Source organism: Lucilia sericata, unplaced genomic scaffold, assembly GCF_015586225.1.
Source record: "Lucilia sericata isolate MDLA Ls3-8-SP2 unplaced genomic scaffold, ASM1558622v1 Contig000113F_arrow, whole genome shotgun sequence".
In the NCBI taxonomy this organism is placed as follows: Eukaryota; Metazoa; Arthropoda; class Insecta; order Diptera; family Calliphoridae; genus Lucilia; species Lucilia sericata.
In genome coordinates this window covers 70,547-214,725 of record NW_023994145.1, presented here as the reverse complement: position 1 = coordinate 214,725, position 144,179 = coordinate 70,547, and the positions used below count along the sequence as shown (strand labels likewise).

Sequence of the window (144,179 nt, the reverse complement as noted above, 5' to 3'; positions counted from 1 at the left end):
TATGTATGTTTATTGTAAGCATATTAAAGTGTTTATGCTTGAAAAGTTAGTAGTTAGCAATGATTGCAAAGTATTATTGGTGAAGGGTAAGAGACATTTCGGTATTTTAAAAACAGTAATCATTTTATAGTTTTAAACTACATTTAACATAAAGATCTTATTTTCCAAACCAATTGTTTTAGTCATGTTTACATTTATTTATTTTTTTTTTTTTTCAATTTCTTACGTTTAATGTCACAGCAATTGCTTTTCACTTGCTTACTTAACCATCACTAACTATGGACATCACCAACGTCGTCTATCTCTACTTCTTGTTCATGGTTATATATGTTTGTTCTACGACATGCTCTACCATATTAAGTTCTATTACTACTAGTTACATCAACTTTTTCCACTGGTTTGTTTCTACTACTTCCATTACCCCATACACCAGATACTTCTGCTACACACAAACAAGTGTTATTTATGGTTATAATTATTACAACAAAAAACTATAATAAAACGACAACAACCACTAGAGTTTAAATACATAAATGTCCTCATTCAGCCGTTACAATAATGTTCATTTAATGAAAAAGTTAAATATTGCAAATGAGTTAAAAAAACATTGTGCAACATATCTCAATGCTAAATGTAGGGCTTCCGAACAGGGCCAAATAAGTCTCTGGAAATAAAGTTTAAAAAATTCCGTGAAATATTCAATAATTTTTTTAGACTATATTGTGGAGTATAGAATAGACTGTAGTCGGGACTATATCATAGCCTATAGTCTGGCATATAGGATAGACTTTAGTCAGGACTATATAATAGTCTATAGTCTTATAGGATAGACTATAGTCTAATCTAGTCTATAGATTAGCCTGGACTATAGAAAATAATAGTTTGGACTATATATATATAAAATACACTACAGTCTGGTCTTTAGAATAGACTAAAGCCTGGACTATAGAATAAACTATAGTTTGGACTATAGAATAGACTATAGTCTGGGCTATAGAATAGACTAATGTCAGGACTTTAGAATAGACTATTGTCTGGACTATAGAATAGACTAAAGTCAGGACTTTCGAATAGACCATTGTCTGGACTATAGAATACACTATATTCTTTACTATAGTCTGGAATACATAATAGACTATAGTCTGGACTATAGAAAATACTATTATCTAGACTAAAGAAATGACTTTAGTCCGGACTATATTGTAGACTATATTCTGGACTAAAGAATAGGCTTTAATCTGGACTATAGAAAATATTATAGTCTGGACTATATTATAGACTGTATTCTGGACTAAAGAATATACTTTAATCTGGACTATAGAATAGATTATAGTCTGGACAATAGAATAGACTATAGAATATACTATAGAATAGACTGTAGCATAGACTATAGAATAGACTATAGCATAGACTATAAAATAGACTATAGTCTGGACTATAGAATAGACTATAGTCTAGACTATAGAATAGACTATAGTCTGGACTATAGAATTGACTATAGTCTGGACTATAGAATTGACTATAGTCTGGACTATAGAATAGACTATAGTCTAGACTATAGAATAGACTATAGTCTGGACTATATAATAGACTATAGTCTGGACTATAGAATAGACAGACTATAGTCTGGACTATAGAATAGACTATAGTCTGGACTATAGAATAGACTATAGTCTGGACTATAGAATAGACCTTCAACTGGACTATAGAATAGCCTATAGTCTGGTCTATAGAATAGCCTATATTCTGGACGATAGAATAGAATATAGTCTGGACTATATAATAGACTATAGTCTGGACTAAAGAATAGACTATAGTCTGGACTATAGAATAGACATTCATCTGGACTATAGAATAGCCTATAGTCTGGTCTATAGAATAGCCTATATTCTGGACTATAGAATAGAATATAGTCTGGACTATAGAATAGAATATAGTCTGGATTATAGAATAGACTATAAAATAGACTATAGTCTGGACTATATAATAGACTATAGTCTGGACTAAAGAATATACTATAGTCTGGACTAAAGAATAGACTTTAGTCTGGACTATAGAATAGACTTTCATCTGGACTATAGAATAGCCTATATTCTGTACTATGTAATAGCCTATGATCTATAGAATATACTATAGTCTGGACTATATAATAGCCTATAGTCTGGACTATAGAATAGAATATAGTCTGGACTATAGAAGAGACTATAGTTTGGACTATAGAATAGACTATAGTTTGGACTATAGAATAGACTATAGTTTGGACTATAGAATAGACTATAGTTTGGACTATAGAATAGTCTATAGTCTGGACTATAGAATAGACTACAATCTAGACTATAGAAAAAACTTTGGTCTGGACTATAGAATAGACTATAGTCTGGACTATAGTGTAGGCTATAGTCTGGAGTCCAGGACTTGACTATAGGCTGGACTATATAATATACTATAGAATAGACTTTAAACTGGACTAGAGAAGAGACTACAGTCTGGACTATAGAATAGTTTACAGTCTGGACTAAAGAATAGACTACAGTCTGAACTATAGAATAGACTATAGTCTGGACTATATTGTAGTCAACAGTCTGGACTATGGAATATACTATAATCTGGACCATAGTTTAGACTATAGTCTGGACTGTAGAATATAACCTAGTATGGACTACAAAATAGTCTAGTCTGGACAGTTGAATAGAGTATGGTCTAGATTATAGAATAGAATATATTCTGGGCTAAAGATTACACTATAGTCTGGACTATAGAATAGAGCATAAATTGGGAACTCTTTACAAATCGTGGTCATTAATAACAACTTTGTAAATTGTAAATAAATTTTATTTTAAAAGTTTAAACTATTTGGTAAATTATACAGAATTCTACATTTTTGAGAAGTTAAAACCCATTAAGAGAGTTACACTCTGAATAAGAATTTCATAAAAAACAATTTTCAATTCCTTCATCCCATAACTTCCTACATTTCGTTAACACTTCCATTAAGTTTTAAAAATATTTGACAGTTTCGACAGCTCAACATAAACACACTTCAATTCAAACTGACAGTTATTTAAAACTTAAGCATAATTTACAAAATGAATGTCACAATCATTGAAAAATACTTAACATTTTTTAACTTTAAGTTGAAAAACAAATTATGCTAAAACTTGTTTAAATAAATGTCAAACTTAAAAATATTTTATAAATAAAATATCGGGGATTTAGTTTTTAAATATTTTTCAACTGCTTAGTTTTAATCATCAGGAAAATGTTTAAAAATATCATGTTTAACTTAAAACAAACACTTTTTTAAAGTTGATGTTATGGCCCCTGATTTAAGTCTCAAATTAACTTTTCTTTACATTTTATTAATATTTTATTTAAATTTGTTATTTTTGGCATAATAATTATGTTATTTTTATGTATTTTTTATTTATTGCTTTGTTGCGGTAAATTAGTTTTTTTTTTAATTTTTATTTGTTTTATTTTTATTTTGTGTCATTTGAACTTTAATATCAATTAAGTTTAAATGTGGCTTTATAAAACCAGTTTTGAAATTTAGCAGCAAAAAAACATTAAAATTTTTGTTTTCAGTTGTAAAATAAATTTTTATCTTATTTTCTTCATTATTTTGTTTTGTGGCTTAAAAATCGTATATCCAGCATTATTTTTTATTAGCAAAACTATATATATATATTTTTTTGACAAACAACCTACACTTGTTTGCGTTGGTTTAAATATTTCTATGCTTTTTTCCTTGTATTTTAAGAAAAAATGTTGTATTTTCGTTTTAAATTATTTTCAGCACTTGCAATTTTTTGTATAAAATTTACTTTATGTTTTCTTTGGTTAAACTATATTACTTTATTTGTTGTTTTAAATTTTTTTATTTAATCAGCTAAATTTTAACAAACGAATCGTATTTCACTTTTTTTTTGTAATTTTATTCCCGCTTTTTAACAGTTTTTTTTTTTTTTTTAATTTTAAACCGTTTTAACGACCATTTATTTGTAAGCCAAAGAGAAGACTGAATATTTGTTCCATAAATTCAAGTTTAAACATAAACAACCTAGAAAATGTTGCTGTTTGAAGTTGCAAGTTGTAAGTCAAACAAGTTGTAGTTGCGAGAAAACTTGAATTGTAAAATGAAATTAAATAATGTATGATGAGTTTATCAAATAAGCTTTTTATAAATCTGGCTAAAGTCTGGACTATAGACTATAGAGTAGACTATAGTCTGGAGTATAGAATAGACTATATTCTAGACTATAGAATAGACTATAGTCTGGACTATAGAATAGACTATAGTCTGGACTATAGAATAGACTATAGTCTGGACTATAGAATAGACTATAGTCCGGATTATAGAGTGGACTATAAAATTGTCTATAGTCCAGACAATAGAAAAGGATATAGTCTAGAGTCTAGACTATCTAATAGGCTATAGTCTGGACTATAGAATAGACTATAGTCTGGACTATAGAATAGACTACAGTCTGGACACTAAAATATGCTACAGTCTGGACTACAGAATATACTATAGTCTAGACTATTGAATAGACTATAGTCTGGACAACAGAATAGACTATAGTCTTTACAATAGAATAGACTATAGTCTAGACAATAGAATATACTATAGTCTGGACAATCAAATATACAATAGTCTGGACTATAGAATATACTACAGTCTGGACTATAGAATATACTATAGTCTAGACTATTGAATAGACTATAGTCTGGACAATAGAATAGACTATAGTCTGGATTAAGCAATAGACAATAGTCTGGACTATAGAATAGACTATAGTCTGGAGTATAGAATAGTCTATAGGCTATAGTCTAGAGTTTAGACTATGTTGTTGTTTGAAGTTGCAAGTTGTAAGTCAAACAAGTTGTAGTTGCGTGAAAACTCGAATTGTAAAATAAAACTAAAATTAAATAATTTATGATGAGTTTATCAAATAAGCATTTTACAAATCTGGCTATAGTCTGGACTATAGACTATAGAATAGACTATAGTCTGGACTATAGAATAGACTATATTCTGGACTATAGAATAGACTATAGTCTGGACTATAGAATAGACTATAGTCTGGACTATAGAATAGACTATAGTCCGGATTATAGAGTGGACTATAAAATTGTCTATAGTCCAGACAATAGAAAAGGATATAGTCTAGAGTCTAGACTATCTAATAGGCTATAGTCTGGACTATAGAATAGACTATAGTCTGGACTATAGAATAGACTATAGTCTGGACTATAGAATGGACTATAGTGTGGACTATATAATAGTCTATAGGCTAGAGTCTAGACTATCTAAGACGCTAGTCTGGACTATATAATAGACTTTAGACTGGACAATAGAATATACTATAGACAATAGAATATACAATAGTCTGGACTATAGAATAGACTATAGTCTGGACTATATAATAGACTATAGACTGGACTATAGAATGTACTACAGTCTGGACTATAGAATATACTATAGTCTAGACTTTTGAATAGAATATAGTCTGGACAATAGAATAGACTATAGAATAGACTATAGTCTGGACAATAGAATAGACTATAGAATAGACTATAGTCTGGACAATAGAATAGACTATATAATAGACTATAGTCTGGACTATAGAATAGACTATAGTCTGGACTATAGAATGGACTATAGTGTGGACTATATAATAGTCTATAGGCTAGAGTCTAGACTATCTAAGACGCTATAGTCTGGTTTATAGAATATGCTATAGTCTGGACTATAGAATAGAATCTAGTCTGGACTATATAATAGACTATAGACTGGACAATAGAATAGACTATAGACAATAGAATATACAATAGTCTGGACTATAGAATAGACTACAGTCTGGACTATAGAATGTACTACAGTCTGGACTATAGAATATACTACAGCCTAGACTATTGAACAGACTGTAGTCTGGACACTAGAATACACTACAGTCTAGACTATAGAATACACTACAGTCTAGACTATAGAATAGACTATAGTCTGGACTATAGAATAGACTATAGTCTGGACTATAGAATAGACTATAGTCTGGATTAAGCAATAGACAATAGTCTGGACTATAGAATAGACTATAGTCTGGAGTATAGAATAGTCTATAGGCTATAGTCTAGAGTTTAGACTATGTAAGAGGCTATAGTCTGGACTATAAAATAGGCTATAGTCTGGAATATAGAATAGGCTATAGTCTGGACTATAGAATAGACTATAGTGTGTACTATAGTCTATTCTATAGTCTGAACTATAGAATATACTGCAGTCTGGACTATAGAATATACTATAGTCTTGACTATTGAACAGACTATAGTCTGGACACTAGAATACACTACAGTATAGACTATAGTCTGGACTATAGAACAGACTATAGTCTGGACTATAGAACAGACTATAGTCTGGACTATAGAACAGACTATAGTCTGGACTATAGAACAGACTATAGAACAGACTATAGTCTGGACTATAGAACAGACTATAGTCTGGACTATAGAACAGACTATAGTCTGGACTATAGAATATACTATAGTCTGCACTATAGAATATTCTATTGTCTGGACTATAGAATATGCTATAGTCAGGTCTATAGAATATACTATAGTCTGGACTATAGAATAGATTTTAGTCTGGACTATAGAATAGACTATTATCTGGACTATAGAATAGGATATTGTCTGAACTATAGACTAGACTATAGTCTAGTCTGTAGACTAAACAATAGGCTGGACTATAACTATCTCTCTCGGAAGTCAAAATCCTCCGTGTAACATTGTTTCAAAAACAATTTATCCTCAACAAGTGGCAAAAACAAATATTACTTAAATGAAAATAAGGAAAACAGCATAACTTAAATAACGTTATCAAGTTGTCTTAGTACCAGGGTTAATGTTTTTTAAACAAAATATCAGAGATGGAAATTTAAGCTTTAACTTTCTTTTGAATTCACTCTAATTATAACCATTACTTTAACAATAAAGTACATTTTCATAAACACAACTTTCCAATCCTGTTGCACAATTTCTTTACAAAAAAAAGTCATTATCAACTGTGAGCTTACGTTTCTTACATGCTTACGTTTTGAGTCCTTTTATAGATTGAAAAATAAATAAATATTTTTCTTCTCCAGTTATAAATAAAAAATCAGTTCAGTTTTATGCCAAAGAAAAATCACAAGACCAGTTTATTATTTTGTGTAGGAAATGCATTAAAATGTTACAAAAAAGAAGTATTTTGAAAAGTACATGATGGAATGAATGTAATCGTTAGTTAGCGCATGTGCAACATTGTTACATTTCACTGACTTGTTTGTTGTTGTTGATGTACCCTTTTTCGTTCAACATTGTTTATTGTTGTTATTGTTTGACAACAATACTACATAGAGTGTAAGAATGTAACATAAAGAAGTAAAAGTTTTGTTTTGTTGCATTGTTCTTTATAGTAAAATGTCATGTAATAGGATGTCAAGTAAGTAGTTGATGTAAATTTTAATAACTTTATTTATAGAACTATTTTTAATTAAACAAAAAATAAATGTATGTTATTTATAACTAATTCATTTATGTGTTTTTTTATTTTTTTCAGATTTTTTAACATTTTTCCTAGGAGAGAGTATCGTGGGTAAGTCAAAAATAAAATTTCATCAGTCTCCTTTATATAGTCTCTAGATTTATTACAGTCTGAAGTATAGACTGGTTATAGTGTTGACTTTAGTCTTGTCTAGGGACTGAATATAATCATATATATAGAATTACATTTGTCTTGACACTAGCATCTCAATAGTTTTATCTAAAGACTAAATATTGTCTCAACTTAAGACTGTATATATTCTCGATAATGTCGTCTATAGCTTCACTATAGTTTGGACCATATCTGAACTAAAATCTAGACAAAAAAGTGACTATAGCTTCCACCATATTCTGACTGTAATATCGACTATAGACTTATTTGACTAACTCCCAAATATAAACTGATTATATACTTTAATCTCGACTGACTATAGTATATAATATCGACCATATACCGAATACAAAATCAACTATAGACTGACTATATATAACCTGGACTATTGAATATAGGATATGTATGTTAAAACAGCACTACATCCAGAATTTTAGTCTCGACTAAAGACTAAACTATAGTCTCTGCTAAATATAATCTGGACTATATCCTGACTTCAGACTCGACTATATACTAACTATAGTCTCAAATACATATATATACTGACTTTTGCCATTACTATAGCCCCTATTATAAACACTCTCTAGTCTCGAATATAGACAGACTATTTAGACTAGATTATAAATTTAATAAATACTCGACTATAGACTGACTATAGTCTTGTCTTTAGGCCGACTATTGTCTTGTCTATAGACTGACTATAGTCTCTACTATACATTAACTATAGTTCTGACTATAGACGCTCTATGATCACGATTATATAGGAACTATAAATCAAGTTTATGACTATAGTTTTGATTACCAATTGGATGTAGTCTTGACTATAATCTTAACGATTGAATGACAATAGTCTTGATGGACTTAAACTATTGACTGACTATAGTCTTGATTACAGATTGACTCTAGACTTGACAATAGAATGACAATAGTCTTGACTATATAATGACAATAATCTCGAATAAAGTCTTGTCTAAAGTCTTGACAATAGTCTTGATGGACTATAGATTACGGGCTGACTTTAGTTTCGAATATAGATTGACTCTAGACTTGACTATAAGATGACAATAGTCTTGACTATAGAATGACAAAAATCTTGACTATATTCTTGACTATAGAATGATAAAAGTCTTGACTTTAGTCTTGGCTATAAAATGACAATCGTCTTGACTATAAACTGGATATAAACTTGATTATAGATAGATTAAGACTTACTCTGGACTTGATTATAGAATGACAATAGTCTTGACTATAGAATGACAAAAATCTTGACTATATTCTTGACTATAGAATGACAAAAGTCTTGACTATAAAATGACAAATATCGATTACAGACTGACTGTAGCATGGACAATATGCTGACTATAAACTGCACAAAAGCTCGAATAAAGAATGATTGTAGCCTCGACAAATTACTAACTATGTATATTGTATTGACTATAGACTGAATAGAATACCGAATATGTATTATCTATTGTCCAGACTACAGTCAGCATTGACAAAAGACTGACTGTAGTTTCGAATCTGTATTCGACTCGACTAAAGAAGGACTATAGACTTGACCTAATCACGACTATAAGTTGGCTATTGGCCCGACTATTGATAGGCTATAGACTCGATTGTAAAGTGTCTAATATAAAACTACATTTATAGCTTTAGGGTCTTATTCATAAACTTTTATCAAAGATTTATAAATAAAATTTTCATACAAAATTTATGCTATAAACCTTTGATAAAAGTTTATGAATAAGACCCTTAAACTCTAGTGTAAACGGGGTGCATAAATCCAAATCTCCAGCCCAGCCCAAAAAAATTTTTAAATTATTTCAACATTGTGCTTTTAATTATTCAATATAAATTCAAAAAATTAAATCTACATAATTTTGATGGGAATTTAAAAAAAAAGTTTCATATCACACTTAATATTAATAGAGTGAAAAACAAGAAATTCCCTTCTATGATTAAATGAAAAATAAGTCAGGGAAAACATACACAAAAAACACTTGTTCTTCTTCCTCTTCTGCTACTAATAACTTCCAAACCCAAAAAAGAAAAAAGAAAACTAAAATCTCATCTTTCATTCATATTTGGAGCTGGTTGGTTGCAGTGTTGACCCAAAAAACAAACAAAAGCAAAAATACTTAAAACAAGAAAGAAAATGTTTTGTTTGCGTAGAAATTTTTTTTTACAAGATTTTACAAGACACGCAAGTAAGTCAAACACAAAAGTAACCAACAGTCAAATAAACCAAACAACCAGTCATTTGACTGCAAACACCCAGCCAACCATTCAACCAGTTAACAAGCGGCAACAGAAGCAGCAGCAAACAAACAACAAGAGCCACTACTACGATCAGTTCAAAACACAATAAAATCAAGTTTCTTTACTTTATCACATTAATTTAGTTTCTAGTAAATTTATATGTAAATTAATTAAAGTTTCTTTGATTTACCTCTTTTAACACTCCTCCCCGGCTCTTACTACAGCACACTTGGAAAGGCCTTTAGGCGTAGTTTCTAATTTAAGAATTAATTTTTATTAAACAAACACAACAAATACTTTAAAGAACCGCTTTATTTTGAAGAATTTTGATTCTTTTCGTAGGTTGAGGGTATTAAGTAGTTTGAGTTTTTTCGTTTGTAACAAAACAAGTTGAGTTACATTATTACAAAAGTGACAAAGTTTTGTAGTATTAGGAAGGGCTTATAAGAAATTCTTTAAACTAATTTTAAAATTTAAATATTTTGTAATATTAGTAATTTGAAAAAGGCTCCAACAAAATAAGATTGATATTGATAGTAACTGATCTTCAAATGAGAGTGTATTTTATAATTTGATTAATACTGGGTGGTCCATCTAGTCTTTAATAAATTGATCAATTAATTCCTTTTTTCCTCAATATATGAATAGATATCGTGTATTGTGTAAATTTAATAGTTTGAGTGGGAGCATAAGGTGTTTAAATTAAGTGTTGGTTACACCTTTTTTTTAAACAATTTTATGTATTTAACTAAAACAATTTAAGAAAAATTAGAATTTATACCCACTTTCTATAATTATAGTGAAATTTACAAGTGAATGAGATCGAAACTATAGTAATAGTCATAGATAATCGTATATAGTCATATGGAATTGCTATATTCTTATAAATAAACAGACTATAGTTTTAAGACAAGGAATATTCGTGAATATATATCATATTTTACAACCGACTATGGTCAGTTCTTAATCGATATTTTAGTCAGACTGCAAACAAGACTATAATCTGTCTATAGCAGAAAATATTGTCTTTCTATGGTCTAAACTATATTCAGCTTATAGTCTAGACTATAGGCCGTCTATAGTCTATACTATAGTTAGTCAATAGTCTATACTATAGTTAGTCAATAGTCCAGACTATCGTCAGTCTATAAGCCAGACTATAATCAGTCTATAGACCAGACTATAGGCAGTATATAGTCCAGACTATAGTAAGTCTTTAGTCCAGAATAATGTTAGTCTATAGTCCAGACTATTGTCAGTCATTAGTCCAGAATAATGTTAGTCAGTCTATAGTCAGTCTATACTCCAGACTATAGTCAGTCTACGGTCCAGACTGTAGTCACTCAATAGTCCAGACTAGGTCTAGATCCAGAAAGTAGTCAGTCTATAGTCCAGACTATAGTCAGTCTATAGTCCAGACTAGGTCTAGATCCAGAAAGTAGTCAGTCTATAGTCCAGACTATAGTCAGTCTATAGTCCAGACTATAGTTAGTCTATAGTCAGTGTATAGTCCAGACTATAGTTAGTCTATAGTCAGTGTATAGTCCAGACTATAGTCAGTGTATAGTCCAGACTATAGTCAGTGTATAGTCATTCTATAGTCCAGACTATAGTCAGTCTTTTGTCCAGAATAATGTTAGTCTATAGTCCAGACTATAGTCGGTCTTTAGTCCAGAAAAATTTTAGTATATAGTCCAGAAAGTAGTCAGTCTATATTCCAAGCTATTATCAGTCTATACTCCAGAATGTAATCCGTCTATAGTCCAGGCTATAGTCAGTCTATAGTCCAAACTATAGTCAGTCTATAGTTCAGACTGTAGTCAGTCTATAGTCCAGACTATAGTCAGTCTATAGTCCAAACTATAGTCAGTCTATAGTTCAGACTGTAGTCAGTCTATAGTCCAGACTATAGTCAGTCTATAGTCCAGACTATAGTCAGTCTATAGTCCAGACTATAGTCAGTCTATAGTCCAGACTATAGTCAGTCTATAGTCCAGACTATAGTCAGTCTATAGTCCAGACTATAGTCAGTCTATAGTCCAGACTATAGTCAGTCTATAGTCCAGACTATAGTCAGTCCATAGTACAGACTATAGTCAGTCTATAGTCAGTCTATAGTCCAGACCTTAGTCCATACTATAGTCCAGACTATAGTCAGTCTATAGTCCAGACTGTAGTCAATCTATAGTCCAGACTTTAGTCAGTTTATAGTCCAGACTATAGTCAGTCTAGAGTCCAGAATAATGTTAGTCTACAGTCCAGAAAGAAGTCAGTCTATATTACAGGCTATTGGCAGTCTATAATCGAGACTATAGACAGTCTATAGTCCATGCTATTGTCAGTCTATACTCCAGAATGTATTCCGTCTATAGTACAGACTATAGTCAGTCTATACTTCAGACTATAGTCAGTGTATAGTCATTCTATAGTCCAGACTATGGTCAGTCTATAGTCCAGACTATAGTCCAGACTGTAGTCAGTCTTTAGTCCATAATAATGTTAGTCTATACTCTGCAAAGTAGTCAGTCTATATTCCAGGCTATTGTCAGTCTATAGTCGATACTATAGTCAGTCTATAGTCCACGCTATTGTCAGTCTATACTCCACAATAGAATCCGTCTATAGTCCAGACTATAGTTTGTCTATAGTCAGTCTACAGTATAGACTAAAGTCAGTCTACTGTCCAGACTATATATAGGACTGTAGAACTAAACAACCTCAGTACCTGATCAAATGACGAAATCACTTCATTTCATTAACTAAGAATAAATCAAATTCTTCAATCAACAGTTCATTACAATTTTGAAAATATGCTCAAAAAACTCTCAAACTAAATACATAACCACATACTTTCCTAGGCAATCCTTCCCCAAATATATATTTGTATATACCTCATTAATCTTTTCGAAAAATAAAAAAGAAAACGAACGAGCAAATTTCAAATACTTTTCCGTATGTTTTGAACGCATTTTTATTCATCTATTCAATTTTCACGATCTATTTTATGATTTTCGTAAATGTGCTCAATTTTATGTCTTACTCTCGGTCCAAAACATTAGAATTTTCTCTTTTTTTCATGCAATTTTCTTTTCTAACTCTCGCATCACTAAAGAAAAACTGCCCAGACAGTCTCGACTCGAGAGATGAAGGAGAAATCGAAAAGATTTTAAATTATTTTGAAAAGTGTGTTGCGTTGCTTGGTGTTTGCTGTACGGGATTATTTAACGCTGTGGCCGTAAAAAAAAATTCAAATATATTTCTAAAAAAAAAAAAGAAAAAATAATAAATTCAAAGTGGAATTTTACTAAAAATCTTAGAAGAAAAAAAATTTGTGTAACAAAAATGAGGGGTTCTGGCCAGGAACCCTTTACGAAGTTCTAAGAAAAGTTTGAAAAAAAAATAAAAGTGCATTTCCATTTATAAATAAAATAAGTTAAAATTAAATTTCTTTTATATATATAAAATTTAAAAATTTGAAAAAAATTAAGTGAATATATAGAATTTTTTATGGGCAATCAACAGGGAAAATTACAACACAATCAAAGTGGCCGACCTAAGAAAAATGTCCATTGGAAATCAGCAGGTGAAAAAAAAAATGGGAAATCAAATACAATTTTATTTTAATCCGTTTCGTTACAAGAATTTACTGTGAAATTATTCCGCAATTTATGTGTGAAAAAAAATTTAAAGAAAATTTCATTCATTTTAATATATTCGATATAAAAAGCTAAAAATGTTAGTGGGAGCGCTAGAATTGTGGTTATTTTTAGACACATTTTCATACTCAAGTGGTTGACTTTGCGTTTTATTTTTTTATTTTTTTTTTTTATTTAAATTTAATTTTTTGTACAATTTGGTGTGTGTATACGTTTCGAATAAAAATTTATTTGTACAAAATATGTCGGACGTATTTATGTATAATTTTTTCTTGTTTTTGTTGAACATTTTCATTTGACAGCTAAAAAATAAAAAGAAATTTTGAAAAAACAAGGAAATGCTAAAAGAGTAAAAAGTGTTTGATCTAAACTCTTTAAATTTTTCCTTAAAAGAGCAAAGAAATATTTTCTCAACTGAGAACTTTGCTTAGTTTTGAAATCTTTTCGCAATTGTCCGATTTTTCTTAATTTGTTTTTATTTTGATTTTCTAATATCATCTGCCAAAAAAAATTGCATTTGTTTACGATTGTCTTTGCTTATTGTCACTTAGTACTTAATAAATATTGAAAAATATGTATTTGGTTTAAAGTTAATGTTTTTCTAAGGATGATTCATTATGAACTAAACAATTTTTAAATTTTGAAATATTCGAACATAATTTCTCACAACACTAAAAATTTTTGAAAATTTTAAATTATACTAAAATATTTACTTTTACTTGTTTCAATTTCAAATAAACTTAATCAAATGTTTGTAATAATAAATAAACATTTTATAGTTAAAAATACAGTCCGTCTACATTCATTTCTATTTCAGTTCAGTTCTAGTTCAGTTCTAGTTCAGTTCTAGTTCAGTTCTAGTTCAGTTCTAGTTCAGTTCTAGTTCAGTTCTAGTTCAGTTCTAGTTCAGTTCTAGTTCAGTTTCGTTCAGTTCTAGTTCAGTTCTAGTTCAGTTCTAGTTCAGTTCTAGTTCAGTTCTAGTTCAGTTCTAGTTCAGTTCTAGTTCAGTTCTAGTTCTGTTCTAGTTCTGTTCTCGTTCAGTTCTAGTTCAGTTCTAGTTCAGTTCTAGTTCAGTTCTAGTTCAGTTCTAGTTCAGTTCTAGTTCAGTTCTAGTTCAGTTCTAGTTCAGTTCTAGTTCAGTTCTAGTTCAGTTCTAGTTCAGTTCTAGTTCAGTTCTAGTTCAGTTCTAGTTCAGTTCTAGTTCAGTTCTAGTTCAGTTCTAGTTCAGTTCTAGTTCAGTTCTAGTTCAGTTCTAGTTCTAGTTCAGTTCTAGTTCAGTTCTAGTTCAGTTCTAGTTCAGTTCTAGTTCAGTTCTAGTTCAGTTCTAGTTCAGTTCTAGTTCTGTTCTGTTCAGTTCTAGTTCAGTTCTAGTTCAGTTCTAGTTCAGTTCTAGTTCAGTTCTAGTTCAGTTCTAGTTCAGTTCTAGTTCAGTTCTAGTTCAGTTCTAGTTCAGTTCTAGTTCAGTTCTAGTTCAGTTCTAGTTCAGTTCTAGTTCAGTTCTAGTTCAGTTCTAGTTCAGTTCTAGTTCAGTTCTTCTAGTTCAGTTCTAGTTCAATTCTAGTTCAGTTCTAGTCCAGTTCTAGTTCAGTTCTAGTTCAGTTCTAGTTCAGTTCTAGTTCAGTTCTAGTTCAGTTCTAGTTCAGTTCTAGTTCAGTTCTAGTTCAGTTCTAGTTCAGTTCTAGTTCAGTTCTAGTTCAGTTCTAGTTCAGTTCTAGTTCAGTTCTAGTTCAGTTCTAGTTCAGTTCTAGTTCAGTTCTAGTTCAGTTCTAGTTCAGTTCTAGTTCAGTTCTAGTTCAGTTCTAGTTCAGTTCTAGTCAGTCTAGTTCAGTTCTAGTTCAGTTCTAGTTCAGTTCTAGTTCAGTTCTAGTTCAGTTCTAGTTCAGTTCTAGTTCATGTTCTAGTTCAGTTCTAGTTCCTGTTCTAGTTCAGTTCTAGTTCAGTCTAGTTCAGTTCTAGTTCGTTCTTGTTCAGTTCTAGTTCATTTCTAGTTCAGTTTTCATGTTAGTTCAGTTTCTAGTTCAGTTCTAGTTTCAAGTTCTAGTTTCAGTTCTAGTTCCAGTTCTAGTTCAGTTCTAGTTCAGTTCTAGTTCAGTTCTAGTTCAGTTCTAGTTCAGTTCTAGTTCAGTTCTAGTTCAGTTCTAGTTCAGTTCTAGTTCAGTTCTAGTTCAGTTCTAGTTCAAGTTCTAGAGTTCAGTTCTAGTCAGTTCTAGTTCAGTTCTAGTTCAGTTCTAGTTCAGTTCTAGTTCAGTTCTAGTTCAGTTCAGTTAGTTCAGTTCTAGTTCATTCAGTCTAGTTCATTCTAGTTCAGTTCTAGTTCAGTTCTAGTTCAGTTCTAGTTCAGTTCTAGTTCAGTTCTAGTTCAGTTCTAGTTCAGTTCTAGTTCAGTTCTAGTTCAGTTCTAGTTCAGTTCTAGTTCAGTTCTAGTTCAGTTCTAGTTCAGTTCTAGTTCAGTTCTAGTTCAGTTCTAGTTCAGTTCTAGTTCAGTTCTAGTTCAGTTCTAGTTCAGTTCTAGTTCAGTCTAGTCAGTTCTAGTTCAGTTTCTAGTTCAGTTCTAGTTCAGTTCTAGTTCAGTTCTAGTTCAGTTCTAGTTCAGTTCTAGTTCAGTTCTAGTTCAGTTCTAGTTCAGTTCTAGTTCAGTTCTAGTTCAGTTCTAGTTCAGTTCTAGTTCAGTTAGTTCAGTTCTAGTTCAGTTCTAGTTCAGTTCTAGTTCAGTTCTAGTTCAGTTCTAGTTCAGTTCTAGTTCAGTTCTAGTTCAGTTCTAGTTCAGTTCTAGTTCAGTTCTAGTTCAGTTCTAGTTCAGTTCTAGTTCAGTTCTAGTTCAGTTCTAGTTCAGTTCTAGTTCAGTTCTAGTTCAGTTCAGTTCTAGTTCAGTTCTAGTTCAGTTCTAGTTCAGTTCTAGTTCAGTTCTAGTCAGTTCTAGTTCAGTTCTAGTTCAGTTCTAGTTCAGTTCTAGTTCAGTTCTAGTTCAGTTCTAGTTCAGTTCTAGTTCAGTTCTAGTTCAGTTCTAGTTCAGTTCTAGTTCAGTTCTAGTTCAGTTCTAGTTCAGTTCTAGTTCAGTTCTAGTTCAGTTCTAGTTCAGTTCTAGTTCAGTTCTAGTTCAGTTCTAGTCAGTTCTAGTTCAGTTCTAGTTCAGTTCTAGTTCAGTTCTAGTTCAGTTCTAGTTCAGTTCTAGTTCAGTTCTAGTTCAGTTCTAGTTCAGTTCTAGTTCAGTTCTAGTTCAGTTCTAGTTCAGTTCTAGTTCAGTTCTAGTTCAGTTCTAGTTCAGTTCTAGTTCAGTTCTAGTCAGTTCTAGTCAGTTCTAGTTCAGTTCTAGTTCAGTTCTAGTTCAGTTCTAGTTCAGTTCTAGTTCAGTTCTAGTTCAGTTCTAGTTCAGTTCTAGTTCAGTTCTAGTTCAGTTCTAGTTCAGTTCTAGTTCAGTTCTAGTTCAGTTCTAGTTCAGTTCTAGTTCAGTTCTAGTTCAGTTCTCGTTCAGTTCTAGTTCAGTTCTAGTTCAGTTCTAGTTCAGTTCTAGTTCAGTTCTAGTTTCAGTTCTAGTTCAGTTCTAGTTCAGTTCTAGTTCAGTTCTAGTTCAGTTCTAGTTCAGTTCTAGTTCAGTTCTAGTTCAGTTCTAGTTCAGTTCTAGTTCAGTTCTAGTTCAGTTCTAGTTCAGTTCTAGTTCAGTTCCAGTTCAGTTCTAGTTCAGTTCTAGTTCCAGTTCTAGTTCAGTTCTAGTTCAGTTCTAGTTCAGTTCTAGTTCAGTTCTAGTTCAGTTCTAGTTCAGTTCTAGTTCAGTTCTAGTTCAGTTCTAGTTTCAGTTCTAGTTCAGTTCTAGTTCAGTTCTAGTTCAGTTTCTAGTTCAGTTCTAGTTCAGTTCTAGTTCAGTTCTAGTTCAGTTCTAGTTCAGTTCTAGTTCAGTTCTAGTTCAGTTCTAGTTCAGTTTCTAGTTCAGTTCTAGTTCAGTTCTAGTTCAGTTCTAGTTCAGTTCTAGTTCAGTTCTAATTCAGTTCTAGTTCAGTTCTAGTTTAGTTCTAGTTCAGTTCTAGTTCAGTTCTAGTTCAGTTCTAGTTTAGTTCTAGTTCAGTTCTAGTTCAGTTCTAGTTCAGTTCTAGTTCAGTTCTAGTTCAGTTCTAGTTCAGTTTTAGTTCAGTTCAAGTTCAGTTCAAGTTCAGTTCAAGTTCAGTTCTAGTTCAGTTCTAGTTCAGTTCTAGTTCAATTCTAGTTCAGTTCTAGTTCAGTTCTATTTCAGTTCTAGTTCAGTTCTATTTCAGTTCTAGTTCAGTTCTAGTTCAGTTCTAGTTCAGTTCTAGTTCAGTTCTAGTTCAGTTCTAATTCAGTTCTAGTTCAGTTCTAGTTCAGTTCTAGTTCAGTTCTAGTTCAGTTCTAGTTCAGTTCCAGTTCAGTTCTAGTTCAGTTCTAGTTCAGTTCTAGTTCAGTTCTAGTTCAGTTCTAGTTCAGTTCTAGTTCAGTTCTAGTTCAGTTCTAGTTCAGTTCTAGTTCAGTTCTAGTTCAGTTCTAGTTCAGTTCTAGTTCAGTTCTAGTTCAGTTCTAGTTCAGTTCTAGTTCAGTTCTAGTTCAGTTCAGTTCTAGTTCAGTTCTAGTTCAGTTCTAGTTCAGTTCTAGTTCAGTTCTAGTTCAGTTCTAGTTCAGTTCTAGTTCAATTCTATTTCAGTTCTAGTTCAGTTCTAGTTCAGTTCTAGTTCAGTTCTAGTTCAGTTCTAGTTCAGTTCTAGTTCAGTTCTAGTTCAGTTCTAGTTCAGTTCTAGTTCAGTTCTAGTTCAGTTCTAGTTCAGTTCTAGTTCAGTTCTAGTTCAGTTCTAGTTCAGTTCTAGTTCAGTTCTAGTTCAGTTCTAGTTCAGTTCTAGTTCAGTTCTAGTTCAGTTCTAGTTCAGTTCTAGTTCAGTTTTAGCTCAGTTCTATTTCAGTTCCAGTTTCGTAAAATTTTCACACTCAAAATTTCACAGTAATTCATAAACGAACAGGAGCACAAAATCTCTATTTACTAATTTCCATTTAACCAACACTTTACAGAACGTCCATCGCCACCCGGACGTCCACTATTAATTCCACTTTCCGATCTGCAACCGGATGTCGTTAACCTACGATGGGAACGTCCAAGACTTGATGGAGGTTCTCCCATCACCGGCTATGTGGTCGAACATCGACGCATGGGTTCACCGCATTGGGTGAAAGCCACACCAATACCCGTAACGCGTTGTGATGTCTCGATAAGCGGTTTAGAGCCCGGTTGGCGTTATCAATTCCGTGTTTTTGCTGAAAATATTGTGGGTCGTTCGGAACCGAGTGAATTGTCCGATATACTCACGGTCACGCTACAACGCAACGCCATAAGTGTACCACGCTTTTTAGACGAACTACAAGATTTACATGCCGTCGAAGATGAACGCATAGAGTTTCGGGTGAAATTCATGGGTCAACCACCGCCCGAAATTAATTGGTTCAAGGATGGCTACGAAATATTCAGTAGTAGACGAACGAAAATTGTAAACGATACCGACGTTAGTGTCTTGATTATACATCAGGTGGCTTTGACCGATGAGGGCGAAATCAAGTGCACGGCGACAAATCGAGCCGGTCATGTGGTAACCAAGTCCAGGCTGTTTGTACAGGCACCACCCAAGATTAGGCTACCGCGGACCTATGAAGATGGTCTTATAGTAGAAGCCGAGGAAGCTTTACGCCTTAAGGTGGGCTTAGCCGGCCAACCACCACCTCAGGTAACCTGGCTACATGAGGGCGAAGCCATTCAAAACAGTGGACGTTTTGAAATTATCAATTCTGAGAAGAATTCAATGTTGAAAATTGATAATGTTCAAAGAGATGATAGAGGAGAGTATAGCATTAAGGCGACCAATAAATTGGGCGAAGATATCACCTCATTTCTGGTTACAGTAACAGCACGCCCAAATCCTCCCGGCAAGGTGAGACTTAATATGTCTTTTGGCAAATCGGCCACCCTGTCTTGGACTGCTCCCATAGATGATGGCGGTTGTAAGATCGGAAACTATATAGTGGAATATTTTCGCATCGGCTGGAATGTTTGGCTCAAGGCCGCTACAACACGTTCTCTCAGCACTACATTGCATGATCTTATAGAAGGTTCTGAGTATAAATTTCGCGTCAAGGCTGAAAATCCTTACGGTGTAAGTGAACCCAGTGAGGAATCGGATGTTCTCTTTATACCCGATCCTAAAAGAGGTATAACCAAACCTAAGTCAGAAAACCAAATAGACGAAGAGAAAAACAAGCCAGTACCACCACGTAGAAAGACATTGTCCCCGCCCAGAGCTATGGCGGATGCAGCTACTGAAACTTTGCTTAAATTCTCACCAAAAATGGAGCGTAAAATACGACCCCAGGTATTGGATACGGAAGATTTACTGCAGGAAATGTCCTATGGTACTCCCGACGCAATGCTGAAATTGGATGTGCGTAAAAGTCCTTCACCTTATAATAGGGAAGACAAACCGACAGGCAGTCCCAATAAACTGAAAGTACATGTCAATAAGGCGCCGGAGCCTGAAAGGAAATCTCCTCAACGCTCTCCCAATGCAGAATCAGCCAAGAAATCCCCATTAATGCAAAGCATTTTAAAGACGAAAGATAAGTCACCATCGCCCTCACCTCTTAAGCAAGCAACACCACCTGTAGGCGAGAATTCCACCATTTTTGATTTTATGAGCCCACGTAAACGTAGTCTGAGTTCAGAATTTGAAGAACCCCAGCAGCAGCGTAAGAACTCTTTGCCCTCTACACCCGAGGCAATACGAGGCACAGCGGCCTTGCAGCGCAGTACCGAACCAGTGGAATTGGGCGTTAACCAACAAGTCAGACGCTTTTCGAATCATGCTCTAAGTCCAGCACGTAATGTACCCGCCCTAACGGTGGCCATAGCGACCAGTTCTTTGGGCATGGCGGTGGAAACGAATAAAAATCACAATGGTAATAATAATCTTACCGCTAATGGTAATGGTAGACATAACAGCACTCCTACCATTGAAATTAGTGCACCGCCAAATACCACTAATCCTCTGACACCAGAATCACCACTGCCTTCAGCAGCTTCACCTTTAAGTTCCCCAATGATGGCATCGAAGAATTCAGCAAATAAAATGTCCCATACCGACAGACATGATGATGTTCACACCAGCAACGAATTCATGCTGGTGGTATTCGACAAGAATAGCAAAGTTAAGGATAAAGACAGTAAGTTCCAATCAAAATCGAAAGCTTTCACGCTATACCCTTGGGAAATTTTAGTTTAACAGTCCTCACACACTTTAAACTCATTACTACCCTTTCAGAAAATCCCTTTGTTGGGAGAGTAGCGATTGCTCTCCTTTACAAAAACCCACTAAATTCTTTTCAATTCTAAACTTTTTGTTTCAGAGCAAGATTCCTTCGAATTGGATCTAGAGGATGCCATACAACCTCCCCCTATCTCCATTTCGGCTCCTGATTTAGCTTTATTGGAATACTCCACCCTGCATACCTTCCCTATGAGACGCTCCGTTAGCTCAACGGAACTACTGTATGAAAGAGCCATGGCTCGCTTTTATGAAGCCGTAGAATTGGAGGAAGCAGAAAAAGCTCGCAAATTGAAAATATCACAAGATAAAATAGCTACACCTAGTAATGTAGCGCCAATACGTAAACGTTTGGGTTCTATGACCGAGGCGGAACGTTTGTCCTTTGAAAGACGCAGTGAATTAAGAAGACAATCAGCCGATATAGCTCAAGACTTAAAGACCATACACAAATGGAGTTCCAAAGAGAATATAGCGGGGCTAAAACCTCTGTCTCGTACTGCTCCTATGCTGTCACGCAAACGCCAAGAGAGTCAGGAGAGTGAAGATTTTAGCGATGATTTCCACACCAAAAGTGCACCCTATAGAGAGGAGAGTTTTGAATTGGGTTCCGACTATACAGAAAGTACTGCTTCCTCGGACAATGATTCGATTGAAAAGTTCAAAATGGAATTAATGGCCAGAACACGTTCACCAAGTCCGCGCGAATTGGAAACCTATCATCCACGCAACATGTCCGCTGGGGTGTTCACTCCCTATCGTGCTCCCACCCCAGATGAAGCAGCATTGGTGCTAACACGACCAGTACCTTTGCCAAGTCCGGACTTTGTGCCCAAGCCAATACTCAAAAGACCCTCTAAGGAAAATGTTTTGCAAACTGACAGCAGCAATGGAAATAGTCCAGCTATTAAGCAGGATAATAATCCCCTTAGTGAAAAACTGGATATAGCTAAAGGTATTAAGTCATTCTTTAAACGGGATAAACGTTCCACCACCGAAAAGAATACCGAAGAAAATGAACTAATATCGAATCCACAAGAAAAATCCAATGCTGCTCTACTGGCGGCAGAGGCTTTGGCCAAGCGCAAAGCTAAAGAGGAAGAGGAGGAAAGAAAGCGCAAAGAGGCCGAACGTTTGATGATGGAAGAAGCTCATGCTGCAGTGGATCACTATAGTGAATTGGTGCAACAAGTTAGCACAACACGTAAATATCACACACCCATTTATATGGATCAAGAAGAACTCAAGAAAATAACAGCTAAAGTTGGCAATGATGAGGAGGATGAAAATGGTGATAATGTAGCTTCTAGACGCTCACATAGTCCCGATATGGGTCTAATACCGCCCATGAGTAATAAACCCAGACTTTCGATATCCGAAAGAGGACAACTTATGCATGTAAGAGAAACAGCAAGTGATTTAGCGGTTAAAGTACAGAAACCTAGCAAAGAATCCGAATCGGAAGAACAGGAACCTGAAACACCCATAAAAACAGAACCACAGCAACAGCACAATTTTACAGCAGCCAATGATGCTAAAATGGAAGCTACAGCTATAGAACAACCTTTACAGCTAGATGAACCAACAACAAGCTATGCAGAAGATGAGATCATCACTACCACTACAGTGTTAAGTGAGACGGTGGAAGAAAGACCCGATTCCCGAGGACGTCCACGTTTAGTCAAAGTTAAACGTATCATTAAGAGAAGAGTTCCCTCAAGTACGCGCTCCCGAGACACTTCCCTAAGTCGACCACCCTCAAGTATAGGTTCTGCGCCTGAAACTCCAATGCCTAGAGCTCTTTCTCGCACACGTCGTAACCTAGAATCCAAGTCTCCTGGGCCCCTGGGAAGAAAACATTTACAGCAAAGCAATAACAACTCTTTAGCTAATGTAGAAACCGCCTTAGTGCCCTCATCTCAGGAATTAGTAGAGTCCCGCAGTCCCAGCCCCATCTCTGATGAAGAAGCCCATGAAAAAGTACGCTCTGCCATATCCTACTCAACCGATATGGTGCTTTTCGTTGTGGCCTGTTATGTGTATCTCTTCAAAGATGCACGCCTTGTATTGCCCATATTGGCTCTAATGATTTATCGCCAGTTGGGAGAAGCTATCGACAGTTGTATACCCAGTTGGATGAAACGTAAAAAACAATAGTTGTTCGTAAACGTACTTTTTATACTTCGTACATAAATAAAATACGTTTAAAGGTTAAATTCCTTTGAATACAAAACATTTTCAATTTAAGTTTAAGTTTATTTTTAATGCTGATGTTTTTAAAATTATTGGGTTTTAATTTAAAATTATATATTGTTCAGTTAAAAATTGATATTGATATACGATAATAATTGTATTTCCCTGACCTTTATTTCAGTTGTTCTTACCTAGTTCTATAAGTATTTGTTTGTGCATGTCTTTGGAAATCGGAAGATAGAAAAGTCTTCTCCAGTACTTAATTTATATTTTATGATTATGATCCTTATACTATTTAAAAAGTAAAATTAAAAATCATGTCGTATACGTTTAAACGTAATATTTTTTAAAATAAATACATATTAATTTACAAAATTTTAAAGAAGTTTTCTTTTTTTAAACAAGTTTTAAAAGTTAGTATTTAATACAAAAAAAAATGTCCCAAATATCTTATTTTATAGAAAACTTTCGATATCTTCTCTTCTAATCAAGTAGAATTTCATCAAAATGTTCTTCGTCTTGTTTTTTAGAAAATTTTCAAAATATATTTCGAAATTTTATAAAAAGTGAAGAATTTTTCTCTCCTTTTGTACAAATATTCGATTTATTTTCATTTATATAGAATACTAGCTTTACCCAGTGTGCTTTGCTACCCTAAAAGCAGTATAAATAAAAAACCCACTTAACGATTTTGAAGATTCTAACTGCAATAGTTCTCTAGATTTACAATATATTACATATTAGAGATGCCAAGCAAATTACTGAAAGTTCGCCAATTTCTATCTATCTATGAAAAATTTGAATAATATAATAGTTTCCAAGATATACGAAATTTTGTATTTAATTCATTTATGTAGTGCCAAGCCCCCAATTGAAAGCTCGCCCGTTATTCTCTATATGTTCACATGAATGTCAGAGTTTTTTATGTAAAATTTTAAGATTCTAGCTCTAGTAGTTTCCAGATATACAATTATTCTATTTCATTCATGTGGGGGCTTCAAGCTCCCCAGATGAAAGTCCGATCTTTTTCCTCCAAAATATTCAGATAATTATTGAAGTAATTTCTGCAAAATTTGAAGAATCTAGTTCTATTAGTTTCCCAGATAAACGAAATTTTATATTTAAGTCATATGGGAGTTGTCAAGTTCCCCATTGAAAGTCCGCCCGTTATACTCTAATTGTTCAGATGAATGTCAAAGTTTTTTAAGTAAAATTTGAACATTCTAGCTCTAATAGTTTCTAAGATATACGATTTTTTCTAATTAATTCATATGGGAGGTCCACGCCCCCTCTATGAAAGTCCGGTCGTTTTCCCCCAAAATGTTCAGTTAAATATTAAAGTAATTTATGCAAAATTTGAACAATATAGTTCTATTAGTTTCCCAGATAAATGAATTTTTGTATTTAATTAATATGGGAAGTGCCAAGTCCCCTATTTAAAGTCCGCCAATTATTCCCTAAATGTTCACATTAATGTCAAAGTACTTCATGTAATATTTAAAGATTCTACATCTAATAGTTTCTCAGATATAAGAATTTTTCTATTAAATTCATGTGGGTGTTTCAAGCCCCCAAGATAAAAGCCCGCCCTTTTTTCCAAAATGTTTAGATGAATATTAAAGTAATTTGTGCAAAATTTAAAGAATCTAGTTCTATTAGTTTCCCAGATAAACGAAATTTTGTATTTAATTAATATGGGAGGTACCAAGTCCGCCATTGAAAGTCCGCCCGTTATACTCTAATTGTTCAGATGAATGTCAAAGTTCTTCAAGTAAAATTTGAAGATTCTAGCTCTAATAGTTTCTCAGATATAAGAATTTTTCTATTTAATTCATATGGGGGCTCCAAGCCCCCCATATGAAAGTCCGGTCGTTTTCCCCCAAAATGTTCAGTTGAATATTAAAGTAATTTATGCAAAATTTGAAGAATCTAGTTCTATTAGTTTCCCAGATAAATTAATTTTTGTATTTAATTAATATGGGAAGTGTCAAGTCCCCTATTTAAAGTCCGCCAATTATTCCCTAAATGTTCACATTAATGTCAAAGTACTTCGTGTAATATTTAAAGATTCTACATCTAATAGTTTCTCAGATATAAGAATTTTTCTATTAAATTAATGTGGGTGTTTCAAGCCCCCAAGATAAAAGTCCGCCCTTTTTTCTCCAAAATGTTTAGATGAATATTAAAGTAATTTGTGCAAAATTTGAAGAATCTAGTTCTATTAGTTTCCCAGATAAACGAAATGTTGTATTTAATTAATATGGGAGCTACCAAGTCCCCCATTGAAAGTCCGCCCGTTATACTCTAATTGTTCAGATGAATGTCAAAGTTCTTCAAGTAAAATTTGAAGATTCTAGCTCTAATAGTTTCTCAGATATAAGAATTTTTCTATTTAATTCATATGGGGGCTCCAAGCCGCCCCCCCAGATGGAAGTCCGATCTTTTTCATCCAAAATGTTCAGACGAATATTTAAGTTCTTAGTGCAAAAGTTGAAGAATTTAGTTCCATTAGTTTCCCAGATAAACGAATTTTTGCATTTAATTAATATGGGAGTTGCCGCTCCCCTCATGGGTAGTCCGCCAATTTATTTCCCAAAATGTTAACATGGATGTTAAAGTTATTTGTGCAAAATTTTAAGATTCTAACTGTAATTGTTTCTAAGATAAACGAATTTTTGTTTTTTATTTATATGGGAGGTGCCACGCCCCCTAATGCTAGTCCGCCTACTTTTTGTCCTAAATAATCATATTGACACTAAGGTGGCTCCGACAAAATTTGAGGACTCTAACTGTTATATTATCTCAAATATACGGATTTAATATTTTCTAATATGGGCGTGGCACCACTCGCCCACTTGAAATTTCAAAATAAAAAATAGCCTATTACCTATTCCAGACATACGGGAATACGCTGTGAAAATTTCAAGAAAATCGGTTCAGCAGTTTTGTAGTCTATAACGTTCAAACATACAAACAAACACACATTCATTTTTATATATATAGATAGATATAGATTCGTATTTGTTTCCCCTTAATATTTAAAAAAAAAAACTAAGAAATTCAATTCAAAATTTTCAATTATATTTTTAAATAAAGTGTTTTTTTCACATTGACAATTACATCAATAAATTTTTAAAACACATTCCATTCACAACTTAAGCTACTGGAATAGCTTCCGAGGTTACGGATGGCACGACAGTAGTCGATGACACTTCAACAGCTGATGTTGATGAACTACTAGCTACTGGAGCAGCTGTGGTACTGGGAGGAGCAACAGTTGGAGGATGTTGCCAACCAAATTGATTACGAATAAAAGTATCCAAGGCAGTGGTATCAATGCCATTAGCCTGCAGAGCAGCAATAACACGTTGAGCTTCCGGCAAGGCAGTAACACGATCATAAACAGATTTCAAGCTCTTCAAACGTTGGACAAACTGAGCGAGTATGCCATTTTGAGCCACCTTCATTTGAACATGAGTACGAATCATATCCTCGGGGTAGTAAAGAAGGAATTCATTAACAAATCCTTGCCAACCGAACACGGTATTAGACCAGAAGGGAGTGCGATTGATGATGCTTAAAAATTCTTCGGATTCTTCCAATTGTATCTCACCTCCAGACAACATAATTTGATTACGCACCCAGGTGATAAAACGCATTACCTCAGGTTGGGCACGGAAACGCATTTGTGTAATGAAGGCATCATTAGAGTTGATAATGCGTACAAAAGCCTGGAATTGTTCATCATTGAGAAGATAGCGAGTAGCCAAACGTCTTATGGGCACCAAAGGTATCATGCGCGCAATTTCATCTAAATCCTGAGCCAAAGTCGGAAGTGGTGGTGGTGTGGGTACAACAACAGCTCCATTATGTGGAGGCACCATGGCCATACTACCGCCCAAGGCACAAATGCCTATCAATCCCAAAATAGTGATGAATTTCATTATGCTGACTCCGTAACTTAAGTGAGTTCAAATCGTTCGTTTTAATTTCGTTATAAAGAATGTTTATACTTCTTCAAGATTTCTACAGTTTTATATAGTTTTTGCAAGATCTTATCTAAAAAAAGTAGATTTATTATCTAGTTATCAATTAAATGCAGAACTGTTATTTATCATAATTTATTGTACCTTTCCCCTCTACTATAACCTTCAAGAATCTGTTTTGTCTTTTTATTTGCAAAATATTTTACTTTAAATCCTAAAATTACTCGAGTTACGCGATTGTAAATAACATTATTTACGAGTGTTTATTTCAAATATTTTATTTGAATATGATTCATCAACAGATCAGTTTATCTTGGATTGTGAGATTTAATTTTGCAAAATTTGTCGCAGTCTAGCATATTTACGATAGTGTCAACTTCTGAACAAAATCTGACGAGATAAAAAGAATATCAACACGGTTAGCGAAAAGACAATTAACAATGAATTTGTTTTTATATTTATTCACACATTGATATTGAGAATTTATAACTCTGTACGTTAGAACTGTTAAAATAAAATAAATTTAATAGAAATTATATAAAACGAATTTAATACACCCTACTCTAGACTAGATTAATTATAATTTTATATTTAAAATTTTTTTTTAATATTTATCTTTTTCAAGATTTTTGTTTAAATTTCTTCTTTTAAAGAATACTTTAGAAAAATGTTCCTTTTATAGAGACTTTTCGACATTTTTTTTTTTCTTTTAAAGAAAATTTTCAAGAAATTTTCTCTTTTATAGAAAAATTTTATAAATTTTCTCTTTTATAGACAAATTTTATAAATATTCTCTTTTAAAAAAAATTTTAACATACATTTTCTTTTATATGAGATTTTTAATAATTTTATTTCTTTCTATAGAAAATTTTACAAAATTTATTTTTTTTATAAAACTTTTCTCTTTTATAGAAAAATTTCTCTTTTTATTACAGAAACGTTTCAAAAGATTTCTCTTTTTTAAAGAAAATTTTACAAAATTTCTCTTTTTTATAGAAAATTTTACAAAATTCTCTTTTTTAAAGAAAATTTTACAAAATTTCTCTTTTTTTATAAAAAAAACTCTTCATTCTTTCATAGAGAATTTATATTTTTTAAAGAAAAGTTTCACAAAAATTATCTTTTTTATAGAAAATTTTCAAAAAAAACTTTTTTTTAGAGAAAATGTTAAAAAATTTCTCTTTTTTATATAGAAAATTTTACAAAACTTCTCTTTTTTAGAAAATTTTTCTCGAAAATTTGTCTCTTTTATAGAAAATATTTCAAATTTTTTCTCTTTTATATAAAATTTTACAAAATTTCTCTTTTTTATAGAAAATGTTACATTTCTCTTTTTTAGGAAATTTTTATCGAAAATTGGTTTCTTTTATAGAAAATATTTCAAAATTTATCCTTTTTATAGAAAATTTCACTCTTCTTTGTAGAAAATTTCACTCTTTTTTTATAGAAAATTTCATTCTTTTTTTATAGAAAAATTTCCCTTTTTTATGGAAATTTTAACAAAATTTCTCTTTTTTAAAAAATTTTCTAGAAAATTTGTCCCTTTTATAGAAATATATTTCAAAATTTATCCTTTTTATAGAAAATTTTACAAAATTTATCTTTTTATAGAAAAATTTCCCTTTTTTATAGAAATTTTAATAAAATTTTTTTTTTTTAAACAAAATTCTAGAAAATTCTTCTCTTTTATAGAAAATATTTTAAAAATTCTCCTTTTTATAAAAGTTTTTACAAAAGATTTCTTTCTTATAGAAAATTTTACAAAAATTCTCCTTTTTATAGAAAAACTTCAAAAGATTTTTCTTTTATAAAATATTTAAAAAAAAATCTCTTTTTTATATAAAATTTTTCTCTTTATATAAAAAAATTTTACAAAAATTTATCTTTTTTTTATAGAAAATTTTCAAACAAATATTCTCTTTTTATAGAAAAAACATTTTTTAAATTTTCTCTTTTATAGAAAATTTTAACATATTTTCTTTTATATGAGATTTTTAATAATTTTATTTCTTTTTATAGAAAATTTTACAAAATTTATTTTTTTTATAAAACGTTTCTCTTTTATAGAAAAATTTCCACAAAATTTCTCTTTTTTTGATAGAAACATTTCAAAAGATTTCTCTTTTTTTAAGAAAATTTTACAAAATTTTTCTTTTTTATAGAAAATTTTACAAAATTTCTCTTTTTTATAAAAAAAATCTCTTTTCATTCTTTTATAGAGAATTTATATTTTTTATAGAAAATTTCACAAAAATTATCTTTTTTTATAGAAAATTTTCAAAATTCTCTTTTTTATAAAAAATTTTATAAAACTTCTCTTTTTTAGAAAATTTTTCTCGAAAATTTGTCTCTTTTATAGAAAATATTTCAAATTTTTTCTCTTTCATATAAAATTTTACAAAATTTCTCTTTTTTATAGAAAATCTTACAAAATTTCTCTTTTTTAGGAAATTTTTATTGAAAATTGATTTCTTTTATAGAAAATATTTATTCTTTTTATAGAAAATTTCACTCTTCTTTATAGAAAATTTCACTCTTTTTTATAAAAAAATTTCCCTTTTTTATGGAAATTTTAACAAAATTTTTCTTTTTTAAAAAATGTTCTAGAAAATTTGTCTCTTTTATAGAAAATATTTCAAATTTTTTCTCTTTTTTACAAAATTTCTCTTTTTTATAGAAATATTCTCTAGAAATTTCTCTTTTTTAAAAAATTTTCTATAAAATTCTTTTCTTTTATAGAAAATATTTCAAAATTTCTTCTTTTTATAAAAGATTTTACAAAATTTTTCTTTATAGAACAATTTCAAAAGATTTTTCTTTTATAGAATATTTTAAAAAATTCTCTTTTTGATATAAAATTTTTCTCTTTTTTATTTAAAAAAAATTTACAAAAATTTCTCTTTTTTTATAAAAAATTTTCCGAAAAAAAATTCTCTTTTTTATAAATTTTCTAAAGAAAATATTTCAAAATTTTTCCTTTTTACATAAAATTTTACAAAATTTCTCTTTTTTCTAGAAAATTTTACAAAATTTTTCTTTTTTTGAAAAATTTTCGTTAACTTGTTTCTTTTATTAATTTTTTTTTAATTTCTTATTATAGAAAATTTTACAAAACTTCTCTTTATAGAGAAAATTTTTTAATAAATTTTCTTTTTAAGGAAATTCGACAAATTCTCCTACTTTTGAGAAATTATCGATAATTTCTCTATAAAATATGTCAATAAATTCTCTATTTTATACAAAGTTTTCGAAAGATTTCCTCTTATAGAAGTTCTCCTCTTTTATAGAAATTGTCAATAAATTCTCTCTTTTTAAAGAAAATCTTCAATTTATAATATTTTATATGATTTTTTAAACAAATTCTGTTTTTATAAACAATTTATGAAAAATGCATATAAAAATTTCGACAATTCCTCTTTCTCTATTTATAATGTTCGTAAAACACGTATTTAACAATATTAGTATGTTTTTAATATAACTTTTATTACATATGTCTATTAAACATTACACATATGTTTCTTTTATGTATTTTTTTTTTAACATAATTAAAATTCTTCTAAAATCTACAATTAAAATAGAACTCAACTATAACTACTTGAAGAAAATATTGCCGAAAGAGCAAACAACAGCACGCTGCTATTTTCTTTCTTTTTAAAATTTGAAATTTCCCAATTTATCGGAAAGATTTTTTGTATTAGGTGCTGGTTTTTTGGTGGGTTTTAATGGTTTCGAGGTAGAGGCTTGAGGTTTCTTAACAACTAAATCCTTGTGTAAATCACGTAGATTGGCATCAACTTTTTCTTGTTTCTTAGTGACGGCTTCTTTGATCTGCAGGAAGTTAAAAATATTAAAAAAAAGAGATAATTTAATCGGATATTTTAAGGAATAATAAATCTTACCTTTTTAAGTTTTCCCTGTACTTCTTTGGGTTTCTTCTTTTGTTTGACATCAGATACTTTAAAAAGATTTTTATTTTTCTTAGATTTGTTAATGGAACTGGTGGCAGCAGCTCCAGGTTTATTGCCACCATTAGTTTTCTGTTTAGACCTGCGACCCATTATTGTAATACCGAAGAAACTGAAAGAAAAAAAAAGTATAAATGTTTTTCCAAAATTCCTCCTTCTCTGTAGAAATTGTTCGAAAATTTTTCTTTTTCTATAAAAATTTTTCGAAAATTTCGCTTTTTCTATAATTTTTGCAAAACATTTTTTATAGAAATTTTTCAAAAAATACTATTCTTTTTAGATAATTTTCTAAAACATCTCCCTTTTTACATAATTTTATCATAATCACATTTTCCCCAATAACAGTAGAATTTATATAACATATGTAATTTATTTTATTAAATTATTAAAAAATAATTACAATTTGTGCAGCAGCTTTAAAACTAAGAACATTTAACTTTACATTTTGAACTTTCCAACATTTCGTCTTCGTCTACTTCAGCTTTACGTTTAATACCCTCCTTATCGCTATTAGCCACACTACCAGCAATTGGTTGCTTTAAAATCTCTTCGGTAAGATAAAACGATACACGATACATATCTTTGTTGGGTGCCACATTGCGTACAAAATATACTCCTTCTAAATTGTCCTTTAATTTCAGCTGTAAATTTTCTTCCACTAATTGCAAAACCAATTCTTTGGTATTAGTACCCTTGGCAAATGAATAAACATGTACCAAAGGAAAATTTACATTTTCCTGGCTAAAATCTATTGAGGTCTCTTTAGCAAATAGACCTCTAAAGGCAGATAGAAATTCTACAGCCATGGCGGGAAGATTCATGGTAATGTGTATTTTGTAATTGTTAGCATTTGGTTGTTGCCATCTTTTAAGCAGATCTTCACGTAATTCATTAAGTATAAAATCTCGTCCATCTTTGTTAAAGACCTGAGCTTGTGCTAAACATTTGTTACGTTTCATATTGTGCTGCAACCATTTATAGCTTTCGGGGTTTAAGTCATTGGCCAAGACCTGGCATTGTTTTTTGGCTGCAGGCACTGCAAATGGTCCTACACCAGCAAAGACATCATACAAAACATCTTGGGGTTTAAGTAATTGAACAATTCTTTCATGTTCTGTTGATAAACGGGGATTCCAATAGACTTTTGAGAAATCAAATTCAAAGAAAACACCATTTTCTTTAGTTTCCACTTGATAGACAGCCTCACCACACAACAAATCCAGCTGGAAGTTACGATAGGTGTTATCAATAGAGGCCGCTTTGTTCACCACAGTTTTACAACCCACCACTTTTTGTAACAGCACTTGGCCTATTAGATCCTTATAGGGCATTAAATGGTCTCTCAAATTCAAATGCACAATATGACCTATTCTGGAATACGAAGTTAAACCTTCTTCATTTGCCGGCAAAACAGATTTCATTATCTCATCTGCTCGCCAATTGTCATAGCTTAAGTTTAATTCCGTTAAGGCATAATTTTCCTCTTTAATGTCATGTTTTTCCAATTCCTGAGTGGGTAAATCCTGCCAGCTCTTTACTGGCTGGGGATGTAATAAAATTTCTCTACCCTCTTGCTCTTGGTATTTCAATGGTTTCACCGGTTTCAATTTTTCCATTTTCAATAGTAATTTTTTCACTAGCGGCAATACACGTTGGGATTTTTCTTCGGGTACCCATAAACGTGGAACTTGTATGGTTTTATTAAATTTTTCTATTGCCAACACCGTCATACCTCTTACTTCTGAGGGTGGCTTTAATAAATCACAATCCATGTTTTTCCAATAATGTCGGTATCTTAAGGTTGTTGTTGCTGGTTGTGTTATTGGAAATTTGTTAAACTTTAATAAAACTCCAATTTGTATGCTTGAGGAAACTTTTCCGTGGAGCATCAAGTGTTTTTTTTTTTTTTTGAGCAAATATTTCACAATCACAGAAAAACGTGGCGCTTGTTCTTCTTGTTATAAGATACTTTTAATTAATGTTTTAATTTATAAAGTTTTTACAAATTGGGTTTTTTGTTTATATATTTGTTTTATTTTACTTTAGTTTTAAAGATATTTTAGAATTTTTTAAAATAAATTTATATTTTTTGCTTAAATTCTATTAGAAATTACCTCTTTACTTCTCCTCCACACCGCACTGAAAACAAAACACAGCGTTGTATTTAATGTTACGAATTGAACACATGTAGTAGTTTTGTTTGATTACAATTGTTACCGTTGGCGATAAGCGACGGTCTCACAAGAAGGATTTTTGTTTGAAAAGGAAAAAAATATTGTAGAATTCAAAGTAAATTAATATTGGACATAATGGATCTAAAGATTAGAGTGTGAGAAGTCACCAAAAATAAGAATTCGGAATTCGACGAAATAGAATCAACACAGAATGGGACAAGATTATGGAAATTTTTTAAATTGTTCCAAGATTTCCTTTTTATAGAACTTTCGAGAAATATTTATAAGTAAAAAATTCAAATCTTTTTAAAATTATCTGCATTATCCACATTTAGCCACAATTCCCATAACCTGACAAGGAACCTAATCAAATATTATTCCAATATTCTTACACCAAACAAAATCTCCCAAGAAATCCCATTAATATAGAACATATTTTTAAGAATATGCAATTCAATTTATTTCATTAAAAACTTTTATTAAAACATCAAAATAATACTAATTAATGTAGAAAATTATATTTAACCCAATTTAGGTATACAAAAATTTTCCATATTTACGAGCTGAAGACCCACTACTAAATTGTCGATACCCGACATCTTTTCCACACAATGTTCATAGAAATCGCAATGATCCTCATGCATGCGATCCGCAAAACGTTTAAAGTGCTGTACGTACATGATCTGCTCCGCAGTATCTGTTCCAGATTCAGTTTTTTCCTCTAGTTTTATAGATAACTCAATCACTTTTCGAAATAACACCATCAGAAGCAAATCAAATTCCCAGAACTTTTTCCATAATTTTTGTAATGAAAATAATACCAACGACATTGGTTGTTTGCTTTTCATAATATCGATGAATTCGTTCATGACAGCTTCTGTTTCTTTAATGGCATCCTGGAATTCCTTGTGCAATTTGCGAATATTTGCCATTATTAAAGTTCTTATTGGATATAATCGTACAAAAAATAGCTTGATTCTTGAAATTATTTGTTAAAACGCCAATGTGAAACTGAAGAAAACCACTATTTAGAAAAGGATTTTTATATGACGTTTGACACTAAATGCCGTTATCACTTTACCCTGTATTTGCAGGAAGGATTTTTTTCATTTAACACGGGGAAATACATTTTTTACCCATTTGTGTAGTCTTGACCATTTGCAGGGTTGCATTTTTATCTTAAATACTATTAAATATTAGGGTTCTATAGTTGAAACGAAAAGTCGACTTTTCGACTTTTTGCATTTAGTTAAAAGTCGACTTATCGACCTTTCGACTTTTTCCATTTTATGAAAAGTCGATTTTTCGACTTTTCGACCTTTTTCATTTATTTAAAAGTCGACTTTTAGACTTTTCGACTTTTAGTATTTTATAAATGGTCGACTTTTCGACTTTTTCCGACTTTTCGACTTTTTCCGACTTTTTCCGACTTTTTTCGACTTTTTTCAACTTTTCGACTTTTCGATTTTTTACGACTTTTTGACTATTTTCGACTTTTTTCGAGTTTTTCCGACTATTTTAGAGTTTTTGACTTCTTTACCACTTTTTTAAAATTTTCGACTATTTTCGACTTTTTCCGACTTTTCGACTTTTTTCGACTTTTCGACTTTCTTCGACTTTCTTCGACTTTTTTCGACTTATCGACTTTTCGACTATTTTCGACTTTTTTTTACAAAGTCGACTTTTCGACTTTTTTCATAGACGATAGTCGAGTTATCGACTTTTTTGGAACAAAATAGTCGACTTCGACTTTTCGACTTTTTTCGACAAAAAGTCGATTGTTCGATTATTCGAAAGTCGATTTATAGAACCCTATTAAATATCAAAAAAAAAATGTACTAAAAATTTTCTAGAAACGTATAATTTAGCGCACATTTTCTTGAAAAAAATTTTCGAAATTGTTCTATAAAGAAATTTTTGCGCAATGGTCTTATAAAATAAAATTTTTCAAAAATTTTCTATAAAAAGAAAACTTCTAGAAATGGAATTAAAGAAATAAATTTCTAGAAATGGATTGTACCTACACAGAATATTATTTTAATGTATTTATTTCAGTTTTTTGCAAAAACATTAACGTACATATGTATAGAAATCAAAATAGATTTTGTCCCAATTTATGTTTTATACAATTTTCAATTTTTTGATAGAGAAGTGCCATTGCAATGTCCTGGATACCACTCATTTTTTTCGAACTACGTGCGTAATGTTCGCTATGCTCTTTATCCATGCGTTTCACAAATTTGTTAATGTCATATACACGCATATAATCCTCTAGGGTATCTGTTCCAGTATTGCATCTTTCGTCTAGCATTATATTTAACTCGATCGCTTTTTGACATAACTTCAGTAAGACCAAGTCTAATTTGCATCTTTTGCCCATTAACTCATATCCCGAAAGAAAAATTTGTGTATCGGGTTTGTTGCTTTTTATATTATCGAGAAATTCGTCCATTGAAGCATCTGATTTTTTGAGAGCATCTTTAAATTCATCGTGTAATTTACGAATATTTGCCATATTAATAGCTCTTGTTCCAGAAAATAGCGAAAAATTATTTGTACCGCTTTTAATTGACAAATGACGAAGGCTTCATGAAGTGAATTGAAAAAAAAAAATATGGTGGATTTTTTCTGCAACTTTTTTATCCGACATTAAATACGGGTTTTTGTTTACCCTGTATTTGATATTAGGAAATTTGATCTGTAAAACGGGAAATTTAAATCAAAAGAATACTTTTCCGACATTTTGAATTTTTTTCGACTTTTGTTTAAATTAGGGTTCTATAAATCGACTTTCGAATAATCGAACAAAAAAAATCGAAAAGTCGAAGTCGACTATTTTGTTCCAAAAAAGTCGATAACTCGACTATCGTCTATGAAAAAAGTCGAAAAGTCGACTTTGTAAATAAAAATAGAAAAGTCAAAAAATCGGAAAGTCGAAAAAAGTCGAAAAGTCGAAAAATCGACTTTTCATAAAATGGAAAAAGTCGAAAAGTCGACTTTTAACTAAATGCAAAAAGTCGAAAAGTCGACTTTTCGTTTCAACTATAGAATCCTAGTTTAAATACGATTTTTACATAATAGTTGTGTTTTGTTGCTAACGTTCAAAGGCAATTTCATATAAATTTAAAATTTATAAACGTTAGGAGTTAACGTGTAAAATTATACAAGTTAATTTTAACGTCGATAAAAGTGCTACCAATTCAAAAATAAAAATACAAATATTAATGTGTTTATGTCAAACAATAAAAAAATATTTTAAAATAAAATTTAAATCAAAAAAAAATATCAAATAAAAAAACCTTTTTTAAGAAAATGTAAATAATTTCAAGATTTAGCAGATTTCTTCTGTGGAGTGATGCCAAGTCAGGTAATGTTCGTTTTGTTGCTAACTTTAAGCGTTAACACTCATTGATAGCAACAAAACACAACTAATCTTAATTTGTACATAAAAAATTTTAAGCCAACAAATTCTCCCAAGAGCTCCCATTAACATAAATAATTGATTCATACCCTGCAAAAATTGTAGGAAAAACTTACTCCATTTAACATTGTGATGTCCTTCGTATGGTCCTCGCCTTACCATCCATGAATTGCATCAGAGTAATCCCAAAACTACTCCCTTTCTAAAATTAATATGAGCACATGATCCGCAACATGGTCCCATGTAACGCACGCTAAGGACCATATTATTTAAAAAAGTAAACATGATCCATTACATAAGACTAATAAACGGATCATACTCCAATAATGTTTACAGGGAGAAGTTTTTGGACTACCTAAAATCAACATGTAGGTACTCCAATAATTTTGCAGGGTATAAGAAAAATAAGGCAGGTTTTCCAGAACAGTTCAATTTATTTCATTAAAATAACTTCCAAATTTTGCCACAACTAAATCTTGAACTACCGCCATTCTCCATTTATTACTTGCCAAAAATTTGCAATGTTACTAGACACAGTAGTCAATAGACTAGTCAATATATTAGTCCATGGATTGGTCCAGAGTAGACAATAGAACTAGTACATAGAGTAGTCAAAGTACTAATCATGGCACATAAAGTCCTTTTAATATTTTAAGAACTTTTCCAATTAGTTTATGGTGTACCCAAGAGACTAGCTCATAGACTAGCCAATTGACTTTAAAATAGACTAGTCTATGGCCTTTTTCATAGAGTAATCTATGGACTAGTTTATAGAGTAATCAATAGTGTAGGTTCATCGACTATCCAATAGTCTAGTTCATAGACTAGCCAATAGATTAATCTATGGACTTTTCCATAGAGTAATCAACAGACTAATCCTTTGACTACTAGACAGACTAGTCCATAGACCAGGTAGTTAATATGAAAATTTTATTGAAAATATTCGAAAAAAATTATATTTTGAAAGAAAATATAGGTCCAGAATTCTATCGCCTGACATAAAACCTAGTCAATTTTATAACAACAAATAGGTATTCGCAAGAAATCTGATTAATCCAATTTATTTCATTATTAATCATTAATACATTAAAATAACAAAGAATTCAAAGATATCTGGAAAATAAAAATCAGCTGCCTTGATGATTTCAGCTTACATGGTGAATCCTAATTTTGGTTTTAAAAAATTTTTCATTTTTAACGATTGTATTCCCACTACTAAGTTGCCAATTTCCGACATCTTTCGTACACAATGTTCATAGAATTCGGTATGATCATCATGCATGCGTTTCGCAAAACATTTGAAGTTATGCACATACATGAACTGCTCTGCAGTAACTCTTCCAGATTTAGTTTTTTTCTCCAGTTTTACAGTTAACTCAATCACTTTGCGAAATAACACCATTAATATCAGATCAAATTCCCAGAATTTTTTCCACAATTTTTGTCCCGAAAGAAAAATTAGTGTTTTTGGTTTTTTGCTTTTAATAGTATCGAGGAATTCGTTCATGCTAGCTTCTATTTGTTTAACGGACTCTTTAAATTCATTGTGTAATTTACGAATATTTGCCATATTGAGTGTTAGAAAATCTTTATGAAGTAAATTGAAGAAAAGATGGTGTCTTTTATAAAATGGATTTTTTTTTACTTCTTTTTATATGCCATTTGACATTAAATGCCGTTTTTCCTTTACCCTGTATTTGAAGTTCAAATATACAAGCCGATGGAAAATGATCGGCGGCGGCGGCGCAACCATTTTGGGTCGGCGGCGGCGGCTTATTACAGAAAATATCGGCGGCGGCTAAATTGTCGGCTCAATTTAACTTTTTCTTTAGAAATTGACCTTATAAGGTTTATTATATTGAAAAATCTTTGTATAATAGTCTGTTACATAGAAACCTGTCTCTATATAAGTTTTTTTTTGCAGAAAATGGACATTTATAGTATTTTTCACTATTTTAATATTAGCACAATATTGTGTGGCAACTCTTTTCAATTTGCCATAAGAATTTAAAATAGTGGCAACTCCGTTCAATTTGGTGAAATTATGTTCTGAAATAGATGTGTGATTCTAATCTTTATCAGCGGCTACGTTTAAGCCGGCTTAGCTTTTGAGCCGAAAGAAGTCGGCGTCGGCGCGGCTTGCAAAATATTACCGGCGGCCAGCCGCCGCTGATTTGAGCCGTCTCGGCTTGTATCCCTGATTTGAACATGGGAAATTTGTTTTTTTTTTTTTAATTTAAAATGGGGAAATACATTTTATACCCATTTGTGTAGTCTTGGCCAATTGCATGGTTGCATTTTTCCCTAAATACTCTTTAAATATGAAAACAGTAGTTTTTTTACATTAGCAAGCTTTAAGCACAGTGGGTCAAAATATTTTTTTTTTAGAAAATATAACTTTCATTGCTACATTCTGCGAAAAATGTTCTATAAATTACCGAAAAAAATTTCTAGAAATGAATCGTACGCACGAAATTATTTTAAACATGTTTATTATGCAAAAACATTCAACATATAAAAATCAAAATTTATTTTTGTCCCAATTTGTGTTTCAAACAACTTTCAAATTTTAGATTAAGCGTTATTGCAACATCCTGGACACTATTAATTTTCTTTGCACAACTAGCGTAAAATTTGCTCTGCTCTTCCTGCACGTGTTCCAATAATGCTTGATAGTCATGTACACGCTTAATTTCCTCCAGCGTATCTGTTCCAAAACAGCACTTTTCCTCTATCTTTGTAGCAAATTCCAGCCCTTCTCGACTTACCTTCATTAAGAACAAATCTAGTTTACAGGTTTTGTCCAATAACTGGTATCCCGAAAGAAAGACGAGTGTATAAGGTTTGTTGCTTTTTATATTTTCGATTAATTCGTTAATCGAAGCGTCAGATTCTTTGAGGACGTCTTTGAATTCATCGTATAACTTACGAATATTTGCCATATTAGTGGGTTTTATTCCAGAATACAAGTTGTATCTTAAAATTATTGGTAAAACCACTAGATGATCGGTTTTAGTTATTAAATTATTTTTTGTGCGTATCAAATGACGAAAGCTTCACGAAGTGAATTATGGTCGATTTTGTAATGGAATTTTCCGCAACTTTTTCATAATATCTTAAATACCGTTTTTATTGTACCCTGTATTTATAATAGGGATTTTTTCATTTAAAATGGACAAAGTCGTATATTTGCATAGTTGCATTTTTATGCTTTTCACAAATACGATTTACCCGAGATGGAAATGGAAAATTGAAATGTTAAGTCCTTTCTAAATTCTAAACTTAAACTAAACTAAAATCTTAATAGTCCGTACGCCAAAATAAGTCATTATACTGGTCAATAAAGCATATATTGAACAACAGATTAGTCAGTGTACTAATCCATACACTAGACAATAGGCTACTCAATAGGATAATTCACAGACTAGCAAGTAAACTAGCCAATAAGCTTGTCTATAGACTAGTCAACAGACAGATTATTTGATATACTAGTCAAAGGACTAGTCATTTATCTATTCATTAGACAGATTCATAGACTAGTTAACAAATTATGGTAAATGTACCAATAGTCGGCAGTTTAACTTTTTTTTCTTTTTTAAACTATCCCCCTAAAGAGTCGGAAAATGTTATTACGATGATTTTTAGTTATTACAATTATGTGTTTAGTTAAGTTTTAGATCCATTTATCATTTTTGAAAAACAAATAACTAGTTTTTAGTAATTTGTAAATTTTGTTAAAAACTCCACATTTTCCAATAGTCGGCACGGCACCAGTGTTCCTAAATTCGACAAAAACTGTCCCTATAGTCGGCAGTAGATTTTTTCTTTGAAAAAAGCATAATTATTTATTAAAAAAAGTGATATATACACAATTTTCCAAAGAAAATATTTAATTAAATTTTTTCTATAGAAATAACTGTAATAATATAGTTTTTTCTGTAGAAAAATATGTTATAAACATAATTATAATTGTATTAAGTATACATAATAACATTTTTTCTATAGAAAAAGAGTTATACATGCAATTTTCTATACAATAATATATTTTTTGTTAGAGAAAAAAGTAACTTTTTATAGGGAAAAGTATTATATGTACTGTTTTTTAAAGAAAATCTTTTATAAAAATATGCAATTTCCTATAGGAAAAAAATTAAACATAAGTTTCGTAGAGGATATTATAATAAGAACACTTTTCTATAGAAAAATTGTCATACTAGGAATTTTCTATAGAAAAAATTTGTTATACTCATAATTTTTTTTGTGTAAAAAAACAGTTAAGAAGCAATTTTTGTTAGAAAAAATTTCAATATGCAAAAGTTTTAATAGAAAAAACTGTTATACACATATTTTTTTGTATAGAAAATTATATTCTGTAGAGAAAAATTGTAATCTTCAATAGAAAAAGCTATTATAGAAGTAATTTTCTATAGAAAAAAGGGTATACACACAATTTTTCATAGAGAAAACTGATATACACATAATTTTTTGTATTAAAAATTGTTATACCTAAAATTTTCTATAGAAAAAAATTGTATACACATAATTCTCTATAGAAACAAATGTTGTACAATCAATTTTCTATAGAGGAAATTGTAATACACATAAATTTTTATAGAGAAAAGTGTTATATATAAATTTTTTTACAAAAATAACTGTTATACGTATAATTTTTGAAGAGAAAATTGTTATATAGAAATTTTTCATAGTAATATACCCAATTTTTCTATAGAGAAATAATAAATTTTAGAGTGCCGACTATAGAATACGTATGATCGAACTTAATACCCAGTAGTCGGCACCCCTATGCCGACAATAAGAATTTTTGTTCCTAATGGCGGCAGCGATTAATATTACAAAAAAAAAATATTTTTTTAACTAACTTTTTCACTTTAAATTGAATATTTCAACTGTTTTCTTTCATTTAAATCAATTTTTGTCAAATAAATCTTTTAATTTAATATAAATATTTACTTGTTTAAGGTGGCACTAAAACTAATTTTTTCTTAAGAAAACTGACAGTGCTGCAAATGCTGCAAAGGTGTCACTAAATAACGTCAAATATAGAGGGAATTAGTAATCCTACTTAAATTTACTCATTTCATGGAGCAAAAAGACCATATTTTCTATGAAATATAGATCAAACCTTAATAAATTTGTACAGCTTTTCTTATTTATTTACATTTTTATTTAAAAGATGCCGACTACTGGGTGATGCCGACATTAGGTGCATTTACCCTATTTACTTCATACAGTTCTCAATAACAAGTTTTATAAATACAGTAGTTTTCCGATTTAACGAACATTCGTTTCTACGAACATCGCATTTAGCGAACTATCAATATTTTTACATTGAGTACCTTACATAACGAACAAAAAATACTTTTTGTACTCAGTTTAACGAACAAATATAAATAAAATTAATTGAAATTAGAGTTTAATTAACAAAAATAACTAAAAAACATTTCAGAAAAGCTTCGACGTTTTAGGAGGGGTATTTCCTTTTCTATTGCTTTCGAATATGGATTTCGAGAGTTGATTTTTTCTAATTTAGTAAAATGAAGGATCTAGATAATCTGAGATTTGTTATTAAAGATTTATACAAAAAATATGAGATAATCAAATCTACAATCCTTAATGTCGCAAAATCTAGAAAACAAGATATGACAGAGGCAATATTGCAACAATTAAACTGAATTCGCGTTGTAATAACTTTACATTAATCTATTTCCTAAGCCTGATGTAATGGAGGAATTCTGAGGCCAGATTCAGATTCATCGCAATTCAAGACATTGGGTTTCAACTTCTTTAAGAATTATGTCGTCCGACTGCTTTTCCAGAACGTAGATTAGTTTTACGAAATAAACTGTGTTTTTTTTCAGATTTCTTTATTGTTTTCACATTGTGATATAAATTGCTAGTTTTTCATAAAATTCTTATAAAATATTGTCTAAAGAATAATTGTTCAATTCACAATCGATGTTGTAGCGTTGTATGCGTAGTATGTCAGCAGCTGCTACAATAATTATAACAATGTTGTTGGTATTTTCTATGCAAAAGCTCTATACAACTCTTACGACAATTTTTCATATGTTTATTTCAGCTAAAGTGGTAACACAGAAATTCAAACAAACAGCTGTTTACCAAAACAAACAAAAATAAAATTTTATTAAAAACTGTTTATTTATTAGTTTTAAATGTGGAATAATGAAAATAAGAGAATTTTAAATTAAAAGAAATTAATTTGGTTTATTTCACTTGTTTAATTAATTTAATATTATTTGATTTTTTATCTTTTGACATTGTTTGTTTTGATTGTTTTTTTTTTTTTTTTCATTGAGAACATAAACTTATGACTTGCTGCAAAGATCTGTTCACAATCACTGTTACTACACTTTAGTAGATACAATATATAACTTGATTGTGAATTGAACAAATATTTCCTGAAACATATTTTTAAAAATTTGATTTTATGTAATTTTATTATTTATGTACCCAAAAGACACTTTCGAGTTAGTACTGCATATAACGAACTTTTCGATTTAACGAACAGGCCTGACAACATATAGGTTCGTTAAATCGGAAAACTACTGTATGTTTAAAAAGTTTTTAATTTTGTTGGCATATTTTGACTTTCAAGATGTTCTTTATTACTATATAATATTTCCCTTAAATATGCATGTTTATGATGTTTCTTCTCATTTAATTTCGTATCTGTTTCTTCTTAAATAATATTTACTTTCCATTTATTCCTCTTCTCTTGCTTAAATAATTCACTTTAATCTATTACATTCTGTATACATCCGTTTCACTTTGTTTTCTTCGTTTCTTTAATCTATTACAATTCTCACAACAACAAATCTTCACAATGTTAGCCAAGTCTCATTTAACTCATTTCATGTCATCTTTCTCTTTTAACTTTATTGACAGAATAAAACTTACGCGCTTTTTAATTGCGTTATTTTTCTCATTCTACTTTAATTTATATTCGTGTCAGAACAACTTAAGCGAAAAATTGTGAAAATTTTAAAGTTTTCTTAAAAAAGTTAATTATTTGTGTTAGAAAGTGTTTAGTATAACAAAAATACAAAAAAAGTAAAGTGTTTTCGCGTTTTTGCATTAAGAAAAAGTTGTCAAAGTCAAAGAAGTAAAGTGCAAATGTTTTGAAACTAAATGTAAAAAATAAATAATTAAGTTAAAGTCATTTGAAGATAAAAAAGTTATTAATAAAAAAGCAAGTCTATCAATATGTTTATTAGAAAATTTATTATAATTAAAGTTCGTGTTGCAAAAAGTGTTACATTTCTGGCCAAGTTGGCAGCTTACAGACTGACTTCAAGGTGAGCCTTTTACTTGTTCTTTCTTTTTATTAGTAAGATTGTCTAGTGTTGTAATAAAAATCACTTGTTCAACTTAAAACTTTGTCTCCGGCGTCCTAACCTCAAGTAGGAAGTGACTTACTTCAGAATCTAATTTGAAAATATGTAGTAAGTACCCTATTCGATTAGTGTGCCATCGTTGGGTTAGTGATTATCGTTGTACTCTGTTAGACCGGAGTAAATTGTTTCGATTTCCACCGCTAAAAGAGAGCACAACAGGCCCAATGGAACCCTGTAGTGTACTACTGACTAACACGTACCTGTTATATGTACCTATAACAAGTATGGAAATCATTGTTTCATAAATTGTAGACTGATCAACAGATTAACCTATTTCATAGGTTAGTCAATATACTTATTCAAAGGCTACTCTTAGTTTAGTCAATAGACTACTTTAAACACTAGTCCATTGACCAGTTAATCGTCTAAATTGTAGACTATCCAATAGGCTACTTAACAAACTACTCTACTTGTCAAATAGACTAATTCATAGATTTGTTAAGAGACGAATGCTTTAACTTGTCAATGGGTCAGTCAATAGTCAATAGACTAATCCATAGACTAGATAACAGATTTGTACATACACTAGTCAATAGACTAATTTATTGGCCAGTGAATGGGTGAATAGACTGGCCAATGTCTAATAAACTTGTCAAAGCATAGATGTGTTAATAATAGATTTGTCAATGGGTCAGTCCATAAACTAGTCAAACGAATTGTTTATAGACTAGCTAATAGACTTGTCAGCACGGTGGATTGTCCATAAACAAATCAATTAACTAATCTATAGGCTTTCCAATAATCTAATTCATAGACTAGCCAGAAGTTTAGTCCATAGTCTATAGTAATAATAAATTAGTCAAAAAACGGCGAAAAGTATATGTTTTTTAAAGTACTGTTTAAAAATTCAATTTTTCTATGGCATGATACACATTTGTTAGTAATAATCCTAAGCCAACGAATCCTTCAAAAAAAAAAAAAAAAAACAAATCTATGAAAAATAAAACACATTTTTCAATGACAATTCAATTTATTTCAGTTAAAACATTAAAATAATGCAATAAAAAGCAAGATTTTAGATAAACATAAACATCAAATCTTCCAAAACCTAAAATTCGAACTTAGGTATACAATAATTTGTAATTTTTCCCATACCTACAACATCTTGGATTTCAGCAATTCGTCGTGCATTATGTGCATAAAACTTAGTGTGTTCTTCATGCATTCGTTCCGCAAAACATAGCAAGTCATGTGTAAGTAAAGTTTGCTCCAAGGTAACTGTTCCAGTATTGACTTCTTCCTGAAGTTTAATAGTTAATTCAAACATTTTACAATAAAGTGCCACCAATAACAAATCATATTCCCAGAATGTTTTCACCAGCTTGCCTCCCGCAAGAAAAATGAGTGATTTTGGTTTTTTACTTTTAACAATATCGAATAGTTCATTCATACAAGTTTCGGCTTGTTTAATGACATCTTTGAATTCCTTTTGTAATTTACGAATATTTGCCATTTTGAATGATTTTTATTAAATGTTTGATTCAGAAAAACCTTTATCTTCTAAAAAGTTCTAAAGACGCCAATAAAAAACCTTCTTTTTAATCGGCAAATGACGAACACTTTACGAAGTGAGTTAAAAAAAATTATGGATTTTTTACGTTAAATACTGTTTTTGAATTCCCTATATTTGTATTAGGGAAATTTTGGTTTTTATTTAAAACGGGGAAATACATTTTGTACCTATTTGTGTAGTCTTGGCCATTTGCATGGTTGCATTTGTTATCTTCATTAGTCATGATTTGTGACAGTGGGTTAGAATAATTTTTTTTGTAAATAAATATCAAAATATTAGCGAAAATTATTCATAAAAAGATAATTTCGCGAAAATTTTCTATAAAAAGAAAATTTTCTATAAAAAGAAAATTTAGCGAAAATTTTCTATGACAAGAAAATTTAGCGAAAATTTTCTATGACAAGAAAATTTAGCGAAAATTTTGTATAAAAAGAAAATTTAGCGAAAATTCTCTATAAAAAGAAAATTTAGCGAAAATTCTCTATAAAAAGAAAATTTAGCAAAAATTTTCTATAAAAAGAAAATTTAGCGAAAATTTTCTATAAAAAGAAAATTTAGCGAAAATTTTCTATGACAAGAAAATTTAGCGAAAATTTTCTATGACAAGAAAATTTAGCGAAAATTTTGTATAAAAAGAAAATTTAGCGAAAATTCTCTATAAAAAGAAAATTTAGCGAAAATTCTCTATAAAAAGAAAATTTAGCAAAAATTTTCTATAAAAAGAAAATTTAGCGAAAATTTTCTATAAAAAGAAAATTTAGCGAATATTTTCTATAAAAAGAAAATTTAGCGAATATTTTCTATAAAAAGAAAATTTAGCGAATATTTTCTATAAAAAGAAAATTTAGCGAAAATTTTCTATAAAAAGAAATTTAGCAAAAATTTTCTATAAAAAGAAAATTTTTTGAAAATTTTCTATAAAAAAAAAATTTTGCGAAAATTTTCTATAAAAAAAAAATTTGCGAAAATTTTTTATAAAAAAAAAAATTTTAGCGAAAATTTTCTATAAAAAAAAAATTTAGCGAAAATTTTCTATAAAAAGAAAATTTAGCGAAAATTTTCATAAAATGAAAATTCAGCGAAAATTTTCATAAAATGAAAATTCAGCGAAAATTTTCTATAAAAAGAAAATTTAGCGAAAATTTTCTATAAAAAGAAAATTTAGCGAAAATTTTCTATAAAAAGAAAATTTAGCGAAAATTTTCTATAAAAAGAAAATTTAGCGAAAATTTTCTATAAAAAGAAAATTTAGCGAAAATTTTCTATAAAAAGAAAATTTAGCGAAAATTTTCTATAAAAAGAAAATTTAGCGAAAATTTTCTATAAAAAGAAAATTTAGCGAAAATTTTCTATAAAAAGAAAATTTAGCGAAAATTTTCTATAAAAAGAAAATTTAGCGAAAATTTTCTATAAAAAGAAAATTTAGCGAAAATTTTCTATAAAAAGAAAATTTAGCGAAAATTTTCTATAAAAAGAAAATTTAGCGAAAATTTTCTATAAAAAGAAAATTTAGCGAAAATTTTCTATAAAAAGAAAATTTAGCGAAAATTTTCTATAAAAAGAAAATTTTGCAAAAATTTTCTATAAAAAGAAAATTTAGCGAAAATCTATATTTATAAAAATGAATGTATGTTTGAACGTTATAGACTACAAAACTGCTGAACCGATTTTCTTTTCACAGCGTATTCCCGTATGTCTGGAATAGGTAATAGGCTACTTTTTATTTTGAAATTTCAAGTGGGCGAGGTGCCACGCCCATATTAGAAAATATTAAATCCGTATATTTGAGATAATATAACAGTTAGAGTCCTCAAATTTTGTCGGAGCCACTTTAGTGTCAATATGATTATTTAGGACAAAAAGTAGGCGGACTAGCATTAGGGTGCGTGGCACCTCCCATATAAATTAAAAACAAAAATTCGTTTATCTTAGAAACAATTACAGTTAGAATCTTAAAATTTTGCACAAATAACTTTAACATCCATGTTAACATTTTGGGAAATAAATTGGCGGACTACCCATGAGGGGAGCGGCACCTCCCATATTAATTAAATGCAAAAATTCGTTTATCTGGGAAACTAATAGAACTAAATTCTTCAACTTTTGCATTAAGAACTTAAATATTCGTCTGAACATTTTGGATGAAAAAGATAAATACAAAATTTCGTTTATCTGGGAAACTAATAGAACTAGATTCTTCAAATTTTGCACAAATTACTTTAATATTCATCTAAACATTTTGGAGAAAAAAGGGCAGGCTTTTATCTTGGGGGCTTGAAACCCCCACATGAATTTAATAGAAAAATTCTTATATCTGAGAAACTATTAGATGTAGAATCTTTAAATATTACATGAAGTACTTTGACATTAATGTGAACATTTAGGGAATAATTGGCGGACTTTAAATGGGGGACTTGGCACTTCCCATATTAATAAAATACAAAAATTCCTTTATCTGGGAAACTAATAGAACTAGATTCTTCAAATTTTGCATAAATTACTTTAATATTAAACTGAACATTTTGGGGGAAAACGAGCGGACTTTCATATGGGGGGCGTGGACCAAAAAAACGTATATCTTAGAAACTATTAGAGCTAGAATCTTCAAATTTTACTTGAAAAACTTTGACATTCATCTGAACAATTAGAGTATAACGGGTGCACTTTCAATGGGGAACTTGACAACTCCCATATAACTTAAATATAAAATTTCGTTTATCTGGGAAACTAATAGAACTAGATTCTTCAAATTTTGCAGAAATTACTTCAATAATCATCTGAATATTTTGGAGGAAAAAGATCGGACTTTCATCAGGGGAGCTTGAAGCCCACACATGAATGAAATAGAATAATTAATTGTATATCTGGAAACTACTAGAGCTAAAATCTTAAAATTTTACATAAAAAACTCTGACATTCATGTGAGCATTTAGAGAATAACGGGCGAGCTTTCAATTGGGGGCTTGGCACTAGATAAATGAATTAAATACAAAATTTTGTATATCTTGGAAACTATTATATCGTGACCCTATATTCAAAAAGTGCGAACTCAATTTTGGGCAAAGTGAGTTTTTGATGCAAAAGGATTCCTCAATGCAGGATCCACGTCTGGTATAAATTTGAAACCAAAAATGTAATATTTGCACTTTTAACAACAATTTTTGTTAATATGCTATCTCAAAGTTAAATTTTTATTGAAGAAAATAAGTGCTAACTTCCATATAAATTTTACAACATTTTTTAAAACTTCAAATTTATTTAAAATTTATTTTGTATATTAACAAGATGAACATGCTGAACACGAAACAGGTGAAGATTAATAAATTGAATGTATAGTTTTTAAGATATGATCATTTATATATTTGTATATAATGCCAGTTTTCGACTTTAAATAATGTTTTTCCGAAAAATGTAAAGTTATTTCAAAAATAGTTTATAACACTAAGATCTATAATATTCTATGGTTCCAATTTAGAATTTTGATTATAAAAAAGTCTTTAAATGTGCAAATTATGGAGTATTATTAAAAAAATATTGGTACTTTTTATATTCAGAAACTTTTCATAATTTAAAATATTTGTACTGAGAATAAGGAATAGTAAACAAACAGATATGCCATGAGTTTTTCTACTTAAACTTACTGGTTTATACTTAAATACTTACTGGTTTGACTTATATCCCTTAAAAAAAAAACATTTCATAAAATTATAAAATAACGCATATTATTAGAAGAAATTTTTGTTCTATTTTTTGAACAAAACATGCTAACTTAGAACAAATATTAGTTTTTTTGTCGACCAAAAAGTGCTATCTTAAATAAGTCGCTAAAATGTGCAAAATATTAAAATTTTTTCATAGGTAAGAATTAGTAAGGATGTTAAAAACGTATTCTGGAAGAAATATTGTCTTTTAGTGCAATATTTCACGAATTAAATAGTTTTTTTACTTTCCTGAAAACTAGACTTTATTGATTTAGCACTTTTTGAATATAGGGTATCGATATTATTCAAATTTATCATAGATAGATAGAAATTGGCGAACTTTCAGTAATTTGCTTGGCATCTCTAATATGTAACATATTGTAAATCTAGAGAACTATTGCAGTTTTTTATTTTTACTGCTTTTAGGGTAGCAAAGCACGCTGGGTAAAGCTAGTTTTCTATAAAAAGAATCTTTATTGAAAATTTTGTATGAAAATAAAATATAGCGAGGAATATTTAGATCGAAAAAAGATAATTTAGCGAAAATTTTCTATAAGAAGAATATTTAGATCGAAAATGTTCTATAAAAGGAATATTTAGATAAAAAAAATTTTCTTTAAAAATAATAGAAAGAAAATATAACGAATATTTTTTATAAAATGAAAGTTACAAAGCTCACCTTTACTGCTGTGTCCATTTTTAGTCCGAATATAGTAAGACTCAAATAGGAGAAAGTTATTCCAATGTGATTCTGAAATATATCCACATAAAAACACGTGAACAATTTTTTTTATTTATTTCATATTTTATTAAAAAAAACTTTATTCCATTATATATAAATATATATGTACATATACATTATTTCTATCAAAAACTTTGTGCAAATGGCTCAAAGTTAAATGTAAGATGGTTTTCCACTATAACAAATTGATGCGGCATGACTGAAGTCGACATTTTTTGTCTAATACGTTCAAGATATTCCAAACGACTTTTTATAATGTATTCCATAAATCGTTCAAAGTTATACAATTGTTCAAATTCATTTCTTGCAGATGCACCAACATTTACCATTGATAGCAGTTTTATACGTAATTCCTTGTGTTTTCGGTATAACGACATTAAAAACAAATCTAGCTCGTTACAATTTTTCATCACATTTCCAGCGGTGACATTAAATAGAGTTGTTTCCATTTTTATTGTTTTAATGCCTTCAATAAATTCGTCAACACTAGTATCGGTACGTTTGATGATATCTTTAAACTTGGCATCTAAAATACGTATATCTGCCATAATATCCTTTAAATATTTTTAAAATTATCTTTTGCAATCCACGTCGGTCAATGCCTAATATTATTATGTATCTGGTTAAAGAATGTGCAGTTTCTTTGTTCTAGGTTAGGTTAGGTTAGGTTGATAGGAGGATGTATACTACATCAAATCCGAAGAAATACACCTAGGCCACTATCGGGCCTGTTGTGCGCTCCAATTCAAGAAAAAAAAAAAAAAAAAAAAAAAAAAAAAAAAGTTGTTTACTGAATGTTCAGAAACTCAGTTTCCTGGACGTAATTCCTAAGAATCTTCCAATCGGTGTTGGTTAAGAATGTTATTTCCGGAATAACATCACTTCCAAGATACTTGGATCTAACTTCGACGAATGCCTGACAATGGCAAAGAAAGTGCTCCAGAGTTTCACTGTCCTCTCCACATGCTCTACATTCGTCTGAATTCGCACGTCCAATTTTGTATAGATGTGCTCGTAATCCTGTGTGTCCACTGAGAATACGTACCATCATACTAACCTCAGACTTGCTCATTTTGAGAAGATTTCTCGTCTTGCTCTCATCAGGGTCACCCCATAGAATCTTTGTGGTTCTACCCACCGTTTCATTATTCCAAGAGGCCTTATGGGATTCTCTCATCCATATTTTTAATTCAGCTTTTGTTGCGTCGAATGGTTTTGCGTTTGTCAGGTTAACTACATCGAGCTCCCTTCCCTTTAAAGCTATTACATTCGCCCTTTCGTTGCCGATTACTCCCGAGTGGCCTGGTACCCATATGATGTGAACCTTACCTCTGGGAGAGTATTCAGTTAAAGCTTTCTTACAATCCAATACGGTCTTAGATTTAATTCTATCACCTGATATCGCACAAATTGCCTTCTGGCTGTCGGTAAATATATTAAGCCCTGTGGGCGCCATATTTATTCTAATCCAATTTACACATTCCGTTATTGCTCGTACTTCTGCCTGGAAGCTTGTGTTATGATTAGGTAAACGGTGGTATATTTCTGTTTCTGGGTCTTCAATATAGAACCCCAGACCCACTTTGTCCCCTAATTTAGAGCCATCCGTGTAGCAACGGATTCCTACTGGTATTTGCTCTAATGTTCCGCTTGACCAAGACATTCTATCTGGGATTAGCGTTTCAAAGTTTCCGACATATTCAGTGTCTGGTATGCGATCAGGCACGTCCGATGAATGTGTATAACCTTCCAATGTGTCCAGTATACATTGATGACGTGTCCTATAACCGTTTTTGGCCAGTTCGCCTAAAGTAAAGAGCCGTTCGGCTGTAAGCGCCGCCTCATATCTTATATATGTTTCAATGGGTGGAATATCTAGCAACGTTTCCAGAGCCTTGGTTGAAGTAGTACACATGGCACCACTTATACCCAAGCAGCATGTACGCTGAACTCCCTGTAGTAGTTTGATATTACACTTTTTGTCCAAAGCAGTCCACCAGATTATTGAAGCATAAGCTAGAATTGGTCTAATTACACTTTTATAAAGCCAATTTGTCATAGTAGGACTAAGACCCCATTTCATGCCTATGGTTCTCCTACATATCGCCCAGCACCGATGTGCCTTGTTGATCCTATCCTCTATGTGGTGTCTCCATTTTAATTTCCGGTCAAGTATTACACCTAAGTACTTAACTTTGTCTGTCACCGGTATCTTCTTGCCCAAGAAGCAAGGTTCAGTATATGTAGAAATTTTTGTCTTTCTTGTGAAAAGACAGATTTCCGTCTTCGCCGGGTTAACATTGAGGCCTCTCGGTTGAGCCCAGCTCAAGGCCGTATTCAGAGCCTCCTCAGCTCTTCTACACAAGTAATTTGGATCCTTTCCCTTTAAAAGTATTACGACATCGTCTGCATAGCAGACAGGTCTAAGTCCTTTCTCGGTTAGGGTCCTTAGGAGGCTATTAATCGTGGTGACCCAGAGTAAAGGTGACAAAATGCCACCCTGTGGTATACCGCGAAATACCTTTTTCCTGATAGTTATATCGTACATCTCGCAGCTTATCCATCTGTTCCTTAGCATGTAGTTGATCCAGTTACGGAACACCCGGTCAACATAAAACTGGTCTAGGGATTGGATAAGGGTATCAGTGTGCACGTTATTGAAAGCGCCTTCGATGTCAATGCATACTGCCAGTGTATACAGTTTGCTATCGAAAGATTCACCTATGTAGTGGACAACTTCATTTAAAGCGGTTTCCACCGATCGTCCCTTTACATAAGCATGCTGCTTATATTTAAGGTCATTGTATGGTATGCTGCTTTTAACCATGCTATCGACTATCCGTTCCAAGGTTTTAAGTAGGAAGGACGTAAGACTTATCGGTCGATAAGACTTAGGTGTCGCATAGCTAGGTTTCCCTGGTTTGGGTATAAATATTACCCTTGCATCCTGCCATTTAACTGGGGTATATGCCAATTTTAAGCATGCAGTGAATATCTGTGACAGATGTACGGAAACCAGTCCCGCCTCCATCTGCAAAAGTGCCGGGAAAATTCCATCCGGCCCTGCAGCTTTATAGGGAGCAAAGCTCTTGATTGCCCCTTTCACCATGTCAGTTGTAATAACTATTTCCGTGTTACCCTCCCCTTCCTCCAATATCGATTCATCTATGTTATTCGATATACCGGGTGGGAAATGAGAATCCATTAGGAGTTTCATTGTCTCCTCCATATCCTCAAGCCTCCTGCCCGTGTCATCGATCATAGATTCCGGTTGGACATGAGTTTTGGATAGGAATTTTTTTATCTTCGATACGTCATTTACGCTATCTACCTGTTCACAGAAAAGTTTCCAGGAGTCTCGTTTGGCTTTTCGAACGATTTTCTTATATTCACCAAGTTTATTACGATACTCATCCCAGTATACTGCGGTCTTTTTACGCCGTGCCCGGTTAAATAGTTTGCGAAGAGTCTTCCCAAGGTTCCGGATCTCCCCAGTTACCCAGGGTTTTTCCTGGGCAGATCTCCGCTCTCGCAGAGGGCAGCTGTCCTCGAACGATTCAACCAGGGCACTTGTGAACGTTTCCACTTTGGCATCTATATCCTCTTTATTTCGACATTGAAAAGTGTCCTGACCTAAACGGTTCTTTAGTAAGGTCCCGAACATTGTCCAATTAGTTTTAGACTTATTCCGAAACTTTATCGGCTTTGGTGGTGGCCTTAGTATTTTGAATCTTATGTACCGATGATCAGAAAAGGAGTGCTCGTCCGAAACTCTCCAATCCTGAATTTCGTTTATAAGCTCTTCTGAACATATAGTTATATCTAATACTTCTTCTCTGATTCTATTGACGAAGGTAGCTTTATTACCTAAGTTCAATGTTATCAAGTCTTTAGTATTAAAGAAATCCATGAGGGCTTGTCCCCTGCGATTGGTGTTTGTACTACCCCAAGCTACATGATGCGAGTTGGCATCACAACCTATTACAATTTTCTTATTTTTCCTTTGTGCCTCTTCAACCAGTTTCATCAGATCCGACGTTGGTGGTAGTGTCGGAGAATCGAAAGGCAGGTAAATAGATGCAAGGAATATGTTGCCACGACCTTGCTTCAGCACCGTTGCATCCGATGTTGATAATCCTGTTGAGAGGAGAAAACATAAGTTCTTGTGACATAAGATACATGTTCTCGGGCGAGATCCTGTATCAGCGTAGAAAAGTTGGAAATTTACGTGATTTAATCCAGAAACCTTGTTGCGAATCGTCCAAGGTTCCTGGATTAAAGCTATATGTATTTTACCTGTGTTGATTTTAGCCATCAGAGCGTTGGTAGCTGTCTCGCTCCGATGGAGGTTTATTTGGATAACCTCAATCATGGTCATCCATTAAACTGTCTTCCAGCGAGTTGGTGGTCACCTCCTCGCTCTTTGGATTTGACTCCTCCGGATAGCCTGAAGTGGCTATTAATGCAGTGAGTACTGTTGATGGCACTGCGGTATCCTTATCAGGCATAGGAATAGCAATATTTTTAATAGACACATTCCCAATTCTGGAGAGCATTGCTGTTCTGTCTTCTGGCGGGTGAGTGATTTCCTCCTCGCTTTTAGGATTTGACTCCTCAACGTTGCTAGTACTTGCTAATGATGCTTTGGGTACTGTCTTAGGTGTTTTAGTGTCCTTGTCGGGGCCGGTTTTGACAGCCCTTTCAATCGGCGCCTTCCCAATTTTGGAAAGGGCAACTACACTTTCTTCTGGCGAGTTAATGGTAAATTCCTCGATTTTAGGATTTGACTCCTCAACGTTATCAGTAGTGGATACTGATGCTGTGGTCTTAGGTTTTTTAGTGTCCTTTTCGAGGCTTGTTGTAACAGCCCTTCCAATCGGCACCTTCCCAATTTTGAATATGACAGATTTAGAGGCGAAGTAAGCCCTACCTTTATTCTTGGCAAGACTAGCCATGGATTTCTGGTCGATACCTATTACAAATAAAGTTCCCTCAGGTTCTTCTTTCCTGTAAAAGACATCCCATTTTTCCACGGCCAGCTCAGCATTTTGACCTCCAAGAATTTCCAGTATACGTTCATTAGCCAGTTTACTGCCCCATCCTTTTATGTAGACAGTGGACTTTAGGAGCACCGGAAGCTCGCTCTTCTTTGCCAGTCCCAGCCTAGCGCCGTCCCAGGGAGGAGGGATACTTTCCACCAAGTTCTTTAGGGTGCTAACACATTGGTGAGATGCCAACCTCATCAACATCACGCCCATGCTGAACTCGCAGCTCTCGCTCTCTATTGGTTGTTTGCCCTTTGAAGCGATTGCATGGTCCACTATCTTATTGTTGACCAGGTCTTCTATTTTACTCTGTTGGTCTATTGGAATTTTGCCTGTCGGATTACCGGCATCGTAAACTGCATAGCAGAGATCGTCCCGGTGCCTACTTCTGGCAACTTTGGCGTAAGATGGCGGCTCTTTTCCTTTACCTCCGTCTAGCTTCTCCTTCCTCGTTTTTCGGGGCTTCTTTTGAGATTCCCTTACCTTCGAGGTTGATTTCGCCGACGTGTTCGTCTTCGGAATATCTGGCTTGGCGTTGTCACCCTTACTCGCAGGATTCTCACTTGAGATTCCTTTGAGTGAAGTATGGCTTGGCTTCGACTGTGTATTAGAAGACGGGGAGCTCTTTTTCTTCTTAGGTTTATTCTCAGTTGTCAACTCCTCGGGAGACCTGATCCTTTTTGCCTCAGATCTTGTGAGAGAGTCCGATTTTTCCTTTGGAGTGTCGTGGGATTGACTAACTATGATTTCCTGAAGCATCTTTTTCAACTTCCTCCTCTGTGCTCCAGAAAGTCTTTTCTTAGTAATAGGTAGTTTAGCTATGCTATCACTCACCTCTTTCACCATTTGCTCTACTTCATCCTTTTTGGGATTTGCTATAATGGTATTATTTTTATTATCATCTGAGGATTCAGAGTCGGAACCCTCACCTATATTTAAAGGCTGAGGTAGCTTAGAGCTCCCTCCGAGTACATCCTTCTCTTTCACCCCTATATTTTTGCCAGCGGCATGCTGTACACTTGACGCATTGTTCTATAAAACGGGGAATTACACAATTAGTGTAAGTTGTGACATCAGCGATTATTTGTGAAATTATTTGAGTACTCAGTAGCTGGGTTCTATAAATCGACTTTCGAATAATCGAACAATCGACTTTTTGTCGAAAAAAATCGAAAAGTCGAAGTCGTCTATTTTGTTCCAAAAAAGTCGATAACTCGACTATCGTCTGTGAAAAAAGTCGAAAAAGTCGACTTTGTAAATAAAAGTCTGAAAGTCTAAAAGTCGAAAAAAGTCGATAAGTCGAAAAAAGTCGAAAAGTCGAAAAAAGTCAAAAAGTCGAGAAGTCGGAAAAGTCAAAAACTCGAAAATAGTAGAAAAATGTCAAAAATAGTCGAAAATTTTAAAAAAGTGGAAAAAAAGTCAAAAACTCTAAACTAGTCAGAAAAACTCGAAAAAAAATCAAAAAATAGTCAAAAAAAAGTCGAAAAAAATCGAAAAGTCGGAAAAAGGCGAAAAAAGTCGGAAAAAGTCGAAAAAAGTCGATAAGTAGAAAAGTCGACTATTTATAAAATACTTAAAGTCGAAAAGTCTAAAAGTCTACTTTTAATTAAATGAAAAAAGTCGAGAAGTCGAAAAATCGACTTTTCATAAAATGCAAAAAGTCGAAAAGTCGACTTTGTAAATAAAAGTCTGAAAGTCTAAAAGTCGACTTTTCGTTTCAACTATAGAACCCTACTCAGTAGCAGGGTTCTATAGTTGAAACGAAAAGTCGACCATTTGTAATTTATGAATTAAGTCGACTTTTTACAATCTTGCTTTATATTTTTTTTATTTTTATCTAAAAAATCGATTATCCGACTGTTTTTTTACAATATAGTCGAATTTCGACATTTTTAGAAAGATATTCCTTCTGTCTGGGGTCTGTCTGTTGAAATAACGATAAAGCCCGAATGGAAGAAGCTGAAATTTTACAAAGCATATTTTTTGATAATATAGAAGTTCGTTTAGTATTGCAAATAGGTTCATATATATATATCCCCCTCATAAGAAAGTGACTTCAACGAAATTCGAAAAAACAACTTCTCTGTCGCATGTTAAAAGGATCGGTTCATAATTGACACTACCACCCATGTAAAGAACTCTTCACCTCTGCCAACTTACATGAGGATCGGCACATAATTAATCCTAATACCCCATTTACACATACACGAAATCTAGTACTTATGAGATTTCGAGCCAAATCTACTTGATTTTAACTAGATTTCCCATACAAGACAAAATCTACTTCGTAACTAGATTTCGTTAAAGGTATTTTTAGACTACAATACTGAGTATTAATACTTGTCAAAAATGTTTGTATCATAATACAATTTACTAGTCTAAATATAATTTGTAATTTGATTTTCAAAAATATTACTAATTTTTTTGGCATACGGTCGGTATTCATAAATTTTTTAAAACAATTCAAAAACTTTTTATTTTCAAACGTATTCGGTATGTATTTTATAAATACAATAAAAAACAAACAAAAAGTGGAAAATACATTAAAAATAAGAACGAAAAGTGCATAAATAATTGAAAATTGGATGAAAAATATTACAAATATTATAGTGTAAACATAAAATGTATTTTTCGGATTGATGTTTTAAAAATGCGAATTATTTTCATATATTTTTAATTTGAAGTGTGTTAATACTCAGTATTGTAGTCTGAAAATACCTTAAAATCTACTCAAAATCTAATAGTTTTTAGTGATGCAACTCTGTTTTTTCCTAAATAATACTAAAAAATACGACACTACACAATAAAAAAGAGGAAAACAAACAAAAAAAATTAAAATGTCGACAAAATTTTTATAAATTGAAAAATATGAATGAAAAGTTAATCTAAAATAAAAGGTAATGTTATATTTAAATATCTATTTTTTTATTTTAAATGGAATTTTGATAAATATCCAATTTTTCCTTCTTATTTTTCATATCACACACTTTTTCAAGAAGTATTAGAAAAAATGAAATCTTCTTACATGTCAAGAATAGTAAGTGTAAACGGACTAGATTTGGAAAAAGATTTTAAATGAAATCTACTAGATTTCGTGTATGTGTAAATGGGGTATAACTCCCATATAAGGTAGGGTTCTATAAATCGACTTTCGAATAATCGAACAATCGACTTTTTGTCGAAAAGTCGAAGTCGACTATTTTGTTCCAAAAAAGTCGATAACTGGACTATGGTCTGTGAAAAAAGTCGAAAAGTCGACTTTGTTAATAAAAGTCGAAAAAAGTCGAAAAGTCTGAAAGTCGATAAGTCAAAAAAGGCGAATAAAGTCGAATAAAGTCGAAAAAAGTCGAAAAGTCGTAAAAAGTCAAAAAGTCGGAAAAGGTCGAAAACTCGAAAATTGTAGAAACAAGCCAAAAATAGTCGAAAATCTTAAAAAAGTGGAAAAAAGTAAAAAAATAGTCAAAAAAAAGTCGAAAGAAGTCAAAAATAGTCAAAAAGTCGGAAAAAGTAGAAAAGTCGACTATTTATAAAATACTTATAGTCGAAAAGTCTAAAAGTCGAAAAATTGACTTTTCATAAAATGCAAAAAGTCGAAAAGTCGACTTTAACTAAATGAAAAAAGTCGAAAAGTCGACTTTTCGTTTCAACTATAGAACCCTGATATAAGGTCCCCTTCAGAAAATTACTTTTGAAAAATCTCTTCATCAAATTTTATAAGAATCGGTCCATAATTGAAATGATTTTAACGCCCATAATTGCCGAAATAGGAAATAACATTTTATTAGGATCGGACCTAATTTTTATAAACATTTTTTGAAGAAACGGTCCATAATTGAAATGATTTTAACGCCCATAATTTTTAATGAATTTTAGTGAAAGCCAAATTTTTAGTTCATTTTTTTTTTAATTTTAATATTACCATCTATCTATATTGTCGCTGGCTGCGACCTGAGCCTTTATGTTGAGGACAGCGAATTTAACAAGTCCCAAATAAATGAACCACAAATGTGAAATTAATGATGCATATATTTGAGCAACCGTTTATTTCTATTAAAAAATACAATTATTACAAAAGAAACTTATAAATAATTTAAGCGACTTACCGCAGTCTTTATCCCCAACAAACTAAACTTTAATATTAATGTCAGTTAATACTGAGCCTACAAATTCTTTTGTCTATGTATTTTTACAACAGTTTATTTCCAAATAAATAAACTGAACGAAACTACTGCAGTAGAATATAGGGACAAAGAATGCGTTTAGTTCGTAAACAAATGAGAACAGAAAGGAATGCAAAACAATATAAAAAAAATCCTAACGGACAAATGAACTAAACAACAACAATGATCTTACAATAAGTATCATTAACAATTTGGTAAATAAGACAAAATTAAACAACATTAGGATAGCCCACAAAAAAAATATTTAAATTAACAAAAATATTTTAAATTAAATGAAAATAAAAATAATAAATTGATGAGCCATCAAGCGACATTCCCACCACCGTGGATCGGCAACGATTCACCATCCAAATCAAGGACTGCTAGTTTGGAAACCGGGCGTTTAAGTATTCCACTACTTGTTTGGACATCAGCTCTCCGTATTACACCATCACTGCCAGGGAACACATTTATAACACGACCTCTCTTCCAATCTCGACGGGAAACAGCTGGATCACAAATTAGTACAAGATCACCCGGAGCCACAGGCTTGGTATATTCACACCATTTGGACCGTCTTGTAAGTGTGGGCAAATATTCAATAATCCATCTTTTCCAGAAATGATCTCGTAGCTGTCTAGCAATTCGCCACTGCTTTTTCAGTACCACTGGCTTTGTTATTTCAATACCTTCTGGTGTTTGAGCTGTATTTGTAGATCCCAACAAGAAATGATTTGGCGTCAATGGTTCTTCGTCTTCAGGGCTGACAGGCAAGTGAGTCAATGGGCGAGAGTTTACGATGTTTTCGGCTTCAATTAAAAAACTTTGCAATGTGTGCTCTTTTGGGGCGATTTCTTTAAGAGTTACTCTTAAAACCTTTTTAACACATTGAACCATTCGCTCCCATACACCACCTTCTGCAGGATTATGTGGACAATTAAACTGCCATTCAATGCCCTTTGTGGACAACTCATCTTCAATTTTAACAAGATCAAAAACTTCATCAAATCGCTGGGCTTCTTGGTTAACTCCAACAAAATTCTTTCCGTTGTCGCTACGAATCTTCAACGGGGTACCACGACGATTTATAAAATTCCGTATACACAAAATACACGCATCAGTCGAAAGATCATAAGCCACTTCTAAATGTACTGCTCTGATTGTGAGGCACGTAAACAGGGCAACCCAACGTTTTTCATGACGTCTACCAACAGTCACGTTTATTGGGCCAAAATAGTCCACACCAGTATAAGTAAATGGACGGACGTATGGAGTTAGTCTATCACTTGGCAATGATCCCATAAAAGGAGCCACTGGAACGGCACGTCGAATCTTACAAATGTTGCAATTTGATGTGGTCTTACTCAACAGCTTTCGTAGTCGTGGAATCCAGAACCTTTTCCTTATTTCGCCTATGGTAGCCTCAAGATTTTGATGTCTCATGTTATTATGCACATGGGCAACAAATAGTTGTGCAAAGCGGTGACAGGGCGACAAAATAATGGGGTGCCTAGCATCTAAAGGCAACCAACTCGCAGCATCAATACGTCCGCTCACTCGAAGTAAATTATTTTCATCAAAATAAGGCGAAAGCGAAAATAACTCGGTTTCCTTTTTTAAAGAACCACCAGATTTTAAAATGTTTATTTCAAGGGCGAAACACTCTTCTTGCGACAGACGACACAGACTAGTTTCAGCAACCCTTAACTCTTCAGCAGATAGGCATCTCGAACCATTATATTTATCATCTTTTCGGCAACGATTAATAAATCTCAGAACCCAAGCCATAGTACGTTTAAGCCTGAGAAATGAAGAAAAACGATTAAAATCAATAACTAAATTTGTACTAACCAGCATGACAAATTTGGGGCGTAGTTCTTCTTCACACAAATCATCAGATTTCTCAGAATTCTTATTCGGCCAATCAGCTTCGTTTTCATACAAAAATTGTGGCCCTTGGAACCAACGTGTTTCAATGGCAAAATCAACTTCATTTTTAGCTCTTGTAATGTCATCGGCAACATTTAGATCCGTAGGCAACCATCTCCAATCAGTTGGGCGTGTCGAATCAAGTATTTCGGCAATTCGATGGGCAACAAATGGTTTATATCTCCTACTTTCAGAACCAATCCAGCTAATGACAGTTGTAGAGTCACTCCAACAGATTCGACGAGAAACATTGAGATCGTGTTCCTTAATTATAGTGTCCATCAATCGGGTCCCCAAAACGGCGGCTTGTAGTTCTAATCTGGGAATGGTCATACATTTCAATGGGGCACATTTCGACTTGGCAGATATAAACGACACTCCTATTTGTCCATCAGATGTTGTATATCTCCAATAGGCCACTGCACCGAAGGCATCTTCACTGGCATCAACAAAAACATGCAGCTCTAACTCCAAGGGCAAACCATTTCCAAAATACCATCGTGGAACCTTTACATGGACAACATTTCTTAGCTCTTGGCGCCAATTATTCCACATCGCTTGTAATGACACGGGCAACATCTCGTCCCAAAGTACTCTATGTCTCCAGACTTCTCTCATCAAAAGTTTGGCAGTTATCATAAAATGGCACAAAAAACCAATTGGATCAAAAATGGACATTACGACACATAACAACTCACGCTTTGTGGGACAACTTTTACCATTGATCACGTCCGAATTCACACGATGGAATTTCAAAACAAATTTGAACGCGTCATCCTTTGGATCCCAAAGCATGCCAAGAACCTTTTCAGTTGAACCGTCCAACTCCTTTAAGCCACCTAAGAAACTGACCTGATGATTTAAACTGCCTTCGAGAGCCACAACCACCTCTGATGAATTCGATGTAAAATTACGCATTTCAAACCCAGCAGCTTTATGTATTTCACGAACTTGTACGGCAATTTCAATGGCTTTTGACGGATTAACAAAACTGTCTACAAAGTCATCTACATAATGATGATCCAGAATTGACTTCACGGCTCTAGGGAAACGATCCCGATACTCCATTGCATTTGCTTCCTTCACATAATGGACAATACAGGGTGAACAGGCAGCTCCAAACGTCATCACAAGCATCTCATACACTTCCGGTGGACCACTTTCATTATCTCGCCACAAGAACCTCTGCGAACACCTGTCTTCTTCAGCAACAACAACTTGATGAAACATTTCCTTTATATCTCCGCATACAGCTACGGAACCGACTCTGAAATTAAACAAAACGGATGGCAACGGTTTGTACTGCTGAGGGCCTTTCAATAACTTTGAATTCAATGAGACACCTTCCACCTTTGCTGCCGCATCAAACACCAAACGAATTTTCCCTGGCTTATTAGGGTTAACGACACCAAAGTGGGGCAAGTACCACGTTCTCGGATGAAATGTATCAACTTCACTCAATGATAATTTGCGTACATAATTTTTTTTCAAATATTCACTTATTATTTTCTTATAGGCCACACCAAAATCCGCATTATTTTTCATTTTCCTTTCCAATCCAAAAAATCGATTAAGTGCCATGGAATAGCTATCCGGCAGGACTACGTCATCATTACACCATAGTAGTCTGGATTCAAATCTTCCGGCAACCCTCTTCGTCGAATTTCTCAATATCTCTCGTGCACGCAAATCATCTCTTGACTCAATCACCGGTAGAGCCTTAACACCAAAATTTTCTGTTTCAAAATAACTTGCCACCAAATTATTCAAATTATCCAACTGTGTTGTCAGCAAACAAGTTTGTGTTCCAGGGCGACCTATTTTCACGTTTCCAAAAACAACCCATCCAAGAGGCGTATTGGCAGCATATGGACCAGCATCTTCCAAAGGGACTATTTCATCGGGCAATCCTAAATGGCAATGATCTAAACCAATCAGTACCTTTGGAGCCACACATTCATAGGAGCATAAAGGAACACCACAATTCTTTACTAAATCCGCATTAAAGCTCTGACTAGGCAACTTCAAATTCGAGACACCATACACATTTTTCAATGCGTATTTCCTCTTCTTATTAACACCGCTCACATGAAGATCCACCACCATGACAGCTTCTTGTGCTGATTTACCACCATACCAACTCAAATTCAATTGACTTTGTCGACCTTGCAGTCCAAGCTGCCTCACTAAAGAGCTATCCATCATTGTCACCGAAGAACCTTCATCTAGGAGTGCATAAGTTTCAATAGAACAATTTGGTCCATAAAGAACCACTGGGAGCACTCTGAACAACAAATCACTTTTTTCACTAGCTCTGGAAACACAACTAAGCACTGGCTCGACTGTTGAAGATCTCTCTGTTGGCTGCACATTTACGGATCGTTCGCTTGGTTCATTAGGTTTAGTTTCATGCAATAATTTATTGTGATTTCTTTGGCACTTTTCCATGGGACACTGCTTGCGCCGACGACAGTCTTTACATGAATGGCCACCACTGAGACACGAAAAACACAACTTCAATCTCTTCACTTCACTCCATCTATTAGGCACACTCAATTCTATAAATTTCTTACAATTAAAAATTTTATGTGGACCAACACAATAAAAACATTTTAACTGCCGTTCTGGGCCATCAGAAGCATATAAAACCACTTTTCTTTTTGGATCACTGCTAGATCTACCGCCACTTGAACTACTTATTTGCACACTTCTTACCAAATTTGCAACACGCTGGAGCCAGGTACTAAAATCCGAAATAGTCGGCAACTGAGGTAAAGTTGAAGCAAACTGGGCCCAATCCAAACGTTTACTCATTGGAAGCTTCTGGACTAACTCCTCCATCAGAGTTGGATTCGACAAATGTTGATGACCATTGGCAGATTCCAAAAATGCTGCTAAATTTCTGACCTTAATGGAATATGGCACCAATTTATCGATCGCGTTTTCTGCTATGGGCTGAACTTCCTTCATCTGTTGCAACTGGCATCGAATAAGCAACTCTGGGCGACCATATTGTAGCTTTAATTGCTCTATAACTGTTGGCACATTATTTGGGTGGATGAGCAACGACTTCACACACTCTCTGGCTTCACCTTTCAAAGCCTTCTGCAATCTCAAACAATTTTCAAAATTATTGTACGAATATGCGGCTGTCGAATGTTCAAGGGCAGACAAAAACATTGGCCAGTCCTCGGCAGTACCACAAAATTCAGGCAGATCATAAAGTTTGCGTTGTACTGGCATGGACACTGTAGCAGGGGAAACAAAAAGAGGCTGAGATGTCATCAACTGGTCTGACTGACTACCATAGGAATATGGCGTTGGATTCCGACGATCAACCATGTCTTCAGGGCCACTGCTCATACTTTGAATTACTGGCGCATTTTGTCCAATAACACTTGGCATATTTAAATTTTGATTTGCTCTTAAAGCACGTTGAGCGTTTGCCAACTGGGCTTGCAGGATATCAATTTGTCGTTGCAGGTTCTCATTATCAGACGATATAGCTTGTGGTGGCTGGGTTCTCGCATTAGGACCGGGCACCAACGGCGGCAGACTTAAGGGCTCTTCAATTGATGAACTAAAAATGTTATGCGTTGATATGGCAGGTGTCGGTTCTCTAGGGGCACTTATGGAGGCACTAGTTGCTGTTGTTGTTCCGGGGGCGACAGAATTGACATTTTGTACCGACGGCATTTGAGACACATTTGCTAAACTTTCAGTTCCGGCAGGCGTGGAACTTTTCACATTTTGGCTCGTTGCCGTCTGCAAACGAGTGCTTTTTCTAGCTGGCGACCGTTGCATTACGAATCTCAAACGTTTTCAAAGGGCACACAAATCACAAATAATAAACAGCAACACACTCCAAATATTTCACAAAAAATAAATTTGTTCCGGCAGGACAGCAAATAACTTCACACAAATTCAGCTTAATAAAAGTTTTACTCGTTCCGTCATATAAGGAAGCACAAAAATGCACACAATTATTTTAAACACTTTGTTCCAGCAAATATAGAACCACTTCACAATTATTTCAATTTGTTCCGGCAGCTTGGAACCACAAATCAAAAATCCAAAATATTTTATTTGTTCCGGCAGCTTAGAACCACAAATCAAAAAAAAGGCTTATCTTGTTCAGGCACCTTGGAACACCTTCGCTCAAGATTTCAAATAAATTTCGTTGTTCCGGCAGACATGGAACACAACCGCACCAAGGAATGCGAAATAAAATTTGTCGCTGGCTGCGACCTGAGCCTTTATGTTGAGGACAGCGAATTTAACAAGTCCCAAATAAATGAACCACAAATGTGAAATTAATGATGCATATATTTGAGCAACCGTTTATTTCTATTAAAAAATACAATTATTACAAAAGAAACTTATAAATAATTTAAGCGACTTACCGCAGTCTTTATCCCCAACAAACTAAACTTTAATATTAATGTCAGTTAATACTGAGCCTACAAATTCTTTTGTCTATGTATTTTTACAACAGTTTATTTCCAAATAAATAAACTGAACGAAACTACTGCAGTAGAATATAGGGACAAAGAATGCGTTTAGTTCGTAAACAAATGAGAACAGAAAGGAATGCAAAACAATATAAAAAAAATCCTAACGGACAAATGAACTAAACAACAACAATGATCTTACAATAAGTATCATTAACAATTTGGTAAATAAGACAAAATTAAACAACATTAGGATAGCCCACAAAAAAAATATTTAAATTAACAAAAATATTTTAAATTAAATGAAAATAAAAATAATAAATTGATGAGCCATCAAGCGACAATATATACATATAAAAATGAATGTGTGTTTGTTTGTATGTTTGTATGTTTGAACGTTATAGACTACTAAACGGCTGAACCGATTTTCTTGAAATTTTCACAGCATATTCCTGCATGTCTGGAATAGGTAATAGGCTACTTTTTATTTCGAAATTTCAAGTGGGCGATGAGCCACGCCCACATTAAGAAAATATAAAATTTGTATATTTTAGATAATATAACAGTTAGAGTCCTCCAATTTTGTCGGAGCCACTTTAGTGTCAATATGATCATTTAGGACAAAAAGTAGGCGGACTAGCATTAGGGGGCGTGGTACCTCCCATATAAATTAAATACAAAAATTCGTTTATCTGGGAAACTAATAGAACTAAATTCTTAAAATTTAGCACGAAGAACTTTAACATCCATATAAACATTTTGGGTAATAAATTGGCGGACTACCCATGAGGGGAGCGGCACCTCCCATATTAATTAAATACAAAAATTCGTTTATCTGGGAAACTAATAGAACTAAATTCTTAAAATTTTGCACAAAGAACTTTAACATCCATATAAACATTTTGGGTAAAAAATTGGCGGACTACCCATGAGGGGAGCGGCACCTCCCATATTAATTAAAAACAAAAATTCGTTTATCTGGGAAACTAATAGAACTAAATTCTTAAAATTTTGCACGAAGAACTTTAATATTCATCTGAACATTTTTAAGGAAAAAAGAGCGGACTTTCATCTGGGGGCCTTGGAGCCCCCATATGAATAAAATAGAAAAATTCGTATATCTGAGAAACTATTAGAGCTAGAATCATTAAATTTTACTTGAAGAACTTTGACATTCACCTGAACATTTAGAGTATAACGGGCGGACATCCAATGGGTTACTTGGTACCTCCCATATGAATTAAATACAAAATTTCTTTTAACTGGGAAACTAATAGAACTAGATTCTTCAAATTTTGAACAAATTATTTTAATATTCATCTGAATATTTTGGAGGAAAAAGGGCGGTCTTTCATCCGGGGGGCTTGAAGCCCCCACATGAATAAAATTCGTATATCTGAGGAACTATTAGAGCTAGAATCTTCAAAATTTTACATGAAGAACTTTGACATTCATGTGAACATTTAGAGAATAACGGGCGGACTTTCAATGGGGGCTTGGCACCACATATATGAATTAAATACAAAATTTCGTGCATCTTGGAAACTCTTATATTATTCAAATTTTTTGTAGATAGATAGAAACTGGCGAACTTGCAATAATTTGCTTGACATCTTTCATATGTAACATATAATAAATCTGGTATTTATTTATACATATTCCTTTTAGTGTAGCAAAGCACACTGGGTATAGCTAGTTTACTATAAATAGTAAAAAATAAAAACTTTTTAGTGAAAAGGCGATTTTTTGGAAAAAAAAAAATGCAATATTATGTAAAAGAATCATTTCAAATTTATAAAAATTCGTCATTCCTAAAGTACCTTGTAAATCTTACCACGTACACCAATAATTTACTACCATTTATTACAACTAGGGCGTTTATTTTGTTTTGTTGTAGTTATTATAACCATGTATAGAAAACGAGTAAAATAAGAATTGACAATAAAGAACAACTTAAAAAGAAATACGAGAAAATGGAATGCGTCAGCTGTTACCAACAACAAAAAAATCAATAATTATTTTGGAAAATTATCTAAGCAACCAAATTTTTGCATTCCACACAAAGAAAATTATTAATTAAAAAAAAAAACTTAAAATAATTAAATTAAAACAAAAAATGACCAACGAGCAAGCAACTCAAGAACAGGAAGCAGAAGTGGAAAATGTGCGTGTCGTAGTGAGAGCAAGACCCATGGATAAAAATGAGTTGCAGGCAGGGGCCTTGTCGGTCATTAAAATTGACAAACTGAAGAGAGCTATTACGGTGGTAAAGCCCAATGCCACCACTAATGAGCCGCCCAAAAACTATTATTTTGATAATGTTTTCGATGGCGAGAGCAGTCAATTGGATTTATATGTGGATACGGCCCGTCCCATTGTGGAGAAGGTTTTAGAAGGTTACAATGGTACCATATTGGCTTATGGCCAAACGGGTACGGGTAAAACCTATACCATGTCCGGTAACCCCGAGTCACCACAAACTAAGGGTATAATACCCAATGCCTTTGCACATATTTTTGGTCACATTGCCAAGGCTAAGGAGAATCAAAAGTTTTTGGTCAGAGTAAGCTACATGGAAATCTATAATGAAGAGGTTAGAGATCTGTTGGGTAAAGATGTCACCAAAAGTTTGGAAGTAAAAGAACGACCAGATATTGGAGTGTTTGTGAAGGATCTAAGTGGTTATGTAGTGCACAATGCAGATGATTTGGAGAATATAATGAAATTGGGCAATAAGAATCGTGTGGTGGGAGCCACCAAAATGAACTCTGAATCTTCTAGGTCACATGCCATATTTTCTATAACCGTAGAACGCAGCGAATTGGCTGAAGGTGGCCAGCAACATGTGCGTATGGGTAAATTGCAATTGGTAGATTTGGCCGGTTCAGAAAGGCAAAGTAAAACTCAGGCCACTGGCCAGCGTTTAAAGGAAGCCACGAAGATTAATCTTTCGCTATCAGTATTGGGTAATGTCATTAGTGCTTTGGTCGATGGCAAAAGTTCTCACATACCCTATAGAAATTCTAAACTAACACGTCTTTTGCAAGATTCCTTGGGTGGCAATTCGAAGACTGTCATGTGTGCCACCATCTCACCGGCCGATACCAATTATATGGAAACCATTTCCACTTTGCGTTACGCCAGTCGCACTAAAAACATACAAAATCGTATGCATATTAATGAAGAACCCAAAGATGCTCTACTGCGGCACTTCCAGGAGGAAATTGAACGTTTGCGTAAGCAATTGGAGGAAGGTTACGAGGAAGAGCCTCAAATTGAGGAGGAAGAGGAAGTCGAAGAAGAAGAGGACGATGATGAAATTGAAATGGAAGTATTGGCCGAGGCACAAAATCAATTAACCGAAAAGGCTTTGGAAAAACAAAAACAACGTGAGCTTAAATTGGCCAAAAAAGAGGCTTTGGAAAAACGTAAACACGAACATCAGCTGGAGATATCAAAAACCAAAACTGAACAAGAACAACTACGCAATAAGCTTATGTCTTTGGAGGGTAAGATTCTTGTGGGAGGAGAAAATCTTCTAGAAAAGGCCCAATGCCAGGAGAAACTTCTTGAGCAGTCTCTGCGTGAGCTGGAAGAGCGTGAAAAAGCTGAACAAACTTTAAGAGAGACATTACAGCAGAAGGAAACCGAACGCATAGATATAGAGGAACGTTATTCCTCCTTACAGGAGGCCAATACCGGCATAACCAAAAAGATACATCGTGTTATGCAAATGTTAATGGGTGTCAAATCCGAACTGGCCGATCAGCAGCAAGAACATCAACGTGAAAAAGAGGCTATTTACGAAAATATACGTTCTTTATCACGTGAATTGGCTCTATGTGAATTGGTCTTAAACTCTTACATACCCAAGGAATATCAATCAATGATCAATCAATACACCCATTGGAATGAGGATATAGGTGAATGGCAATTAAAATGTGTTGCATACACCGGCAACAATATGCGCAAACATATAACTGATTCTAAGGCTTCGTCTAAAGACTCAAACGATTTCATTGATCTCTCTCATGTTTATCTCAGTTACAATTCTGATTCGGTTACCCAACCCGTCAGGGCTAAATCATCAATTGCTACTGCTCGTCCTCGTACCTCGGGTGTACCTCGACCGACTACCGCCCGACGATATTGAGGTGATATTTTTTATCCTCCCCAGGATAGAATGGGAACATACTTTATCGATACAACTCAATTGTCGTCGGGTTTCTTTGCATCACTTTTACGTACTCAATGCTGGTTTATTTTAGCTTTATTTATAACTTATTATTGCTTTCATTTATTATCAACTCCGTAAGACAATTTCAGGCGAATATTTATATTATTATATTTTTTAAATTATTATTTAATTAAGTTTAATATTTAAGTAATTTTTCAGCAGCTTTTTTTTTACTTTTTTTAAATCTATTAATTTAAGTGCAATACTTTAATTTTTATTATATGTATTTTATTTTCAACATAAGCGCAATTATTAATATTTTTGTATGTGGTTCATTAATACCTTCTACATATTACTGAAATAATAAAGATTTTAACATTTATATAAAATGAGCAGAAACGAAAGAATAATATAATGGTTTTGGATTTTACTTCGATGATTTTAAAAACTAAGAGGGAAAATTGGGATTAGTTTTGATTTTAGTTTAGACTTGACTACTGTCTGGACATTCGGACTATAGACTAGACTATAGTCTAGACTTTAGAGTAGTGTATATAGTAGATAGTAGTTTAGGCTAGCCTATAGTCTGTATTACAGACTAGACGATAATCTGGATTATAGACTACACACTGGATTATAGACAAAGCTATAGTCTGGCCTATAGATCAGACTATAGTCTGGACTATAGACAAGACTATAGTCTGGACTATAGACAAGACTATAATCTGGACTATATACAAGACTATAATCTGGACTATAGACAAGCCTATAGTCGGGACTATAGACAAGACTATAGTCGGGACTATAGACAAGACTATAGTCGGGACTATAGACAAGACTATAGTCGGGACTATAGACAAGACTATAGTCGGGACTATAGACAAGACTATAGTCTGGACTATAGACAATACTATAGTCTGGACTATAGACAAGACTATAGTCTGGACTACAGACAAGACTATAGTCGGGACTATAGACAAGACTATAGTCTGGACTATAGACTAGACTATAGTCTGGACTATAGACAAGACTATAGTCTGTACTATAGACAAGACTAAAGTCAGGACTATAGACAAGACTATAGTCTGGACTTTAGACAAGACTATAGACAAGGCTATAGTCTGGACTATAGACAAGGCTATAGTCTGGACTATAGAGAAGACAATAGTCTGGATTATAGACAAAACTAAAGTCTGGGCTATAGACAAGACTTATAGTACGGACTATAGACAAGACTATAATCTGGACTATAGATAAGACTATAGTCTGGACTATAGACAAGACTATAGTCTGGACTATAGACAAGACTATAGTCTGGACTAAAGACAAGACTGGACTATAGACAAGAGTATAATCTGGACTATAGACAAGACTATAGTCTGGACTATAGACAAGACTATAGTCTGGACTATAGACAAGACTATAGTCTGGACTATAGACAAGACTATAGTCTGGACTATAGACAAGACTATAGTCTGGACTATAGACAAGACTATAGTCTGGACTATAGACAAGACTATAGTCTGGACTATAGACAAGACTATAGTCTGGACTATAGACAAGACTATAGTCTGGACTATAGACAAGACTATAGACAAGACTATAGTCTGGACTATAGACAAGACTATAGTCTGGACTATAGACAAGACTATAGTCTGGACTATAGACAAGACTATAGTCTGGACTATAGACAAGACTATAGTCTGGACTATAGACAAGACTATAGTCTGGACTATAGACAAGACTATAGTCTGGACTATAGACAAGACTATAGTGTGGACTAAAGACAAGACTTGTAGTCCGGACAATAGACAAGACTACAGTCTGGACTAAAGACAAGACTATAATCTGGACTATAGACAAGACTATAATCTGGACTATAGACAAGACTATAGTCTGGACTATAGACAAGACTATAGTCTGGACTATAGACAAGACTATAGTCTGGATAATAGACAAGACTATAGTCTAGACTATAGACAAGACTATAGTCTGGACTATAGACAAGACTATAGTCTGGACAATAGACAAGACTATACTCTGGACTATAGACAAGACTATAGTCTGGTCTATAAACAAGGCTGTAGTCTGGACTATAGAGAAGACAATAGTCTGGGCTATAGACAAGACTTATAGTCCAGACTATAGACAAGACTTATAGTACGGACTATAGACAAGACTATAATCTGGACTATAGACAAGTCTATAGTCGGGCCTATAGACAATATTATATTCGGGACTGCAGACATTTTGGACTACAGATTTGGAAATATACAAGACTATAGTGTAGACTAATGTATTGATGCTAGACTAGACGATAATCTGGTTTATAGACTAAACTATTGTCTTGACTATAGGCTGGACTATAGTCTATATATAACAGTAAATATTAATAAATATAAAGTAAAATAACATTCAAATTTTATTTTTGTTGTTTTATTTCTTCTTTCACTAATTTCAACATTTTTATTTGAAGATTTAAAAAGGAATCAATACTTAAATTTGCCCTATCGATTTGAAGAGCTAAACTCATCATAAAAAGATGAGCCGGAGAATTATTGCTAGAAATTGCAGGTTTCGATTCTATATTTTCATTTTGTTGCTGAAAGCAACACTCTAAAGTTGAGGAATTATCATGATTTTCGTTAGGGGTTTCTTCAATACCATCAATATATTCATATTTAATAGAATTTTCCTCAGGTTCCATTAAAAATTCATGACTATTAAGATTAATGTTATTGGGATCGTCGGTACAAATATTTAAGGAACTTAAAGAATTAAAAAAATACAAAATTTTTAAATTTCTTCAACAAAATTATAAAATATGTATGTATGTACCTTCTTTTATTTTTTGTACTATTGCCTTTAAGAAATCCCAACATATCAGCATATTTGTATTTGGTAACATGTCCCTGCTGATTTAGTAAAGCGTTTTCCTCCAGTTTTAAAATTCGAAAATAACGGTCTCTTATAGTTTTCCAACGTTTTTTAGCAGTATCCTCTGGAATAAGTTTGATATTATATCCATGCAAATACTAGGTATGAAAGAAATTACCTGATATACCTAAACTTGTAGCAATTTTATTCCATTTCTTATCCTTAAGTTTAGTATTTTTAAAATCAATATCGCATTTATTCCATAAAGCTGGATTATCTCTTACAAATTCTATTATTTTTTCCTCCATTTTCATTATAATGCTTTGCTTTTTCAACTTCCGAAGAAAAATAAAATTATATACAAAGTGGCAGTGTTTTCAAGGCAGCACTGCTTTCTATTAGAGTTGGAGAATTATATTCAATAGCAAGTAGACATTAAATAATTTAACAAGTAGATTTTATTTCTTATAAATGCAAATTTGTTTTTATAGTTAAAATAGATTTTAAATAGTAAAAAGAAGAAATATCTAATTAACCCTTACAAAACTGACGACTTTTCGTTTTTTTTCTATAGTTTTTGCAGCAGTAAAAATGTTGACACTGTCAGTGAGCAGCTGGCAGTTTATGTATGATGATGCCAGATAATTTGGATGAAAAACGTTGTATTGGTCTTTGAAAACATCTTTATATAATTTGCAATTGATCCAATTTTCTATATTTTTCATATTTTGAACTATACACTCGATTATTGTCGGAACTATAGTCTGAAATATATGTCTGAAATAAAAGAATAATAATATACATAGGTATTTTATAAAATTTTTATTTTTCTTTCAAATGTTGAACTCTACTTTCAAATATTACTAGAACTAAACCTAGACTATAGAACAGAAGTGAATCTCGACTATATAGACTAGTCCAGAGTTTTGACTGTAGACTGGACGAAACTCTAGTCTGACCTATAAATTATATAGGCTGAACTATGAACTACAAGCCAAAATCTAGACTACAGGCTAGAATATAGTCAGGCATATATAATATGTAGACTAAGTTTGGGCTATTGAAATGACTTTAGTCTGAATTATATAAAGACTGTATTATTTGGTCCAAACTATAGTCTGAGCTATAGATTACACTGGATCTTAGACAAGAGTCTAGACTAGATTGTAGTCTGAACTACAGATCGAAGTTTGAACTAAAGACTAGACTATATTTTAGCCTGTGGATAGTCTGGCCTATAAAGTGAACTATAGTCTAGATTTTAGTTTGGACTATGGAAATGACTATATTGTGAACTATAGACTGGACTCTATTCTCTTTTGAGTTATATACTAATGTATGGAACTAGGTTCTATGGTCCAGCCTAAAGTCTGGAATATATTTTAGATTTGACTGGACTATGGTCTGAACTATACATAGGACTATACTCCGAACAATAGATAGGACTATAGCATATAGTTCTAGTACTAGGCTATAGTATGCACCAGTTACCGGATTATACTGGGTTATAGTCTTTAGCCCACACTATAGCTTGCATTATAGACTAGACAAGTATGTAAACTTTTTAAAAGGAGAAGAGATTATCGTTCAACTGCAATTAAAAAATTTAAAATCGGATTAAAGAAATTTCAGCAAAAAATCTTTAAATCCGAAAACAATTAATAATCCGTTTTAGGATAAAACTATGGATGTACAGGGTATATTAAATACGAAGTTGTAAACTACTCTACTATTCCAACAAACTGCAATAGGCAACGGGGAGCATTTTAGTCTAGAAGTCTATTTCAGTAAACTGTTTAAAATACTCTTGTTAATAGATTACAGATTTACGAATTTCTTCTCAGTTCCTATCGCTGTGTAAAGCAGGGTTGGCAAAATTTTTACAATTGTACTATTTTTGATATATGTAATTCAGTAAAAATTCATTTAAAAGTGTAATAATACACTAATGACCCATTTTGTACAATTTCAAATTTATTATTTAGGATTACTTCTTTATCCGATCACTTAAGTTTTATATAATTTAAAGGTCTTTTGAGTGCAATTTTTAATAGACATTTAAATCAGTCTATGTTACAGTCTATTAACTTGGGACTAGTCTATGAATTAGTCTTTGTATACAGATAATTCTACAGTCTAGTCTATTACCTAGTCTTTAGAGTAGTGTCTAGTCTATAGATTAGTCCATTGTCTAGTCTATATAGTAGTCTATTGTTTGACTAAAAGTGCTGCACTTTCCAAAAAAATGAGTTATGTATGGAGTTCCATTTGACATCCCTGGTGTGTTGTATCATAGACATGGAAATTGCTCGGACATGGAAAATTTAAGTTTTTAAATGCTCAACTAAACTCTTAAGAAGATGCAACATTATTTCGATGGTAAATATATCGAGGGACTATATTCAATAGTCTCTATCTAAAATAATACAAGTTTTCAGGAGAGCAAAAAAACTGTTTATTTCGCTAGTTCGTGAAAATTTTTTAATTTTTTCTTTTACAATATATTTTTACGACCATATTCTAAACCATTATATAAAAAGAATTTTAATTTTTGCATTATTTACAAAATTATTCACAAATTTATATCAGATAGAGCTTATTTTTCTACGAAAATGTTCATTCAACCAACAGATAGAGAGTTTTTCATGGAAACATAAAATTTTTATTTGAATTAAAATCAATAAATATTATATTTTATACAATTTAATGGAGGAAAAGAAACCAAATTGTTGAAAAAGCAACAGATTATAATGTTTTGGTCCAAAATCAATGTTATATGGTTAAACACGACAATAAAATTGATTTAATTAGTATCATAATGAGCGATATCTCAAAAACTATTAGACCGATTTTAAATATTTTGACGGATTTGTGTTCAGCATGTCCAAATTATTAAGAAGACTTGTTTTGCAACAGAAAATTATCCAAAGGGATCGAGTTTAAAGCAATTTTTGGATAAGATAGAGAGTTTTGCATTCAGAATTTTTCTTTTTTTAAGATAGAGAAATTTAAAAAATGCTATAAAATTGCCAAAAAATATTTTTTTTCTTTGAAATTTATATCACTGATGCGCGATAGTTTGCTGAATATTTTGCCATCAAAATCTCATTTTCATAAAAATGAGAGATAGCGACTATTGAATATAGTCCCTCGATATACCGAATTAAGTTCGCTATACCGAATTAGGTTTTCAAATTCAATTCAATCAAAAAAGCGACATTGCCGTAAAATGTCGCTTTGTTTAGGTAAATTCTGGTATATAGTTGCTAAAAGTTACTATACTATAGTATTTTCCATCCCTGGCATTGAAAAAAAAAAAAACAAAACAAAAACAACCACCATTGCAAGGTATTCCATTCAATAGAATAAAAATAACCCTAGAGATTTATGAAAATCTCCACTTTTTTATATTTTATTTAAAACAAAAATTTTTAATTTTTTTAATAAAATTACTAATTAATATTAAAAATTAAGTTGTTTTTTTATAAAAATTTTAAATAAAAACACAATTTCATATATTGTAAATACTTAATATTACTTAAAAAACTTTACTACACATTTTCTATTTATAACAACCCCAGTTTTCTTTATTTTCCGGCGAATGGCAACCACCCTTATTATTTATAATTGTATGCTGAATGCTTTATTGCTATATAAAAATGTAATATATTCTTTATAATTCTCATTTTGTTAATGTTAGTTTTTGTATAAGAGTTTTAGTTTGTGCCGAAGAAAGCATACTTACCTGGCGTAGGGGTTACCGTGATCATGAAGGCGGTTCCCCCGGAGTGAGGCTTGGCCATTGCACTTTCGGCTGAGTTGACCTCCGCGATTATTCCTAATGCGAATAACTCGTGCGTGTAATTTTTGATAGCCGGGAATGGCGTTCGCGCCGTCCCGACATAAATATATAAATTTCATATTGTTTTCAGTGTTGCCAACATTGGTCAAGCAAAACGCGCGCAAAAAAATTAAAAAGGGGTAAAAAAGCGTAATTTTCTAACTGAAAATGGGTAAAAAAGCACTAACGTTTTTTTAGTCAAATATTGTTTATTTTAATAAAAATTGCACATTATTTCGCTCATTTCCTACAAGACTCCAAAATTCGTTTTTTAGAACATTGGGCAAAACAAAACATGTGTCATACTAAAGTCTTTCATCTGTGTGAGTTAGATTTTTAGTAACGTAAGAACTAAAACTAATGTTTGACGAATATTAGATAAATAAGATGAGAATTTTAAAAGTTATTTAAAAAATAGTAAAATGTCATTAAACATTCAAACTGACAGGCACACTCCCAACTGGCCAACCGATGTACCCACACCCAAATTGTAAAATTGTACAAAACTTATGAAATATATTTTTTTTGCAAAATCTATATATATTATTTTTAAGTTTTTTGAGTTCTGGAAAAATTGTTAATTTCACTGATAGTGAATAACATAACTTATTGTAAAGTATTTTGAATATTTTGTTTTTTGTTTTTGAAGAATATTTGCTTTTAAAACTTAACACAAATAAAAAAAAAACTTTGGAGCACCCGTGTAAAAAAATTTAAAACAGTTTTTAAGAAAAATTTAGTCCTTAGTGTAAACTGATCGTATTCTAATAAACAACAAAAAGTGGTACAAATAGAAAGATCAAAGAATGATCCCTCAGTTTTCTTAACATTATAGAGAAAATGTTTAATATTAATTAAATCAATTACCTCCTGAAATTCACAAATATTTTAAAATATTTTAACAAGAGTGTTATATTCGGCTGTGCCGAATCTTATATACCCACCATCAAATCTTATGCCGTAAAAGGAATGCTCCTCTGTAAACATCAGGGAGATAAGGCTTAATTCAATTATGTACGTGATCTTCAAATTAACAAAATATTAATTTTTAAAAACAAAATATTTTTGTCCAATTTTTTAACCATGAACATATATCAGAGGTAGTGTCAATTATGAACTGTTTGTCGTAAAATTTGGTAGAAAGATTTCGTATAACACTTATTCGTTTCGAATTTCATTGCTGTTCTCGAATTTTTAATTCAGTCATAAGCGTAAAAGTTATTATCTAAAGGGGAACTTATATGGGGTTGGGACAATTATATATCGATACCCATAAAATTTTGTACATAGATTTTGTTTTGTTGGTCAGTTATAGACCAATCGTCATAAAATTCGGCATAAAGAATTATAATAAAAATCTTTTTATTGCGAGTACAACGATGAAGTAATCATGGAGGCTTTATATATGAGGGATAGGTTCAATTGTGTAAAAAAATTATATAAAACTTATTTTTTGTCAATTTTCATCGCTGTACTCATATTTTTAAGGGGACCTTAATAGGGGGTAGGGTACGCTACCGACAAATCCGAATTAAATTCGAATTTCTCCGCTATACTCGTATTTTTAAGTCAGTAATGAGCGTTAAAATCAATTTTTGAAGGTGACCATATGTGGGGGTAGGGTCAATTATGGACCGATTGCCGTAAAATTTGCTAGAGAGATTTTGGCTTATATAAAACATATTTATGTCGAATATTTTTAAGTCGATAATGAGTATTAATGTCATTTGGTAGAGAAATTTTGATGCATAAAAAAGTTACTTATGTTGAATTTCAACGCTGCACTCATAGGGGGACCTTATTTGGGGGTAGGGTCAGTTATGGACCGATTCCCATAAAATTTGGTAGAGACATTTTGACTTATATAAAACTTATTTATGCCGAATTTCATCGCTATAACGTATTTTTAAGTCAGTAATGACCGTTTAAATCATTTTCTGAAGGAGACCTTATATGGGGGGTAGGGTCAATTATAGACCAATTTCTATAAAATTTAGTAGAGATTTTGGCATATATAAAACTTACTTATGTTGAATTTCATCGCTATACTCGTATGGGGGGTAGGGTCAATTTTGGACCGAATCCCATAAAATTTGGTACAGAGATTTTGGCGCATATAAAACTTATTTATGCCAAATTTTATCGCTATACTCGTATGTTTAAAACAGTTGTGACTGTTAAAGCTGTTTTTCGGGGGGGGGCCACTTGTATGGGGGATATGCGAAATTGTGGACCCATATTGTCCATTTGCAATACCAAACAAACCTTACCTATAAGAAATATTTGTGGAAAAATTGAACTCCCTTGCTCTTTCCGTTCTAACCCTATCGTGCTTTCAACAGACGGACGGACAGATGAACAGACGGATGGACATGGTTAGATCGCCTTAGAATTTAATACTTTTGTGGGTCTACGACCAATGTGTTACAAACGGAGTGACAAAATCAATATACCCCACTCATCTTTTTTGATGGTGGGTATAAAAAGCACTAAATGCACTGTCATAAAATTAGAAAGCACCACTGTAGTGCCTTTTTGAAAAAAGGCACCATGAGCAAAATTTTCCGCGTTTGGCACACCAAAAAGCACCGCAAATAGTGCTAAAAGCACTAAGTTGGCAACACTGATTGTTTTATTGGTGTTTAGTTATAAAAAGTCTGGTGATAGTTAATCACACTTCGTGAAAACTCTGGTAATCAGATTCCTAATACATTCGTTCAAGTTATTGGCAGTTTTTTTACTGTTAAAATATAAAATGTTTTTAAGAATATCTCAAGTATTTTGCAATCGCGTTATAATTATTATTTATACGTGAATCAATTGAAAGCAAGTCCGTCCACGCCCATATCTATATAGAAGTTTTACTGTTGAAATAAGATTTTTATTGAAATGATTTTCAAACTTCTTTGGTGTAATAAATAATGCTCATTTTTTATTTGAAACTTGCAAATTGTAGTTAAAAATATAATTTTTGATTTTTTTAATAAAAAAAAAATAACTAAAAAATTCTCCCTTGGTTCCATCCAGGATCGAACTGGAGACCTTCTGCGTGTAAAGCAGACGTGATAACCGCTACACTATGGAACCACATGAGGTACCCAAGACAAATAGTCAACATAAGCAAATCTACAATGAAACATAACATGAGGGTCGTCCTAAGAAAATAAAACAAAACACAACTTTAATAAAACAGGTAAGAGTTGAGTTTTATATACCCTACACTTTAAGAGTAAATATCTAATTAATTTATTATTTTGTTAAATTATATTAAATAATATAAAATCGTGGAATATATTAAATAATATAAGTCTGGACTACAGAATAGACATTATATGCTATAGAAAAGACTGGGTTATAGAAAAGTCTATTGGTTGGACAATTGAGTAGTCTGCAGTCTGGACTATGGTACAGGTAATAGGCTATAGAATACACAATAGTCTGAAATTTAGAAGTTTTGTTCTGGACTATAGTCTGGGATATATAATGGACTATAGAAGAAGCTATAGAATGGACTATAAAATAGACTATAGTGTAGACAATATAATGTAGAACAGATCAGAGCCTGTACAACAGAATTGACTATAAAATTGATTATAGTCTGGACTATTGAATAGACCATAACCTATACTATAGAATGGATTATAGATGTAGCCTCGATTGTACTATAGAATGAACTATATTCAAGAATCTAGACTTTAGCTTTGTCTATAGAATAATCTCTTGTTTGTACTATAGTCTGGACTATAGAATATATTGTAGCCTGGGCTATAAAATGAACTGTAGTCTGGATTAGAATATACTATAACCTGGACTATAGTTTTTTACTATAGAATATACTATAGTCAGTATAATGGACTATAGAATAGACTATTGTTTTGGATTATAGAATGAGTCTAGAGTATAGTTCGTTCTTAAGAACATGCTATAGTTTGCAGTAGGGACTATAGAAGAGACCATTGAATTGACTATAGTCTATAGAAATCTGGACAATATATGTATATAGAATTGAATATAGCTTTGGCTATAGACTAGTCTAGATTATATTTTATTATTGTTAATTTTTCTTTTTCGCTTAGACTAATGTACTTAAATTTCACAGTTTATTGTTAATCAACTGTTTTATAGAAATACAAAAAACAAGTAAACAATATAAATAACAAACACAAGTATTTATGTATCAATGAGTATTTAACTAGATGAATGAATGTTTGATTTTAAAATAGCAAAAAAAAATGACTCATCTTCGCTCATAGCTTGCTGCTGCTTCACAATGATAATAATGCAGTTTGCGATTAAATTGTTGTTAAATAATGATTAAATCATTATTATTTATTTGTTTTCTACCAACTTTATAACGTCTGTAGTTTAATCTAAAAACAAATTTTGGCATTAACTGTACCTTTAGACGCAATAACAAATACAAAATAAACACACAGATTTTCAAACATGCATATGCATACCTACTGAATTACAATGGCAATCCATTAGATAGATTTTTTTATACAATCAAATAGTTTACATCCCTAGTTTATGTTATTTACTTTTTTTCTGTTTAACTCTGATAAGAATTTTTTTACTTTAGTTATTTTTAGTATGATACTCACTAGAAATCGTAGTAAGTTAAAATGGTAAACTCTTTTGAGTAAATTTTCATGCTTATGTGGGTTTTAGTACTTTTGAGCAATTTCTGTAAAAATTATATTTTTTATATAATTTTAAGCTTGTATAACAAATTGTATTAAAGTTTTATTTATTAAAAATTAAATAAAAAAATAAAAAGTTAACCACTTGGTTCCATCCAGGATCGAACTGGAGACCTTCTGCGTGTAAAGCAGACGTGATAACCGCTACACTATGGAACCACATGATGAATTATTGCTCAAAATTTGTATTAACATATGCAGACCATTGTTGCTACTAATTTTTCTCAAGAAATAAGTAATATTACTGGCCCGTCCAATAAAATAAATAAAAAATTATTATAAATTTGAATCAAAACAAAGTTAGTGTCACATCGGGTGAAAAATTGTATAAAAATTCTATCATAATCAGGAAATTTACAAAACTTTTAATCACTTTTAACATTTTTAAGCGGGAAATAACAAGACGAGAATATGAACCATAGACTATACAATAGACTAGACTAAAGACTAGACTACAGACTAGACAATATACTAGACTATAGATTAGTCTATAATAGAGTAGACAATAGACTAGACTATAGACTAGACTATAGACTATAGACTAGGACTATAGACTATAGACTAGACTATAGACTAGACTATAGACTAGACTATCTAGACTAGACTATAGACTAGACTATAGACTAGACTATAGACTAGACTATAGACTAGACTATAGACTAGACTATAGACTAGACTATAGACTAGACTATAGACTAGACTATAGACTAGACTATAGACTCGACAATAGACTCGACTATAGACTAGACTATAGACTAGACTGTAGACTAGACTATAGACTAGACTATAGACTAGACTATAGACTAGACTATAGACTAGACTATAGACTAGACTATAGACTAGACTATAGGACTAGACTATAGACTAGACTATAGACTAGACTATAGACTAGACTATAGACTAGACTATAGACTAGACTATAGACTAGACTATAGACTAGACTGTAGACTAGACTATAGACTAGACTATAGACTAGACTATAGACTAGACTATAGTCTAGACTATAGACTAGACTATAGACTAGACTATAGACTAGACTATAGACTAGACTATAGACTAGACTATAGACTAGACTATAGACTAGACTATAGACTAGACTATAGACTAGACTAGACTATAGACTAGACTGTAGACTAGACTATAGACTAGACTATAGACTAGACTATAGACTAGACTATAGTCTAGACTATAGACTAGACTATAGACTAGACTATAGACTAGACTATAGACTAGACTATAGACTAGACTATAGACTAGACTATAGACTAGACTATAGACTCGACTATAGACTCGACTATAGACTAGACTATAGACTAGACTGTAGACTAGACTATAGACTAGACTATAGACTAGACTATAGACTAGACTATAGACTAGACTATAGACTAGACTATAGACTAGACTATAGACTAGACTATAGACTAGACTATAGACTAGACTATAGACTAGACTATAGACTAGACTATAGACTAGACTAGACTATAGACTAGACTGTAGACTAGACTATAGACTAGACTATAGACTAGACTATAGACTAGACTATAGTCTAGACTATAGACTAGACTATAGACTAGACTATAGACTAGACTATAGACTAGACTATAGGCTAGACTATAGACTAGACTATAGACTAGACTATAGACTAGACTATAGACTAGACTATAGACTAGACTATAGACTAGACTATAGACTAGACTATAGACTAGACTATAGACTAGACTATAGACTAGACTATAGACTAGACTATAGACTAGACTATAGACTAGACTATAGACTAGACTATAGACTAGACTATAGACTAGACTATAGACTAGACTATAGACTAGACTATAGACTAGACTATAGACTAGACTATGGACTAGACTATAGACTAGACTATAGATAGACAAGACTATAGACTAGTCTATAGACTAGACTATAGACTAGACTATAGACTAGACTATAGACTAGACTATAGACTAGTCTATAGACTAGACTATAGACTAGACTATAGACTAGACTATAGACTAGACTATAGACTAGACTATAGACTCGACTATAGACTCGACTATAGACTAGACTATAGACTAGACTGTAGACTAGACTATAGACTAGACTATAGACTAGACTATAGACTAGACTATAGACTAGACTATAGACTAGACTATAGACTAGACTATAGACTAGACTATAGACTAGACTATAGACTAGACTATAGACTAGACTATAGACTAGACTATAGACTAGACTATAGACTAGACTAGACTATAGACTAGACTGTAGACTAGACTATAGACTAGACTATAGACTAGACTATAGACTAGACTATAGTCTAGACTATAGACTAGACTATAGACTAGACTATAGACTAGACTATAGACTAGACTATAGACTAGACTATAGACTAGACTATAGACTAGACTATAGACTAGACTATAGACTAGACTATAGACTAGACTATAGACTAGACTATAGACTAGACTATAGACTAGACTAGACTATAGACTAGACTATAGACCTAGACTATAGACTAGACTATAGACTAGACTAGACTATAGACTAGGACTGTAGACTAGACTATAGACTAGACCTGTAGACTAGAACTATAGACTAGACTATAGACTAGACTATAGACTAGACTATAGTCTAGACTATAGACTAGACTATAGACTAGACTATAGACTAGACTATAGACTAGACTATAGACTAGACTATAGACTAGACTATAGACTAGACTATAGACTCGACTATAGACTCGACTATAGACTAGACTATAGACTAGACTGTAGACTAGACTATAGACTAGACTATCGACTAGACTATAGACTAGACTATAGACTAGACTATAGACTAGACTATAGACTACTATAGACTAGACTATAGACTAGACTATAACCTAGACTAGACTATAGACTAGACTGTAGACTAGACTATAGACTAGACTATAGACTAGACTATAGACTAGACTATAGTCTAGACTATAGACTAGACTATAGACTAGACTATAGACTAGACTATAGAACTAGACTATAGGCTAGACTATAGACTAGACTATAGACTAGACTATAGACTAGACTATAGACTAGACTATAGACTAGACTATAGACTAGACTATAGACTAGACTATAGACTAGACTATAGACTAGACTATAGACTAGACTATAGACTAGACTATAGACTAGACTATAGACTAGACTATAGACTAGACTATAGACTAGACTATAGACTAGACTATAGACTAGACTATAGACTAGACTATAGACTAGACTATGGACTAGACTATAGACTAGACTATAGACTAGACTAGACTAGACTATAGACTAGACTATGGACTAGACTATAGACTAGACTATAGATATAGACTAAGACTATAGACTAGTCTATAGACTAGACTATAGACTAGACTATAGACTAGACTATAGACTAGACTATAGACTAGTACTATAGACTAGACTATAGACTAGACTATAGACTAGACTATAGACTAGACTATAGACTAGACTATAGACTCGACTATAGACTCGACTATAGACTAGACTATAGACTAGACTATAGACTAGACTATAGACTAGACTATAGACTAGACTATAGACTAGACTATAGACTAGACTAGACTAGACTAGACTAGACTATAGACTAGACTATAGACTAGACTATAGACTAGACTATAGACTAGACTATAGACTAGACTATAGACTAGACTATAGACTAGACTATAGACTAGACTATAGACTATATTCTTTAGAAATACTATAGAACCCGAAATTAAAATAAAGTACGGAAAGTATTTAAGATGATTAGTTATAAAATAAATTTTTAAATGACATTAACAAAGTCATGTAAAAATTTCACAAAAAAAAGTTGTATCACCCTGGTTCCATCCAGGATCGAACTGGAGACCTTCTGCGTGTAAAGCAGACGTGATAACCGCTACACTATGGAACCACATGATTGACTTGTGATTAAGTAAAAACACAGTCAGTTGGAAAGAAAAAAGTACTACTTTCTAACAATTTACTAATGATTTCGAACATAAAAAATATCAACAATTAATTTAACAAAAAGAAAAGTAAATGAACTAACGAAATCAAAATTCATAGAGAGGGAATTATAATAACTGCGCTCTTATATAAATTGAGCATTTAACAATTAATTGAGCGCAAATAGTAAATGAGTAAAAATAACAAAATTAACTCAAGTCTACACACATGATAATGATGATGATGATGAACCAAACGACTGATCATATGGCTAAACAAGTGAAGACAACAAAACAGTTGATATTTTGTCACTGCTGATCAAACAACGTGTGTTTTTTTTTTAAACGTATTTTAAAAATTTCGTGTGTTTTTTTAAATAAATAAGAAAATAATTATTTCGTTATTTTGTGCAATTTGTAATTAAGAGAAAAGAGTATTAATAAATAAATACAAATAAAATAGAAAATTTGTTTCATAAAAGTGAATACAAAAAGAAAAGTGTTTAAAATTTTTACACGCAAATTGGCGGAAGAAATAAATTAACTAAAAAATTAACAAATTTATTTTTAAAAAAAGTGTCTGCGTTGCAACATAAAAAAGTGTTAAACAATTAAAATCGTATAAATACATATTTATTTTGTGAATTAAAACAGAGAAAAAAAGCAAAAAATCTAAATATAAATTCAATAAAAAGCAGTTGGTAACAAAAACATAAAAAATAAAATAAAAAATTTAATAAAGAGAGGGATAGAAAAACCCCACGAAAGAGCGTAAACAAAACAAAAACCACAACAACCTCTTAGTTTTTGTGGATTTTCCTTTTTTTCTTAAAGGGAAAATCAAAATTTTCGATTCGGTGTCCGCAACGTTTAGCGCCCGATTTTTTACTATTTTTATAGTTTCCAATGTAGCCCTTTGGGTTTTTCTTAACACGAGCGTGAGTGTGATAAGTTTCTATGAACAGAGTTCGTGTTAATTGTGAAATTTCATTTAATTTACAATTATTAATATTAAATGCTATTTACATTTTATATAATTTCGTTCTACGTCCATCTCGAGAAAGCAATATTGGCTGAATTTGTTTTAAGAAAGAACAACAATTAGTGTAGTAATTTTGTAAATAAATTCTCTCCAGTTCATTTAATTTTGTTGTGAGTCAGTCACGAGATATTGGAATTTTTGGGTAAGTTTTTTTTGTCTTTAACTTTTTTGTTATTGTTTTTTGTTTGTATTTAATTTTAAAAAGTAATTTTAAATTTATACATTATTTCATCTCTCTCTGTGTTTTTGTTGTGCGATTGTTGAGGATGATATTGCTCCCGTTGCTGGCGTTTGCAAACGAGAAGTGTGTTGACTTTTTACTTCGAGTAGTTTCTTTTAACCCATTGGATCCAGGGGGTGTATAATTGCGACTATAGACTGACTATAGACTATATACTAGACTATAGACTAGACTAGACTAGACTAGACTAGACTATAGACTAGACTATAGACTAGACTATAGACTAGACTATAGACTAGACTATAGACTAGACTATAGACTAGACTATAGACTAGACTAGACTATAGACTAGACTATAGACTAGACTATAGACTAGACTATAGACTAGACTATAGACTAGACTATAGACTAGACTATGGACTAGACTATAGACTAGACTATAGACTAGACTATAGACTAGACTATAGACTGGACTATAGACTAGACTATAGACTAGACTATAGACTAGACTATAGACTAGACTATAGACTAGACTATAGACTAGACTATAGACTAGACTATGGACTAGACTATAGACTAGACTAGACTATAGACTAGGCTAGACTATAGACTAGACTAGACTATAGACTAGACTATAGACTAGACTATAGACTAGACTATAGACTAGACTATAGACTAGACTATGGACTAGACTATGGACTAGACTATGGACTAGACTATAGACTAGACTATAGACTAGACTATAGACTAGACTATAGACTAGACTATAGACTAGACTATAGACTAGACTATAGACTAGACTATGGACTAGACTATGGACTAGACTATGGACTAGACTATAGACTAGACTATAGACTAGCCTATAGACTAGACTATAGACTAGACTATAGACTAGACTATAGACTAGACTATAGACTAGACTATAGACTAGACTATAGACTAGACTATATACTAGTCTATAGTCTAGTCTATAAACTAGATATAGTCTATTGACTAGACTATAGACTAGACTATTGACTAGACTATAGACTACATACTAACTATTGATCATACTATGGATTAGAATATAGATTACCCTATAGACTAGACTATAGACTAGACTATAGACTAGACTATAGACTAGACTATAGACTAGACTATAGACTAGACTATAGACTAGACTATAGACTAGACTATAGACTAGACTATAGACTAGACTATAGACTAGACTATAGACTAGACTATAGACTGGACTATAGACTAGACTATAGACTAGACTATGGACTAGACTATAGACTAGACTAGACTATAGACTAGGGTAGACTATAGACTAGACTAGACTATAGACTAGACTAGACTATAGACTAGACTAGACTATAGACTAGACTATAGACTAGACTATATACTAGACTATAGACTAGACTATAGACTAGACTATAGACTAGACTATAGACTAGACTATAGACTAGACTATAGACTAGACTATAGACTAGACTATAGACTAGACTATAGACTAGACTATAGACTAGACTATAGACTAGACTATAGACTAGACTATAGACTAGACTATAGACTAGACTATAGACTAGACTATAGACTAGACTATAGACTAGACTATAGACTAGACTATAGAATAGACTATAGACTAGACTATAGACTAGACTATAGACTAGACTATAGACTAGACTATAGACTAGACTATAGACTAGACTATAGACTGGACTATAGACAAGACTATAGACTAGACTATAGACTAGTCTATAAACTAGATATAGTCTATTGACTAGACTATAAACTACACTATTGACTAGACTATAGACTAAATGCTAACTATTGATTATACTATGGATTAGAATATAGACTACACTAATGACTAGACTATATACTAGTCTATACTCTAGGACAATACTAGACTATACACTATACCAAAAAACTTACATAGATCAACAAATTTTTAACCCAGATACCAAAGTATCCGCTGAATCCGAATCTACCTTCAGAATTTTTCCAGTACATCAAGTTTTATATGTATATGAGTGTGGAGATAATGATCTTTCAATATTTCACATTACAAAATTTTGTTCCTACACAATGGGTTAATAATGCTGAGAAAACTATGGGATTATTTTAATCTGTTGCGTTTCACTCTTGAGAAAATAAGTGTATGTGTGTATACAAATATGTATAATGTCGTTTGAAATTAGATGCGTTGCTATTTTAAAACATCATGACGCGCATAAAGCTTAACCATCACTCGAACGTCAACTGAAGTACATATTTATTTCAGTACATATTACGTACATAATTTCCGGAGGCTTGTTACCAATAATAAATTTTTTGCGAATGATAATCCCGCAACGGACACGTATATTAAAAATTTTCCACTTTCCACAAGAGAGGACCGTTGATTATGAAAAAGTATTTTTTAGCAATTAAAAAGTTGAAAAGGTTGTCATGTACTGTAAATATAGATAAATTATGGAACCAACATGGTTCCGTTAGTGCTAATAAAAGTAAATGTATTTATTTCAAGGTTATTTTTTCACATACCGTCATTTCCTCTTAAATTTATTATCGAGAACTACCAACTGATAATGTTCATTCAAGTATTTTGAACCTAAATACAAATTCTCAGTACTTCGAACCCCAAAACAAATATAAATTTAACTCTGGTGGGTGGAAGTGAAATTTGATTAGCAGTCGCTTGATGACAGGCAAATAACAAATATTTGCATATATTGAAACACAATTTGCCAGCCTTAAAATCCAAATAACTGGCGAGAAAATTTATGAAAGTGTGTGCTAAACAGGTTAAAAGATAAAAATTATATGAGGAATTTTGACTGGTTGGGCTATAAGCATAACGATAAGAAATGTTTACTGTGGCATACAAAATAAATATAAACAATTTTATCTGGCTTTTGCAAAATGAGTGTTACGGGACTTGTGTAATTTAAATCACATAATATGTCTCATTATTTTTATCTTTAGCATTATCTTTACAAAGTAAATCCTAATTTATCGTCAAATTGTAAAATATTTGCGCTTCAAATTTCCACTTCAATTAATGACATTTCCTAGACAGCTTCTTAGAAAAAGATGCTCCATATGTTAATGAAGATGTTAACTTTTGTTTTCAAGTTATTGTTATCAGTTGTCGCCAGTACATCAGCACCATGTTGGGGATTTTTTCCCCGGCACTTTTTGTTTATAGCGCGTGTCCATCTCGTGTTTGTATACTGTTTGTTTTCTGTCTAGATAGTCTTTACGTTATCTCTGAAACACGTTTTCATAAGATATCGTTACCGAAACTATGAGATCGATGAAATCCGTTTTTCTTCGACCGTAACCGAACAAAAAATAATTTCAGAAAAACTTATAATTTTTGATGACTATGCAACAGATTATGGATTAGACTACAAATTAAAGCCGAAGGACTAGACTACATATTAGTCCAAGGACTTGACTACAGTTTAGTTTAAGGACTTGACTATAGTTTAGTCTATGAACTTGACTACAGTCTAGTCATAGGAAATGACTACATTCTAGTCTAAGGACTAGACTACGGTCTACTCTAAGGACTTGACTAGAGTCTAGTCTAAGGACTGGACTACAGTCTGACTTAAGAACTAGACTACAGTGTTGTCTAAGTACAGCCTAGTCTATAAACTAGTCTACAGTCTAGTCCATAAAATAGCAAATAGTCTAGTCTATAAACTAGAACAGTCTTTTCTTTAAACTAGACAATAGTCTAGTCTATATACTAGACTGTAGTCTAGTTTATAAACTAGACTACAGTCCAGTCCATAAACTAGCTAATAGTCTAGTCTATAAACTAGACAACAGTCTGTTCTATAAACTAGACAATAGTCTATATACTAGACTATAGTTTAGTCTATAAACTAGACTGTAGTCTAGTCTGTAAACTAGAAATGAGCCTAGTCTATAATCTAGACTGTAGTCTAGTCTATAAAATAGACAACTAGATAACAGTCTTGTCTATTTACTAGACAATAGTCTAGTCTATATAGTAGACAACCGTCTAGTCTACATACTAGACAACAGTCTAGTATTTAAACTAGACAGCAGTCTAGTCTTTAAACTAGACAACAATCTAGTCTTTAAACTAGACAACAGTCTAGTCTACAGTCTACTCTTTCAGTCTAGTCTAAGAACTAGTCTGGTCTAGGGACTAGACTTCAGTCTAGTCTAGGAACTAGACTACACCCTAGTGTATGAAGCAGACTACAGTCTAGTGTATCAACTAGACTACAGTCTAGTCTATCTACTATACTATAGTTTAGTCTATCAAACTAGACTACAGTCTAGTCTATCAACTAGACTTCAGTCGAGTCTATTAACTAGACTTCAGACTAGTCCATGAACTAGACTATAGTCTAATCTATAAACTAGACTACAGTCTAGTCTATGAACTAGACTATTGTCTGGTCTATGAACTAGACTACAGTCTAGTATATGAACTAGACTACAATCTTGTCTATGAACTAAACTACTGTCTGGTCTATGAAGTAGACTTCAGTCCAGCCCATGAACTGGACTACAGTCTCGTCTTTGAACTAAACTACAGTTTCGTCTATGAACTAGACTACAGTCTAGTCTATGAACTAGACTACCGTCTAGTCTATGAACTAGACTACAGTCTAGTCTATGAACTAAACTACAGTTTCGTCTATGAACTAGACTACAGTCTAGTCTATGAACTAGAATACAGTCTAGTCTATGAACTAGACTTCAATCTAGTATATGGAGTAGACTTCAGTCTAGTCCATGAACTAGACTACAGTCTAGTCTATGAACTATACTACAGTCTATAAACTAGACTACAATCATAGAACTAGCCTACAGTCTGATCTGTGAATTAGACTACAATCTAGTCTATGAACTAAACCACAGTCTAGTCTATAAACTATACTACAGCCTAGTCCATAAACTAGACAAAGTCTCGTCTTTGAAATAAACTACAGTTTAGTCTATGAACTAGACTACAATCTAGTCTGTGAACTAGACTACAATCTAGTCTGTGAACTAGACTACAGTCTACTCTGTGAACTAGACTACAGTCTAGTCTATGAACAGGACTACAGTCTAGTCTATGAGCTAGACTACAGTCTAGTCTATAAACTATACTACAGTCTCGTCCATAAACTAGACAAAGTCTCGTCTTTGAAATAAACTACAGTTTAGTCTATGAACTAGACTACAATCTAGTCTGTGAACTAGACTACAGTCTACTCTGTGAACTAGACTACAGTCTAGTCTATGAACTAGACTACAGTCTAGTCTATGAGCTAGACTACAGTCTAGTCTATAAACTATACTACAGTCTCGTCCATAAACTAGACAAAGTCTCGTCTTTTAACAAAACTACAGTTTAGTCTATGAACTAGACTACAGTCTAGTCTATGAACTAGTTCATAAACTAGACAAAGTCTCGTCTTTCAACTAAACTACAGTTTAGTCTATGAACTAGACTACAGTCTAGTCTATGGCCAAACTTTTTGTAATATTGAAACATTTCATCCATTTACATTAACGTTTAACTAAACCGACTTTTAAACTTTAGCCGTTAAACACCTCTAATAGAGTAAAATTTTAAATTTATTCTAAAAAAATAAAATATCTTTATTTGAAGAAAACCATTTATAACTTTTTATCTTAACACCAAAAATTGAACTTTAAGTAAATATTTAAATACGTCAGTTAAAAAAATCAAAATAAAACGTTTTTAAATGACATTTATTAAAATTTGTTGACGTATCCGAATGACGTATGCTTACCCCAAAAACACATTAAATAGAAAACACTTTGTTTTTATTTAACTAACAGATAAAATAGAACATTTCTTATTTAAATGGCTTAAAATTAGCAAATATCTTGTTAATTAAAGTATTTCACTTAAAGTTTTTGTACCTAACAGACGTTGAATAAAAAAAAAAAATAGTAATGCTACGCCAAAAGCATAAAAGGAAAAAATGAAAAGGCTTAAAGTGATTTCATAGACAGAAACAGAGAAACCAATTATTGGGATTCTACTTTTTCTAAAACAACCAAGTAAGGTAAGAAAATTTTACAAAGACAAAAAATACTAAAAACTAAAATTTAAAGGAAAAAGATCTAAAAACTCCATTTTAAAATAAAAATCGAAAACTTCTACGAACATCAGAGAATAAAACAAATGAAGAAGAGCAGAAAAGAGCATTGATCTTTTGTTTTAACAGACACAACACAGAAACTAATAAACTCAGAAACTTTGTTTTAAACAACATTGCGAAATTGTCTGTTTAATAAAACAAAAAAAAAAAAATTATAAAAAAATCATTATGAAAGAACAAAAAAAAAAAAAAAAAAAACAAGGTCAAAATCCTTGGGTTTCTTGTCCTTCTTCCAGACTTTAATGTTAATGATCATTATGATGATCACGATGTGTTGCTTTGTAGTACAATGAACTGGAATTTAAATTCTTTTATAGAAGAATCCATGAGAATGCTTAGAAGGAAGGAATTTCGTTTGTCTGTCTGCTGGTTATTTAGCTGGGAATTCGTTTTCGTAGAACAACTATTTTATTGATGTTACTTTGCAGACATGCGAATACGTAGTAGATAAATGCAATCAATTGTTTTGCATGGAAAATTTATATTTACGAGCAGTTGTGCAGGTTTTGAAAGAAAAATATGAATTTTTAATGAAAATATGAATTCGATGAAAATTTAAATTTTTAAAGAAAATAAATTTTTTTTATGAAAATATGAATTTTTAATGAAAATGTAAATTTAAAAAAAATATGAATGTTTAATGAATATATGAATTTTTATTTAATATATGAATTTTTAATGAATATATAAATTTTTAATGAAATTCATGTTTAATGAATATGTGTATCTTTAATGAAAATTTGACCAAATTTTCATTGACAAAAATATGAATTTTCGATCAAAAATTCAAAATTTTGATAAAATTATAATTTTCAATGATTTAATGAAAATATGAACTTCTAATTAACATATGAATTTTTAAAGAAAATATGATTCTTCTATGAATATAGCATTAATGATAATTTGAACTTTTATTGAAAATATGAATTTAAAATTAAAATATGAATTTCAAATGAAAATATGAATCTTTAATGAAAATGTGAATTTTCGATGAAAATATGAATTTTTGATTTAAAACTAATTTTTAGTGACGAAAATGAGAGTTTTTGATTGAAATATACATTTTCGTTGAATTTTCGATAAAAATTCAAAATTTTGATAAAAACATGATTTTCAATGATTAATGAAAATATGAATTTCTGATTAACATATGAATTTTTAATAAAAATATGATTTTTCTATAAATATATCATATATGAAGATTTGAACTATTATTTAAAATATGAATTTTAAATTAAAATATGAATTTCAAATGAAAATATGAATCTTTAATGAAAATGTGAATTTTCAATGAAAATATATATTTTTAATTTAAAACTAATTTTTAGTGACGAAAATGAGAGTTTTTGATTGAAATATACATTTTCGTTGAATTTTCGATAAAAATTCAAAATTTTGATAAAAATATGATTTTCAATGTTTAATGAAAATATGAATTTCTGATTAACATATGAATTTTTAATAAAAATATGATTTTTCTATAAATACCCAGCAAAAACTGGGTAATGGCTTTCAATTGTAATTACTTACCTAACAACATACTTTTCAATGACTACTACATATCATCTGGATTACATAAAAGTAGTCTAATAAGGTCTTACTAACAACGTGTTATATACATAAATACTTTCCAATTCATTAGTCATCTTGCTAGAGAAGATACAGAAGCTGTATGCGTTTTTTCATGCCATTTACAATTACTACTTTTCTAATTACTTGTAATCGTTTGTGGTAAGTACTTGCCTCCAATGACATCACCGTGTTAAAATAATGATTTAAAAAGCTATTGTTTAATTAAATTTTGGCATTTTAACCCCTTACATGGTAATGAAAGTTTTTACTGGGTATATCATATATGAACATTTAAACTATTATTGAAAATAAGAATTTAAAATTAAAATATGAATTTCAAATGAAAATATGAATATTTAATGAAAATGTGAATTTTCGATGAAAATATATATTTTTGATTTAAAATAAAATTTCAGTAACGGAATTTAGTTTTTAATTGAAATATAATTTTCGAAAAAAAGATTTACATATTGTTGAAAATATGAAATTTCAATGATTTAATGATAATATGAATGTCTGATGAAAGTATTAATTTTCGATGAAAATATGAATTTTCAATGAAAATATGAATTTTTTATGAAAATATGAATTATCTATGAAAATATGAATTTTCTATAAAAATATAAATTTTCTATGAAAATATGAATTTTCTATGAAAATATGAATTTTCTATGAAAATTCAAATTATTTATGAAAATATGAATTTTCTATGAAAATATGAATTTTTCTATAAAAATATGAATTTTCTGTGAAAATATGAATTTTCTATAAAAAATCATAATCTATGAAAATATGAATTTTCTATGAAATTATGAATTTTCTATGAAAATGTGAAGTTTTATTGAAAATATAAATTTGAAATGAAAATATGAATCTTTAATAAAAATGTTAATTTTTAATGAAAATGTGAATTTTCTATGAAAAACAAATTTTCGGTGAAATACGGATTTAATGAAAATATGAATTTCTGATTAAAATATAATTTTTAATAAAAACATGAATTTTCTATAAAAATATATTTTTCTGTGAAAATCAATTTATGAAAATGTGAACTTTTAATGAAAATATGAATTTTTAATGAAAATATGACTTTTTAATGAAAATGTGAATTTGCGACTAAAATATGATTTTTCGGTTAGGAAAAGAATAGTTTTAGATTTTGTTGGATTTGAATAGCCAAAATTCTATAATTAAAACCCATTGTGCAGAGTAATTCTGTTGGCATTTAAAAGTTCATCAAAGATATCATTAAAAGTGAAATTAAAAAAATATATATATAACACAACACCACAATAATGAATTCTTAATATTACATAAACTCAATTTTATTGCAATTTTTTTTATTAATTTTTTTGCCAACCACTTGAAACAAGTCTCATTTTACTTCCTTGACATTTTTCACACTAATAAACGACCCAGTTTTTCCCAAATGCAAAGCAATTGAAAATATTGACTTTTAAATTGTTAATTGTTTACAGAAAAACAAAAGATAGCAAAAACAAATGTAGGACAATTTAATAAACAAATTCAAAGAAAATCATTTATAAAAATTCAAATGAAAATATAAATATGAAACACATACTGACTAAATAAACGTATAATTTTAAAGAAATTCTTACACAGAAAAAATTAATTTTAAAAAATTTTCAATTAAACGATTAATCGAAAATTTTAAAAGGGTTCAATTCATTTTGTATTTGAATCATAAAAATGTATAATCAAATACGTATTTAACAACAACAAAAATATAAAAAAATAAAAATTTTTATACGAAATCAATTATAAGTAGTAATTGAATATACAATTTTTGTTATAGGTTGAACTTCAATAAATAAAATAATTGAAAACGAGGTTTTGGTAATTGAAATCGTTTTTCAGTTTTTTCTGTGTACGAAAAGTTTGATAAAAATTTACAATATTTGGTAGAAAATTGTAAAAAAGGTATTAAATATATACATATTTTTATTTTAACGTCAATTTACTCTTTCTATAATAGTTTCTTTTCCATTAAATTAAACGTCATACAACATGTGTTTTATTGTAACGCCTTTAAAAAATTATGATCATCGACAATATCTAATTGATTCTAAACATACACAAATTCGTACAAAATTGCTCTAGAATTGAGAATACTTGCAAACATTGGTTATTAGCGCTTGTCTTGTTAGACTGCGGTAATAGTGTAGAATTTAGTTGACCTAGTTTTCATATGTTAGTATGTCAATGTTAGCGCCTACATCAGAATTTCCCAATTTTTTTTTAACAATTTTGTTTCAAGTATTTTACTATCGAATTTTCAATGAAAAAACGAATTTTCGTTAAAAATATGAATTTTCAATGAATATATGAAATTTTGATTATAATATGGATTTTTGGTGGAAATACAGATTTTTCGAAGTTTCTGATAACAATAAAAAATTTCCTTAACACATGATTTTTTTATAAAAAATGTGAATTTTCTATGAAAATATGAATTTCTAAACAAATATAGACATTCTATGAAAATATGGATTTTCTATGAATGTATATCTATGAAAATATGAATTGTCTTGGAGTGAATTTTCTATGAAAATATGAATTTTCTATGAAAATATGAATTTTCTATGAAAATATGAATTTTCTATGAAAATATGAATTTTCTATGAAAATATGAATTTTCTTTGCAAATATGAGTTCAAGTCAAAATATCCATTATCTATGATAAAATTAATTTGCTATATGAAAATATGAATTTTTTACTAAAATATGAATTTTTTATTTAAATATGAATTTTCTATGAAAATATGAATTTTTTTATATTCTACGAAAATTTTAATTTTGTATGAAAATATGAGTTTTTTTTATGAAAATATGAATTTTTTAATGAATATATGAATTTTCTGTGCAAAAATAGATTTTCTTTAAAAATATAAATTTTGTATAAAAATACTATATTTTTTACGAAAATATGAATTTTCTATGAAAATAAAAAAATTGATTTTTTTTAAAGTATGAATTTTGTATGAAAATTATGAACTTTCTATGAATATATGAATTTTATATAAACATATGAATTGTATATAAAAATATGAGTTTTCTATGAAAATATAAATTTTCTATGAAAATATGAATTTTCTACAAAAATATGAATTTTTTATGAAAAAATGGATTTTGTATGAAAATATGTATTTTCTATGAATTTCGTATGAAAATAAGTATTTCCTAGAAAATATGAATTATCTATGAAAATCAGACGTTTCTGTATAGCAATATTTTATGAAAATATAAATTTTTAACGAATATATGAATTTTCTATGAAAATATGAATTTTATAGAAAATATGAATTTTAAATCGAAAATAAGAATTTTATATCGAAAATATAAATTTTGTATAAAAATAAAAATTTTTTATGAAAATATAAATTTTTAATAAAAATATAAATTTTCTATGAAAATATGAAGTTTCTAGGAAAATATATTTTTTTAATAAAAATATGAATTTTGCGATAAAAATTTAAAAATAATGAATTTTCGGTGTAAATGTGATGAATTACAATTGAAAATTACTAATTACAAAGGGTGGATTATATATGGATTACATTTACATCTAATGTAATTAACATCCCCCAATTTTGATTTCATTTAATTTTATAAGCAGGAGTAAACTTAAATCCAGTTTTGGGAGGTATTAATTTTATTATTAATGTAATGCATTACGTGGTCAATTACAATTACTTGTAATGTATAATTGATCGATAACCCAATAATTTGTTATTAAAGTTTATCCAATTAAAATTACTGGTAATGTGTAATTGAGCAGCCAATTACAAGTAATTGTAATCGGAAAATAATAATAATACCTAGATTACATTTACTTGTAATTCCAATTACAAGTATTTGTAATTTAGGTATTAACAATTACTATTACATGTAATTATAAGGAACAAAATTCAATTACAACAATTGTTATTGGTTATTGCCTAATTACTTATGACAAATACTTATGTAATTACAATTGGCAAAACTTTAATTATAATTACATTTGATGTATTCATTTATTCATTACTCCCTAGCCTGCTTAAGTTTAAGTTAATTTACGATTTTCAGGCTTGAGGGGGCAATATTGAACAAAGTAATACATTACATGGTTAATTACAATTACTTGTAATGAGTAATTGACCAATAACCAATTACTTGTAATTGAAGATTTGTCAATTACAAGTAATTGTAATTGGAAAATAATAATAATAATACCCAAATTACAATTACTTGTAATTGGAATTACAAGTAAATTACTATTACATGTAATTATAAGGAACAAAATTCTATTACAATAATTGTTATTGGTTATTGCTTACAAATATGTAATTACAGTTGGTAAAACGTTAAATACAATTAAATTTGATATATTCCTTTATTCATCAATCCCTAGCCTGTTTAAGTGGTTAATTTACGATTATCAAAGTAATTCATTACATGGTCAATTACAATTATTTGTAATGAGTAATTGACCAATTACAATTACTTGTAATTGTAATTGATGTTTTTCCAATTATAATTACTAGCAATGTATAATTGACCAATAACCAATTACAATTACTTTTACAAGTAATTGGTAAAGCTTCAATTACAAGTAATTGTAATTGACCACGTAATGGATTACTTTGTTTAATCATTACCCATTACATTAGCATTACAATATCATTACAATTACTTCAAATGTTAATAAAAATGTAAAGTAAGCCTGACGATTACTTGTCATTCGACAGTCTCCCCGAACTGCTGGGTATGTCTACCTGCCTTTACAGCAAACAACATATTCGTACAAGTGCTAACCCGGAAATATGGTGGCATTTGATAAAAATTTCACCGTTTTGCAAATCACAATAAAAAATTAATCCTTTTTACCGACGTTTCCATTACATTAGAATTTATTTACATAACGTTTTTTTACCTTCGTTTGGAAGTATAATGAAAATTTTATTGTTTTTTAAGACCTTTTTTTTGCTAAAAATTTTCGTATAAACTTTATATGCGAATAACTAACAAAAAAATGCCAAAACCCAATGCCAACCAACCATACAATTTGATGGCTCTTTTTTACTATAGCCTGTAGTAGGGTGAACGGTGAAAAAAATTTGATTTTTTAAAACAGTGAAAATTTCCACAAAATTGATAAAGTTTCAAATTTTACTATTGAAATTGAAGGAAACAAATTTTCATCAGTTTTTCAAATGTCCACCATTAGAACTCTTTCAACCCGATATTACTGAAAATGTTTAATTAAACGATCACCCTAAAACGAAGTTTTTTGTTGGTAATTTTATTTATTTATAATGCCACGCGTATGTAAACAAATACAAAAATCTGATCATGTACTTGAACAGACAGTAAATAAATAATGGGGCACTACTCACATAAAGAGAGACAAACATACACCCGAACGCAAAAAAAAAAAAATACTTGTTCATACAACAGACATGAATAAGAAATCAGTTGTAGCTTATGATCACTGGTCACAATGATCATTTGCAACGAAAAAAACTGCAAAAATAATAACAACAAATATGACTATGAATTAATACCTATAAATGTATAAATAAATAAACTATTGATTTCGATTGTTTATAAACATTAAAAACAATACAATATTGAAATGGAATTCCAAAATAAATACACACACAGCAAGATCACACTTTGGAAAACATTTAAAAGATAATTAAATTTTGCAGATTCTTTATCTGCACTATATAATTTTTCCAAAAATATTGAAATTTTTAGAAAATTAGATTAGCCGAAATTTCTTTTAAGTTTTTATTAAAACGCAGCAAGAAATTTTTTTGGGAGAATTCAATAAATATTTCTCTTTAACCTTAAATTAAAAAGAAGGGTACAAAATTGTTTTCTATGTTTAGTTTTAGAAATCGATCACGTTTAATATTTAATTATTGTTATCATTAAAATGCCATTCCAGTTATAGACGACATATTGATAAAAAGTTAATCGATTAAATCTCATTATGATAGGCTACCATGGTAACAAGATAAAATTTCAAATTTGTTAATTAAATTGAAACCTCAGTTAAGACTACATATTTAGTTAAGACTAAAGAGTCAATATTATGGTCAAGTCTTTAGTAAAGACTGGTGATAGTGTAATCTATAGACCAATAGCTTTACTATAAGTAAAGTAGAACTGAACTAGAACTGAACTAGAACTGAACTAGAACTGAACTAGAACTGAACTAGAACTGAACTAGAACTGAACTAGAACTGAACTAGAACTGAACTAGAACTGAACTAGAACTGAACTAGAACTGAACTAGAACTGAACTAGAACTGAACTAGAACTGAACTAGAACTGAACTAGAACTGAACTAGAACTGAACTAGAACTGAACTAGAACTGAACTAGAACTGAACTAGAACTGAACTAGAACTGAACTAGAACTGAACTAGAACTGAACTAGAACTGAACTAGAACTGAACTAGAACTGAACTAGAACTGAACTAGAACTGAACTGAACTGAACTAGAACTGAACTAGAACTAACTGAACTAGAACTGAACTAGAACTGAACTAGAACTGAACTAGAACTGAACTAGAACTGAACTAGAACTGAACTAGAACTGACTAAGAACTGAACTAGAACTGAACTAGAACTGAACTAGAACTGAACTAGAACTGAACTAGAACTGAACTAGAACTGAACTAGAATGAACTAGAACTGAACTAGAACTGACTGACTGACTAGAACTGAACTAGAACCTGAACTAGAACTGAACGAGAACTGAACTAGAACTGAACTAGAACTGAACTAGAACTGAACTAGAACTGAACTAGAACTGAACTAGAACTGAACTAGAAACTGAACTAGAACTGAACTAGAACTGAACTAGAACTGAACTAGAACTGAACTAGAACTGAACTAGAACTGAACTAGAACTGAACTAGAACTGAACTAGAACTGAACTAGAACTGAACTAGAAACTGAACTAGAACTGAACTAGAACTGAACTAGAACTGAACTAGAACTGAACTAGAACTGAACTAGAACTGAACTAGAACTGAACTAGAACTGAACTAGAACTGAACTAGAACTGAACTAGAAACTGAAACTAGAACTGAACTAGAACTGAACTAGAACTGAACTAGAACTGAACTAGAACTGAAACTAGAACTGAACTAGAACTGAACTAGAACTGAACTAGAACTGAACTAGAACTGAACTAGAACTGAACTAGAACTGAACTAGAACTGAACTAGAACTGAACTAGAACTGAACTAGAACTGAACTAGAACTGAACTAGAACTGAACTAGAACTGAACTAGAACTGAACTAGAACTGAACTAGAACTGAACTAGAACTGAACTAGAACTGAACTAGAACTGAACTAGAACTGAACTAGAACTGAACTAGAACTGAACTAGAACTGAACTAGAACTGAACTAGAACTGAACTAGAACTGAACTAGAACTGAACTAGAACTGAACTAGAACTGAACTAGAACTGAACTAGAACTGAACTAGAACTGAACTAGAACTGAACTAGAACTGAACTAGAACTGAACTAGAACTGAACTATGAACTAGAACTGAACTAGAACTAGAACCTAATTAGAACTGAACTAGAACTGAACTAGAACTGAACTAGAACTAAACTAGAACTGAACTAGTATTGAACTATATATAGTATATTGAACTATAGTACTTACAACATTCAAGCCTATAGTGCAAACTATGGTCAAGCTATAGTCAAGACTATATTCAGGACTATAGTACAAACTATAGTCCATTTCAGTATAAAAATGTCTTTTTTTAAATTTCTAAGAATGATTTTTATTAAATCTTTTTATTTTGAAAATTTTCTTAAAATTAATGTAATTTCTTTAACAAGCAATATCTTGCCGCTTTATTACAATTTAAATAAAGTCTTAAATGTTTTATTCATTTATAAAATAATTTACATTTTCCATTATTACATTAGAAGGTTAATGAACCATACAAACAAACACGTAAAAATAAGATAAAGAAAATATCCGCGCCAATCGATATGGTCAAGTTCAATATAAGAAACATTTTTAAATGAAAAACGAGCGTACATTTTTTTGGGGAAATACGAGCAAAAAGAAAGTTTTTCTCAATTGTTTTCAAACTGTACGAACGTTAATTTAAAATCGAATATCGTGAACATAAAAACGATCGATCTATAGATCGTTTTTTTTTTTTGTTGATGGATATTGCCTTTGTTGTAGTTTTTGGATCGTTTGAGGTCTGCTCTGCAAAGAATAAGGAATTTCCGTTATAACGAAATTTAGTCGCTCGCAGATTATCAAAACAAACGGTTCGTCTAATAAAAGATACATTCTAAAATAACGGAAGACGAAAATTTTAAAACTAAAATTATTTTAATATTATTATGTGAGCATTTGAAAACAAAGAAAAAACGACAAAAGCTAATTTTGTGTTAATATTAAATTAAAAAAAAGAAAATTAGTAGTTTTCTTTTATAACAAAAATTAAAAAAAAAAAAATAAATAAATTCTAGTGAAAAAAAGCAAAAGTATTATTTATATAGTATTGTTATTTTTTTTAAGAAAATTGTGATCCAATTGCAGCTGCTATTTTGTTAAAAAAAATATTTTATTTATTTAATATTCTCGCTTTTAATATAATTGTAATTTATGTTAAAAAGGTATGTTTTTAAATTATAATTAAATACATTTTTCCGTTTTTAAATAAATATCTTGCAATTATTTTTAATTTCAATACAGATGTTATTGTTTTCATTTTCATAATAATTATTTTGTATTTAAATTTATGATTTTTTTATTAAATATTAATTACATTAACTTGTTTTTATTAATAACCGGTTCATGTTTTTCTTTTTTTTTTAATAATTGCAAATTAAGTAAAAGTTTTCCGTTATAAATATTTATTGATATAGAAATAAATAATTTATTATTCATTTATATTTAATATTTAAGTTCTTTTATAATTTATTTATTTTAGTTGAGATTAAACCAAACTAAACCGGTTTAAGGTGTTTTGAACTAGTTGGAGAATTTATTCATTTGATCTATTTTAAACAGTATCGATGATAATTCAGTTATATTTTATTTAGAAAATTCCCATTCTTAAGCTGTTGCCATTAAGGAAGCCCCTATTGTTACCTCAAATCGCTAGAAAAGGGACTAGTTCTGTTTCTTTTTATTCTTTCCTACCCTATATATTCCTTTCTCTCTCTGAGAACGAGTAACAAACAAACTGACTTCCTGACTTGTTTTTAATACATCTCTGTGTTTGGGCTTGGAAATTTAAAATTTCAATGAACTATCATGGTTAAAATAATTTAATTATTTTTCGAACTTTTTAACTATTGCCTAAACTATGGACTATTGTACCAATGGGATTCAAACTAAAAATGGGCAGGGAGGATGGTCACTTCGCACACAGATCTGGCATGGAAAATTTTGAAATGGTACAAATGCATAAAGAGTACTTTTTTAGGTTTAAAAGTACTAAACAATTTCATATAGACCATATCTAGTTCAGTTATAGTTTAGTTCAGTAGTCTAGTCTATAGATTAGACTATAAATTTGTCTATAGAGTAGACTAGAATATTACCTAGTCTATAGACTAGACTATAAACTAGTCTATAAACTAGTCTATAGACTAGACTATAAACTAGTCTATAAACTAGTCTATAAACTAGACTATAAACTAGTCTATAAACTAGACTACGGAACTAAACAAGAACTGAACCAGAACAGAACTAGAATTGAACTAGAACTCAACTAGAACTCAACTAGAACTGAACTAGAATTGAACTAGAACTGAACTAGAACTGAACTAGAACTGAACTAGAACTGAACTAGAACTGAACTAGAACTGAATTAGAACTGAACTAGAACTGAACTAGAACTGAACTAGAACTGAAATAGTTCTGAACTAAACTTAAATAGGTATGATCTAAAACTGCACTATATTTTGAACTATAGAATAGCTATAGAATAGACTATAGACTAGACTAGACTAGACTAGACTATAGACTAGACTATAGACTAGACTATAGACTAGACTAGACTAGACTATAGACTAGACTATAGACTAGACTATAGACTAGACTATAGACTAGACTATAGACTAGACTATAGACTAGACTATAGACTAGACTATAGACTAGACTATAGACTAGACTATAGACTAGACTATAGACTAGACTATAGACTAGACTATAGACTACACTATAGACTAGACTATAGACTAGACTATAGACTAGACTATAGACTAGACTATAGACTAGACTATAGACTACACTATAGACTAGACTATAGACTAGACTATAGACTAGACTATAGACTAGACTATAGACTAGACTATAGACTAGACTATAGACTAGACTATAGACTAGACTATAGACTAGACTATAGACTAGACTATAGACTAGACTATAGACTAGACTATAGACTAGACTATAGACTAGACTATAGACTAGACTATAGACTAGACTATAGAATAGACTAGACTATAGACTAGACTATAGACTAGACTATAGACTAGACTATAGACTAGACTATAGACTAGACTATAGACTAGACTATAGACTAGACTATAGACTTGAATATAGACTATACATGTAGCTTTTTGTCTCCTTTCTTGGGCTCGTTTAATTTGACTAATTTACTATAAAAAATGCACTTTTCCAGGAACCTGCCTAAAATTAAGACATTTTTATGATAAAATAACTTGCACCTTTTCACAATAAATTTGCTATAATTTTGTTGATTTGTTTACACACGTCACATTTGACGAGCCATTTAAGCGGATATTTTCTTGACATTTGTCCAAAAATTCAAAATTTATACAATATTTTTTGTAAAACGTAATAATAGATGAAACCGCAATATGTTATTTTCAATACTAAAACAATTAACCGTGAACTTTTAAAAATCAAGTGCAAACACATGTAAAGAATATAAGAATTATTTTGAAATTAAAAAAAATTAAAATTTGCCATAAATTTTTTTTGATGGATTTATTTTGTTTCTTCATTATTAAATCAAATGTTTGTTAAGTGTAATTTATGTTTATTTTTTGAAATTTGGATTTTTTCCTAATTTTTAAACCTATTTGTAGCAATTTAATCATTAACGCCAGACAAAATAAGTTTAGCTAGAGCTTTAGATTCATTTAATTATTTTAATTGTACTTAATGATACAACATTTTTAATAGATTTTAATTAATTTGAAGATATACATACACTATCGGACAAAATAAAGTGCAAAAGTACTCATGTTATATTCTTTCAGCGAAAAATCTGTTAAATGATTACTGAATATGGAATTTTTTAAAATTCATTTAGTTTATATGCAATGCTACAAAAATTACAATAAAACAAAATCATTCCACCTAAAATTTTTCTGTATAACATCCAAAATTAAAGTAAATTCACCTTTTTGTCGGACAAAATAAAGTGTAAATTTTATATATCATTATTTAAATTTTTTGTATATCAAATTTTTTTATCTATTTTGGTTCTGAATATCTGGATCTACTTAAGCCATTTTTTTAATTTTTTTACCATTATTATTCGCAATCGCCTTCCCTTCCCCTTGCTTTCCCCCATACGATTATTTTTAAATGAAATCCGTTTTTGTTCGCTATTTCAGCAGAATTTTTATCAATTGTGGTCAAAAATTAATCTATTGGATTTAGGGCGCTGGTCTGAGTAGGTCATTCCAATTTTTCAGTGTTTTTTTTTTTCTTACAGTAATGTTTTTAACCTTTGTCGTGTGTTTGAAGTCATAAATCTGTTGAGGCATTAAGTGTCCCAAATCCATTTTTACGGCATTTATTTAAAAAAAAAATTATTAAATACGCTCGTGAATTACTCAATTGTTATTGTTTACTCCATCTTCACTAAGATTCCCGCTCCTAAGGTTGAATAATGTACCAATACCGATAGCCCCCCACCATAATGTTTAAAACCTGGGGTATTGTTTTTAAAATATTGTATATTGAAGGGTTTAACTCACACTCATTGTCGACATTTTAAAATTTTAGGTACAAATTAGGACTCATCTGACTATCTACGCAAATTTGAGGTAAAAAATACAAAATTAAATACTAAAACCGAAAAAAAATTTCCATGCTTTTAAATGTGTTGGTGAAAGATTGAACGTATGGGTCAGTTGACTCTTCGTATGTGTTTAATTTTTAATGTTAGCTGTGGGGAACCTAGGGGAAATTTATTCAAAAAGCTCTAGTGAACACTATGTGAGCATATTACAGTCAAATCTTAAGATCAGTGCCTTCGAAATGGACTTGGGCAACTTTATATCTCGGAAAGATAATAAGCTTAAGCGCTTGATAAAGTTAAAAAATAGCATTACTGTAGGAAAGAACACTGAAAATTTAAATAAGTTGCTCAGAGCACCGCCCTAAATCCAATAGATTAATTTTGGACCACAATTGATCAAAAAATTCCGATGAAATAGTGATCAAAAACGGATTTCTTTTGAAAATAATCATATTCGAAAAGCAAGGGGAAGGAAAGGCGATTGCGAATAACAATGGTGAACAAAATTACCAAAATGGCTTAAGTAGATCCAGATATTCAAATCAGAACCAAAATAGATAAAAAATTTTGATATACAAGAAATTTAAATAATGATATATAAAATTTACACTTTATTTTGTCCGACAAAAAAATTGAATTTACTTTTATTTTAGAAGTTTTACAGAAAAATTGTAATTACAATAATTTAGTTTTATTGTTATTATTGTAGCGTTGTATATTAACTAAATGATTTTGAAAAAAATTTCCATATTCAATAATCATTTAACCGATTTTTCGATGAAAGAATATAGCATGAGTACTTTTGCACTTTATTTTGTCCGATAGTGTACATTTGACATTTTACTCTGAGAACAGTGGGGTAAGAAAGTACATTTTGGATATTAAAGAAATTGATTTATACATGTTGGACCTAAATCTTATGGTTACTTTTAAAAATAAGGAAATAAATATAAACGTCTGCAGTGATACAGAATCAAAATTTTATTTTGGAAAATAAATTTCCCATTTCTTGATTGGTATTACGGCATATTTCTCAAACACCCTCTAGATGTTGCGCTTTGTGGTCTCAACTAGTCAATAGATTAATCTGTAGATCAGTCAATGTATTAGTTCATAGACTAGTCAAAATACTAATCCAGAGACTAGTCAAAAGTCCATAGATTAGTCTATAGAATAGGCTATCTATAAGTTCACAGACTATTCCGTAGATTAGTTCAGAGTCTAATTGACAGACTAATCGAAATACTAGTCCACAGACCAGCAAATATAGTGCTTATGTACTAGTCCATAGACTAGTCTAAAATCCATAAACCAATGCATAGAATAGTCCATTAACTAGTTTAATGACTAATCGATATTCTAGTCAATAGATTGGTCAATATTCTAGTCGTTAGATTTGACCACTAACTAGTCAATAGACTGATCGATTAACTAGTTCATAAAATAGATAATAGTTACTTTTCTCGACACGCAAATCAATCAATGTTCACCCACTGCTTTTCTAACTTTGTCTGGTTGTTAGCTTAGATCAACCCCCCAAAAAAGTATAAGATCCTCACGTCAGTCAGACCGCATATATATACATATGAAATCGGGCTTAGATTTTATAACTTTTCAATAGGTTTATCCTTAATTACAAAAGCTCTTCGTGTACTAAATTTGATTGAAATATATTACAACTTTGAACCGCATTTTGATTTAGAAGATCGGACTGTCAACGATAAATCTGAATCGATAAACTCAAGAACTACTACATCAAAATGAGAAGGAAGGATTAGAAAATTATCCGACAGATGGCGTTCTTAGTTTAAAACATTAGTCAATTGGAATTAAAATGGGAAAAGTTGTGCGAAATTTAGATCCTTAAGTGGGGAAGACATTAGAAGAAATTTACGTCCGTTTATATTTAAGTTGTTGAGTCTTCACCACAAACGGTGAAAAACTATAAATATTTGATTAAATTCTTAAAAATCTTTAAAATTTATTAATAATTTTGAAACATTTATTATTCCAAAAAATAATTTAAAAACTAATTCCTTTTCCTAAAATACACTTGAACTACCAAAGTATAATGAACTTGTTTTTTTTTTTCTTCTTAACCGATCTCAAGTGGTTCTCATGTCGTATCTATAATAAAACATATCTTTCTGTTTTTGCTAAAAAAATTATTTAATTGTTGTTTAGGTGAAGGATTTTATAACAATTTTCACGATCATTTATTTATATACATTGTTTACAATTAAATTCCGCATTTGTTTAATTTTATAAATTACAACAATATCACACGCTAACAGCAGTTAGTCGCAATTAATTAATAGACTGATCGATCGATCGTTCATTTAGTTGAGTTCATAAGAAGATCGTTTATGTGTATAAGGGGAGGTGGGTTGGGTTTGTTAAGGTGTTGGGTGTAAGAACATGAAATAAAACCATTTCAATTAAATGTGGTTCACCTTCATTTAATGTGAAATACTTTAAAAAAAATTGTCATTTGGCATTTTTTTGCACACACGTTTAAAAAAAAATGATCAATTACCTAATAATTATAGCTTTATCATAAATTATTTTTATGTTTTTTTCTCTAGTATTAAGCATTTTTTACATGAAAGCTTAACATTTTTACTTTTTTTAATGAAAGAGAGCGAAAGAAAGAGAGCGTATGATCGCTAATCAATCGTTTCTTGCTCAATTATACTCATTTTTTGTTAAAAAAACAGCTGTAGTTACTAAATTGTTGTTTCTTAAAAAAAAAAAAAATATATTTATTTTATAATAAACCGTGAGATTTTTTAAAATTTTTACTTCAGTTCAGTACGTGCTCTCTAAACAACTAAACGTGCGTGTAGCGTTTATTTCAATTTTTTTAAGTTGAGGTAAATTTTTCTACAAATTTTTTGTTATCAAGTTCATCAACCATTTTTGCTTAAATATCAATTATATTTAGAATTAATTTTATAAAAAACAAGTGACAAATTAAAGCCAAAACAACCAGATTACACGTGTATTTAAGTTAGCAACACGTGTAATATTATAAGTTTAATATGACGTTATATATATTGTGTTGTCGGTTTCCGCATTTTATAAGACGTAATGTATAAAATTGATTTGTTTCAGTATTATTTGTATTTTATAAATTCAGAACCCTACCTACAGACGACTTGTAGATATGTTCTTTGTTGTCTACCTATAAAAAAACTGTTGAATTGTGTAAAAAATTGTATATATTTTACAGATTTTGTTTTGTGTTTTATACGTTTTTTTGTTGTTGTATCAATTTTTTATGTTAAATTTATTTTGTATTTCTTTTTGTGTTGCATTCAGTAAGTGGGTCATTAAAATAATGTCAAAAATTTTGGACTTTGCTGCTGTTTTATGACGATTCTTAAATTTGTGCAAAAAAATAATAAATGAAATTTTTTAAATAATTTTTATATACAAGTTTTTAAATATTTCCTATTTTATTTACAATTTTGAAATATTAACATTATTTTTTTATGCAAATTTTTGCAAAATAATTTTTTTAGGGCAAAATTTTTTTATTATTAGAGTTTACCCGATATCAGTTTGAAATACATTAAAGTGTTTGTTTATAAATGACTTAAAAAAACAATTCAATAGTTAATAAATTGTATTAATTGTGAACAGATTGTCAAAGATTTCAGATTACATATCAAACTCAAACCTTTAAATGTTTCATAACAATTGAAAAATCATATTGTTTATGTTGATATAATTTGAAATTTTGAACTTTTAAACTTATTAACTAATAGTGCCCGGTCCTCCACGCAGATCATTGATTTGACATGTGGACTCTTCACGTAAAGATCAATATAAACCTAAAACCTAAGATAGATAGATAGATAGATAGATAGATAGATAGATAGATAGATAGATAGATAGATAGATAGATAGATAGATAGATAGATAGATAGATAGATAGATAGATAGATAGATAGATAGATAGATAGATAGATAGATAGATAGATAGATAGATAGATAGATAGGTATATAGATAGATAGATAGATAGATAGATAGATAGATAGATAGATAGATAGATAGATAGATAGATAGATAGATAGATAGATAGATAGATAGATAGATAGATAGATAGATAGATAGATAGATAGATAGATAGATACGTATATATATACATAGATAGATACATAGATAGATACATAGATAGATAGATAGATAGATAGATAGATAGATAGATAGATAGATAGATAGATAGATAGATAGATAGATAGATAGATAGATAGATAGATAGATAGATAGATAGATAGATAGATAGATAGATAGATAGATAGATAGATAGATAGATAGATAGATAGATAGATAGATAGATAGATAGATAGATAGATAGATAGATAGATAGATAGATAGATAGATAGATAGATAGATAGATAGATAGATAGATAGATAGATAGATAGATAGATAGATAGATAGATAGATAGATAGATAGATAGATAGATAGATAGATAGATAGATACGTAGATATATACATAGATAGATACATAGATAGATACATAGATAGATAAATTGATTGATTGACTGATTGATTGAAAATTCTTCGGATAATGTCAGAAGTTTAGTAAAAATCGGATCACATTTAAGACGACTTCATAACTTAATTTTAACATTGATAACTGACTTTTAAATACATTGCTTAGTAACCATAATCCCTTTACTATATTTTATCGGTCCACAATTAATTCGAACCATCTTCATACTGCAAGTTTGTTTGCCGTCAAAAATTCGTATAAATATGTCGATATTAATATAAATTAACAAATTATATACACTTCGCTTAATAAGTGACATAAAGCCCCATACAAATTCTTATATGTATATACATATATCGGCTTCGTTAGTCCGCAAAATCGGTTAGTAAACAAAATTAATGTATGCACAATATATATTGAATATTAAATGATCCCTTACTCCATTCTTTACTACATATACAAGTCCAAATATTAACTCTGAAAGAATCGAACATAGAAAAGTCATTAGACTAGTCCAAAGTTTAGTGAAAAGTACTTTGTACCATAACTGAAGCTGGTCCATATTTGCAAATAATCTATCAGTATACGAGCTTTATGTCGTTTTACTTCGTTCCAAAGAGGCTAATGATCTCATGTTTAAAACATTTCGAAAAAGTTTGCTTTTTCCATTTCCAGTAATATATGTAATTCTACTCTCGATCGTAATGGAATTCTGTGAAAGATCTCATAATAGAATAGTTTGAAATTGATTCTCTTAACATTTCGATATGACAATATTTATAAAGTTTTTTTAAGAAATGAACTTATTGATATCCAAAGTATGCCTGGAATAATTTAGTACACTATTTTTCTTCAAATCTTTGAATTTGTATAAAAATTCTCGTAAATCGGGTTTAATAATATAACCTTAATAAAATATACAAATAATTACAACTTTTTGAACTTGTATAAAGACATTTAAACGATATTTATTTGCACATATAAATATTTTTTTTTTCTAATTTTACAAGCAGACATTTTAATTTTCTAAAAACATTTCAATTCTTTGACGCCCCAATAGTACTTTTATTATCTACTTTTAGTTGAATTAAAAAAATATCTTCATTGTTGTTTATTTCTTAAAATACAAAACAAAAAGTGTATATAGGGTATAATCAGGGGTATAATTAAATTTTTTTGTTTATTTTTAAAAATATTTTATGGTTTTAAATAATTTGGCTACTTTAATGTTTAACTTTATATAGAGATTGTTAAAGTATATATAAATACCGCAATATTAGACGTAAATCGAATCTTTATAGAACATAACAATAAAGAAAGAAATTTTGGAAAATGTACTAAAATCCATTAAAGAAGTGACTACGTAAATATTATTTGTATTAAGTTTATTATTTATTTTTATATACATATAGTACATACTTTTGTTTTTAATTATATATGCAAATAAAATAAACCATAAATGTTTAGGATGATATGTTTTTTTTCTTAAATTAAATAAATAAAAAGAGATTAATTTTATTTATATTTTAAAAAATTTTATTTGTCATCTTTGTTAGCATAAATTGCAATATCTTCTATAGAAAACATATTAAAAATAAGTTTCTCTCATGGACCCGCCTTCGTCCAAAAGTTATTTGTCTGATATCCGTAGTAAATATTTCGAGTATTAGTTATACCGATAAAAATATAACCTATTAAGTAATTTTTCTTGTTTTTTTTCAAAATTCTTTAGTTTCTATTTTTAGCTTTTGATTTTAGATAATTGAACAAACCATCTGATTATAGTTTATAATCATTTGTATAATTTTATATATTTTGTTTTTATTTAACGTTATATTCAACAGGTACCTCAGGTTCATTAAAATGAGTCACAAAATTTTCAGAAACTTTGCCAAAATTCAATTCTGTTTAAAGTCAATTTAAATGTTTCCTCAGGAATGTATGAACATAGAATACAATAAATAAACTCATGATTTATATTTCTTTTGTTTAAACAAATTATACCACACACAAATTGTACAAAAATATATTTAAATATAATGGAATTTCAAAAAATATAAAGTCAGAATTTAATATCAAAAAATAAAAAGTATGAGGGATAGGTGAAATCTTAGACTACTTCTAGTACCAAACAAACCTGGTTATTAGTTCTTAGGTCCTAGCTCTAGTTCAGTTTTAGTTCAGTTCAATTCTAGTCCCCAGTTCTACTTCAGTGCAAGTTCAATTCTAGTTCAATTCCTGTTTGGTTCTAGTTTAACGCTAGTCCCTAGCGTCTTAGAATCTAGTTCAGTTCTAGTTTAGTTTTAGTTCAGTTCTAGTTCAGTTCTAGCTCAGTTCTAGTTCAGTTCTAGTTCAGTTCTAGTTCAGTTCTAGTTCAGTTCTAGTTCAGTTCTAGTTCAGTTCTAGTTCAGTTCTAGTTCAGTTCTAGTTCAGTTCTAGTTCAGTTCTAGTTCAGTTCTAGTTCTAGTTCAGTTCTAGTTCAGTTCTAGTTCAGTTCTAGTTCAGTTCTAGTTCAGTTCTAGTTCAGTTCTAGTTCAGTTCTAGTTCAGTTCTAGTTCAGTTCTAGTTCAGTTCTAGTTCAGTTCTAGTTCAGTTCTAGTTCAGTTCTAGTTCAGTTCTAGTTCAGTTCTAGTTCAGTTCTAGTTCAGTTCTAGTTCAGTTCTAGTTCAGTTCTAGTTCAGTTCTAGTTCAGTTCTAGTTCAGTTCTAGTTCAGTTCTAGTTCAGTTCTAGTTCAGTTCTAGTTCAGTTCTAGTTCAGTTCTAGTTCAGTTCTAGTTCAGTTCTAGTTCAGTTCTAGTTCAGTTCTAGTTCAGTTCTAGTTCAGTTCTAGTTCAGTTCTAGTTCAGTTCTAGTTCAGTTCTAGTTCAGTTCTAGTTCAGTTCTAGTTCAGTTCTGGTTCAGTTCTAGTTCAGTTCTAGTTCAGTTCTAGTTCAGTTCTAGTTCAGTTCTAGTTCAGTTCTAGTTCAGTTCTAGTTCAGTTCTAGTTCAGTTCTAGTTCAGTTCTAGTTCAGTTCTAGTTCAGTTCTAGTTCTAGTTCAGTTCTAGTTCAGTTCTAGTTCAGTTCTAGTTCAGTTCTAGTTCAGTTCTAGTTCAGTTCTAGTTCAGTTCTAGTTCAGTTCTAGTTCAGTTCTAGTTCAGTTCTAGTTCAGTTCTAGTTCAGTTCTAGTTCAGTTCTAGTTCAGTTCTAGTTCAGTTCTAGTTCAGTTCTAGTTCAGTTCTAGTTCAGTTCTAGTTCAGTTCTAGTTCAGTTCTAGTTCAGTTCTAGTTCAGTTCTAGTTCAGTTCTAGTTCAGTTCTAGTTCAGTTCTAGTTCAGTTCTAGTTCAGTTCTAGTTCAGTTCTAGTTCAGTTCTAGTTCAGTTCTAGTTCAGTTCTAGTTCAGTTCTAGTTCAGTTCTAGTTCAGTTCTAGTTCAGTTCTAGTTCAGTTCTAGTTCAGTTCTAGTTCAGTTCTAGTTTTGTTCTAGTTTTGTTCTAGTTCAATTTAAATTCAGTTCTAGTTCAGTTCTAATTCAGTTAATTTGTTTACTACTAACAAATCAAAAATTTTGAACTATCTTAAAGCGTCTATCCTTAATATTAAACATTTCAATCATTAACTGTCAATATGACAGCTAGCATGTCCGTTATATTTACATAATCAAAACAAATAAACATTTAAGATTAAGATTAACAAAATAAACAATAAATCAAAAATTGAGTATTAAATTTTCTAAAATTCCCAAAAATTTTCCATATGTTAGAAATTATGGAAAATTATTTATTTATTTAACTGTTAGAACACTCTCATCTTAAAAGATTACTTATTATAAAATTATTGATTGTTATTGTTGTAAATTATTGTTTATTTATTAATTAAGAAACAAATTTCCCCGTGTGTGTTTTAAATATATTTCAAAATTACTTTATATTTTGGTCACATGCTTTTTCCTTTGTTTCATTTAATTATAATAATTTTTTAAAACCCAAATTCCTTTATTTGAAATTCTTTTGTAATTATTTTTGAGGCAAAATTTTTTATTAAAAATTATTTAGCAATCAATCATTGAATTTATATCTCTTTTGTCTATAATTAATGTCTTTTGGTTTTTCTTTTTTTATTGTTTAATATTCGAAATTTAAATTTTGTTTATTAAAAGTTTTTCTTTTTTTTACTACTAACACAAGGCCATGTTGTTTGGCCTTTGGTGAGAAAGAAAAGGTCAAACATCTGTCAGTTGAATTTGGAAAAAAATGACCCAGTTTTTTAGATAATTTAAGGAAACTTTATGTCTTAATCTAATTTAAACGTAAACATTTTGTACACAAAGTTATGAATGAGTTTATTTTTAAATCTATTAATAATTCATTCATAAAAAAACGATTTGTTTAAAATTAATATTAAATACCCTACATTTGTTTGGGACGACTGTTGATTCTAACATGTTAAGAAATAATTTACTAGTTCAGCAATCGATTCGACTTAAGGTCCAATAAATTATATCGAAAATTGTCATCATCCACACCTGTCCTTCTAAAGCATTGGAATCAATTCTAGTTCAGTTCTAGTTCAGTTCTAATTCAGTTCTAGTTCAGTTCTAGTTCAGTTCTAGTTCAGTTCTAGTTCAGTTCTAGTTCAGTTCTAGTTCAGTTCTAGTTCAGTTCTAGTTCAGTTCTAGTTCAGTTCTAGTTCAGTTCTAGTTCAGTTCTAGTTCAGTTCTAGTTCAGTTCTAGTTCAGTTCTAGTTCAGTTCTAGTTCAGTTCTAGTTCAGTTCTAGTTCAGTTCTAGTTCAGTTCTAGTTCAGTTCTAGTTCAGTTCTAGTTCAGTTCTAGTTCAGTTCTAGTTCAGTTCTAGTTCAGTTCTAGTTCAGTTCTAGTTCAGTTCTAGTTCAGTTCTAGTTCAGTTCTAGTTCAGTTCTAGTTCAGTTCTAGTTCAGTTCTAGTTCTGTTCTAGTTCTAGTTCTGTTCTAGTTCTGTTCTAGTTCTGTTCTAGTTCTGTTCTAGTTCTGTTCTAGTTCTGTTCTAGTTCTGTTCTAGTTCTGTTCTAGTTCTGTTCTAGTTCTGTTCTAGTTCTGTTCTAGTTCTTTCTAGTTCTGTTCTAGTTCTGTTCTAGTTCTAGTTCTAGTTCTAGTTCTGTTCTAGTTCTGTTCTAGTTCTGTTCTAGTTCTGTTCTAGTTCTGTTCTAGTTCTGTTCTAGTTCTGTTCTAGTTCTGTTCTAGTTCTAGTTCTGTTCTAGTTCTGTTCTAGTTCTGTTCTAGTTCTGTTCTAGTTCTGTTCTAGTTCTGTTCTAGTTCTGTTCTAGTTCTGTTCTAGTTCTGTTCTAGTTCTGTTCTAGTTCTGTTCTAGTTCTGTTCTAGTTCTGTTCTAGTTCTGTTCTAGTTCTGTTCTAGTTCTGTTCTAGTTCTGTTCTAGTTCTGTTCTAGTTCTGTTCTAGTTCTGTTCTAGTTCTGTTCTAGTTCTGTTCTAGTTCTGTTCTAGTTCTGTTCTAGTTCTGTTCTAGTTCTGTTCTAGTTCTGTTCTAGTTCTGTTCTAGTTCTGTTCTAGTTCTGTTCTAGTTCTGTTCTAGTTCTGTTCTAGTTCTAGTTCTGTTCTAGTTCTGTTCTAGTTCTGTTCTAGTTCTGTTCTAGTTCTGTTCTAGTTCTGTTCTAGTTCTGTTCTAGTTCTGTTCTAGTTCAGTTCTAGTTCTGTTCTAGTTCAGTTCTAGTTCAGTTCTAGTTCAGTTCTAGTTCAGTTCTAGTTCAGTTCTAGTTCAGTTCTAGTTCTGTTCTAGTTCTGTTCTGTTCTAGTTCTAATTCTGTTCTAGTTCTGTTTTAGTTCTGTTCTAGTTCTGTTCTAGTTCTGATCTAGTTCTGATCTAGTTCTGATCTAGTTCTGATCTAGTTCTGATCTAGTTCTGTTCTAGTTCTGTTCTAGTTCAGTTCTAGTTCAGTTCTAGTTCAGTTCTAGTTCTGTTCTTGTTCTGTTCTAGTTCTAGTTCTGTTCTAGTTCTGTTCTAGTTCTGTTCTAGTTCTGTTCTAGTTCTGTTCTAGTTCTGTTTTAGTTCTGTTCTAGTTCTGTTCTAGTTCTGTTCTAGTTCTGTTATAGTTCTGTTCTAGTTCTGTTATAGTTCTGTTCTAGTTCTGTTCTAGTTCTGTTCTGATCTGTTCTAGTCCGTTCTAGTTTTGTTCTAGTCCGTTCTAGTTTTGTTCTAGTTCTGTTCTAGTTCTGTTTTATTTCTGTTCTAGTTCTGTTCTAGTCCCGTTCTAGTTCTGTTGTATTTCAGTTCTAGTCCTGTTTTAGTTATATTCTAGTTCCGCTCTAGTTCTGTTCTTGTTATGTTTTTGTTCTGTTATAGTCGTGTTCTACTTCTTTTCTAATTCAGTTCTGGATGAGTGGTGAAAGTTAGAGTAGGAGGTGGAATTTGAACAACTGGTAGACAATTTGAAATGTATTCCGTTTGATTAAAATGGATGATACAAGGATTTGTGGCAACTGTTTCTATGGCATCAATAAACAATTTAAAAATAAAGGAAACACTTTTGCGATTAAACTACAAAGTGAGGATGCAGTCATATTGGTTTGATATTTATATTTGTGATATGTTTTTTTACTCGTGAATTGTTTGTTAAAGCTTCTGTTTAACATGAGGGCGAAAGTAATAAAAAGAAAATTTATCACATTAAATTAGCAGAATTTTCACCCATTTCCTTTTGACCACGTTATTCTGTATCATTTTTAATGGACACAAATAGTTTTTTTTCTGCAGCACGTAACATTTACCCCGTTAAAATGAAAAAAAGTGGAAAAAAAAATAAAAAAAATTTCCAATTTTTTTCATACACAAAAGGGAAGATGTAAAAAATAAGAATGAAAAAAATTTCGATTTTTTTTTCCTTAACAAAAGGGAAAATGAAGAAAACAGTAATAAAAAAAATTTAAATTTTTTTCCTTGACAAAAGGAAAATAAAGAGGAAAATGGAATAAGAAAAAAATGCTATTTTTTCCTCAAAAAGGGGTGCATTTTTTTAACATAGATTTTCCGAAACCCTCTTTGTTTTTTTTTTAATATTTCGCTATTATTTCATCCTTAAATATTTTTCTTGATGTCCTTTTTACTTTATAATTCTCATTTGGTTTGTGAAATTATGGAAATAAATGTTACAGTTTGTGATGACTGGTGTAGGAGTAATCATGATCCCCCGTAGTGGGACTTGGTTAAAAAAACAAGTATTTATAACGTAAATTCTCGTTCGGATAATTTTTGGGGAGCCGGGATTGGTTTCAATATGCCATATCCCGACATTAATTAAATAAATTTCATAATGTATGGATTATTGAAATCAATTTATTAGTAATTTAATAAAGATTTTTGCAAATTTAAATCCTAGACCTCCCACGATATTTTTAAATTGAGTGGTATTATATTTCCCCTTTTGTTTTAAATCTCGTTTAAATCAAGCTTCAATATAAACATTTAAATTATTATCACTTTTTTGTTTATATTCTTTTTTTGCTGAAATCTATACTGTGCGCGTGCGCTTTGTTCTGCATCTAGATTACTACGTAGCCAGTCTGTAAGTCGTGTCTGTAGATTTGAGATCAAAATACCATCAGACGTCGTATAACTTATGTTAATTTTTTGCATTGCAATTTTTTTTTGCTGTACATATTATTAAATTTGCTAAATAAACATTTATAATATGTTTATTAATGTTCAGAAACTTTATCCGTTTTTATGGCTTTTTTATTGACATGGGAATTGGTTACAGTTTTTTTCGTACTTTAGAGATTTTTATTAATTTTTTAATTAGTTTAAGTGTTTAGGGAACTTTATAGTTTTTTTATATATGAATTGAAATTTGAGGAAATGTTTTATATCAATTGTATGAAAAAATATTTTGCGTGATTTACTGCGGATTTTTTTTTCTAATTTTATAGTAGACTAAACAAAAATAATAAATATTTATTTATATAATTGTTTTTTTTACGTATATTTCTATATTTAATAGTTTAATTAATTTTGTTATGTATTATTTTTTTATTTGCAGTATTTCAATGGGGTGACTTGTGAAATTTAATTTAACTCCTGAACCCGGGACTAAAAGGTAGGAATTGTAAATCGTTATAACTTCGATTAACAAATTTATTTACAAAATCAAATTTAAACGAAATCCTTTAAATCAATTAGAAATTGTTAGAAATTTTTCTGAAACATTCGTTCTAGTTCAGGTCAAGTTCAGTTCTTAGTTCAGTTCTAGTTCCGTTCTAGTTCAGTTCGAGTTCAGTTCTAGTTTCAGTTCGCGTTCAGTTCTAGTTCAGTTCTAGTTCAGTTCTAGTTCAGGTTTCTAGTTCAGTTTGAGTTCAGTTCTAGTTCAGTTTCTAGTCAGTTTCTAGTTCAGTTCAGTTCAGTTCTAGTTCAGTTCTAGGTTCAGTTCTTAGTTCAGTTCTAGTTCAGGTTTATGTTCAGTTCTAGTTCAGTGCTTAGTTCAGTTCTAGTTTCTTCAGGTTTCTAGTTCAGTTCTAGTTCAGGTTCTAGTTCAGTTCTAGTTCAGTTCTAGTTCAGTTCTAGTTCAGTTCTAGTTCAGTTCTAGTTCAGTTCTAGTTCAGTTCTAGTTCAGTTCTAGTTCAGGTTCTAGTTCAGTTCTAGTTCAGTTCTAGTTCAGTTCTAGTTTCAGTTCTAGTTCAGTTCTCGTTCAGTTCTAGTTCAGTTCTAGTTCAGTTCTAGTTCAGTTCTAGTTCAGTTCTAGTTCAGTTCTAGTTCAGTTCTAGTTCAGTTCTAGTTCAGTTCTAGTTCAGTTCTAGTTCAGTTCTAGTTCAGTTCTAGTTCAGTTCTAGTTCAGTTCTAGTTCAGTTCTAGTTCAGTTCTAGTTCAGTTCTAGTTCAGTTCTAGTTCAGTTCTAGTTCAGTTCTAGTTCAGTTCTAGTTCAGTTCTAGTTCAGTTCTAGTTCAGTTCTAGTTCAATTCTAGTTCATTCTAGTTCAGTTCTAGTTCAGTTCTAGTTCAGTTCTAGTTCAGTTCTAGTTCAGTTCTAGTTCAGTTCTAGTTCAGTTCTAGTTCAGTTCTAGTTCAGTTCTAGTTCAGTTCTAGTTCAGTTCTAGTTCAGTCTAGTTCAGTTCTAGTTCAGTTCTAGTTCAGTTCTAGTTCAGTTCTAGTTCAGTTCTAGTTCAGTTCTAGTTCAGTTCTAGTTCAGTTCTAGTTCAGTTCTAGTTCAGTTCGAGTTCAGTTCTGGTTCAGTTCTAGTTCAGTTCCAGTTCAGTTCTAGTTTAGTTCAGTTCTAGTTCAGTTCTAGTTCAGTTCTAGTTCAGTTCTAGTTCAGTTCTAGTTCAGTTCTAGTTCAGCTAGTTCAGTTCTAGTTCAGTTCTAGTTCAGTTCTAGTTCAGTTCTAGTTCAGTTCTAGTTCAGTTCTAGTTCAGTTCTAGTTCAGTTCTAGTTCAGTTCTAGTTCAGTTCTAGTTCAGTTCTAGTTCAGTTCTAGTTCAGTTCTAGTTCAGTTCTAGTTCAGTTCTAGTTCAGTTCTAGTTCAGTTCTAGTCAGTTCTAGTCAGTTCTAGTTCAGTTCTAGTTCAGTTCTAGTTCAGTTCTAGTTCAGTTCTAGTTCAGTTCTAGTTCAGTTCTAGTTCAGTTCTAGTTCAGTTCTAGTTCAGTTCTAGTTCAGTTCTAGTTCAGTTTAGTCAGTTCTAGTTCAGTTCTAGTTCAGTTCTAGTTCAGTTCTAGTGTCAGTTCTAGTTCAGTTCTAGTACAGTAGTTCTAGTTGTTCTAGTTCAGTTCTAGTTCTAGTTCAGTTCTAGTTCTAGTCAGTTCTAGGTTCAGTTCTAGTTCAGTTCTAGTTCAGTTCTTAGTTCAGTTCGTTAGTTCAGTTCTAGTTCAGTTCTAGTTCAGTTCTAGTTCAGTTCTAGTTCAGTTCTAGTTCAGTTCTAGTTCAGTTCTAGTTCAGTTCTAGTTCAGTTCTAGTTCAGTTCTAGTTCAGTTCTAGTTCTAGTTCAGTTCTAGTTCAGTTCTAGTTCAGTTCTAGTTCAGTTCTAGTTCAGTTCTAGTTCAGTTCTAGTTCAGTTCTAGTCGTCAGTTCAGTTCTAGTTCAGTTCTAGTTCAGTTCTAGTTCAGTTCTAGTTCAGTTCTAGTTCAGTTCTAGTTTAGTTCTAGTTCAGTTCTAGTTCAGTTCTAGTTCAGTTCTAGTTCAGTTCTAGTTCAGTTCTAGTTCAGTTCTAGTTCAGTTCTAGTAGTTCCAGTTCAGTTCTAGTTCAGTCTAGTTTAATTCTTTTTACTTCTAGTTCAGTCCTATTTGAAAGAAAGAAGTTAAATTGTTTTTATTTTTGCAATTTTTTTTGTAAAATTACAATTTTTGAAATCTTAATCTATAAGATCAAATATATACATATGTTAAATCTCATTACGCCAAAGTTATTTGAAACACACAAATGTACCTCCAATTGTCGGTTAAATAATAAATTTGTTTGAAGATTGTTTATGACCGCTGAAACATGTGTTTCATAATAAAAGTAATCACCTTAAACTTGAAATTATAAAACGATTTTTGTTTCTATTATAAAATAATAAATAAAATACCAAACTCATCAAAATGTTCATAAACATCAGAGTTGATCACAAGTATTTTTGTGTTTACATTACATTTTTTCTATTTACATGGGCAATTTTCAATTTTCAAATTTGAAATTTTAATTTGTTGTAAAGAAGAGCAGAGAGGAATGAGTTCTAATGTGAAAAACAACAGAAATTGTAGTAAAAATAGCAATAATTTGTATATAATATTTTTTTTATTTAAAACGCAATTATTTTAAATTTTTATTTGAAATTAATTGCCATATTAATCTATTGTTTTATGAAAATGAATTATAGATTTTTTTCAAATATTGATTTGTTTATATCGTGAAAATTATTGTAATTTTTGTGAAAATTCTTTTACTTTCATAAACATTTTTTTTTATAAATAATAGAAATTTTTCTTTTTATAAAAAAATCGTGTTTGTTTTTATAAGATTCTCATGTTCACGTTTTAAAAATATAATGTTTACCATTTGGTGAAAAATCTTGCTGGGTTAGTTAATAGCCCACAGGGAAATATATATGGGTATTCCTAAATATTTTTAACTGGATCTGTTTTCTTTTACTTTCTATAAGTGTGTTAAATTTAAAATGTTCAAAACAAACTCCGGGGGGTTATTAAAAATATTTGCTATAATAATTAAATTATTGTTAATATTTAGTAGAATAAATTAATAATTTAAAATTAACAAAAATTGACGCACTCTAGAAATTAGGTCAATATTTTGAACTTCTAGAAAAAATGGAAATATTTTCATTTATTTAAATTTTTTTCTTCACTTTACTTTCTCAGCATCTGTGAAAATATTGTGAAAATTTACGTTTGTTAATTATTTATTTAACACAATTTTTACTTTGAACCATTTAAGAACTGCATTCGTAATTTATTACCTTATTTTATGAACCATTTAAAGCGCCTTTTGTCATTCAAAACGTTACGGTATACAAGATGATAATAAACCTATAAAAATCTGTTGTAAACCACTTTGATATCCGAAATAATAACATCTGTTTTTGTATTCAAACGGCTGGCCAGTCAATGGTCAAAGCCTACTGCTGCGAAACCAGAGGAGCAGAAGTATGCAAAACGGAAACAAATTTTTTGAAATTGTACATTAATAAAAAACAACAACGAGAATAACAAATAAAATTAAATTTAATTATAAACAAGAGAATGGAAAGAAAATTGAAATAATTTTGTATTGTTATTTTAATGTTTGTATTGGAAATAGATAAAGAAAATAAATTAAAAATGTTAAAAAACAATCAAATCGTATACAGGTTAAACAATTGATTAACCCTTTAAGGGTTAAAGAGATCAAATAGGGATTGTGGGATAAAAATGTTTTTAACAAGCAAGAGTTCTATATTCGTGCCGAAATTTTCAGAGGTTCTCACGTATTTTTGCTCATATCTTGGTTATTTGTGGATGGAAATGGAAAACTTCTCGCAAACATTTCTGACAGAATTATTGAAGATTTGTACCGCGAAGATATCTGGGGTCTTCAGAAAATTGATTTAAGGAGACACACAGACGGACAGATAGAAAGATAGATAGATAGATAGATAGATAGATAGATAGATAGATAGATAGATAGATAGATAGATAGATAGATAGATAGATAGATAGATAGATAGATAGATAGATAGATAGATAGATAGATAGATAGATAGATAGATAGATAGATAGATAGATAGATAGATAGATAGATAGATAGATAGATAGATAGATAGATAGATAGATAGATAGATAGATAGATAGATAGATAGATAGATAGATAGATAGATAGATAGATAGATAGATAGATAGATAGATAGATAGATAGATAGATAGATAGATAGATAGATAGATAGATAGATAGATAGATAGATAGATAGATAGATAGATAGATAGATAGATAGATAGATAGATAGATAGATAGATAGATAGATAGATAGATAGATAGATAGATAGATAGATAGATAGATAGATAGATAGATAGATAGATAGATAGATAGATAGATAGATAGATAGATAGATAGATAGATAGATAGATAGATAGATAGATAGATAGATAGATAGATAGATAGATAGATAGATAGATAGATAGATAGATAGATAGATAGATAGATAGATAGATAGATAGATAGATAGATAGATAGATAGATAGATAGATAGATAGATAGATAGATAGATAGATAGATAGATAGATAGATAGACAGACAGACAATAGACAGACGGACGGAGATTGCTTAATCGACTCCGCTATCTATGAGGACCCAGAATATATATACTTTATAGGGTAAATTACATTGTAGCAATTACAAACGGAATGACAAACTCACATCCCCTCCCCCTCCGGGACATGTTTCCTTAATGAAAGACCCTCATCTTGGTGTGTAGCAATCACCCAGATGTCACTGGGTGATGTGACAGAGCAACTTATGCTGGATTTCTGAACTTGAGTATATTTTACTCTTCGCGTAGTAGGCGCCAGTATAGGTTGGGGAATTTTCAGTTATTTGCTGTCATTCCGTAGACGGTCTAAGAATGGAACTGATGTAGGTTGGTGAACGATCCGGAAAGACTCCTCTGCCCGAGAGGAGACTAGTACTGATTAAGTAGACCTCTTACTTTAGGGAAGTTCTCCGTGCTGTTGTCATATCAACAGGATGCATTTTGTTGATGCTACGCTATTTATGCTTGAGATCCGTTCCCTCAACTTGTCGGGGCAATTATTGGGTTCGAATTGACTTTTGAAATTCCAACATACTTTGTCATATTATCTGACATACAGAGGGATCCTGATTCATTGGCCTGTGTTCTTCATAGAAGGATTAAGGGTCGCATGGTAGACCGTCTCAAGTCTAGCTAGTGGATGAAAAAGACCACCGTAAAAAAAGGCCGTGAAGGCAGGTATTCACATTAAGCACTTAGACATCTTGTCCTCTTCACTTGTCTGAATCTGTACTTCGAATTTTCTATAGTTGTGCCCATAACCATCATACTGACCTCAGACTTGCTCATATTGAAAAGGCTTCTCGTCCTGCTCTCGTTAGGGTCAGCACCATACGACCTTTGTGGTTCTACCCTTAATTTTATTAATCCAAGATTATGTTTGGGATTCTTTCGTCCATATTTTTAATTCGGCCTCGTTATGTCTAGTTTTCTTCTCTTTAAAGCAAGTAAATTCACTCTTTTCTTAAGCCTTAAAGGGTTAATTTCAATACAAACTTTTCGCATACAAATAATAACAGTATTTCTTCAAATAACAATAAATTAATGATGAATGTTTTATTTTTCCAAACAAAAAAAATCATTTTGCAAACAATTGTAGGAAAAAAACAATTGATATATTTTTTTGTTATTTGTAAATCAAAATTTATTACAAAATAACGAAAATTTATTATAAAAAGCGTATGAACGAATGTATTTTATAATAAGTGTATTTTAATGACTGGCAAAACGCAAATGTTTTAAATAATAAAAATTTTAAAAGAATTTAATTTTTTTTTTAAACTTTTGCTGAAAATGGCAAAAATATTTTTACACATGCTTTTTTCTAATAAATAATATTATTTATTATTTAATCAATTACTTTTTTTTTTTTTTTTTTTGCTTAAGAGTATTTTTCCATAATGAAATAAGAAAATATTAAAAAAAAATAACAACAATAAGAAAAGAAATATAGATTATTATAAACAATTGAAATATTTCATTAAGTGTTTTTTTCTAAGAAATTATTTTTAAGATTTTTTCTTAATATTTAGCTTATTTTTTTATTAATAATTGTTAGATTTTTGGGGCTACAACAGGAAATGTTAAAAAAAGCATTTATTAAAATTTTTTTGTTGGTTTAAAAACAAAATTCTTTGAAAGTAAAGAAATTTAAAGAAAATTTTCAAAAAACTGTTTTTTTAAAACACTAATAAAAATAAGTTATAACTAAAAATTTTAAAACTTTTTTGTATAATATAATAGTATACAACATTAACTTTTAAATTATAGAAAAATAATAAAAAACAAATTATATATTTATATTTTATTAACCCCCCAAACTTTGATATTTTGTAGAGCAACAACAAAAGAACTATTAAGCGAAAACTAACAATGATTCATAATAAAAACCTAAATATTTCTTAAATATTTATTCTCTATAAAAATTTTTCGAATTCTTAAGAATTTTCTTTAAAAATTCGCACATTTTCATTATCTTTCTCTAGTTATTTCCCCTTAGGTTTGATAAGAATTCTTTATGTCTGCCCTGCCTTGTTGATATGTGGATTTTTTTTTTGTTTTAATTTATTATATTTCTCGAATCAACAATATTCTGTAGACTAAAAGATTATATTTTCAGTTTTCTATTTGCAGTTTTTAGACAGTTTGATGATAAAACAATCAAAATAAATAAAATAATTTCTTAAAAATTTTAAGATAATTCTATTACTGAGGTAGGGCTTATAAATTATATAGACTTTTATCGGTTAAAAAATTAAATAAAATTGTAAATCAAATGTTTAAAGAATATCAGGAAATAATCATAAAAAGTACTTCATATATTATGATTTTGATTTAATATTAGACAAAGGGCCGGAAAAGAAGGTTGTTTTCTTAACAGCTTAAGATTTAAAATAAGTATTTTTTTTCTCTCAGTGTACCCAGTGCATAGTTCGGTTAGTTAACTACCTTTTCAAAATTGTACTAATTTCCTTTATTCTCATTTTTTTTTCTCTTTACAGGGAAATTTATACAATAAATCCGTTCCTGACAAAAGACAAACTTTTTTCTACACTAAAACACAATATTTTTGGCCTTGAAAACACCAAAGAAAAACACCCTTTAAGTAATTTTCCTACATAACTCTAATAAGCAACTAAATACAGGAATTTTATACTACTCCAAAATCTATCTACAACTAAACCCTCCAGAAATAAAGTACTTATTAATTTATTGCAAATCTAAACGAATCTATCATCAAAAAACTCCCCCTCCCTCTAATTTGAAACAACAATAATACATCACTAAAAGAAGAAGAGAAAGCAAAGGAAATCTAAAAAGGGAAGTTGAGAAAGTAAAACATCAATTCAAAATTCCCTTATAAAGACTTTCTCCGATGACCAACAAGGTCGTTTTAAAAGAGAAAGTAGACACCCACTACTGCTGCTCGGGTCAGTACGTTATAGTTGAGGACAATACAAACGCTAAAATCCTGTCTGCCCAGGGACACTCATATGCTGCCAGAGCTGATTTGAACTATTCGAAATAACGCTAAGGACTAGTACAAAAAAAAAATAGATCGGAATCTCCTTTCGAACAGCTCAATTAGAGTAAATACTCGAATTTATTTATAATTTCGAAACACAACTCTTAAACGAGAAGAAAAGAGTAAGTGTTTCCTCGTGAGAGCAATTTTTGAGTTTCTTGTTTATATTTTCGGCTTCAAAACGGCGGGTACAGTTTTAAAAGTTGTTGGCGCATCATGGCAAAAGACCCGCATTGGGACGTACATTCTAATCGGTGCTGGTTTGCTAGTGATTGGTGCCTTCTTCATTAGTTACATCGAACGTCCAGAATATGATGGTACCTATTGTGCTACGGCATTTTGGACAAAAAAAGTTGGCTTCCAAATCGAGTATTGGAAGCAACAAAATGATCTTCTTAACATTCCAAAAGGTGCTGCTAGAATATGTTATAAGGATTCCATCTATGAGAATGGGTAAGTTTGATAAAATAGATGGATAGATAGATAGATAGATAGATAGATAGATAGATAGATAGATAGATAGATAGATAGATAGATAGATAGATAGATAGATAGATAGATAGATAGATAGATAGATAGATAGATAGATAGATAGATAGATAGATAGATAGATAGATAGATAGATAGATAGATAGATAGATAGATAGATAGATAGATAGATAGATAGATAGATAGATAGATAGATAAATAGATAGATAGATAGATAAATAGATAGATAATAGATAGATAAATAGATAGATAGATAGATAGATAGATAGATAGATAGATAGATAGATAGATAGATAGATAGATAGATAGATAGATAGATAGATAGATAGATAGATAGATAGATAGATAGATAGATAGATAGATAGATAGATAGATAGATAGATAGATAGATAGATAGATAGATAGATAGATAGATAGATAGATAGATAGATAGATAGATAGATAGATAGATAGATAGATAGATAGATAGATAGATAGATAGATAGATAGATAGATAGATAGATAGATAGATAGATAGATAGATAGATAGATAGATAGATAGATAGATAGATAGATAGATAGATAGATAGATAGATAGATAGATAGATAGATAGATAGATAGATAGATAGATAGATAGATAGATAGATAGATAGATAGATAGATAGATAGATAGATAGATAGATAGATAGATAGATAGATAGATAGATAGATAGATAGATAGATAGATAGATAGATAGATAGATAGATAGATAGATAGATAGATAGATAGATAGATAGATAGATAGATAGATAGATAGATAGATAGATAGATAGATAGATAGATAGATAGATAGATAGATAGATAGATAGATAGATAGATAGATAGATAGATAGATAGATAGATAGATAGATAGATAGATAGATAGATAGATAGATAGATAGATAGATAGATAGATAGATAGATAGATAGATAGATAGATAGATAGATAGATAGATAGATAGATAGATATTAGATAGTTAGATAGTCAGATAAATCTAAGTTTTATCTGGATTCTAATAATCAAACTTTATTTTTATAGCTGGGCCCAAATCGAAATAGAGACACAACGCACGTTTCCCGATTGGGTACAGGCCTATGGTGCTGGTATTATAGAAGGATCCTTAACCTGGAAACAGGTTTATCATCAATGGTTAAAGTAAGTTTCTCGAATTCTTAAGAAATTCTAATAAATCGCTTTAATCTAAATTTTTCTTATTATCCTTACAGCACCATCCAATCATCCTGTGAACGTGACGAAGAAGCCCAAAACTTTTGTACCTGGCTGCGAGATCTATTAACAGAGAACTATGTAAAAATTAAAGAGAATGCCGTATTAAGACAAGAAAACGATCATTATTGGCATCAAATTAGTTTGTACTTCAATCAATTGGAAGGTCTGGAAACTGGCTATAGACAAGGGGCGAAGAGAGCACGTTCTGATCTGGAAGAAGAAATACCATTTCCTGACTTTCTACTAATGAATTCGGCAGCCGATATACAAGATTTGAGAATCTACTATGAGAATTATGTTGTAGCAGGGGTAAATCGCACCGAAGAGGGTGATGCAACTGGGGCGGAGATGGCAGATAAAAATTTCAACTTACCCAGTGCTACTATGCTGACGAAAATCTTTCAGGCCGATGATTCGCCCACCTGGCAGTTGTTATTTGGTCACAGCACCGCAGGCAGTTATGCCTCTATGTTGAGAATACAAAAACGCTACAAGTTCCATTATCATTTTGGTCCCAACCAAAGAACTAATACAGTGCCGGGAGTGGATATTACTTTTACCGGTTATCCGGGTATTTTGGCCTCCACAGATGATTTCTATGTGGTAAAAGGAAGACAAGTTCAATCTATAGTGGCTGGTGTGGGCATTAAAAATAACAATTTAGCTTTGTGGAAAACGGTGGATGTAAATGAAGCCATGCCTTTAGCGGCACGAGTTATGGCCGCCAATCGTATAGCGCAAAATCGTAAAACGTGGTCTAAGGCCATGTCACGACATCCTTTCACCGGTTCGAAACAATGGATTACCGTGGATTTAAATAAACTAGGACCTTTAGATAATTTATATAGAACTTTGGAAGAGGACGAGAAATTAGATGATAAACCAGTGGCATTAAATCCCAATGATGAGGCTGCCATTACCGAACGTTTAAATCGTTTCAAGGGTCTGGTATGGATTGCCGAACAATTACCGGGACGTTTACATATGAAAGATGTTACCGAACAATTCTTAAGTGATAATAACACCGCCTGGTTAGCTAATGGTACTCCCTATTTTGAGGAGATTTTAGAAGCTAGTAAAGTGGAAAGTGGTTCCTATCCCGTTAATCTTACACCTTCAGACAATGAGGAGCTGACAAACTTAGAGGCTGTAGACAAGTTTTTAAGAACTCACGGTTTTCGAGGAGATCTCCTGGGAGAGGATTCTTCGGTGGCTTATGGTAACATTGATATCAAACTATTTGCCTATAATGCCCGCTTGGGGGTCAGCGATTATCATGCTTTTGCTGGTCCCGTCTTCATGCGTCTGCAGCATATGCAGGTTAGATCAATAACCGAGGAAACATCACAGTCTGAGGGCACTATAAATTCATCCATATTGGATGATCGTCTTAGTGTCACCATAGACGATGCTGCTGAATTGGCTGAATTAGAAATGATTACAGAACGTAGACCTGTAAGAAATGACATGAAAGCCTTGGCCATGCGTCAGTCGGGCATAGGACCGTTTAAATGGTCTTCGGCTCAAAGCAATATGGCGGATATAGAACACGCTGGCCATCCAGATGAATGGAATTTTGGCAAAGTTTCCCCCAAATGGGCGTGGTAGCAAATTAGTTTAATTATTATACAAGTAGTGCTCAATCATTTCCAATAAAACACCATCACCATAATCACTCTTCTTAGGGTTTTAAAAGCTCTTCGTCATTTAGTTTATTTAAATCCCTTTTCATTGAAAAATTTTGTATATTTTGCATTCTATTCTTAATTTTTTAAACTGCAATTCTTTTTGTATTTTAAAACTTTTTTTCGTACGTTTTTGTCTTGTAAATTAAATTTTGTGTATAAAACTGGATAAAGAAAAGAAACTTTTGTATAGTAAATTATTTAAAAATAGTTTCTCAAGCATTTTCCAAATTGTATAAAGTAAAAAGTATAAAAATGTTTGTTTGTAAATTATATTTGTATTGTATTAAATGTTAAATTTGCCAAAACTTAAATCAAATCAAATAATGTAAACAACAAATTGTGTTCGTCAATAGTTTTAATTGTGATACAAAACTAATCTTTTAATTAGCGAATTTTTGATTAAAATAAAACAAAGTCTTCCAGTTTATAGTAATAATTTTTTTTATATAGTCAATATAATATAACGTACAACAAAATGTGTCTTTTTTTGTAATAAAATGAAGAAGAAAAATTGTTTAATTATAAAAAATGATTTAAAGAAATAAATTATGAAAATCACAAATTTTGTACTGAACCAAAATATTTGAAATGCGTTTTTATTTAATTTGAAATAAATTTAAAATAGGTTATGTGCCTTGTGTAGTCTACAGTCTAGCGGTCAACAGACTAGTCTATAGTCTAATCAATAGTTAAGACTATAGTCTGATTCACAGTCTAGACAATAGTTTAGTCCATAATTTCGACAATAGTTTAGTCCATAGTTTATGGTTGTCTACAGTCTAGTTTATAGTCTAGTCTACAGTCTAGTGTATAGTCTAATCTATAGTTCAGTCTATAGCCTTGTTTATAGTATGGTCTAGTATGTAATCTTGTCTATACTATAGTCCATAGTTTAGTGTATAGTGTAGGCTATAGTCTAGTTATAATTTAGTCTATAGTCTTTCAATAGTTCATTCTATAGTCTAGTTTATAATTTACTCCAAATTCTGGTCAATAGTTTAGTCCATAGCCTAGTTTATAGTGCAGTTAAGAGTGTAGTCTAGCTTACTGTATAGCACACAGTCTAACCTATAGTCCAGTCTACAGTAAAGTCTAACGTCTAGTTTATAGAATGGTCTAGTTTGTAAACTCTCGTATATAGTCTTGCCTATAATCTCGTTTATAGTGTAGTCTGTAGTCTAGTCTATAATCAAATCTATAGTCTAGTGGGTAGTATAATTTATAGTCCAGCCTATAGTCTAGTTTATGATCCAGCCTATAGTCTAATCTATGGTCCAGTCTAAAGCCTAGTCTATAGTTTAATCTATTGTATAGTCTACAGTCTAGTGTACAATCTAGTCTAATCTATAGTCTAGTGTACAGTATAGTAAAAAGTCTAGTTTATATTATTTATAGTCTAGTCTATACTTTAGTCTATAGTCTAGTCTGTAATCTAGTCAATAGTCAAGTCAATGGTTTAATATATATTCCAGTCTAGTGTTTGGTCTATAATCTAGTCTTTAGTCTAGTCTATAGTCCAGACTATAGTCTAGTCTATAGTCTAGTCTATAGTCTAGTCTATAGTCTAGTCTATAGTCTAGTCTATAGTCTAGTCTATAGTCTAGTCTATAGTCTAGTCTATAGTCTAGTCTATAGTCTAGTCTATAGTCGAGTCTATAGTCTTGTCTATAGTCGAGTCTATAGCCTAGTCTATAGTCTAGTTTATAGTCTAGTCTATATTCTAGTCTATAGTCTAGTCTATAGTCTAGTCTATAGTCTAGTCTATAGTCTAGTCTATAGTCTAGTCTATAGTCTAGTCTATAGTCTAGTCTATAGTCTAGTCTATAGTCTAGTCTATAGTCTAGTCTATAGTCTAGTCTATAGTCTAGTCTATAGTCTAGTCTATAGTCTAGTCTATAGTCTAGTGTATAGTCTAGTGTGTAGTCTAGTCTATAGTCTAGTCTATAGTCTAATCTATAGTCTGGTCTATAGTCTAGTCTATAGTCTAGTTTATAGTCTAGTCTATAGTCTACTTTATAGTCTAGTTTATAGCCTAGTCTATACACTGTTTATATAGTCTAGAATATATTAAAATACATCGTCGCATTTAGAAAGGCATTAATTAGTTCATTTTTAAATAAACTCACAACCAAACCCCCTTTTTTATAACGTACGCATTAATCGCTCAACGCGTGACGTCACACAAAAATATTTTGCACAAAAGTAACAAATTTGTTAAATGCCGGCTTAATACCAGGCGCACAACAATTTTAGTAGAGAGTAAATACGAAAATAAAAATTTAATGTCTCGAAAAACGGTCACATATGTTAAGGCATTAACATAAATATTAATTAACCACGCTGACGTCATCGCTAGGTATTAATAATAATACTCTGCCCAAAAGTATGCAATATATTTTGCTTGCAAAAAAATTTGTGTTGTGCAAGGTTTGGTTGTTTGTTTGTTTGTTTGTCTGTTCATATCTGTTCGACTAAATAAGATCTTTTTTGGAAAAATCCCTTTTTGATAGAAATTTTATATGATCAGAGATTTTAGTTATTTTCTAATGTACAGCATTATCTTATTAAAACTTCAAAAAATTTAAAACCGAATCAGATATAACTGAATTGAGGAAGGCATAGAAGGTATTACAAGTACTGTAGCAGTTTTTTCAATTCTTTTCAAATATTGGTTTGTGTCTTTACTAGGTTGTTCTTTTTTAGTTTACCCATACAATTGTTATTGGTAGAGATGGATTTAGAAAGGAATTTATCCATTTATAAGATAAAACAGTGTTCCTAGAATGATAATGCAGTCTAGTAAATAATAGACATCACCAATTTATCATCTCTAACTGCAATGTTGCCATAATAAGCTTTTAATTATATAAATTTGGAAAATGGCAAATTTCTACTAATTATCATTTGTGTTATAATGAATCTATATTTTCATCAAAAACCTCAAAGATGATGGTCACTGATTTTCATTAAAAATCGCCTTTTATACGGAAAACTCGATAACAGTAACATAGTATTAATTTCAATTTTCCATAAAAATTTATGAAAACATTAAAATTGGCTTAACAATGCACCAGTAGAGAAAAATTTAATAATCTGCTTCTTAAATTATCATTTAACTGATAAGACAGATTAAATATAGTAATCGTGCTCATTTATTCTTAAAATTCAATTATTTTATTTAAACATTTTAAAGTTCTTTGCAATCAAATTCCAGCAAATGCAATTGGCGATTTTTATCGTTCAAATGCATTTCTAATAACTCAACTTGGCATCATTGCAGCCGTCATCTTTAGTTTCGTTTGTCATTCTTTCTTTTGTTTTCTGTTTGCGGTCATTAAATTGTTTTAATAAATTATTCATAATTTACAATAAACGCGAAAAGAAAAACATACGAATAAATTTACTATTGTAAGCTACAAGTGTGTGATGCTACAAAAAAGTACGCGAAAAAACAAGTGAAAAATCTAATTAGAATAAAATAAATTTGCAATAAAAATTTGCAAGAAAAAGCAGGAAATTTAGTTGGTGCTAATTAGTAAAAGTGTTGTAAAACAAGTGTGAGTTGAGTGTAAAACAAAAAGAATAAAAAACACCGGTTTTTGTAAGCAAAATTTGCAAACCAACAACAATAAAACTGCAGTGCATTAAAAGTGAAACAAAAAATAAAAAGAAATTTAATAAAAATCCCTTGCCTTCTGTTTAAATTAATTGATTTGCAAATTTCTGTCTGTTTTTACAATAAATTGCAACAACATAAAGAAATTCCTTTATAACAAAAGAAAAATACATAAACACACAAACAAATTGAAAGAAAAAAGAAAAAAAAAATAAGGCAATAACAACAAAAATAAAAGATAGCAAAAACAAATACCAGACACCAGCAAAAAAAAAAAAAATAAATAAGAAAAAGTAAACAAAAGTTCAATTCGCCGTGTTTTTACATTAAACTTGCCGTCAGTGTTATTGTTGTTTTTAGTAAGCGAAAAAAGTGTTGGTAAACGTTTTTGATTACAGCACAAGAGAGGTAAGTGTAAACCGTTTATAAATGTTAATAATAATAATGAAAGCTAAATGCAGGTATCAAATATAATTTCATTAAAAAATATAAATAAACCAGACCTCTGTTTAGAGGTTGAGTCATTTTAGGGTGTATTTTGTGTCTGTTGTTAAAATGGTCTGTGTGCGTTTTTTTTTTCAAATTGGAAAAGGTTGTGTGTGAATGAGTCAATTTTTGTATTTGTCCAGATTGAGTTCAATGACAGGCCGCTAGATGGCCATACAAGTGTAGTCGCAGAGGATGTTTATGTTTACAATAAGGACGACAGGCGATATTTTAATAATGATTAAATTTATTAAAATATTAAGTTTGGAATGAAAACGTTAGAAATGAATAGAACAATATCATATTAATTTTGCCAAATTTTAAAGCTAATTTCACAATATTTTGAAAATTTTAGTAGGGGAGGGGAGGATATTATGCGTTCTTGTTGACGCATAATATTGGTTCTACACACACCTTAAAGTATACCAGTCCGCACAGAATCACTTTCTGAGTCGATTTAGCTATGTCCGTCCGTCTATGTGTCCATATAAATATTGTGCGTAAGCTACAACTTGCAGTTTTCAAGATACTTTGATGAAATTTGGTAAATACTCTTCTTTTGACCGAAGGATGAGGACTACTAAAATCGGTCCATTATTTGGCCTAGCCCCCATACAACCTTACCCCCGAAAAGGCCTTTAGAGCTCATAAATATGTTCAAAATTAAAACTTAGTTTTATATAAGTCCAAATATTACTGCCAATTTTCGTAATGATCGGGATTCATTTGACCCTAGCGCCCATAAAAAATCACCTTCAGAAAGTCACTTGAAGGTCAAAATTCACTTATAAACATTATTATCACAATGATTCTGCCCATACAAGTTTAATGTAGATGTAAATCTCTCTACAAAATTGTAAAATTAAAGGCCCATATTAACCCTGCTCCCATAAATCCCAAGTTTTAAAAAATTGAATTTTGTCAACAAATTGTTAAAAACTTTCTGAATTAAGGTAAAAATCAAATTAAATACATTATAATTAAAAAACGCACAATCACTGGTGTGGGTTATGATATGGGCGGCCATGCCCAACTATACATTTTTATTAAAAAATAGTTTTTTTTATGGACATTTTTATTTATCGCCTATTTTCGTCCTTTCTTAATTGAATCGATATATAAGGATCTGCTACTGAAATATAGATTTTCGATATTTTCAATATTGGAACATTATTTTGGACTTAGGCTTTAAGTTTTGTCTCAAAAAATTTAATTTTGGAGGCAAATAATATTCATAGTTTTAGATCCTTTTGCAAGAAAATTGTACTAAAGTTTCGAGGAAAGTGATTACAGATTTTCATCCTTTTATCTTTAGCGCCACCAGTGTCGCTAGACAAAGCATATTTGCATTTTGTAATTCGGAACAAAATTTTGTTTACAAAATCTTTAAAATATTTATATTTGGGAGGTACACTACGACTACTGCAATTAAGATTCTGTAGCTCTTTACCTCGATTAAGAGTTGTAATGTGTTACATAAAATCAAGTAGAAATTGGGAGCATTTGATATAGACTAGGTTAGGTTGTGTATACAAGACACTATCGGGCCTATTGTGCGCTTCTTTTTGTTGTTAAAAACAAAAATCTTATATAGTGATCAATGAAGGTATTTTCGTCACACCTTCAGAACCTCAGTTTCCTAGACGTAGTTCCTAAGAATTTTCTAATCAGTGTTCGTTAGGGATGTTATATAGAAAATAATATCACTGCCAAGATATATGGATCTGCCTGAAAATGGCAAAGGAAGTGCTGCAGAGTTTCTCTGTCCTCTCCACATGCTCTACATTCCTCTGAATCAGTACGTTCAATTTTGTATAGATGTGCTCGTAATCCTATGTGTTCACTCAGAATACATACCATGATACTAACCTCAGACTTGCTCACTTTAAGGAAATTTCTTGTCTTGCTCTCATCAGGGTCATCCCATAGGATCTTTGTGGTTATACCCACCGTTTCATTATTCCCAGAGGTCTTATGGGATTCTCTCACCCATATTTTTAATTAAGCTTTTGTGGCATCGAAAGGTTTTGCGTTCGTCAGGTTAACTACCTCGAGCTCCCTTCCTCTTAAAGCTATTACATTCGCCCTTTCGTTGCTTCTGGCTGTTGGTAAATATATTAAGCCCTGTGGGCGCCATATTTGTTCTAATACAATTTACATATTCCGTTATTGCTCGTACTTCTACATGGAAGCAAACGGTGGTATATTTCTGTTTCTGGGTCTTCAATATAAAACCCCAGGCCCACTTTGTCCCCAGTTTAGAGCCATCCGTGTAACAACATATTCCTACTGGTATTTGCTCTAATGTTCCCCTTGACCATGACATTCTATCAAAGATCAGCGTTTTCAAGTTTCCGACATATTCTGTGTCTGGTATGCAATAAGCCACGTCCGATGATTGTGTATAACCTTCCAATGTGTCCAGTATGCATTGATGACGTGCTCTATGACCGCTTTTGGCAGTTCGTCTAGAGTAAAGAGCCGTTCAATGGATGGAATATCTAGCAACGTTTCCAGAGCCTTGGTTGAAGTAGTACACATGGCACCACTTATAACCAAGCAACATGTACGCTGAACTCCCTGTTGTAGTTTGATATTACACTTTTTGTCCCAAGCAGTCCACCAGATTATTAAAGCATAAGCTAGAATTGATCTAATTACACTTTTATAAAGGCAATTTGTCTAACAGGACTAAGAATCTATTTCATGTTTATAGTTCTCCTACATATCGCCCTGCACCGATGTGTCTTGTTGATCCTATCCTCTATGTGGTGTCTTCATTTTAATTTCCGGTCAAGGATGACACCTAAGTACTTAACTTTGTCTGTCACCGGTATCATCGTACCCAGGAAGCATTTTTGTATTTCTTGTGAAAAGGCAGATTTCCGTCTTCGCCGGGTTAACATTGAGGCCCCTCGGTTGAGCCCAGCTCAAGGCCTTATTCAGAGCCTCCTTAGCTCTTCTAAACAACTAAATTGGATCTTTTCCCTTTAAAAGTATTACGACATCGTCTGCATAGCAAACAGTTCCAAGTCCTTTCTCGGTTATGGTCCTTAGGGGTTTATTAATCCTGGTAACCACCCTGTCGGGGATTAAAATATGAGAATAAAACGATTGGCTGACAGTCAAGAAGAATTTGGATGCTCTTGACTGAAGTTTTCGGGAGCTCTTGATCTAGGCTAAAATACAGACGCAAAGACAAAACTACGACAAATAATTCGGGAGCTCTTGATATAGACTAAGAATACAAATACGTTACAATCGGCAAGATAACACAATGCCAAGAAGAACTCTGGAATTCTTGATCGTGATTAAAATACAAATACAATGCAATTGACTAAATTACTGCCAAGTCAAAAATAATTCGCGAGTTCCTGATCACTACTAACAGTATGAATATGTTACAAACGGCTACCACATAGTGATGTATGATATACTTTGGAATTTTTGATTTTGGTTAACATACGAATGCAAAATGATTGGTTAAACAAAGATAAATTTAAGAATAATTCGGGAATTCTAGGTATCGAATAAGAATTCTAATGGATATTAATCTGTAAAACTATAAAAAATCAAGTAGAATTGGGGGCTATACCAATATAAGAAGAATACGGAAGATCTGAAGTTCGGCTACACTACAAAAGCTAAATCAGGTTAGACTTAGGAATTATGTTCTACTGCATAACACGTTCACCTTAAAGTAATACTCTGCTGGTTACCCAGCACTGTGTTCTAAGATTTTTATGTGTATAACATAGATAATTATTAATATTCTGATAATAAAAAATATGTATTTATTAAATATAACATCATTAATATGCCTACAAACTTAATTATAATAAGCAACATGATTTAAATCGATAATGTTCGTATTCAAAACGACAACATCTCTTTAATTAATAGTTTCCTTATTACTTAATAATTTCCCTAGAAAAGCTGTTATAAAAATAAACTTTACTGCAAATTAACAGCAGGAGGTGGGTAACGAACAAAAGGAGGTAAATGATAATGTTGAACAAGAGAAAAATGAAAAAAATACACGCCACTTGATAAAAGTGATTTTTTGTCTGACACCATTTTGTTTTACTTGTTAATATTTCCGGTTAAATTTAAATATTTTTTTTATCTTAACATACACAATGTAAACTTGTAAATGTATATAACAAGGATGTACACATATAAATTTGTAAAGTACTACTACCTCCACATGTACTTACATACATATGACAAGTATTCTGGCAGCACGAAAATAACTGTTAACAAATGAATGATTAAATTGATGATGGGTCTTATGGAAGTTTTCAACACCCTAATAGGTGCTAAAAAGCAGCGTACTATGTAGGTGTTTCGCTGTAATAACAACAAAGTAGTGCTAAAGTGTAAGAAAATGTTTATATTCATCCTTCTACTTGATCATACAGGCCAACTGATAGTTATATTTCCCTCACGTTATGATTATTATGGAAAGTGCAAGTTTCGTTACTTTTTCCCCTTCGCACTTTACTTACATTCAGTGGCTTGTTTCTTTAGGCTATAAAGCATATGAAAATATTTTACGAAAAAAAATCTCTCTCTCTAGATGAGATGAAACAGCATCAGCTGCTCCAAGTATCCTTGTTATAAATATACATATGTATTTTGTTATTTTTTTCTTAAAATTTTTGTTTCGCTTTGTGTTGCCTCCACTGCAGCAATTTGTTGTCCAGAGTTTTATAGCAAAAAAAAAAAAAAAAAAAAAAAAACTTTACAAAATGGTTGGTAGACTCAGAAAAATAACACACAAAATGGTTTCATTTTCGACTACAACACGGTTCAGGAAATAAAAATTGTTGTGTATTTTATTGTCAATGTTCTTTACGGTGGCATTAAAAAGTTCTGTATGCTGCAGTAAGTACACAACCACACAATGTTGTTGCTGTTGTTGTTATTGTTATTGTTGTTGGTTGCAGCCTGTATTGTGGATGCAAAAAGTGTTGTGGCATATGCACATTAACACTTTGTACGGATATAAGTTTATATGTCTGTTGGATGTTTATTAAACCATGAGTAGCTTATTTTTTATAAAAATACATATGTAAGTATCTGTATCTGTTCAGAGGATATTGCTATGGAGGGCCGTGAGATAAGTTTAAGTGTTAGAATTTGTTAAACATCTTAAGTAGTTCGTTAGCTTGAAAGCAGGATCCTACATCCAGGTCAGAATCGGGAGCTCCTTTACCAGAGTCTCTGGTATACTATCAAATAATCTACTAGAAGCACCTAATCGATATCTTTCTGACCTGCTGAAATGAGAAGATAATATATTAGTTTCCTGACTTATTTGGAACGTTCATCTATCGATCAATTTAGATTTACTTGATTAAGTCAAGTACTTCCATTTGTACGGCGGCTCCATAGGTTGCCATTTAGCCCCCATACAAATGTTTTAGTTATTATTGAAAATTTAAATCAATATTCATATAAAACAAACATCTTGACTTAGTAGTAATTCAGAACAAGACTCAAAAAGTATCGGTACAAAATTGACCCTAAGGGGTCATCTTCCAAAAATCTCTCAAAATAAATTGCCTTAAGTAGGTGTTATAGGGTATGAACAAAATCAGACTCTACTATACTTTTCTATTAGTTTCATTGACAAAAATTCCATAAATTCTTAACGAAATCTTTTGCAACAGTTCGAAAAAGTCGGACTCTGCTGTACCTTTCTATTTATTTCAAAACGAAACCTTTTGGAACAAATTTAAGTTTTATTTATGCGTTCGACCCTCTTACCAGGGTTTCTTTGGCTTCGGGTTGTCGCAAAACCAAGGCTGTCTGATTCCCGAGCGCCTTCTTTGATAGCCTAAGCTCACTTTGGTTTTTTCTACCTCAGTGTAAGCTAGAATGAATATTATAAGGCACTTTGTGAGTTGCATTTTTTGAGAATGGCTGACGCAGGTACACTGCAGTCCCGTTTTCGAAAGTCCGTCATTCTTCAGACCATATGTGAAGCCTTTCTCGACAACAACCTTAACCAAACTGCTGTGCTAGAGACGTATTTGGTAGACGATAAGAAAACTGTGAACAGAGTAAACCCCCAAACATACTCAACCCATTAGACAATACTTTCCGCCAAAACATAGAACCGAAAATTTTTACAACACATTTATTTATAATGGAGTTGATTCCGTTCCATTTACTACTCTGCGGCATTCTATTGATTTTATTGAAAATTAATCTCGAAATTTTAATTTCATCGTGTATCAATCATTAAACCAAGGTTCTCTTAATGCAATTTGGATTTCCACAATCACTATGTGCACTCTGAAGAGATCTCCAACAACCGGTAAAATACAAATTATGCAACAATGTCCTAAGGGACACTGGTTCCTGTGGCAGCAGATAGCTTATGTTCTCCGTTCAGAACGCGAGTCAAATGACTCCACTAGTTTATAATCCCAGTGAACTAAAGGTACTGGTAGCACTTCTATACCCCTCGATTGCAATAGCTTAGAAGTTAGGATGGTTTATCAAGGTACCGAGTCCCAGGCTGCCAATTGACATTGTTAACATTAAGTCCGCAATCACTTCTCTGGGGGATCCTGTTGAATCTGCAACGACATTGAAAACTAATCCCTAAATGTTAATTTTATGTTGAATTAATCTTTAAAGCATTATCTCAGAAGCATATCCTGCATTTAGGGACCTGTCCAACAACCGGTAAAACACAAGTTTGGCAACAATGTTCTAATGTACACCGGTTCCCGTGGCACCAGATAGTTTACATTCTCTGGTCAAAACGAGAGTCAAATAACTTCACCAGTTTATAGTCTTGAAGGGCTATAGGTACTGATGGCACTTCTATACCCCTGGATTCCAATAAGTCCAAGATTAAGGTGGTTCACAAAGGTACCATGCCCTAGAGGGTATCCAAGGCGGACAATTGACTTCGTCAACACTGCACATTTATTCTTAAGGGGGTTCATCTCGTTCCATTGACATCGTCTCATTACAATCTTCATTCCGTAGTCACTACTCTGTGGGATCCTATTGATTCTGCAACGGCACCGAAAATTAATCTCGAATTATTAATTTCGTACAGTGCGTACCAAAGGGTCCATAAGTATTTTTTCAAGAACATGGACTTGCCTTTGAACTTAGCTAAGCGGGTCCTACAAAGTCACGAACAAGAAATTTTTATGGATCCCATAGTTAGTTGTACTTGTAGAACTTTGAAAAGATTTATAAATAACCACTTTATCTCAAAACTAATTTTATAAAAACTAATTTATCACACGTTCCACGATTATGTGGATTAAAAGACACAACAGCCCGAGTTAAATATATGTATCTGCCCAAATACAAACAGACAAATTATATAAACATACCCTGCAGTTTTAATGGTAAAAACTTTCAAAACCTATTTAGACACGCCCTGAGTTGTTTCCATTAATAAAGTAAAGTTACAAAAAGTGAAGAAATTCGAATCTAGATCTTAAGATTTATAAAAATATGTTAAATCAAATGGTAATAAAGGGTCAGTGTATATTGTCAACATTTTCTTATTATGAAAGCCTTAAACGTTTTAAACTATAATATCTTTCCTGTCCTTTGATCTACTGGACATATTATGTATCGGGGATACATGCACATATGTATCTATGTATGTGTGTGTCTGTTGGTGTGTGTGTAATAGCGTGTGAAAATCGGTAACTTTTACGCTACTTACTTTTTAATATTACTCTTCATAGTTGTTTCTCAATCTTTTTTTCTTCCATTTTCTTTTCTTTTTTTGCTTAACTTTATTATTATTTTTTATTCTTGTTAAAGATTTTGGCTTCTTCACTTTACGATTTTATCATGCATATCAAGAGAAATGCGGATATTTTTCTTTACATTACACTTATTGTTGTTGCAGCAGCCACTTGTACTGCAACTATAAATACACAACAACATATACAGATTTTTGTTCATACACGTGTATGGGGTTTCCTAATAAACCAATTGACCAAGGCTTATAAGAATATATTTTGTAAGACTGAAAGTTCTTATTAAAAATTGATTGAAAATATAAATTTTTAAAAATTTTTTGGTAACTTGTTAAATTCTTAAGATTTTGAATGTTTGGTCACTTGGGAAATAATATTCTATATCCCAGCATATAACAAAATTTTTTATTATTACAACCTGAGTTTTATGGACAAATAACTTGTGTCCACTTAACAAAGTTGTAGAGGAAGTGTTTTCTGATCTACATATATTATTTTAATGGTGTCATTTAGCTTCCAACTACTAATTGATTATTTAAAACTTTTTTAATTAAATAATGAAATTTTCACGCAGCAATGATAGTTCTGTACTAAAGTTTATGTTAAACGTTTGTGAAATTGGTTCACTAGTGACCTTCGTCATATGGTGCATACCGAATACAATGCTGCAGCAAAAAGTGGACAACTTAATATAAAAACATTGACTTATCAATAACAATATGAACTTGGATAATCTTTCCCTCACTATGTGCTATAGACTCGACTCTATCTGTCGGCTAAAATATCGACTATAAATATATTCGTATTTAGACTCTAAGTTTTAGAGTCTAATATAGTCTCGATAATAGACTAGTTATAGTCTCGACTATAAATTCAAGATTTGACTGGACTGTAGTTATAGAATCGAATAATGTCGAAAGTCTTGACTATAGTCTCAATAATGAACTCGACTATGGACTTCAGTATAGATTCGACTATGGCCTCGAACATAGACACGACTAGAGCACTGAAGTAGATACGATTAAAGCATCGACTGTGTAATCGACACACTATAGAGACGATTATAGCATCGACTAAAGACTAGACTATAGACTAGATTATAGACACGACTATAGACTATACTATATACTCGACTATACACTAGACTATAGACTCGACTATAGACTAGACTATAGACTCGACTATAGACTCGACTATAGTCTCGACTATAGACTGGAATATAGTCTCGACTGTATACTGGACTACAGTCTCGACTGCAGGCTCGACTGTAGGCTCGACCATAGTCTCGACTGTAGACTCGACTATAGTCTTGCCTATAGACTCGACCGTAGTCCCGACTATAGACTCGACTATAGACTCGACTATAGACTCGACTATAATCTCGACTATAGACTCGACTATTGACTCCACTATAGTCTCAACTATAGACTCGACCATAGTCTCGACTATAGACTCGACTATAGTATCGATTATAGACTCGACTATAGTCTTGAATATAGACTTGACTATAGTCTTGACTATAGACTCGACTATAGACTCGACTATAGACTCGACTATAGACTCGACTATAGACTAGACTATAGACCCGACTATAGACTCGACTATAGACTCGACTATAGACTCGACTATAGACTCGACTTAGACTCGACTATAGACTCGACTTAGACTCGACTATAATCTCGATTAAGCATCGACTGTGGAATCGACACACTATAGAGGCGATTATAGCATCGACTAAAGACTAGACTATAGACTAGATTATAGACTCGACTATAGACTATACTATAGACTCGACTATACACTAGACTATAGACTCGACTATAGACTAGACTATAGACTCGACTATAGACTGGACTATAGTCTTGACTATAGACTCGACTATTGACTCGACTATAGTCTCGACTATAGACTCGACTATTGACTCGACTATAGTCTCGACTATAGACTCGACTATAGTCTCGACATAGACTCGACTATTGACTCGATTATAGTCTCGACTATAGACTTGACGATAGTCTCGACTATAGACTCGACTATAGTCTCGATTATAGACTCGACTATAGTCTTGAATATAGACTTGATTACAGTCTCGACAATAGACTCGACTATAGACTCGACTATAATCTCGACTATAGACTCGACTATAGACTCGACTATAATCTCAAACTATAGTTTCGACTAGACTCAACTGTAGACTCCGCTATATACTCGACTACATTCCTGACAATAGATTTGGCTATAGACTAGACTGTAGATTCGACTATAGACCCGAATGTATCTTCGAATGTAGACTCGACTATAGACTCAACTCTAGACCCGACTGTAGTCTACAGACTTGACTAAAGCCTTAACTATAGACTCAACTTTAGACTCGACTGTAGTCTCGACTATAGACTGTTCTATAGACTCTACTATAGACACTAATGTAGTCTCAAGTCTCGACTACAGGCTTGACCATAGACTCTACTATAG

General features: G+C 31.2%; 8 protein-coding genes and 4 non-coding genes across 18 annotated transcripts; 4 read left to right on the top strand and 8 right to left on the bottom strand.

The window, feature by feature from the left end:
* The first annotated feature begins 13,072 nt into the window (after positions 1-13,072).
* Positions 13,073-23,480, top strand: LOC119600421 (muscle M-line assembly protein unc-89). Its single transcript, XM_037950629.1, has 3 exons — positions 13,073-13,535; positions 18,616-20,811; positions 20,995-23,480. The coding sequence occupies exons 1-3, from the start codon at positions 13,460-13,462 to the stop codon at positions 23,067-23,069; spliced, it is 4,347 nt and encodes a 1,448-aa protein (XP_037806557.1). The 5' UTR covers positions 13,073-13,459; the 3' UTR covers positions 23,070-23,480.
* Positions 23,481-26,164: 2,684 nt separating this feature from the next.
* Positions 26,165-27,164, bottom strand: LOC119600424. The gene has a single exon (XM_037950633.1). It carries the CDS (start codon positions 27,047-27,049, stop codon positions 26,261-26,263), a length of 789 nt encoding a protein of 262 aa, XP_037806561.1. The 5' UTR covers positions 27,050-27,164; the 3' UTR covers positions 26,165-26,260.
* A 3,389-nt stretch (positions 27,165-30,553) lies between these two features.
* LOC119600423 (tRNA (guanine(37)-N1)-methyltransferase) lies at positions 30,554-33,164 on the bottom strand. Of its 2 annotated transcripts, XM_037950631.1 has the most exons (3): positions 31,499-33,164; positions 30,991-31,168; positions 30,554-30,919 (listed from the first exon to the last, which is right to left on the bottom strand). In XM_037950631.1, exons 1-2 carry the CDS (start codon positions 32,943-32,945, stop codon positions 31,149-31,151), a joined length of 1,467 nt encoding a protein of 488 aa, XP_037806559.1. In that variant the 5' UTR covers positions 32,946-33,164; the 3' UTR covers positions 30,554-30,919; positions 30,991-31,148. The 2 variants fall into 2 exon arrangements, with proteins under 2 accessions (XP_037806559.1, XP_037806560.1); XM_037950632.1 differs by lacking the exon at positions 30,554-30,919 and having other exon boundaries at positions 31,036-31,168; positions 31,457-33,164.
* LOC119600425 (tRNA (guanine(37)-N1)-methyltransferase) lies at positions 30,554-33,264 on the bottom strand. 2 transcript variants are annotated; one of them, XM_037950635.1, is made up of 3 exons: positions 33,171-33,264; positions 30,991-31,168; positions 30,554-30,919 (listed from the first exon to the last, which is right to left on the bottom strand). In XM_037950635.1, exons 2-3 carry the CDS (start codon positions 31,147-31,149, stop codon positions 30,743-30,745), a joined length of 336 nt encoding a protein of 111 aa, XP_037806563.1. In that variant the 5' UTR covers positions 31,150-31,168; positions 33,171-33,264; the 3' UTR covers positions 30,554-30,742. The 2 variants fall into 2 exon arrangements, with proteins under 2 accessions (XP_037806563.1, XP_037806562.1); XM_037950634.1 differs by lacking the exon at positions 33,171-33,264 and adding an exon at positions 31,457-31,503.
* A 25,763-nt stretch (positions 33,265-59,027) lies between these two features.
* Positions 59,028-65,955, bottom strand: LOC119600420. 2 transcript variants are annotated; one of them, XM_037950628.1, is made up of 2 exons: positions 65,581-65,955; positions 59,028-65,524 (listed from the first exon to the last, which is right to left on the bottom strand). In XM_037950628.1, the coding sequence occupies exon 2, from the start codon at positions 64,979-64,981 to the stop codon at positions 59,573-59,575; it is 5,409 nt and encodes a 1,802-aa protein (XP_037806556.1). In that variant the 5' UTR covers positions 64,982-65,524; positions 65,581-65,955; the 3' UTR covers positions 59,028-59,572. The 2 variants fall into 2 exon arrangements, 1 of the variants encoding a protein (XP_037806556.1); XR_005231141.1 differs by having other exon boundaries at positions 59,030-59,135; positions 59,192-65,955.
* A 1,627-nt stretch (positions 65,956-67,582) lies between these two features.
* Positions 67,583-70,209, top strand: LOC119600422 (kinesin-like protein KIF3A). The gene has a single exon (XM_037950630.1). It carries the CDS (start codon positions 67,745-67,747, stop codon positions 69,779-69,781), a length of 2,037 nt encoding a protein of 678 aa, XP_037806558.1. The 5' UTR covers positions 67,583-67,744; the 3' UTR covers positions 69,782-70,209.
* Positions 70,210-70,232: 23 nt separating this feature from the next.
* LOC119600407 (transcription factor Adf-1-like) lies at positions 70,233-73,267 on the bottom strand. Its single transcript, XM_037950611.1, has 4 exons — positions 72,861-73,267; positions 72,644-72,806; positions 72,312-72,573; positions 70,233-70,253 (listed from the first exon to the last, which is right to left on the bottom strand). Exons 1-4 carry the CDS (start codon positions 72,994-72,996, stop codon positions 70,233-70,235), a joined length of 582 nt encoding a protein of 193 aa, XP_037806539.1. The 5' UTR covers positions 72,997-73,267.
* A 3,152-nt stretch (positions 73,268-76,419) lies between these two features.
* Positions 76,420-76,584, top strand: LOC119600428. The gene has a single exon (XR_005231143.1). It is a non-coding gene; the product is annotated as a U1 spliceosomal RNA (small nuclear RNA).
* A 2,953-nt stretch (positions 76,585-79,537) lies between these two features.
* Trnav-uac lies at positions 79,538-79,610 on the bottom strand. Its single transcript has one exon. It is a non-coding gene; the product is annotated as a tRNA-Val (tRNA).
* A 1,702-nt stretch (positions 79,611-81,312) lies between these two features.
* Positions 81,313-81,385, bottom strand: Trnav-uac. Its single transcript has one exon. It is a non-coding gene; the product is annotated as a tRNA-Val (tRNA).
* A 3,692-nt stretch (positions 81,386-85,077) lies between these two features.
* Positions 85,078-85,150, bottom strand: Trnav-uac. The gene has a single exon. It is a non-coding gene; the product is annotated as a tRNA-Val (tRNA).
* A 330-nt stretch (positions 85,151-85,480) lies between these two features.
* LOC119600419 (putative phospholipase B-like lamina ancestor) lies at positions 85,481-129,827 on the top strand. 4 transcript variants are annotated; one of them, XM_037950624.1, is made up of 5 exons: positions 85,481-86,368; positions 118,698-118,754; positions 125,927-126,903; positions 127,978-128,094; positions 128,166-129,827. In XM_037950624.1, exon 5 carries the CDS (start codon positions 128,416-128,418, stop codon positions 129,775-129,777), a length of 1,362 nt encoding a protein of 453 aa, XP_037806552.1. In that variant the 5' UTR covers positions 85,481-86,368; positions 118,698-118,754; positions 125,927-126,903; positions 127,978-128,094; positions 128,166-128,415; the 3' UTR covers positions 129,778-129,827. The 4 variants fall into 4 exon arrangements, with proteins under 4 accessions (XP_037806552.1, XP_037806554.1, XP_037806553.1 ...); XM_037950625.1 differs by lacking the exon at positions 85,481-86,368 and adding an exon at positions 102,424-102,802; XM_037950623.1 differs by lacking the exon at positions 85,481-86,368 and adding an exon at positions 108,992-109,064.
* Positions 129,828-144,179: the final 14,352 nt, after the last annotated feature.

Bases quoted from the DNA above. Each gene is read 5' to 3' on its own strand.
- LOC119600419 (XM_037950624.1), top strand. From the start codon at position 128,416: ATGAATTCGGCAGCCGATATACAAGATTTGAGAATCTACTATGAGAAT.
- LOC119600422 (XM_037950630.1), top strand. From the start codon at position 67,745: ATGACCAACGAGCAAGCAACTCAAGAACAGGAAGCAGAAGTGGAAAAT.
- LOC119600423 (XM_037950631.1), bottom strand. From the start codon at position 32,945: ATGCTCCACGGAAAAGTTTCCTCAAGCATACAAATTGGAGTTTTATTA. The intron at 31,169-31,498 runs GTAAAGTTAAAT...TTTTTCTTTCAG, and splicing joins AATGTTGGAAAGTTCAAAAT to TTTCTTCGGTATTACAATAA.
- LOC119600407 (XM_037950611.1), bottom strand. From the start codon at position 72,996: ATGAAAATGGAGGAAAAAATAATAGAATTTGTAAGAGATAATCCAGCT. The intron at 72,807-72,860 runs GTAATTTCTTTC...AACTTATTCCAG, and splicing joins TACAAGTTTAGGTATATCAG to AGGATACTGCTAAAAAACGT. The intron at 70,254-72,311 runs GCAAATTTAAGT...TTTCCCTCTTAG, and splicing joins TAGCTCTTCAAATCGATAGG to TTTTTAAAATCATCGAAGTA.
- LOC119600425 (XM_037950634.1), bottom strand. From the start codon at position 31,488: ATGTTCTTAGTTTTAAAGCTGCTGCACAAATT. The intron at 31,169-31,456 runs GTAATTATTTTT...TTTTTCTTTCAG, and splicing joins TTAAAGCTGCTGCACAAATT to TTTCTTCGGTATTACAATAA. The intron at 30,920-30,990 runs GTAAGATTTATT...AACTTCCTGCAG, and splicing joins TACAGGGAAAACTTAAAAAG to ATCAAAGAAGCCGTCACTAA.
- LOC119600420 (XM_037950628.1), bottom strand. From the start codon at position 64,981: ATGCAACGGTCGCCAGCTAGAAAAAGCACTCGTTTGCAGACGGCAACG.
- LOC119600421 (XM_037950629.1), top strand. From the start codon at position 13,460: ATGGGCAATCAACAGGGAAAATTACAACACAATCAAAGTGGCCGACCT. The intron at 13,536-18,615 runs GTGAAAAAAAAA...AACACTTTACAG, and splicing joins TGTCCATTGGAAATCAGCAG to AACGTCCATCGCCACCCGGA. The intron at 20,812-20,994 runs GTAAGTTCCAAT...TTTTTGTTTCAG, and splicing joins CAAAGTTAAGGATAAAGACA to AGCAAGATTCCTTCGAATTG.
- LOC119600424 (XM_037950633.1), bottom strand. From the start codon at position 27,049: ATGAAATTCATCACTATTTTGGGATTGATAGGCATTTGTGCCTTGGGC.